This window comes from Suncus etruscus, chromosome 3 (assembly GCF_024139225.1).
Source record: "Suncus etruscus isolate mSunEtr1 chromosome 3, mSunEtr1.pri.cur, whole genome shotgun sequence".
NCBI classification, from domain to species: Eukaryota; Metazoa; Chordata; class Mammalia; order Eulipotyphla; family Soricidae; genus Suncus; species Suncus etruscus.
Window position 1 is genome coordinate 13,633,961 of NC_064850.1, and position 117,226 is coordinate 13,751,186.

The following is a 117,226-nucleotide window of genomic DNA, read 5'->3' on the forward strand; positions in this document are numbered from 1 at the left end:
CTTCCGCTGGTACCTAGAAAATGTCTACCCAGAGCTCATGTGAGTTGTATATGAGGGCATGAGGGAATGGTGGGAGGCAGCTGCTTGAGGGAAACCCCCATCCTGAGAGCTCCTGGGGACAAGATCTCTAGCTGTCCATGGTCATCTTTCTGGGAAGATTGTTGTCAGCAGGAGTTGAAAGGGAGCTGGGAAGGAAACCAAATTTGTTTGTTGGTTTAGAGGCCACACCAGCAGTACTTGGGGCTAATCCCAGTTCTGTGCTCAGGGGTCTGCAGTGCTTGGGAGATCTGTGTGCTGCTGGGGACCCTGCATGCAGAGCACACACTCACCCATTTGCATTTTCCCTGACTGAATTTCTAACCACCTGAGCTTTTGAGCCCAGAAATGGAGGGGGCTCCCCTGGGAAAACAGTGGCTGTGTTGTATCAGCAAAGTCAGGGCCATGTTCATCCCTGAGGTCCTGTCCTCTCCCTTGTGGGGAGTCCTCCTAAGGAAATAAGCAGCTCAAGCCAAAAGCAGTTGACAGCGAGATATTCGTTGTAGCTCCTTCCTTTCGGCTGTGAAAACAAACAACCAAACCGCCAACTAACTTGCAGTAGGGACTGGGCTTAGCAATTCTCATTATGTCCGGTGCTAAGCAAATATTATGGATCCATTAATATTATAATCATAAAACCTATGAAAGAACATGGGGGAATGTTTGCTGTAGCAAAGGAGGATGCAGATATACATTTGCACCTGGGAAGCCCAGATCAATCCTTGACATGTCTTCGTTCCTCCCCTCCACACGGCCAGAAGAGATCCAACCCCTTTTTGGTGTCTTGCCAACCACACTTCTTATTTCCTCATCTCCTTTGGGACCAAATACTTTTTCCCAGGGGGGCTGCCCGGGACTCAACATTGGCAGCCTTCCCTGGTCCCCAGCTTCCTTCCTCCGTCTACCTCCTCATCCATCACCCAGAATAGCAGAACAGTTTCACTGCAGACAGGAGACTGAGAACACTAAAGCAATATGGAAGTAGCCAGTTCAGTCAGTTGCTTTCTCTATGCTCGGAGGCTTCCCTGTTTCATTCATTGCTTTATCCCCAGCACCCATGGGCAGGCAATAAATATTTCTGACCAAATGAACTACATAGTCAATAGACCTCAGTAATCAACTGCAAAATCTGCTTTCTCCCTTCTGTAGCTGTCCACTCGGGGGACAGGCCGTGTCTCTGCTGCCTGCTTTCTCCAAGACTGCTTAGTTGGCTTTCTGGAACACTCCACCCCTCAGAGCTTCCATGTCCTCGAAGGAAGCAAAGCTTTGTTTGTCCTTAGAGGACAGATTTCAGTTTTGGAAAACAGCCACAGTTAGGTTTTTGCCAAGACCAGTGAACAAGCTAACTGATTAACCCAGATAATACCACCCTGGCTCCAAACACAGCACGACAAGATGAAAACAAGAATAAAGGGACTCCGGGAGCCATTGTCAAGGGATTGCAAGCAGTTGCATCATGGCAGCAGCTTAGAAGAGTGTTCGCTGCCTGATTACCCACTCTTAGGTGACAGTCATGAAGTGAAGAACTTGCAAAGTGTCAAAAAGAAACAACTTCCTAAAATGATCACTTTTAAGAGGGCAGTTCCCTCAAATGTGTCTTTTTGGGGCCACATCTACCCATTCTTAGGGCTTATTCCCAGCAAAGGGCTGAAGCTCTCCCAGCATTACCCAGGAATAATCCTCACTAGGGATTAAAACCAGGGCTCTTGCATGCAAAGTATGGATTCAGATCTTTGAGCCATCTCCCTGACCCATCAAATCTGTTGTTTCTGAAGGGAAAAAAAATGCCTTTTGTTGTTGTTGTTGTTTTTAAGTATCAAGTTTCATATGGCTTTCAGGTGGAGTCATAGAACTGTCACCCTCTGCCAGGAGCTGGGAAGCCTGGGAAATCACCGTTCTTTTCTTTTCTTAGCCCCCCTCCCCACACAGTGTCCTGGGCTATTCTCTGAGTTCTAAGAGGAAGAAGAATTAACACCCCTTGGGACCCATCACAAGGAAGAGAGCAGATAGAACCCATGAGTGATTCTCTCTTCTATTTCTCCTTTATTCCCCCTCTAGCCATTTCTTCAAGCTCTGAAAGAGCAGGAGTAACCCGGGTTTGGGGTAGAAAGGAGAACTTTAGGCTCAAGTGGCACCAACCTTTTTCCAAATAGGGGTTTCTATTACTTGGTCCATTACTTTCTCTGTGCTAGAGAAAGTCAGAAGGCTGAAGAAAAAGCCTTTTACTTTCCCGAGTTTTTGTGCAATCCCGCCACAATTCTGCTCTTTCTCCAGACCAGAATTCTGCAGCAGACCTCAGCAGTTGCTAAATGTTTGCCTTTTATCGGGATGGTCAGGAATAGCTGTGCAAATGCTCACTGAACGAGCACACCATATTTTTGAGAGTGCTAGATGGTAAATTATTATCACCACAATTCCTGGCCTATGGAAGTAAACAGCTTCTTCTGACAAAAGCCTATGAGTATGTCTTGATCTTTTTCTAACAGAGGGAAGTCTAGTATCTTGAAAGATTTTGCTTACTTTTGCTTACTTCAGTAGGGGCCCAATATAAACTAGTGGCAGCCAACTTGGAGGAGACCCAGAGAGGAGGAAGCTAACTGCAGACTCAATAAAGTTGTGGGCAAACAGGACAGTACAGCTTTGCTCTGGCAGGGAGCTGAGAGATGGGTGTCCCTGACTACTACCCCACACAGCCCCAAGCTGCTGCTACAAAGACACCTCAAGATCTACAGCTGGTCTTGAGGTTTTACTGCCCAAACCCAGAACCTCCGCTGTATGCCACCTGTTTGCAGATCTGAACCAGGTGTTGTGGCCTCACGCTGGCACTTCCCGCCTCCTCCTGGGAGCTTTGCATATCTCCATTGGCAACCGGGAGGAGGAAGTGGAAGAGAGTAGGAGTGTCTGGAACAGTTCTTGGTCTGGGTTTCTTAGGAAGCTCCAGCTGGCATCTTGTCTCCATCTGTATGGGTGGAAACGGAACACATTGTCCTTCATGGGGATGGAGCCGGGGGTGGAGCTTCCCTCCCAACACCACCCTTGCACCCGTCCAGGATTGCAAACCTCAATCCCACAGTGATGGGCTGGGGAAAACCAAAGACAAAAAAATAATTACACGAGTGGGGATGAGACAGCAGGGAGAAGAAGCGAGTCTGGCGAATGAAGTCACGGATGCTCACGCAAGTGTGAGTTGTCCCTGAGGACTCTGCCACGCTCCTGCTCTCCTGTGTGGCTGGATCTTTGATTTTCTTTTGCTTTTAAGACGAACTGGAATCAGAAGGTTTTGTGCAGCCTTGAAATTTTCACATCTTCAAAACATTGACTCATTTAGTGCCATGACAACCCATCCATTGCAGGTCAGACAGAACCAGTTCAGGGCCAGGCTTCACTTAGGAGGCCAGAAGTAGTTTGTGCCTTCTGTTCTAGAACTGAACAGCCTCTCAAGGATGGGTCTAGAGGGGCTTGCACTGCTGCCAGGAGCAGGGGAGAGAGAGTGAGCGTGTCTGCCAAAGGCTTTGAGAGGGCAAGTTGGTTCTGGGGTTTCCAGATAAGACTGAGGAGGAAAAACTTGGCTTGGTGACACTATGACAGGACTATCCACTCCAAAGTTTATGATGCTCCCAGCTACCACTCTGCACACTATTCTCTTCCTAACAGGCAACAGGAAACAAATAATATTATAGACAGGGGCCAGAGAGATAGCACAGGAATTAAGGTTAATGCCTTGTATGAAGTTGATCCCCATTGGGATACTCAGTCCTGATTGGTCAAGAATTGCCAGGAGGGGCCTTGAAGTCTTTTTAATTCTGCTGGGAACCCTCTCACACACACTCCCAAAATAGATTATGTATTTGTTCATGAAGCCGAAGCAATAGCACAGTGCGTAGGGTGTTTGCCTTGCACACAGCCAACCTGGGTTTGATCTCCGGCATCCCATATGGTTTGTCGAGTCAGCCATGAACAATTTCTCAGTGCAGAGTCAGGAGTAACCCCTGAGCAGCTAAAAGGTACTTGTTCAGCCTCTAAACCCTCTTGTTCCATACCTGTGGAACATAGTGTGGTATTTGGCATTCTCCTGGGTTTGAAACAGTGTGTCCGTGTCAGTGTTTGTGTGTATAAGTATGTTTTCCCATGCATATGAAGTATTCTGACAATCCAATATTTTGAAATATGCCTATTTAACTCACAGCTTGTTGTGACTACTCTCCCACACCACCAGATATTTTCTTAGAGCTGTGCTTAATGACTAAATAGTTTCCCATGCCACAGATGGATCGGACTGTGAGAATCAACCCATTCTCCATATTTAGATATTAGGGATTTCCAATGTGTCGGTGTATAAGGGACCAAACTGAGCTGATTATCTCCTCAATTAAATTTCTTCTTGCAACTGTACTTATTGCTTGGTATTCTAGGTTCCTTGAAGTGAGGTTGTTTGGATAAGGGGGTGCACCTTTTCAGGGCTTTGCTACAATGCCCATTGGAAAAATTGGGTCAGTTTATGATGAAACAATAGAACCCCAAACCTTTGCCAAGTAAATATTGTCATTTAAAATTTAAAGCACATAGAGGGCTGGAGCGATAGCACTGTGGTAAGGCATTTGCCTTGCACGTGGCCGACCTGGATGACCAGGTTCAATCCCCAACATCCCATATGGCCCCTGAGCCTGACAGGAGTGATCTCTGAGCACAGAGTTAGGAGTAATCCCTCAGTGTCACCAGGTGTGGCCCTAAACTCCCCCAAATAAATAAATAAATAAATAAATAAATAAATAAAATTTAAATCATAAAGGCCAGAGAGAGAACAGCAGGTAAGGCACTTGTTACCTATTCACCACCCCCATCTAGGCCTGCCCACCCCCTCCCACCCCAGTGTTTAGTCCTGGAGAACTCAGTGCCCCTAGGGGGCTTCCTGGAGTAGAGGGTGTGAGAATTCACCCAGGGCAGGGACAAACCTAACTCTGTTTTTCTTCTCAGCATCCCCAGGAAGGAAGTGATCCCCAACATCCTTAAGCAGGGGGTGGATTGCTTAGAATTTCAAGGTGGCACAGAGGGCAACTTCCTGCTTGGAATGGGGACCTGCTCTGGTTCTTCCAAGAACCCCCCAGCACACCAGGTAAGTGATTCAGGACCTCAGAGAACAGAATTTGTATAGGAGTGGGCGTGAGAGTTGGGGTGTGGGGTGGGCCTTTTCTGCACAGTCTCACCCTCTCTCTGCCTGCACACTCCACACCATCCATGTTCCCAGGGACCCTGCCTAGGCCCATCACATGCAAATGCTTGGATGACTCCTGCCACGTTCCATCCCCATCCCAGCCTATCACACCAGACCTTGGCTGCACTCCACCCTGCCGTCCCCTGGTAGGGAGAACAGTGGGCTGAACAGTGCCCATTTCCCTCATGGACCATGGCTGAGGGGCTGAGAACATGTTAAGACATGGGCCTTCTGGGTACCCATTCATGGGGATCACGCATGTGACCCACTGCACTTATAGCCAAACAAGATCAGGTCATGGGGCTTCTGAAGACCCCACTCTCCTGGCTGCTGTGATCCACCCTTCCTTTACTCTCCATTGGCTTTCTGTTTGTTTGTTTTGTTTTGGGGCCACACCCTGTGACGCTCAGGGGTTACTCCTGGCTATGCGCTTAAAAATCGCTCCTGGCTTGAGGGACTGTATGGGATTTGGGGGATCGAACCACGGTCCATTCTAGGTCAGCAATGTGCAAGGCAAATGCCCTACTGCTGCACCACTGCTCCAGCCCCTCCATTAGCTTTTGATGAGCTCCATGAAACAGCCCCTGGCCCCAGCCCCACCAAGCTTTTATGCTCAAAAATTTCAGAGCAAATAAATGTCCAGTTAAGTCCATAACCCTGCTCATATTTTTTCTTCCAAGTTTCATTATAACACCATGAGTCACCAAGTTGTTTATAATACAGTTGTTTCAGGCATTCAATGTTCAAACACCCATCCTACCTACCACCAGGGTAATCTTCCCTCCACCTGTGTCCCCACCACCATAGCCTGCCTCAATGCAGGAACAGATTTACTTCAGATTGCTTGTTACAACATAAAAGCAACTGGAATGAACAAAACTTAGATCAACAGATTAATACAAAATGTCTCTTCTATTGCTCCCTGGTGTTAAGAAAGTCAGTGTCTAAATTACTATTTAGGCCCACCAAGCTTGGTGGTGTAACTTTCCCACCAGATTTTCTTTGATACTACTGGGCTGATGCCACATCTCAATATCTTTTTTATCACATTCTTTTCATTGTCGTTGTTGTTTTGGGGCCACATTTGATAGCACTCAGGGGTTACTCTTGGCTCTACATCAGAAATTGCCCCTGGCAGGCTCGGGGGATCATATGGGATGCCGGGAATCAAACCATCATCTGTTCGAATCAGCTGCATGCAAAGCAAATGCCCTACTGCTGGGCTGTCTCTCCGATCCCTTTTATCACATTCTTGATAGAAATTCTGCCCCGCAGCCGCCTCCTTGAACTGTCACTGTGTCTGTCTGTCTGTCTATCTATCTGTCTGTCTCTGAGCCTGATGATTCACCCTCCTGGCCCCTGTCCTGTAGGCGTGGCTATTCAACGAGCATATCATCCAGCAGCAAGGCAAGTGCCTCACGACCGCCTCCCTCGACCAGGCTGCTCCAGTCATGCTGCAGATGTGCGATCCAAAGGAAAGCAAACAGGTGAGCATCCTGGGAGCACTGCAGGAGGTTGGGCACTTGCACTGAGGGTCAGATAAGCCCAGTAGTGAGGCTTCTCGCAACCCTGAGTCATGTCTGGTCATGTCATCAGTGGGCCTGCGAGCTTCATGAGGATAGGGATTGCCAGTGTCTATGTGCTGGTGGCAGCACTTCTAACAGCACAGTCAAAGCCACAAGAGCCTTAGCATTTGAGCTCAGGGCATTCCCCTTGGGATTGTGGCTGAGATCTTTGCCTGCTTCAGAAGCCCGAAAGCTGAGCCCAGCTTAATGTCATAGGTGTGTGTCTGAGCTTCGTGTGTGGGAGCTCCAGGTTCGATCCCCAACACCACAGGGTTCTCCTTGTACTACCAGGAGGAACTCCTGAGCACCAAGCTAGATGTAGCCCCTGCATACCATTGAGTGTGGCCCCCAAATTAAAAAACATGTGTCAGATCACAGAGTTGGAAAGGGTTGGAGTTGGGATCCAAACTCAGGTCCTTGCAACTCCTAAGCTCACAGTCCTTTTTTTTAAAAAAATAAAAATAAAAATAAAAAGTATTGAGGGCTACACCTGGATATGCTGAGGGATAACTCCTAGTTCTGTGCTCAGGAATCACTCCTGGTGGTTCTCAGTGAACTATATATGATGCAAGGGATGAAACCAGGGGCCGGAGAGATAGCATGGAGGTAAGGCATTTGCCTTTCATGCAGAAGGTCGGTGGTTCGAATCCCGGCATCCCATATGGTCCCCTGAGCCTGCCAGGAGCCATTTCTGAGCGTAGAGCCAGAAATAACCCCTGAGCGCTGCCGGGTGTGACTCAAAAACAAAACAAACAAACAAACAAACAAACAAAAAAGTGCATATATGGCAAGTACCTACTCACTGTGCTATCTCTCTGGTCCCTAAACTCACAGTCTTAACCCAGATTGTAGTGAAATGTTGTAGAAGAGTCTTTCACTTTTCAAGTTGAGGCTGGGGATCTGAGCCGTGCCTGTACTCAGGGGCTGTTCCTGGCTTTATATTCAGGGGTCCCTCCTAAGGTGCTGGGGATCAAACCAGAGTCACCTAACTGCATGCAAGGCAGGGTCCGTACTCCTGTGCTATCACTCCAGCCCCTCTTCTTTGAAAGATTTGGTCTTTCTAGCTGTGTTCAGCCTGGCATTCTAGCCCTGAAGCTTTCAGTGTTTGGTGCCAGAGATGGAGCTCAGGGACTCCTACATCCCTGGTATATATGCTCAGCCCTTTGCAGTCTCTCCTGGTCCTAAGTATTTTATAATCACTGGCCAACATGGGAAACTGAGGTCAGAATACGTCTCCAGCTGACATGCCTACCTCAGACTGTCTGTTCTCTATTTTCCCATTCTCCACCCTGTCTCCATGCATCCCAAGACACAGGCAGGTCACCTGCTGTGAATGACATGAGGCCCTGCACTGGTCCAGTCACACAGCGCACCCTCTGGGCAGAGCTGACCTGTGCAGGCATCACTCCAGCTTCCCTCTGCCTTTTTGGCGTCTGAGCCTGAGGAGCAGTGCCAGAAGGGCGAAGAGGGTGCCTGGCTCTCTTGATTGGGCCTCAGGGTTTCCTTTCACCCCTCTCTGTTCTTTTGGGTCATTTCTTTCTTTAGGGATCACTGGAGCTTTACAATTCCATTCTGAACACATAGCCAGGACCCCCCCCCTCTCTCTCTCTTTCTCTCTCTCTCTCTCTTTCTCTCTCACTCACTCTCTCTTTCTCTCCATCCCTCTCCCCTGCCCTCTCTGTGAGTATAAGAGAGAGAGCAAGAAAGAGAGAAACAGATTAGGATGCCATATACTCCTTGCTGAGTCTTCTGGAAGCCCTTTCTTTTGAGGGATGTGGTTGGTCCTGCTGCTCCTGGCCTGCTGAAATAGGTAGGATCCAACCTTGGCCATTTCCTTCTGCTCCTATAAGTCCTGCCAGGATCTCAGCAGCACCCTGGGTGGCTGCCCCCATCTTCTCCCAAGAGGACATAACAAAGTAGTTGTCCTCCTGCCCAAGACTTCAAGAATCTTTTTTTTGTTTTGTTTTGTTTTGTTTTTTGTTTTTGGGTCACACCCAGCAGCACTCAGGGGTTACTCCTGGTTCTATGCTCAGAAATCGCTCCTGGCAGGCACAGGGGATCATATGGGATGCGGGGATTTGAACCACCGTCCTTCTGCATGCAAGGCAAACTCACTATCTTCATGCTATCTCTCCAGCCCCTGACTTCAAGGATCTTAAACCTCCCTCTTGGGCCTCGGGTGTTGTGAATCCCATAGATTCATGGCACAAAGGCTGGGGTGATGAAGTTAGTGGGTCAGCTGGGTCATTCCTCAGTCTCAGTCACCTAACTTATAAAATGAAGATCACCTGGTTGGGGGGTGCCAGAGTTGGTAGCACTGTGGGTAGGACATTTGTCTCGCACGCATTTGACCCATGTTCAGTCCCTGGCAACCCATATGGTTCTCCAAGTCCCACCAAGAGTGATCACTGAGCAGAGAGCCAGGAATAAGTCTTGAGCACCACAGGTTGTGGCATCTTCTCAAAAAGAGGGGTGGTTTTGGGACAGGACAATTGTATAGGGGGTAGGGGAATTGCCTTGTATGTGATCAGTCGGGGTTTGACTGCAGGTAACATATATGGTGCCACTAGGAGTGATTCCTGAGCACTGAGCTGGGATAACCCCTATGGTCTGAGGAGAGTGGCCAAAGCAGGTCTCCCAATAAAAACTGCTTGTGGGGGTCTCACTGGTGCTAGGAGACTGTACAGATCTTGCTGGCTGCCAGATGGCAGAGGATGAGCTCCTGCCCTAAGCTGGAGCCAGAGGGCCTGGTTCTACGCCCCACCTCACACAGCTCTGCAGTGATGCCACTTCCAGCCCTTCACCCTGTTGTCACATCGCAAATTGGTTCCTCCTCTGCCCACCCACACCCTTATTCAGGTTACTACAGCAGAACCTGCCTGGTCTGTCCCCACAGAGCCTGCAGGCTCCAATCACCTGGCTGCCAGAGCTCCCCACTTCTTTTGTTTTTGTTTTTGGGCCACACCCAGCGATGCTCAGGGGTTACTCCTGGCTATCTGCTCAGAAATAGCTCCTGGCAGGCACGGGGGACCATATGGGACACCGGGATTCGAACCAACCACCTTTGGTCCTGGATCGGCTGCTTGCAAGGCAAACGCCGCTGTGCTATCTCTCCGGGCCCGCTTCCCACTTCTTATGGAGAATTAGGCAGATAGAGAATAAGGAGAGATGGGTGCCCAGAGATAGACAGGAGAGAAATCCCCAAAAAGACTGAGCTCATTCTTTGTTCTTCTTTGAATCTTGATCTCTGAGTCTCAGTCCCTAAATTCTAGACCACTCTCCCTCCTCCATCCAGGTGTTTCCAGCGTGTTCTCAGGAATAGCTCTCCATCTTACTGTTAGCTCCGGGAAGGGAAAGCAGCAGCAGGAGGTTCATGCAGGCACTGATCCAGCACCTACTTATGACGCTGAGGGGGTTCTTAGGGTCCTCATCATCACCAGCTGCCCTGTCCTTCTGAAGAGGGAGGAGGAGTGACCTCTGCAGGGAGCAGAAAACCTGCTACATGGTGATTGCTCACCTCAGAAGCATAGCACTACAGGAAGGACCCTTTGTTTTTTTTAAGGGGGTGGTGAAAGGAAATGGGTGATACGGACGATACTTAGGGACTTCTCTGGCCTGTGCTCAAAGAGTGGAGATGAAGGGACCACATGCAGTTCTGGGGATCAAACCAAGGTATACTGCAAGCAAGACAAGTACCTTAACCCTGTACCATTTTTTTCAGCCCTATGCAAAGGATTCTTGTTTGGGACACAGAAAGATTTGCTTAGGTCAGAATCCACAAATTCAGGTGGTTTCTGAGCCAGTGAGAAATCTCTGGAAGAGAAAGGAAAAATACTATTAAAAACAGGAAATGGGAAAGGAGCCTCACCTTCCGTGGGCTCCACCAGTGATGCCACTGGATTAACAGGCCAGTCTCAGAGAAGACTGCAACGGCTGAATTCCCAGGACAACTCTATCACCTTTTTTTTCCTTTCTTGCTCTTTTCATGGGGGATGCTCCTAAGCAGTGCTCAGAGGGAAATAGAGTTTCCATCAGCAATTGTTGATCAATGGAGCCAACAGATCCATAGCCCATGCCAGGGACCAGCAGGGCAACCCTAGTGCTATTCAGGGACCTCCTGAACAATTTCCAGCCATGATCAGGGCGCCCAAGAGATTGAACCAAAATCTGTACATACCTGCACCCTTAGCACCTATGCTATCTCCTTGACCCTTGGTCACATTTAATTTTATTCATTTCTCTGCCACTTTTTTTGTTTGTTTGTTTTTGGGTCACACCTCGCAGCACTCAGGGGTTACTCCTGGCAAGCTCGGGGAACCATATGGGATGCCGGGATTCAAACCACCGTCCTTCTGCATGCAAGGCAAATGCCTTACCTTCATGCTATTTCTCTAGCTCCTTTTCTGTCACTTTTTAAACAAATGCTGGGCAGGGAACTGAGGCACCTCCAAATTAGAATCATCCCATGGGCCTCTGGGCTAGACAGCATCTTCCTGCCAACCTCTAGAAACAACAAGTACCACTAGTACTTGGTATACTTAGTACCTCTTGGCTTGAGAATCTCTTGTGGATGGGGTGGATGAGTGATATGTTAGGCATGTGCAGGGCCATTTCTTGCAGTGCAATGAAAGCACACCCATTCTTTTTATTTTGTTTTGTTTTGTTTTGTTTTTTTGGGGGTGACTCTCAGGGGTTATTCCTGGCTATGCGCTCAGAAATTACTCCTGGCTTGGGTGGCCATCTGGGACCCCAGGTGATTGAACTGTGGTCTGTCCTGGGTCAGCCACATGCAAGGCGAATGCCCTACCACTGCACCACTGCTTCAGCCTCCCCACTTTTATTTATTTATTTTTTTGAAGAGGAATACACAAGCAGTGTTTGGTGGCAGAGACTGCTCCTGTGCCATGTTAAGGGACCAATCCTGGCAGTGCCAGGGATCTAGCAAAGCATTGTCAGTCTTCTGAGCCAGCCAGCCCCATGTGCCCTAACCTGTCTTCCTCCTGCCCTTGCCCCATTTTACCCTCTTCCCACAGAAATGGCGACGGAAAGGCTCCTTCATCCAGCACGCCATCAGCGGCCTCTGCCTGGAGGTGAAGCCGGAGCAGCTCGTGATCAGCAAGTGCCAGGCGGACGCCCCTGCCCAGCAGTGGCAGCTGTTGCCACACACCTGACGGTAGCCCCGGAGACCTCCTGTACCTTTTGCATGAGACTTGGGGACCGGAAGGGGTTAGGGAGGGGGAGTGTAAAACGGGCCCTTTCCATCTCCTCACATTTCTGCCGGAATCATCAACCAACACCCCGCCATGGAGTGATTGTCCAAAGTCTGCCTGGCCCTGGGCTGGAAGGTCAGATGCTCGACCACAGTGAGGCAGACACTGCGCCTTCGTCACCTGCTGGTTCCCCCAACCCCCAGGGAAACTGAGGCAGGAGGGTAGGGGCAGCTTGCAGGGCAGGTAGGGGAGAGAATGAGGTGCCCCTGGCAGGTGCTGTATGGAGTACAGGAAGGATGGAATTGGGCACTAAGGATAGGTCATTGGCAGCAGGACATAAAGGGAAGAACAGCTAACCTCCCAAAGAAGAGGTCTCTTTCTGGGACCTTCTTTTGTGTCACACAGACCCAGCTCTGCATGCCCTGCCCTGTCTCTGGTCCCCCATGTTGTGAGCCCAAGGCTGCCTCAGGACACGGTTTATTAAGCACCTCTGTTTGGCCATGTGTCCGGCCAAGACCTTCTCCCTTGGACCTTAGTGACCAGCTGGTGACAGACCCCTGCCTCGGCCCACTGTCAGGAGGCGGCCACAGCCCCACTGAGAGGCCCTATCCTCGTCCACAGTTTCCATTCGTGCTACCCAACACCTCTGTGGAAACTGCACCGTAGGGTCAGGAGGCCCCTTTGAACCTCCCCATGTCATGGAGGGTTTCATCCTCCTATCCAAGTTTCACCCCTAGACCCCACGGCAGGAGGAGGCACTTGAGTTCTGTATGACTGGGGGCTGGTGAGTGGCCCCTGTCACATCCATAGCTCTGTCACCTCTCTGGCCTCTGCCCCAACCCCGTAGCCTTATCATGGAACTGCTTCTGTGACGCAAACCCTACCCCTACTCCCTGTCAGGTCATGTGGTACCAGAATCCTGGGGATTCCCCTTCCCAAAGCAAACCAGTCAGCAGTGGCCATACCTGCCCAAGGAGACCTCAGGGCTCATGGAGCAGGGCTGCTGAACCCCAAGGGAGTGTACAGATTTTAGAAGGCCTCCAGTGGTACCCCCTTTCCCTGATCCCATCCCCATATTGCATGTGTGTGCATAGATGCATTTTCCTTGGAGAGAGGAGTTCACGGATTTCCCCAGTTTCTCACAGAGGTTCCCTGACACCCTAGAATAGACTCTAGAGGGTCTGAACCTCAACTTTGAGTGAAGCTGCCAGGACCCCTCCTTCCCCGCTGTGCCTAAACCATCATCTCTGCAACCTACATGCAGTCTTTGGGGGCCAGGAATCAAATGTTTGTGGCCCACTGACCCTACCTGGAGATTTCTGCCCCTCTGGGTCTCCCTGGTCCCAGTGCTCACCACCCCCAACCTGGGGTTCCTCATGTAACCCCCTTGACCTTATCCCCACCTCTGTGTGATCTCTCAGCCATGGCCACCTCCAGTGTGTGTGTCCAGCAGGCAGGTGGTGTCACTTTCTGGGGGATACGATGGAATTTACTTGTTGAATGTAAGAGGACAGGAACCGCACCCCCCCTTCCTGGCAGGCAGCCTATGCTCAGCCTTTATGCTGTGGCTCTCAGCCCTGTTCTGGTTTTGCTTTTCTTCTTCTTGACCAAAGCATGTGCTACTCGCTGTCCCTGAGGACCTGTCTATGAAAATTCACCCGGAATAAAACCACTTCTCTGTGTGCCTGTGTGTGGCCCTTCTTGCCCACCCTAAGCACCCACCAGTCTCATCCCCTGCCCAGTCACAGGGAGTTGGGTCCTCTTTTCTGTCAACATGATACTGAAATTCCCACTTCCATTGGAATACTTCTCTGCACCGGAAGACTTGCTTCTTGGCCTCCATGTCTGTGTCCACCAAGGACCCTGCTGTGAAGGCAACAGAGAACATGTGGGTGAAGAGTCTTGCTGTGGAGAAACTGCAGACAAATTCCATAAAGGGCCTTCCTGCCTTAAGGTGGCAGAGGTTCAGCCTGGGTTCCCATAGAAACCCCAGCATGCTGGGCATGGTGAAGCTGTGCCAAATGGGAGACCTGGAGGTCACCAAACCTCTGCCCAGGGCCTGACCCCCACTTTTGTACCCTACCTGTCTTCAAGGCTGCACCTGGGATTCCCTAGAACTTCCCACCACCTGATCTGGTCTAAGCCTAGACCTAGAACCTGCCTGGAATCCAGCTTGATCTAGACCCAAGGGGCAGTTTATTTGGAAGGCCCTGGGTGTATCTCAGTCTTAGGAAGGCCTAATGCTCTCTGATCTCCCCCAACCGCCCTCTCTGGGGTCCATTTTCTCTCTCTCTCCCTCTTGTCCTTGGGAGTTGGTAGGTGGGGGGTGGGAGTGGTGAGTGGTCTTTTGCCAGCCCCTGAGGGTATCAACAAAGCCTAAGTTCAGGAGAGGACTGGAGAGTAACAAGGTGGGGGCCTTCCACTGGTTCTGCAGACCAGGCAGCATCTTTCACAAAGGGTCTTTCCCCTGGGATCCTCAAATGCAAGGAGTCTCCCCTTTTCCATCTGAGAAAAATGGCCTGACAACTTCAACTTCCATCTTTCAAGAACTTGAGCACTTCCAAGTCTGCCAAGTGTGACTGTACATGTGTTGAGGATTCACATATGGCTATGGGTTCCAAAGCAAACAGGTCAGTGGAGGGATTGGTTATGAGTCTGGAGTACCCCAGGAAAGCCTGGGTCTCCCAGATGAAGAAGGATTCATTTCTTCTTCTCTAGGCTTTTGCCAATCTAGACAGGTTTCTGCCATAGAAAGGCTAAATCTGGGGCCGGAGAGGTGGCGCTAGAGATAAGGTGTCTGCCTTGCAAGCGCTAGCCAAGGAAGGACTTCGGTTCGATCCCCCAGCGTCCCATATGGTCTCCCCAAGCCAGGGGTGATTTCTGAGCGCTTAGCCAGGAGTAACCCCTGAGCGTCAAACGGGTGTGGCCCAAAAAACCAAAAAAAAAAGAAAGGCTAAATGTGGGTGATCTTCACCCTTGAAGCTGCTCATTATTCTTGCTCATTATTTTTCCTTTCACTTCCCTTAAAAGCCCAGGATCCTCCCAACTCCAGTCCTTTCTACTCACCATCCCTAACAACCATAGGTCCCCAGAACATGATATGGCTCCTATGTATCTCTCCTCATTGCCCCTGCCTTTCCCACCATGTGGATATTATGTCAACTTTATGGATGAGTGAATGGGGTTCAGCCAGGAAAAGAGTTTTGCCCAAGGACAAATCAAGTGTAAACTCAGGCCATTCTCTGCGTGTGGGCCCACTGCCCTGTGGCACCACACCCACGTACTTCAAAAGAAAATTCTGGTGCTGTGTGTCTTGTCCCTGCAGAGCTCAGGGACAGAGCTCTGGGCAGGGTGGAAATGGGGGCTGGGATGTTGCACAGACTGGGCCAAGGTCTGCTGCTGAGCCAGATGCCACGTGCCATGCTTGCTTTGTGTGATTTATGAGTTTCTTGCCCAACACCAGCCACATGTGGCTGACTTCATTATAGGAGAGCTGTTTTCATGCCAGAAGATTCATCAATCATGGAATTCACGCAGCACCACCCAGCCCACAGGCTGGGCATCCTTTCACCATCAATTTCCTGGGGAAACCTTTCTACGGCTCGGCCCTTTCTAGCTGCCCAATACTATCCTTCCAAGACACCGATTCACACTTTTTAAGTTCTTCAATCCTTCCAACAGCTCCCTCCAGTATTAATTTTAAGATTCCCTACTTACACAATTGAAATTGAAGTTCAAAGAGGTTAACACACTTATCCAAGATTACCCAGCTTTCGGGGCTGGAGAGATAGCATGGAGGTAAGGTGTTTGCCTTTCATGCAGAAGGTTGGTGGTTCGAATCCCGGCATCCCCTATGGTCCCCTGAGCCTGCCAGGAGCCATTTCTGAGCATAGAGCCAGGAGTAACCCCTGAGAGCTGCCGGGTATGACCCAAAAATCAAAAGAAGAAAAAAAAAGATCTCAGATTTTCCCACTTACAAAATTGAAATTGAAGCTCAAAGATTACACAGCTTTCAGGAAGTAGGGCCAGGAATTATAACCACGAAGGGTCCATGGCCCCAGGGTCTGTCCTCTTTATTGTTGTTTATTACTCCTTAAATATATCTTCATATCCTCATTCCAGCCCTGAAGCTTTTTTTCTGTTTTTGGGCTACACCTTGAAGTGCTCAGGATCACTGGTATATTGTAGCTGAGTTCCTCCCAGTATGGCACTTGGGGGATGATGGGCCATCAGGGATTGAACCAGCACTCCTGCATGCCAAGGTGACCCTCTAGGCAAACTCTCTGGCCTAGTTTTTTTGGATTATTTCCCCATCTTGAACTTAATTTGAACCCTATGCAGAGCTCCCAGTCTTACTCCAGAACACAAGACTTGGTGCCAGCTTGTGCACCCACAATTAAAGATCTAGGGATGAAGACACAGGCTGAGGCTGCTATACCCAGTCACAGAGCAGAAAATTGGGTCTCAGGGACCTTGGAGGTCTGAGTAGAGGACACAGAGAGGCTGATGACTCTATTTGGTATCAGGTGTCTTCGCTGGTGCTAGCAGCGTGAGGACACCCCCACCTCCGGCACCTTTGCTTTCTCCCTGCATTCTGACCAGGGTTTTTGCTTTCCAAATGTTCCAGGAAGCTGATATTAAGTTTCTCTATTCTGTACAGATTTGATACAAGCACTATTTTGTGCTTGTTGAAGCAGAATCTTTGTTTTGTTTTGTTTTGTTTGGGGGCCACACCTGGTGGTGCTCAGGGCTTACTTCTGGCTCTGCACTCAGGAATCGTGACTTGTGGGCTCAGGGGATTATATGGGGCGCTGGGTATCAAACTGGGGTCAGCCACAAGCAAGGCAAATGGTTTATTACCCTGGTCCTGCAGAATCTTTTTGGTTTGAGATGCAGACAAGGTGGGGGGGGGGGGGTTTCTGCTCCTCAGCGGCCAAACACCATGAGAAAATGACTGTGATCAGGTTTTGCAAACTAGAGTCTAGGTGCAGAGGCCCCGGGAACTAACAGGATATTTCTCTACTCCTTTGGCTGCTGAGAGTATTCATCCCTGAATGAATACAGGGATATGAATTTTCCTGTTATAAATGACCTTTTCCATCCTTAAAGGCAAAGCCTTGCGGTTCAGACAAAGAGACACTGACAAGGAAAGTGGGGTGTGGATGTGGTGGTCTATTCTCTGCTCAAAAACTAGCTATTGCTGTTCTAGATAAAAACAAACAAACAAACAAACAAAAAAACAAAAAAGACCTTTCTTGGGGGCACTTGCTTTTATTCATTTTGTTGTACTGGTGGTGCCAGGGATAAAACTCAGGGCCTCCTCACACCTGCAAGGCACATTAATGATCCCTTTGAGCCATGACCTTTGATTTATTCTTGGAGGTACACAACATGTAAACTTAGCTGGGGATATAGTACTGCTGGAGGCTTCGGGGGAAGGTCTGGATGGGAGCTGGGTGAAGGGGTTGTTTCGTTTTGTTTTTGTTTTTGTTTTTGGTCCACACCCAGTGATGCTTAGGGGTTACTCCTGGCTATGCACTCAGAAATTGTTCCTGGCTTGGGGGACTATATGGGAAGCCGAGGATAGAACCAAGGTCCATCCTGGGTCAACTGCATGCAAGACAAATGGCGTACCACTGCACTATTGCTCTGATCCCAGGTGAAGGGATTCTGAGGTAGGGAAGGTGGTATCTGGGCTCTGAGGAGCAGAACTCCCCTCTCGTCTGCATCTCTGGCAGGAGGCTGGTTTGGTCCCTGACTCCACATGGTCCTCCAAGCCCCACCCGAGCATTATTGAGTCAGGGGTAGTCTCTAACCATAACCAATGTGGCCCAAAAAATAAAAAGAGAAAAAAGCAGAGAACTTGTCCATGGCAAGTTCTAAGATAATCCTAAGATAATTAATAATATAAATATATTATTATATATAATATATATATAAATATAAATAAATAATAAATCCTAAGATAATTGCCTGGCCAGGGTGAAGGTGAGGACTGGAAGTGAACGATCCTGCTCTAGAAACATTTCCACAAGCCAGCTCGAAATTGCACACATGGAAAATTACCAAAAAGAATAGACTTTGGGGAGCAGCCTGTGCTCCCTAATTAGTTCCTTCCCACCCAATCAGCCTATCCCCACTAGGACAGAAACAACTATCTCAGGGATCCAGCCTACACATTCCCAGCCATCAGACCACCCTCAAAAATGTGAACTCTGGGACGCTGAGATATGAGAGAGAGAGAGAAAAAGAGTGGGGGGAGAGAGGGAGAGAGAGAGAGAAAGTAAGAGAGAGAGAGAGAGAGAGAGAGAGAGAGAGAGAGAGAGAGAGAAAGAGAGAGAGAGAGAGAGAGAAGAGCAGGTATTAAAGTGCTTGCCATGTAACCCGATGACCCTGGTTCAAATCCCTGGCCCCACATGTGTATGTTCTTCGAGCTCTTCCAGGGTTCACTCTTGAGCACAGAGCCAGGAATAGTGTCTGAGCACTGTCAGATGTGGCTCAAAAAACAAAAAACAAAAAAGAAGTGAGACTATCTTTCCTTAAAAATGTACATTCCCGGGCCCGGAGAGATAGCACAGCGGCGTTTGCCTTGCAAGCAGCCAATCCAGGACCAAAGGTGGTTGGTTTGAATCCCGGTGTCCCATAGGGTCCCCCGAGCCTGCCAGGAGCTATTTCTGAGCAGACAGCCAGGAGTAACCCCTGAACAAGGCCGGGTATGGCCCATAAAAACAAACAAACAAACAAACAAAAAAATGTACATCCCCAGGGCCTGAGCGATGGCGCAAGTGATAGGGTGTTTGCCTTCCACACAGCTGACCTAGGATGGACGGCGGTTCAATTCCCTGGTGTCCCATATGGCCCTAGGAGCGATTTCTGAGCACATAGCCAGGAGTAACTCCTGAGCGTCACATGTGGCCCAAAAAGCAAACAAAAAAACAAACAAAGTACATCCCTCCACCTACTAGATGTAATTGTCTCTCCCTCTGAACCTGCCCATACCGGTGTGTGTCTCAATAAACTTCTATTTTTTGTTTCTGCTGGTGATAAATTCATAACTTGCATAAAGCACTGAGGTCAAGGAGGAATGAAGCTATACTAGAAACACCTGCACAATAGTAGGGTGTTTGCCTTGCCTATGGCCAACCCAGGAAGAATATGGGTTTGATTCCCGGCATTCCATATGGTCCCCCAAGCCTGCCAGGAGCGATTTCTGAGCACAGAGTGTGGGCCCCCCCCCCACCAAAAAAAGAAAAAGAAACACCTGTTTCCCCTCAGCACTGGGAGTACCTGGTTTGGGGACACAGCCTGACTCGGGCCTGTGCTCAGATTTTTAATCTGGCTGTTGATTTGGATTTTCAAGGAAGCAGGTGAGGTTTTGACCAGTGAAAGTCAGACCCTAGAGACTCAGCATTATTCACATTAATGCCAAATCAGCGTTTGATTAAACAGACAATGAATCTGAGAATAGGCAGAGAGGCTGTGGGCTATACAGATGGGAAAGCGAGTTTCTTGTCATGCTAATGACCTCTTGCTAGGCTAAACCAGCAAGACCCTGGGATTAACCAAGGTTTTTAGTTTTAAACTGGCAGCAAAGAGACACCAAAGAAGGCCTCTTTCTGGTCCAAACTGTGGTCTCCTGGCTCTTGCTCAGAAAAGCATCTCAGCACAGGATATAATCTTTTGATTATTTGCATACCAATGGCAAATATCTACAAAATCTAGGCTCAAGCAATTTTTTAGGGTAAAATGTATTGCTTCCCCGAAGGCGAAAATTCCTTGGTTTTCCTTCTCAATATTCTTGCTTAGCAGTCACTCGTGTCGACCTAGATTTTTTTGCTCAGGAGCGTGCCAGAGACTGGATGGAGCCGGAGGAAGGACCAGCTAAGTAGGGAGGAATGGGCGTGCTGAGACCCTCTGCCTGACCTGAGTGTTTTACTTGGTATTCAAGTGTATTACTTGGTGGAATTTGTAAGCTGACCCTGCAAGAGAGAGTCTCATTATCTCCATGTGCAGTGAGGTCATGAGGGTGAGATGAAAGGGTGAATCAATCAAGGTCAACAACTAGAAAATAACTCCCCCGAACTCCCAGGACCTCTATTTCCCAGTATTATATTCTTAAACTCAACTCTATCTGTAAATCATGTGTGTTTTTTTTTTTACAGCTTAGCAATAGGAGATGGTGGGGGAGAGGGAGGGGTTGGGGGATGGGGGCAATGGATTAGGGAAAAGTTAGTAATGAATTTCAACTGAACTTCAAAATGTGATCTGAAAAGCAAGCAGTTCCCACCCCAGCTTCTGACAGCTCAAAGCCAGGGTCAAGACCCACTGAGGACCAATCAGCAGGAGCAAAGGCCCCTATAAAACCAGAGCACTTCAGTCTTACCTTGACAGAAGCTGACTCTTAACCTGTATTGAGTCTTACACCTAGGAAGCTTGGAAAAGCCCTAGAAAAAGTCCCAGTAATTTTGTGAAGGCAAGGGGCTTAGCAACGCTCAGGAGCTACTCCTGGTAGTGCTTGGAGGATCCATACATGATGCAGGGAATTCAAACCAGGTCAGTGGGATGTAATACATGTTTCTTAACTTCTGTACTACCTCACTAGCTCCCTGACATTCATCTTGGAGTCATTACACATCCTGTTCTGGGTCTACAACTTCCCCTTTTATTTTACAGGGCATACTTCGTTCCAGATATTGTCTGCATCCTCATTTGGGGGTACATAAGTTCTTTCTTTGCTTTATAGGGTTCTTTACCCTCTCTTCTCATATACGTAGATTTTGTTTGTTTTTGCTTTATTTAAAGAAAAGTCATCACGGGCCCAGAGAGATAGCACATCGGCGTTTGCCTTGCAAGCAGCCGATCCAGGACCAAAGGTGGTTGGTTCGAATCCCGGTGTCCCATATGGTCCCCCGTGCCTGCCAGAAGCTTTTTCTGAGTAGACAGCCAGGAGTAACCCTTGAGCACCGCTGGGTGTGGCCCAAAAACCAAAAACCAAAAAAAAAAAAAAAAAAAAAAAAGTCATCACATAGTTGATCATAATAAATTTGTTTCCAGATTAGTAAAAGCAAAGTTATCAAAAAATAAATAAAATGGAAGAGAAGGAAGTTTAAAAAAAGAAAGAAAAAGTACAGCAGCAGAAGCACATTTGTGAAAATTATTGTATCGCCAATGAAGTCATTAATACAATGGCAGAAGGTTTAGTAAATTCTTGTTGCTAGCTGTTCATTCTGTTAAATTGGGGTGTTCCCTTAAGGATGACAGCATCAAATAAAGGCAGTTGTCCAGAAATTCAAAGCACTATTACTGATACTAGGACTTTTAGGGGTAAATATTCAGCTGCCAGGCCTCCCAGAAGAAGGAAGATATGGGGGGAGGTTGCCTGCATTTACTCCCAAAATCCCTAATGATATGAGTCCAAAAACCAGAGTACCTGAAGTTTGGTCAGACTGGTATCCCCAAAGGGAATCGTAGAGGGTTAATGAGGCAGAGCCATCAAGAAAACGGTGGCTCTGGATGATGGTGGCAGCAGGCATGGCTCTGACAGGGCCAGGGCTTGGCCCACCCTCTCCTCCCAAGATGGTCAGATTTTATACCCATGATCTTTTATCTCATTCAAGAGAAGAGTGAGTCTGTGGAACCGGCCCAGTTTGAATATGGTGACTGCATTTGTGGGCATGGCATATGGTAATTTTGTTTTTGTTTTGGGTGCTACACACAGTGATGCATAGTGTTTACTTCTGGCTCTGTACTCAGAGAATCATTCCTGGCAGGCTCTGGATGCTGGGGATCAAACCTGGGTCAGCCACGTGCACGACAAGTGCCTTACCAGCTGTTCCAACACTCTGGTCCCAACTTTGCGTTTGTTTATGACAGTAAGCAATAGGGGGTCGGGTCATATCTACCTCCTTCACTTATGAACCTTCATTGAGATCATAAAATTTAAAATGGTACCCTTCTTCAGCTTTCACTCTCTATAAGGAACTGAAATTACTAGGCAAATGCAGGTGAGAGCTTTTGCCTGTTCAGAGAACTTAATCTGTCTCAATGAGGAACAGCTGTGACACTCACCTTCTTAGCCAAGTATTGTGGAGGGAAAAACAAAAACCCAAACCTTTATTTGCTGAAGAAAAAAAAAAAAGACATAAACATTCATGAAAGCCAATGATTGCAGCTTCCTCAGGGACCGGTGGTCTTTGGTTAGGAACAATTCAATATGAGCAAGACAAATTCAGCTATCAAAAAAATCAGCCTAATGGCGCTTCTGATTCCTCACACAGTTCTCCAGAGTCCCTGCAGGTCCACTTACTTCCCAGCCAACTGGAGGAAGCTGATGGTGATTCAGAAAAATTGAAATTGGGCATTAAGAAAATGCACTTGCCCTTTTTGTCCCCTTTGGGTAGATGCCCACGTTGGAATCAGGCATAGAGGGCAGCCTGATTCAAACATGGGTATCATAAAGCTGTCAGAGGTGAAGATTGCCCCCCCCCTTTTATATTGGCACTCAGAATCTGCATGGAACCTGGTTAAGCAAAGGTTGTTAACGTGCAGCAAAATTTAACCCAAAGCTCCAACAGAGCATCCCTCCCTGGGCGCAGCTCATTAGCATGTGTCAGAAACGCAGCTCCAGCCTCCAGCATCACAGGTTTGCAGCGCGCCTGCCTGACACAGCAGAACTAGCTGGGCCTTCTTGCCAAGTTCTTCCTGTGCCTGTGGCCAAACAGGGGGAAGCAAAGGCTTCTTTTGTGACCCACATATGTCTAACTTTGAGGACCCGGCTTACTGCTGAACTGTGGTGGAGGAGAGGAAGCAAGGCAGAGTATGCAGGTGGCTCAGAAGTGATGATGAAGGTGGTAGGAAGGGCCACACATTCTGAGGGGCAAGTGGGGGAGAAAAGGGACTCATCACCAGCCTCAAGAACTGTCACAGGGTGGGGCCGAAGAGATAGCATGAAGGTAAGGCATTTGCCTTGCATGCAGAAGGACGGTGGTTCAAATCCCAGCATCCCATATGTCCCTCCAGCCTGTCAAGAGCGATTTCTGATTGCAGAGCCAGGAGTACCCCTGAGCACTGCCGGGTATGACCCAAAAACCAAAAAAAAAAAAAAAAATCCAGAGGGGGTGCTGGGGAGATAGCACAGTGGTAGGGCATTTGCCTTGCATGCAGTCAACCCAGGACCAATGGTGGTTTGATTCCCGGCATCCCATATGGTCCCCTGAACCTCCCAGGGGCAATTTCTGAGTTGAAGAGCCAAGAGTAACTCCCGAGTGTCATCAGGTGTGACCCAAAAACAAACAGAAAACCAAACCAAACCAAAACAGAAAACTCCATCCAGTGGCCAGTGAGAAGTCAAGACAGAAGTGTAGGACTGGGAGTTGACTTGGTGGCAAAAAGCTGCAGATTCAGGCCATGATTTTGACACTCAGTGCTACTGCCTGTACCACCCACACTGTGGCATCACCTTGTCTGGCATTGTGCTGTGTGGCACTCCCCAAGCCAGGTGTGTGAGCACAGATAGAGGGTACAGCCCCCATGGGAGCACGTGATCCCTGATGAATCCCATGTGGGCTGAGCACTGTATTGTGAATACGAAATTGGAACGTGCACAAGCAGAAGCATAGTTGAGTGAGTGGGACCGCCCAGAGCCCAGAGGTGAAGAATAAGACAAGAGCCCTATGTTGAGTGCCAGTGCTGACTCCCCAAGGCCCTGGCCAATCAAGCAGTGACATGGGTATTTTCTAGAAGCTATTGGATTCTAATGTTTAGACTCGATGGTGGTACAAACGACAAACTCTAGCCCAAAGATGTCACCATTCACATATATGTCATCTCAGCCTCACAAAAATCCTGTTGTCTCTCCTGGGTTCACACAGGACAGACACAGATGCTTCTTGTTGGTTGTTCAGTCTATATTAAATGGCTGGGAAGGATCTTAGGAATATTCTAACAGTGGGGCCGGAGATATAGCATGGAGGTAAGGCGTTTGCCTTGCATGTAGAATGATAGTGGTTTGGATCCCGGCATCCCATATGGTCCCCCGAGCCTGCCAGGAGTGATTTCTGAGCACTGCCAGGTGTGACCAAAACAAAAACAAAAACAAAAAGAAATATACTAACAGCCCTGAACCTAAAAAAAAAAGTTCCCTCCCCTAGTGAGCATTAGCCTCTGACCTGCACCAAAGCTACCATCTCTCTAATCAAGGGGACCCAGTCAAGACAGAGGTTCTGATCAGAGGGATCCCCCAAAACCAGGCTACAGAGACTCTCCCTCTCCAGCTTCTGGTGCTGCTCAGGACTTTATAATCCAACCCACATTAGCCCTCAGCAGCAGGCTAGTACCTGAACCTTCACATCCCTTCCTTAGGCCTTCTCTGAAGGGAGGCTGAAGAGCAGTTGGAATGACAATGGCCTCTCACCCCCTGCCCTGTCACAGCAACTACCTCTGGGATTTGCTGCACCAGCAGGAAGCTGGGTCAGGAATGGCTCCTGAGGTGGATGTTGCTGATCAGGCTTCTCCCAGGCAACTGGGCTCCCTGGAAGTGTTCACAAAAGATCTTGGGAGCAGCCAGTGCCAGAAAGGAGCTAGTTCTTTCAGCTCTTCACTCTGTGGGCATACTCAAGAACTGAGCACACAACTTCCAGAAGGACTGGAAGGCCTACGCAGCAAGTCAAGCCCCAGAGGCCTGAAGGGCAGCAGGTAACTCCACATGAGGTGCCTGAAGATGGGCAGTGGTTAGTATCGACACAGCAAACCCTCCAATTTCAGGCTTCCCTGGCCAAAACATGCTCTATCTCATTTCCCTTAAATTACAGTCCAGAGACCTTAAATTCAAACATCTGTTGACAAGGACACAGGGCCTGTCTCAGTTAAGTGAGGCAATCAGTTCTCATTAGCCTCTCCCTAACTCTCCCGAAAGGCACAAAGAAAATTACCGTTGGCAATTTTAAACCGGCCTCTTCACAATATGGCTCAAATTGAACATCCAGATGAAGCATATAATTGTCATAAATGTAGGAGTGTGCAAGTGAAATTGGCACAGGATCCCCAAGCAGAGCAGATGGATGACTCCTGTCTCCCAGGGTAAAGGGCTTTGTGTGGGGATTACAGGTCAGACAGGAGTGGAGAAGTCCAGAAAGGAAGTGACTAGGAATGTCTCCCCTCTAAAGCTTCTGTGGGCAACATTGCTGCCTTGGAATGAGAGAATGCAAGTGTGGTGGTGATAGTAGCCTTGGGTGCAAGTGTGTGTGTGTGTGTGTGTGTGTTTGTGTGTGCGCGCGCTTGCGTGTGCGTGTGTGTGAGCGCATGTACACATATGGTGCTTTGTTTGCTTAAAGAAGTTTTCTTTGGGTCAGAGCAATAGTATAGTAGGTAGGACATTTGCCTTTCATAGGGCTGATCCAGGTTAGATCCCCTGCACCCCATATGGTCCCGAGACAGGAGTGATCTCTGAGCACAGCCTGGTGTGGGACCCCCAACAAAAAGCAAAATATGGGGGCCAGAGCGGTGGTACAAGCGGTGCAGGGGTCCTCAAACTTTTTAAACAGGGGGCCAGTTCACTGTCCCTCAGACCATTGGAGGGTCTGACTATAGTAAAAACAAAACTTATGAACGAATTCTTTTTTTTTTTTTTTTTTGTTTTTTTTTGGGCCACACCCGGTAACGCTCAGGGGTTACTCCTGGCTATGTGCTCAGAAGTTGCTCCTGGCTTGGGGGACCATATGGGACACCGGGGGATCGAACCGCGGTCCATCCAAGGCTAGCGCTGGCAAGGCAGGCACCTTACCTTTAGCGCCACCGCCCGGCCCTATGAACGAATTCTTATGCACACTGCATAGATCTTATTTTGCAATGAAGAAACAAAACAGGTACAAATACAATATGTGGCCCGTGGGCCATAGTTTGAGGACCACTGCGGGTAAGGCATCTGCCTTGCCTGTGCTAGCCTAGGACAGACCAAAGTTGGATCCCCCAGCATCCCATATGGTCCCCCAAGTCAGGAGTGATTTCTGAGCGCATAGCCCAGAGTAACCCCTGAGTGTCATGGGGTATGGCCCAAAAAAACAAACAAAAAAAAGGCAATATATATGTGTGTGTGTATTATATATGTATGTTAAAAGTATTATAATGATCATACGATGAGCTAGAGTTTGCTCAGTGATAACCTGTCCTGTACCAAGCAGTGCTTGCTACAATCCTCCACCTCTCTGTTGGAATAAAAGAGGGCATGAAACTGGTGAAGTCCCTTTCTCTATACAAACTCATGACCTCTCTGATTTCATTCAACACCCAAACATTATTGCTCCAGACAGCCTCTACAATGCTACTTTTTATTTATTTATGTATTAATTTATTTAAGAAAATGTATCACATAGTTGTTGACATAGCAGATCATAATATATTTGTTTTCAAATAAGTGAAAGCAAAGTTATTGGAAAAAAAAAAGAAAGAAAAGAAGGGGTCGGAGAGATAGCTCAGCGGTAGGGCATTTGCTTTAGATGCAGAAGGACGATGGCTTGAATTCCAGTATCCCATATGTTCCCCCGAGCTTGCCGGGAGCAATTTGAGTGTAGAGCCAGGAGGAACCCCTGACAGCTGCCGGTGTGACCCAACAAACAAACAAACAAACAAATAAATAAAGTAGGGTCCAGAGAGATAGCACAGCGGCATTTGCCTTGCAAGCAGCCGATCCAGGACCAAAGATGGTTGGTTTGAATCCCGGTGACCCATATGGTCCCCCGTGCCTGCCAGGAGCTATTTCTGAGCAGGCAGCCAGGAGTAACTCCTGAGCATTGCCAGGTGTGGCCCAAAAACAAACAAATAAATAAAGTAGAGTAGAAGCACATATGTGAAAATTATTGTATCTCCAATGAAACCATTAGTACAATGGCAGAAGATTTAGTAAGTTATTGTTGCTAGCTGCCCATTCTGTTAAGTTGATGTGTTTCTATAGGGATGACAGCACCAAACAAAGGCAGTTGTCTAGAAATCCAAAGTCCTATTCCTGATACTATGACTTCTAGGGGCATGTATTCAGCTGCCAGGCCTTTTGAAAGAGGAAGATATAGGGGAGGGTGCATATCAGCCCCCAAACCAGCATACCTGAAGTGTGGTCAGATTGGTGTCCCCGAAGGGATTCATAGCTATAGAAGAGGCAGGCCACTTGGGAAACAGTGATTCTGAGTGATGGAGGCAGCAAACATGGCTTCAATAGGGAGAGAGCTTGGCCCTCTCTCTCCTCCTGAGATGGCCAGCTTTGTGCTGCATGAACTGGTGTAGCCATAATCTTTCCTGGCTTGGTTTACATCTAGTTTGAGAAAAGTGAGTCTATGGAGCTGGGCCGGTTCTCACATTACAATCTCACTCTTCACTGGTGTAAATATCTAATATAATTATCAATACATGACAGGGTATACATCTATTATCTTGCTTTTTTTTTTTTTTTTTTTTTTTTTGTGGTTTTGGGTCACACCCGGCAGTGCTCAGGGGTTATTCCTGGCTCCAGGCTCAGAAATTGCTCCTGGCAGGCACGGGGGACCATATGGAACACCGGGATTCGAACTGATGACCTCCTGCATGAAAGGCAAACGTCTTACCTCCATGCTATCTCTCCGGCCCTATCTTGCTATTTTTTTTAATAGATTGCTCATCTGCTTTTCATTCTGGGCATCCTGGGATAGAGGAGGTATTTCATAATGCCTATATGTGAAGAAGGGAGTTGGCATTTTCATGGCAACCCCTCTTTTTTCTGTATAATATCATTCCAGCTTGGTGTTTGAGAACCACCGGTGGTGTGTAGGGGACCATGGGATGCCAGGGATTGAACCCTGGGTTCCAGCCCTTTGAGCTCTCCAACTCTTATCTTTTGGATTTTTTGGAAGTTCTAAGATGTATAAATAGTTATCTTTAACTTTTCAGACTACCTTCAAATACCACTTGCCCAATGTTAAAGCATTTTATGGTTCCACTTGTTCTATTCTTTTCATAATTAATTAGTCATATATTTCATTTTCGATATTTGATAAATCTCACCATAGCAAATTATTTATCAAAGACATTAGAAGATGAGAAGTCTTTTCTATTTGCCCACATGTTTGCCATTTCTAGTGCTTTTCATGTATTTGTATGGATCCAAGTTTCCATCTGTTTTTGTTTTTCTGTTGCCTGAGGAACTTCCTTTAACATTTCTTGTAGTCAATTATGCAAGCAACCAATTATCTCAGATTGTCTAAAGAATCTTTTATCTCACTCTTATTTTTAAATGACATTTTCAAAGATTCTTAGGCCATTATTTTTCTTAGCATTTATTTTTATTTAATATTTTCCTCTTCCCTTTTCTTGAGGAATCATGACCAACAGTGCTCAGGGAGCATTATTCTCTGGTCTGTGCTCAGGGTTGCTCCTGGCAGTACGTAAGTGCTGGAAACTGAACCTAGGCCTTCTGCATTCAAAGCAAGTGCTCTAATTTTCTGAAATCTCTCTAGCTCTTCTTCCCTTCCTGTCCCTTCTCCTCCTTTTGTTGTGGTGGTGATGCTTATCACTTGCACACTTGGTTGTGGCACCATGGACAGACTGGCAATGCTGGAAATCCAGTTTACCTTCCATATGCCAGACCTTCACTCTGCCCTTGAGCCATATGCCCGAGCGTCCTTTTGTTAATTAAATAGTCATCCCATCATTTTGGCTGGTATGGGTTTGAAAAAGAAGTCTGCTGTCAGAATGACACACAGTACAGAGAATTTCTTTTCTTTTCTTTGTTTTTTGGGCCACACCTGGTGATGCTCAGGGGTTACTCCTGGCTCTGAGCTCAGAAGTCGCTCCTGGCTTGGGGGACCATATGGGACGCCGGGGGATCGAACCACGGTCCTAGGCTAGCACTGGCATGGCAGACACCTTACCTCTAGCGCCACCACGCCGGCCCCAGTACAGGGAATTTCTTGCATGGGAGAAACCCTACCTGGTTTGATCTCTGGCACTGCCAGCAGTGACCCTGGAGTCCTACCAGTGTGATCCCCTTAAAAAAAATGTCTAAGGGACAGAGCTACGTTACAGTGAGTAGGCTTTTTGCCTTGTCCATGGCCAAACTAGGTTTGAGTTCTGGCATCCTATATAGATCCCCTAACCCATCAAAAGTGATTTTTTGGGGGGGGGGCACACCCAGTGGTGCTCAGGGGTTACTCCTGGCTGTCTGCTCAGAAATAGCTCCTGGCAGGCACAGGGGACCATATGGGACACCGGGATTCGGGATTCGAACCAACCACCTTTGGTCCTGGATCGGCTGCTTGCAAGGCAAACGCCGCTGTGCTATCTCTCCGGGCCCCAAAAGTGATTCTTAAACTCAGAGCCAGAAATAACTCCTGAGCACTGCTGGGTGTAGCCCCCCCCCCCCAAAAAAAAAAACCTCCCCAAATTAAAATGGTATAGTCTTTCTGGTTTTGGATGATAATATCTGGCAGTAATTAATTAGGCTTATTTTTGGCTCTGTGCAGGGAATTAAACCCTCCTGTGTGCAAAGCATGTGTTCAGCTGTTTCATCATACCCACCTGCCGCTACCTTTCTTCTTTAGTATCTTGTTCTTCCTTGTTAGTTTGACCACTGAATATTTCATTTTTGCATACTGTACTTCCATCTCTAGAAATCTGTTAGTGCCGGAGAGATAGCATGGAGGTAGGGCATTTGCCTTGCATGCAGAAGGGTGGTGGTTGAATCCCGGCATCCCATATGGTCCCCTGAGCCTGCCAGGAGCAATTTCTGAGCAGAGAGCCAGGAGTAACCCCTGAGCGCTGCCAGGTGTGGCCCCTCGCCCCCCAAAAAATACAACCAAAAATCATCTCTAGAAATTTGTTCTTAAAATATTTTTTTGTGGGCCCAGAGAGATAGCACAGTGGCGTTTGCCTTGCAAGCAGCCAATCCAGGACCAAAGGTGGTTGGTTCGAATCCCGAATCCCGGTGTCCCATATGGTCCCCCGTGCCTGCCAGGAGCTATTTCTGAGCAGACAGCCAGGAGTAACTCTTGAGCACTGCCGGGTGTGACCCCCCAAAACAAAACAAAACAAAAACAAACAAACAACAACAACAAAAAAAATATATATATAATTATTTTTTTGTGTGGGGCCAGAGAGATAGCACAGCGGTGTTTGCCTTGCAAGTAGCCGACCCAGGACCCAAGGTGGTTGGTTTAAATCCCGGCATCCCATACGGTCCCCCAGGCCTGCCAGGGTCTGTCCTGGGTCAGCCACGTGCAAGGCAAAGCCCTACCACTGTGCTATATCTCTGGAGCCAGAATATGAATTTTAAAGCCAGAGACATACATTTACTTCAATCTAAATCCTAAACTTGAATTTCAATAGTTCAAGATGGACAGTAATGTTGAGTGTTTCTGGTGACAGGTACAAATGTACTTTAGTGGTTGAATTACAATCACGTCAGTCTCATATTCCCAGTATCTGCACTAAAGTGACCAATTCTCCCATCCCTTTTCTGAAAAGGAACCAGAGCTGTGGGCTGGCTCACTCCTGTGACCCTGGCGGTGAGGATGTGTGGGGAATATGTGGTACTGGGGAACCCAATTCAGGTATCAGCATGTGCTAGGCATATTCTCTACCACGTGAGCCACCTTTTTGGTCTATTCACCCTTTTATTGAAGACAATCAAACAAAACTCTAAAACTTACCATCTTTTGGTGTAATGCCAGTACATCTTTTTTTGTTTGTTTTTTTGTTTTTGGGCCACACCCGGCGGTGCTCAGGGGTTACTCCTGGCTGTCTGCTCAGAAATAGCTCCTGGCAGGCACGGGGGACCATATGGGACACCGGGATTTGAACCAACCACCTTTGGTGCTGGATCGGCTGCTTGCAAGGCAAGCAAGATAGCCGCTGTGCTATCTCTCCGGGCCCATGCCAGTACATCTTAACATATTCTTTCCAATTGGCACTACAACCTGATAATTATTGAATTACCTTCTTAGAAATCTAAAACCTTTCATCTATGTTTACATACCCACAAATTGCCTTAGCTCGGGGGAGGGGTGGGCCTTTTTTCACCCTTGGCTAGAATGGACTTGATGGTGTCCAGGAGTTCACTCCTGGTGGTACTTGGCAGGGCCATATGCTGTGACAGGGACTGAATTGTGGTCAGTTGCTTGCAAGAAAAGCACTATAGCCCCTTGAACTTTCCAGCCTACAAGTTGCCTTAAAACAACATTCATCCTTCCAATTTACCACTCGTTTCACTAATTTTCTTTTGCCTTCTCTTATACTCCATCACACTTCTTACTCTGTATTTGCCAGATACTTTTATGATTCACCCTGAGAAAATATGTATATATTTGCTTTTGGAGGCCACACTTGGTGATGCTCTGGGAAAACTCTGGTCCCTGTACTTCGGAATGACTCCTGCAGGGCCCAAGGGCCCAATATAATGTTGGGGATAGAACCTGGAACAACCCCATCCAAGGCGAGCACCCTCCCTGCTGTACTGTCAATCCAGCCCTACAAATATGTTTGTCTCCATTTTACACTAACAGGTCTTCCAAAATGCCAACTCCGGTTTTTATAATTCACCATGTCTGAAAAGTTCTCTGGGACATTATGTCCTGTTTTCCAATTCAGTCAACGTAGAACAGGGAGTCTAATCTCCTAATGCGGAGATTTGACATGCCTCAAAAATCTTGAAGCGCTTACCCATAGCCTCTGAAATTAAACTCTAGCTTAAAATTCAAGGCACTCCACCAGGAGCTTTCCTGAACTTAATATCCATCTCCAGCCATGATGGCTGGCAGTTCCTCAAAAATTCCCAGAGCTTCATTAACTCCCTTCCTCTTGCCTGAATTTCTTTGCAGTTTACCATCCTTCAATTCTGATTCACATGCCATTATCTTTCACAAAGCCAACTACATGTGGTACCTCAAACTTAATATCTATGAATAAAGGACTAGTAAAAATTCTGTGGACAAATTTGACTGGGTTTACTTTCAAGTTCTGTTCCAAAGGGGGAAAAATAATGGTATGTATTAGTGGGCATAAATGCTTATGGTAAAAATAACCAAATTGAGAGAAAAATTACAAATTACTGTTTGATGGAAGGTTTCTAAACTCAGTGACTATTAAAAGCGACTTGTCTCTTATGGAAACTTCAAGTTATGCCTATGGAATTTTTTTTAAGACAGTGGCTATTTACAGGAGGCTCCTAAATCAAGAGCCTCTTCTTTGTTTACCTGTATTTTTTCTCTGGGACCCAAGCTATCATATGTGCAGAGAATAGTTCTTGGATAGATGTGTCAGATATTTACAATACCACACTTATTCCCACAGAAGAGAATACTTGACAATGTTGTTGGCAAAAAGAACTATTTGTGCTGTAACCACATCTGTTAACACGACCTATTCAGGACTTGTAAATTTGGGTGGTTTTATTGGGGCTGAGGAGCCCTGCCTAAAGTTCTCAAGATAAAGAATGAATGTTCTTGGAGACTGGTATGAGTGCCTTGGTTGTAACCAACCTGGTTTGATTCCCAGCATGAAGGAGTGACCCCCCCCCCACCCCAGCAGTTGGAGTAGCAACTTCATATTGCCAGGTTTGGTCATACATCCACCTTCCCTACCAAAAATAATCTTATTTTCATATATTAGTTTGTCTAATACATTTCATATAAGAGTATTGCTGTATGATTTGGGTGAATAGAGCTGAACCATTCACAGAGGAATAATTTCCAAAATCAAAGGGCTACATGATTAAGATACATTTTTTTTTTTTGGCATCACTGAGTGATGCTCAAGGGTTGCTCCTGGCTACTTCATAGAAATAACTGGTGGACTTAGGGGACCAAATGTCAGTTGGGTGTGTAGCAAAGCAAACATCTTATAGTAGTGTATTTCTGTAGTATGTTTCCTCCACTGTAGTATATTTCCAGCCCCAAGACATGTTTTCTAAATAGACAATGCTATATCTATTCGATCATTATGATCACATATATTAATACCCCTTCTAAAAAACCCTAATTAAATGATCCTGACTTTATTTATAATGAATTGACTCTGACTTTTATCCCAATAATTCACAAAAACAAAGTAGGGCCATCCTTTTATAAGGGTGTCATTAAGAATGCTTCTACTCTCTTCAACCTAGTCTGTTTTGCTTTTAGGACAGTTAAAATTATCATTCGATTGGGCCAGAGATGGTACAGAACGGAAAGCACCTGCCTAATATGCAACAATCTCTACTGTACCCCTAAATCAGTCTTTGACTGGACATTTTGTCCCCTAAGCACTTCAGGGGTCACTCCTGAGTAGAACCAGGAGCAACCTTTGCAATGAAGGGTATGTGCCCCTCCCCCCAATAAATTCACCACTACTTCTATTATAAATACCGTATTTGCCGGCGTAAAAGACTGGGCATATAAGACGACCCCCTAATTTTGCAGTTAAAACCTAGGTTTAGGCCTATATTCGCTGTATCAGACAGAACGTTCCTGTGCTGCATGTGCTGCATGTGTTCCTGTGCTCATGTACCACAGTGAGCCAATCACAACAAGCAAAGGTTCAAAGGTACTACTGTCATAGACTTCCTCTCTGACTCTGGCCAATCTCAGCAGGCTTTTGACAGTGTAGATTCGGGTCCAGAACACTGTCTAATTTGCATGCATAAAAAGCCTGTTTGGATTGGCTGAGTTAGAGAGGCAGCCTTGAAGTGATTGGTGCAGGATCGAGTTGAAAAATTAGTTTTGTGGCAATATTCAGACAATTTTCGTTTAGTGGCATATTGAAACATTTTTTGGGATATACTCGGTGTAGAAGACGACCCCCGATTTCGGTTGACTTTTTTTTGTTTCAAAAGTCGTCTTATACGCCGGCCAGAAAATACGGTAATAGGAATAAGATTCAAAAATAGATGAATAACTTGTTTGGGAAACTGCTGAGATACTGGAAAAGAAATAGTTTAGAAATTCTCAGGTTATTAAAGACGCAAATTCTAGGTAATCAGGAATGCAGAAATTGGCCTGGTAGGTTTGACCTCTAGGTTGCAGCATAAAATAGCAGTTATTAGAAATCAAACCTGTTTTACTTCTGCTTAATGAACAGCCATACAACCATTACTCTAACAATATGGGAACAGGGTTTAAGTGGACCAAGGCACTTTTAAATAAATAGTTTCATCACAGACTTCACCTTAACAATTCTAAACAAAACTGGGCACAATTACGTTATTTCTCCATATTCCTTATCCTGCCTCCAGCCTTAAAAAAAAGACAATTCAAATTACTACTCCCTTTTTGTTCCCATCATATTTAGGGCCCAGATGTTTTTCTCAGTCCTTAGGGAACTAATTTTTCATTTTGGGGTCATACCCAGAAATGCTCAGGGTTATTATTCCTGCTGGTTCTTCAGGGGTGTACATATGGTGGTCAAGAATGAATCTCAATTGGACACATGTAAGGCAAGAGCTCTTTACTGGCTGTATTACTGCTGACCATTTTTTCTCTGTAAGTCCAAAACTAAGAACAGTATCCTCTGAGAAACAATGTATGATTCCCACCAGATTTGCTCGATTTTTTTTCCTTCCAGATATGATAGAGAAAATATTTTAGTTTTATAACTGCCTGACTGACAGTGAACATTAAACTACAGCTACACTAATTTTTTATCAGATTCACTAATTTTAATAATCATTCCATCCATAGACTAATTTTACGGAAAGAGCATATTGAGGGGTCATGTACGAGCCACACTGCATCAGGCTAAAGCTAAGTGTTTTTTTGGTTTTTGGGTCACACCCAGCAGCGCTCAGGGGACCATATGGGATGCAGGAATTCGAACTACTGTCCTGCATGCAAGGCAAACGCCTTATCTCCAGGCTCTCTCTCCGGTCCCTAAAATGAAGTTTCTTAAACTGAGTTGCAATTCCATATGGGGTTGTGAAAAAAAATTTTCAATGTTTTAAACTAGGGCTGGAGATAATACAAAAGCATTTGCCTTGTACACAGCTGACACGGTTTTGAATTCAGGCACTGAATATGGCTCTATAAGCACCACCAAGAGTGGCTCCTTAGACTGCCAGCAAAGTCCCCATTCACCCACCCAAAAAGGTTAGGGGATGTAGCAGAGTATAGTGGGGTAGGGTGCTTGCTTTGTACACGGCCAACATGGGCTCAATCCCGCAAGCCTGCCAGGAGTAACCGCTGAGAATCATCAGATGTCTTTTTTATTATTATTATTTTTTGGTTTTTGGGCCACACCTGGCGGTGCTCAGGGGTTCCTCCTGGCTGTCTGCTCAGAAATAGCTCCTGGCAGGCACGGGGGACCATATGGGACACCAGGATTCGAACCAACCACCTTTGGTCCTGGCTTGGCTGCTTGCAAGGCAAACGCTGCTGTGCTCTCTCCGGGCCCAATCCTCCCATTCTTGTGTTATTTGTTCTGTATGCACGCAGTAACCCACATTTTAACTACTGTATTTTCCAGCGTATAAGACGACTCCCTAATTTTGCAGTTAAAACATGGATTTAGGCCTATATTTGCTGTATCAAACAGAACGTTCCTGTGCTGCAACTGTATGTACCACAGTGAGCCAATCACAACAAGCAAAAATTCAAAGGTTCGACTTCCTCTCTGACTCTGCCAATCTGAGCAGGCTTTGACAGTGTAGATTCGGGTCCAGAACAGTCTAATTTGCATGCATCAAAAGCCTGCTTGGATTGGCTGAGTTAGAGAGGTGGTCCGAGCATCCTTGCAGTGATTGGTGCAGGATCGAGTTGGAAAATTCGTTTTGTGGCAATATCCAGATGATTTTCGTTTAGCAGTTTATCAAAAACGTTTTTGGGATATACTCGGCGTATAAGACGACCCCCGATTTTTGATTGACTTTTTTCGTTTCAAAAGTCGTCTTATACGCCTGAAAATACAGTAGTGTCTCCCACAGGTCATGGCCGCTGCATCAACAGACTGTTTAAAACAAGAACAAGTTAGATAAAACTATCATCAAGTGTGTTAACAGTGGAATGGCTGTAATACTTGATGACCGGAGGTCCAATATAATGTGTTCAAGTCTACATTAAGACAGAGGCAGGGGCTAGAGAGATAGCATGGAGGTAAGGCGTTTGCCTTTCATGCAGGTCGGTGGTTTGAATCCCGGCATCCCATATGGTCCCAAGCTTGCCAGGAGTAACCCCTGAGCACTGCTGGGTGTGACCCAAGAACCAAAAAAAAAAAAAAAAAAAAAAAAAAAAGACAGAGGCTGGCTGGATATATACTGTATTTGCCGGTGTATAAGACGACCCCCTAATTTTGAGTTAAAACATAGGTTTAGGCCTATGTATCAGACAGAACATTCCTGTGCTGCATGTGTTCCTGTGCTCATGTACCAGTGAGCCAATCACAACAAGCAAAGGTCCAAAGGTTCTATTGTAATAGACATCCTCTCTGACTCTGGCCGATCTGATCAGGCTTTTGACAGTGTAGATTCGGGTCCAGAACACTGTCTCATTTGCATGCCTAAAAAGCCTGCTTGGATTGGCTGAGTTAGAGAGGTGGTCCGTGCATCCTTGCAGTGATTGGTGCAGGATCGAGTTGGAAAATTTGTGTTTTTGCAATATTCAGACAATTTTCGTTTAGCGGCATACTGAAACATTTTTCGGGATATACTTGGCGTATAAGACAACCCCCGATTTTCGGTTGACTTTTGTTTCAAAAGTCGTCTTATATGCCAGAAAATATGGTAGCTGTGGTAGAGAGCATGCCTTACATGTGTGAGATCTCAAGATAATAATGCCCAGCAGAGGGGGGTGAGTGGAGATTATCCTCTATTTCACTTTTTTTGGGGGCCACACCCAGTAGCGCTCAGGAGACCATATGGGGTGCCGGGATTCGAACCATCATCCTTCTGCTTGCAAGGCAAATGCTCTACCTTCACGCTATCTCTCCGGCCCCTCTATTTCACTCTTAAAGCATTCTTCCTTCAACCTCAGACCACTCATTTAGAAATGATAAATAGCATTTCACCTGCAGCTCACAGGAACTTCCCCCCAAAAAGACTATCTACTATCTGACCAAAGTTAAAGAACTTTTGAGACAGATAAATTATGCCACCAAGAAATCTTTCACAAAAGATATACAATTATAGGTACCAAGCTAAACTAAACCTAAGTGAAACCCACTGACAAGGCTGGGAAAACGAAGTAAACAAAAATACCCAGCAGATAGAAAAGCTTTCTTTACTGTGCTTTGTGTAGCAGACAGTTTACTGACTGAAACAACTAATGCTTCACAAGAATAAGGTTCAGAGAGGGGGAAAAAAAAAAACCACTCAGGGAAAATATAACTAAAGAACATTTATTGGTCTTTCACTAAGGTTTATCTTGAGGACATAACTGAACTGTGTTGTTACCCACCCCCCACCCAATCCTGAAGAATGGTTAGTTAGTATAGTATCATTACAGTGGAAATGAACAGTTCAAAGGCTCAAACCAACAACAGCTGACCAAAAACCCACCTAAAACACCATAGAAATGTTTAAGTAAAAAAAAAAGAAAAGAAAAAAAAAGGGGCAGAGGGGAGGCGGCAACAGGATTTTTTTCAGATTGAACAAAATCCTCATATTTCACTTAATATATTCAATTGTAGCTAGAGTGTACCAAATGGAAACTGGATTATTAGAATACAAAACACCCTCTAGTTTGCTGTACACACTTGTATTCCAAGCCCACCCCACCCCCTAATGCTTCCAGCTCAATTATTTCCCCGCCTGCTGGGCCTGCCGACGAAGAAGCACATAGATCTTCTCTTTAATCCAGTCTTTGTTGTAAGGTTGGTATGTCTGGGTATCAGCTCGGTAACTGAAACAAAAAGACAACAGGCAATTTTGGTTAATTACTGTCATGTTTTTAAAACCCAAATAATAACCACCCAGTAACGATACAGATGTGCACATGTTCCATAAGAACTGAAAGCACAACAGTTAAATTCTGAGCAATTATGAACTTTAGATCATCTCATCAGGTACAATCTTAAGAGTGGAAAAAGAAAACAAGGTCTACAAAGCTTCAGTTAAAAGAGCAGTAAGATATATGTAAATGTGACAGAGTATAACAGCAAATGGTGTGGTCTTTAACACAGAATTTTTTTGAGCACTCCTCCCCACCTCTCCAACACAGAATTTTTATGATTTTTTTTTTTTTGTGGTTTTTGGGTCACACCCGGCAGTGCTCAGGGGTTATTCCTGGCTCCATGCTCAGAAATTGCTCCTGGCAGGCATGGGGGACCATATGGGTCATCGAACCCATGACCTTATGCATGAAAGGCAAACACCTTACCTCCATGCTATCTCTCCGCCCCCCCTTTTTTAATGATTTCTTAATGATAGATAAAACAAAAACTAAAAATGAGCAGACTTCGCAACTGCTAAATGTTTTTTTAGTTAGCTTTAAAAAAATCTTCATTTTGGGGGATTAATGCACTTATCATTATTGTGCACATTGCTAACCTCTGTTTGATCCCTGACATCACTATAGTTCTCTTACCCTCCACAATGTGTGATCCTTAAGCACAAGTAAGTGCTGAGCACTGCCAGATGTGAACCCCACCCCCCAGCAAAAGCATTATATGTGCTACTCTGGGTAGTTGAGTCAGGGTCTCCAACAAATAAAGCATATGCTTCAGCCCCTTGAACTATCTCCCTGGCCCCTAAACAAACTCTTAAAACACTTTCCCCTTATCTTAACAGAAGAAAACGCACATGTTTTTAAAAGAAACAATGCTATGGTTATAAAGTTATGACAATCTTAAAAATAAAGGCTGAGGAAAGGAAAAGTATCTGCAATGCAGAGACTGGCAGAATCAATCACTCGGTGTATCTTTAGAGACACACTGAACTTGAACTGACTTACAATTAAAACTAGTTAAGCAGTTAAGTTCAGCTTTGAAATGAAAAGCCAATACAGTATAAAAGCACACAGTAGCAATAGAGACTGCACAAAGAATTATCAGTGGTTCAGACATGTGCACCACCTGGTGGAAAAACGGTATAGTATGTAAGAGGCCAAATGCAGTTTGCCTAAGTTTATGAATATCCTAGAACAAAACATCTAATTTATTATTGTCTCATTTCAGCCCAAAATTCCATTATTTCCTGGCAAAAAATTAGAACAAAACAGTATTATCTTAACTTAATTTTATTGAAACAATTGATCTACAGAATCTTTCACAGTTGAATTTGAGATATATGAGTCAGGGCCCTTCCCACCACTAGTGTCAACCTCCCTCCACCAATGGACCCAGAGTGCACCTTATCTAATCATCTTTGCCAGTTGGCCTGCCAGGGTAACAGAGGCTCCTTTTGAGTTTAGATGGTTAGTTACAACAGAAAGTTAAAGTAACAACAAGAAATTATTGAAAAGTTACTGCTAGCTGGGGCTGGAGTGACAGTCCAATTGGTAGGGTGCTTGCCTTTCATATGGCTAAACCAGATTCAATCCCCCAATACCGCCACATGGTCACCTGAACCCGCCAGGAGTGATCCCCAAGCACCTCCAGTTTGTGCCCGAAAACAAAAGTTACTGATGCTAGATAATGCTTCAAATAAGGGATGGAAAACATTGAACCCATGAAATTGTGTGGTCTACCACATAGGGCCCAGAGATGGTATTATAACCATCCGAGAAACCTGTGACAGAAAAATGGTCCCTCATCTCTGCTTTCAATAACTCAATTATTTTTTTCACGACCTTGAGTTGATAAAGTTAATACAGTCCCTTTTAAGAACATTACTTTTGGCTAGAAGGGCTAATGGCCTTGACTTAATGCCACCAATTCTGGTTTGAACCTTCCCACTGTGTGAGTCCGTTCCCTGCTCCCCCAAACATTATTTTGGGTGGAGAAAGTGCAAATGACTGAATTTTTTTTTCTTTTGGTTTTTGGGCCACACCCGGTGGTGCTCAGGGGTTACTCCTGGCTGTCAGCTCAGAAATAGCTCCCGGCAGGCACGGGGGACCCTATGGGACACCGGGATTTGAACCAACCACCTTTGGTCCTGGATCGGCTGCTTGCAAGACAAACGCCGCTGTGCTATCTCTCCGGGCCCGCAAATGACTGAATTTAAGCTTAGCATGCAGGAATCCCAGATTCAACCCCCTTGCACCAGAGGACCCAAGAACTGCTAGGGGGAGGGATGGTGCAGAGGTACATGCATAGGTATTTAATGGAAGTAACACCCATATACAACTAAGTACATCCAGTTAAACTAATAAATCTCTGAAAACAAACAGAAAAATTAAGTATATAAAATCATCATCTGCAGGGGCCAGAACTACAGCACAATGGTCAGGCATCTGCTGTGCACAGGGCTGACCTGGGACAGCTCCAGGTCCTATCTCTGGCATCCCACATGGTTCCCCATTACTGCCAGGAGCAATCCAAGTGCTGCTGGGTGTGGCCCAGAAAAACCCAAACAACCAAACAAAATATCTGTGATGGGCAGGACTAAAAGCACTATAGATAGGACAGCTGCTTAGTAGTGGTCGACCTGAGTTTGATCCGACTACTACGATGCTAGGGAAATGACAAATACTTTGCATGCAGGCATCCTGGATTTGAATCCAAGTACTGAATCAACCCCTCTGCTTAGATCACTGACTAGGAGACTTAAAGTAGGAAACATTGAAAGATTTGACCTGGGGGGGGGGTCACTGAAAGCATAGCCAGGAGTAATTAATCCCTGAGCTTCAACGGGTGTGCCCCCACCTCCAAACAACAACAAAAAGAAAGGTGTGAGCCTAAGGCCAAAATTAAGTCTGTGAGTGAACTAAGAAAAAGACCATTCTGTTTTAAGGGAACTTTGGGGACTGGGTGAAGAGCCAAAGTGTTGTGGTGCTGGACTTGCACGCAGGAGTCCTGCGTTTGGTTCCTGGTACTGTAATTCCCTGAGCATCACCAGCCACACTCCTATCCCCAACAAAGAATCAAGACTGTCAACTAACTCTCTGTGTAACAGCATCAACTGGCAATAGTAGTATTCTCCTCGTTTTAATGTTGCCAAGTTAATTATGAGATATATAAACTAAATTTTGGGATGGGAGGGGTAGAAGGGAACCTAAACGGTGCTCAGGAAAATCCCGAGCTGCTGGGATACTGAGGACACCAGGTGGTGTTGAGGCCTCCAGGCTTGCATTTGAAGATGCTCCTATCTTATGGTGCTGAAGTCAGCCACATGACTTACTTAACTCCTCTATTATCCTGTAGTAGCTCTCAATAGTAAATATTATTCCACAGTACTACAAGTACAAAGATCCATGTCTGATACATAGTAAGCTTCAAACACCAAAATCATCTTAAACAAAAGATAAACAATAGAAAACTAATGGCGAAGACTTACACGAGGCAGCTGAGATCTGCCAGATCGTCGATAAAATCAAACAACTGGCTGATATCATATGTGATGGAAGGGCTGTTTGGGTTCATTCTCTTCAGATGTTCTTCGTACATTTTACAAACGCCTAGGAGAGAGCAGACAACCAAGACCTTACAATTGGACCAACTTCAGATATTAACAATTTCACACATGAGTTTGTTATATTTTTATGAAGCTGGGTTGGCAAAAAAGACAGTTCTCTGGTCACTTTTTAGTTAAGGCCCTAGAAAATTAAAAGATTTTTAAAAAATGAACACCAAAACACTTAATATCAAAACACCAAGTATTTTATGCCTTAATAATATTTCTAGCCACCAGACTTATAAAGACTTGCTAAATGATGATTTAAAAAGTGGTGATACTGTGCTCGCTACAGCAGCACATATACTAAAATTGGAAGAATACAGAGAAGATTAGCAAGGCCGATGTGCAAGGATGACACGCATATTCGTGAAGCGTTCCATATTAAAAAAAAAAGTGGTGATACTGTGGTCTTTTTGTTTTGGAGGGAGGTATATCCATTTCTGCTCAGGTTTATTCCTGATTTTTCACCCAGGGATCACTCCTGGCAGACCATATATAGCAGTTCTGTTCGGGGTATGCAAATGTTTAATGCGATTTTTTATTGCAAATAATCGCAATAGCGAAGACGTCATTTCCGCTGCTCCTATCTGGTGTCCCCTCTTTTTTTGTGAAATCCCTTATGCGACCTGCCTCACCCTGACACTTTGCCTCCTGCGGCCCCCTGGCAAATTGAGTTTGAGACCCCTGATATAGATCGTAAGAGTAGTGGGGCGCAACCCCGTCCCTGCTGTACACTTCAGGCCTTATAAGGATTTTCTTTCTGTGCCCAGAGGTTCATTCCCAGGGTGGTGATTAAGAATCATTGATTTTGGGGCCGGGCGGTGGCGCTAAAGGTAAGGTGCCTGCCTTGCCTGCGCTAGCCTCGGACGGACCGCGGTTCGATTCCCCCGGCGTCCCATATGGTTCCCCAAGCCAGGAGTGACTTCTGAGCGCATAGCCAGGAGGAACCCCTGAGCATTACCGGGTGTGGCCCAAAAACCAAAAAAAAAAAAAAAAAAAAGAATCCTTGATTTTGGGGCCAGAGAGATAGCATGGAGGTAAGGTATTTGCCTTGCATGCAGAAGGTCTTAGCATCCCATGTGGTCCCCTGAGCCTGCCAGGAGTGACCCAAAAACCAAAAAGAACCCTTGATTTTTCAAAGTCTCACTGTAAATATAGAAAAACACCACAATTGAGATAACACATTTTTATATAATTCAAAAGGCAACAGGAAAAAATTATCATGAGTCCACTCTTGATCCTGAATCTGAGGGGCCCAATAGATGCACTTGCCACCAGAAGTGATATCATAAGAATAGAGCCAGGAGCAAACCCAAAGCACAGCTGGGTGTGGATCCAAAATTAAAACTAACAACAACAACAAAACCTGGAATCTGTGCTGGGAAGAGAGCACATGAGCTGAATGAATACACACAGGAGGCTCAGGCTCAATACCTGGCACCACATGGTCCCCTAAGCACTGCTGAATGACCCCAGTGAACTGAGCCAGTAGTAGCCTTAAAAAAACTGAACTCGGGCTACCAAGTATTAAATTACAGGAACCTACACATGCTAGGCAAGTGCTCTAGAAGACTGAGCTATAAACCCCAATCTCTATTTTAGCTTTCTAAGGGAAAATAGTTTCCATTTCTAATTTAAAAATCAGAGTAGAGTACATGGCTAGCTGGGTCTGAGTTCAATCCCTGGCATCCCATATGGTTACCCAAGCCTGCCAGAAGTGACTTCTGAGCAGTCAGGAGTAATCCGAGTGCAGCCAGGTGTGGCCCCAAAACGGAACAAAAAAGCTCAATACATAGAAGCCTTCTATTATACATGTGAATGTTTTAAAAATAGCAAAAGTAGAGAAACAGAGATCACACAATGGGTAAGGTGCTTGGCTTGCATGTAGTCAGCCCAAGTTCAATCCTCAGCATCCCAGGTTTCATCAAACATAGCCAAGAGATCCCTATGCAGAGCTGGAAAAAGCCCTAAGCCTCACCAAACTTAATCATCTCTTCAACATGGTTTGTAGTCTCCCAATTGTTACAGATTCACTATTTGGATAAATATAAGCTAGAACGCTGAATAATTAAGAAGTGAGCACTATCAGATTTCTCCACCAAGTTCTCAGTCTGATCAGGAGAAACCCTCGTTGTCAGCCTAATGAAGCATTCAATGAAGACATGACTCTTTTCAAGATGAACTCAGAAGATGATATCAAAGAGGGGCTGGAGAGGTGGCGCTAGAGGTAAGGCACCTGCCTTGCAAGGGCTAGCCTAGGACAGACTGCGATGGTGCCCCCAAAGCCAGAAGCGATTTCTGAGCACATAGCCAGGAGTAATCCCTGAGCTCAAATGGGTGCCCCCTCCAAAAAGAAAAAAACAAACAAAACAAGATTATATCAAAGTTCAGAAAGCTAGAGCCTGGGGCCGGGAAGGTGGTGCTAGAGGTTGGGTGTCTGCCTTGCAAGCGCTAGCGTAGGACGGACCACGGTTCGATCCCCTAGCGTCCCATATGGTCCCCCCAAGCCAGGAGCGATTTCTGAGCGCATAGCCAGGAGTAACCCCCGAGCGTCAAGTCAAATGGGTGTGGCCCCAAAACAAACAAAAAAAAGCTAGAGCCTTAGAGCTAAGACTTGTTTCAGAAAGAAACACATGAGCTACAAAGAAGGTATTGTGAGTGATCACAGATTCAGATATAGAATGTTTATCACAAACTTCAATCTGGAACCATTCCAGACCTACCCATGATCATGCTCTATTTCACAAGTAATGGAAAAACTGGTCAGCACAGTGGCTACCGGCTCAGGACAGCAGGTCGAAATTACTCATTGAGCTATTGTCATTTCACCAGTGAGCATTTCTCAGAAAAACCAGTAATCCAACAAGAATTTAACTGTAGCTCATACAATGTAGAAAATGGAGTTTAGGGGCCGGTGAGGTGGGCTAGAGGTAAGGTGTCTCTGCCTTGCAAGCACTAGCCAAGGAAGGACCAAGGTTCAATCCCCTGGCATCCCATATGGTCCCCCCAAGTCAGGGGCAATTTCTGAGTGCTTAGCCAGGAATAACCCCTGAGCATCAAACGGGTGTGGCCCAAACCCCCCCAAAAAGAAAATGGGAGTTTATAAGTATCTCTTCAAAAATAATACCAGTGCCTATTAAGACAGAAACAGATACATCAGAAGAGAAAAAATAGGGCCCAGAGAGATAGCACAGCGGTGTTTGCCTTGCAAGCAGCCGATCCAGGACCAAAGGTGGTTGGTTCGAATCCCGGTGTCCCAGATGGTCCCCCGTGCCTGCCAGGAGCTGTTTCTGAGCAGACAGCCAGGAGTAACCCCTGAGCACTGCCGGGTGTGGCCCAAAAACCAAAAAAAAAAAAAAAAAAAAAAAAAAAAGAGAAAAAATAGAGTGGAAAGAAAACAGTCAAGGTTAGTTATCGGAAAACTTAAGAATCGAAAGCAGAAAAAAGATGCAGCTTGTAAGAAAGAGAAACATAAATAAAAGAAAAGGAACAATGCAAAGGAAGGACAAAGGAGGAAATGCTTTGGGACCAGTCTATCCTTTAATTTTGAAGCTTTTGAATTGGTTCCCCAAGGCCCAACTAAAAATAGTTGAGCTTGGTTTTACAATGTTCATATTATTCTCTATCTGTGAACACTTTTAACACAGGCTAAGTTAACAAGAAGCAAGTGAGGGGCCGATGAGGTGGCGCTAGAGGTAAGGTGTCTGCCTGCGAGTGCTAGCCAAGGGCGATTTTTGAGAGCTTTACCAGGAGTAACCCCCTGAGCATCAAATGGGTGTGCCCCCCCCCAAAAAAAACCCAAAACAAGAAGCAAATGCTTACTCTCCGAGCTTGGTTTTATGCTGTTCATATTATTCTCTACCTGTGAACACTTTTAACAAAGGCTAAGTTAACAAGAAGCAAACTCGTACTCTCCATCATGGAAATTAACTCTGTAAAAGTATGATTATATTTTTCTTACAAAATAGTTTCCCCTATGAAAAGTTGCTTTTTTAAGGAGGTGGAGTGATAGCACAGTAGTAGGGCATTTGCCTTGCATGCAGCTGACCTGAGACAGACCTAGGTCTGATTCCCGGCATCACATATGAGCCTGCCAGAGATAGTTCCTGAGCTCAGACCCAGGAATAACCTGTGTGCCACTGGGTGTGGCCCCAAAACAAGACAAAGAATGGCTCTTTTCATTAAATTTCTATGAGAAATGTTTTCCCTTTGGGAGGTTATTTTATTTTATTTTATTTTTTTTGGTTTTTGGGCCACACACGGCAGTGCTCAGGGATTACTCCTGGCTGTCTGCTCAGAAATAGATCCTGGCAGGCACGGGAGACCATATGGGACACCGGGATTCGAACCAACCACCTTTGGTCCTGGATCGGCTGCTTGCAAGGCAAACGCCGCTGTGCTATCTCTCTGGGCCCGGGGAGGTCATTTTAAATGGGAGGACTAACAGGCTTTGCATTTTTTCTTTTTGTTTTTCGGGCCACACCTCTATGATCAAGGATCAGTAGTGCTGGCTTTACGCTAGGAATAACTCCTGGTGGTGCTTAGGAACAATATAGGATGCCAGAGACTGAACCAGGGTGGCTGTGTGCAACATGTGTGCCTTACCTGAGATACTATCTCTCCCACCCAGAATCTATTTCTTGATTGGGTTGGTTTTCACTTTGGGTGGGGTAGTTTTATATTCATAATCTATAAAGTTAGGTTGATTTCTTTCTTAGAGCTAACTTGTAGTGACTTTTCTAGATGGGACACAATACAATTACAATAATAAACCTAGGTTACAAATAATTTTGGAAGTTCCAACGTTAATATTTTAGAAGTCAGTTTATATCCTAGATATTTCTATGTGTTCTAATATATACCCCTGCTCAAATATGTAGAAAAACATAAACCCAATTCCTAAATTAGACAATTTTTAATAGTCAATGTTACAGGGGGGAATAAAAAATGTCTATTTCTTGATTAGTATTTACTCACCTTCCATGCATTCATTCACAGATTCATAGTCAGCGTAAGTTCTGCCTTCTGGCCTCTTGGTAGGCTGAACTAGTAAAATGGTATGAGACTGCAGAGGAAAAAAGTGATTTTAATATAAGCTTAAAAAAATTCTCATTCAAGATAGAACTGATGCCTGGTTATCTACACATAATTAAGAGTGTCCTCCATACAATCTTTCTGCTTTTATCTAAATGTGGCCACCAGAAGCTACATTTTTAACTTCTCAGTAAGGTCTCTCCTCTCCCCAGTCTTTAATGGATGTTTTCCTAAACTTACTGCAGAGTTTACTACCTTGAAAGCACTTAGAATAAGCTACAATTTGCACTGTTTACTTTCTTTTCCCCACTAAATCATTAACCTGAGAGGTTTTCCATCTCCAATGAAGTTTTAATGTCTGGATAATTTCTTATGTCTAGCCCTCTTGACTTCCTATTAAAAACTCAGATAAAGTCTTTTGGTAATAAAGGTCTTTGATTATGAGCACTTGAATCATTCAATGGGTGAATTGGCAATATAAAATTTCTTACCTAGGAGATGACTGACTTTATGAACTGTCCTGTATACAAACCAAGCACTTTGAAAGACTAAAATCACACTAAACAGATGGTTATATTTTAAGAAAACTTGAATATGCCCGAGTAACAAATACTTCTAAGCAATGTTCACAAGAGGTGGGGGAGTGGACAGGACGTCTTTTTGTAAATCTATTTTCTCAATCTTGGCTCTATTTTTAGGCCAGATGATTCCTGTTGTGGAAGCTGTAAGCTGTACTATATACATTGTTTAGCAACATCCTGCTTCCACCGCCAAATTCTCCCCTCCGCTCATCTTGACAATCAAAACCTTATTATGGGGGGTGGGGTGTTAAGAGTGATGGTTACAGCAGTTGGGTAGGGTATTTGCCTTGCATGTGGCTGACCTGGGTTCATTTCCTCACATCCAAGATGGTACTCCTGAGCCAGCAGTGCGCCACTGGGTGTGGCCCAAAACTAAAACAAAATACCACAAAAACCTAGACCATTGGCTGCTAAAATTGCAACCTCTTCCAACTGTCTGCCTAGTGAGACCTGTTGTGGTGCTGGTGTTTAGTCCACAAACCATACACCTTTAAAATCTTTTTTTTGGGGGGGAGGGATCACGCATGGAGGCGCTCAGGGGTTTTTCCTTGCAGGCTTGGGAGTTCCTATGGGATGCCGGAGATCGAACCTGGGTCAGTGACGTGCAAGGCAAATGCCCTACCCAGTTATGCTATCACTCCAGCCCCCTTGTAAAATCTTTTTTTTTCTCTTTTTGTTTTTGGGTCACACCCAGCAGCACTTGGGTTACTCCTGGCTCTATGCTCAGAAATCGCTCCTGGCAGGCTCAGGGATATGGGAAGCCGGGATTCAAAACAACGACTTTCTGCATGCAAGGCAAACACCTTACCTCCATGCTAGCTCTCCGGCCCCACTTATAAAATCTTTGTTTTTTGGGTCACACTCTGCAGCGCTCAGGTTACTCCTGGCAGGCTCAGGGGACCATATGAGATGCTGGGGATAGAACCCAGGTCTGTCCTGGGTTGTCTGCATGCAAAGCAAATGCCCTACCGCCTTGTTATCGTTCCGGCCCCTATGTAAAATCAGATCTCATAATGAAAGTACCCTCATACTTTATTGAAGTGACTAGACCTTTAGTCATCAAAAAATAGTTACTGAAATAATTTATGTCTACATTTCCCTGTTTTCTGAATAAACAATCGCAAAACAATACTATGAACAGAACATAAAAAGAAAAACATTGGGATTAGATAGCACAGCGGGTAGGGCAGTAGGGAGTTTGCTTTCCATGCAGATCCAGGTTCAATCCCCGGTATTCCAATAGTCCCCTGAGCTCACCAGAAGTAATTTCTGAGTGAAGTGCCAAGAGTAACCCCTGAGCACTGCCAGGTGTAGCCCCAAAAGCACCCATGCCAATTAACTTATTCCCCAGTCATCATCCAGAATCGAGTCATTCTGATTTGCTGGGATGTTTTAGTGACAGAGATCAAACCCAGGATTCCATGGGGGCATGGGAAGTAGCAACCACTGAACTACAGGAGATGAGATGAGCCATTAAGATAGCTTGAGATGAAACTTTCAAAAAGAGATAAGAGGAGGCAGTAACTCAAAGGGCTACATACAGCACAAGTTTTAACTTGCAAGAAGAGATCAACAGCCCCTCCCTTCAGTAGCCTGACCAAGGAGTAGTGAGCCCCTCCCCAATACAAAGCACACAACTCAGGGCTGGGGAGAAGACTCGAACAAATCTAGGAAAGCCCTTAAGTTTAATTTTCAGTTCCATGCCCTCCCCTCCAGTTTAAAAAGAAAGTAGAAAGCCCAGTGAAGAGAGGAACGGCAAATATTTAACTATACAGTTCTGTGGAATAATAGAAACCCTGCGGGGAGAGAAGGGCAAGTGGAATCAGGGTATTGAATCTAAGGCCTTGAGTGTAATAAAGATTGGGCTCTCACCTTGATCATCAAGACCTGGCCCTCCTCTAACTGCAAAAAAAAAAAAAAAGTTTTAGTAAGCCAACTCAATAAGTTTTAATGGCTGTTACTTCCAGCTCCAAGCTCTGGGTTGCTCCAAGCACCATACAATGCCAGGAAACCAAAACAGGTCTCCAGCATGCAAAGCAAAAGAGCTTGCCGGGCACACCATTTACTATTATCACCTTTGTTCTTTAGTATTGTGCCACCCTCCACCATGCTTAGGGCAGGAGAGATGGGGAGATACCTGTACTTTGGTTCTTACTCTAATGCAAGCTGAAGGACTGATTTAATTAAGAGCAATGCTACTTAAATAGCTATTTTCAAGATTTATTCCTAAAAATTAAGAAAATTAAAAAAACAAGAATAAACATAACATTTCTAAAACTAATTAAAACGATTATTTTTAAGTGGCAGGCAATAATTCCCTGTTACAGCTTTAAAAATTACGATCTCTCTACATTAACTTGTCCCTTTCTTTTTAGAACTATTTTCAGAAGCCCCTGCTATAATTATAATTCCAAATTACATTTACTATTTTCCCCCCCTTCTGGAAGATAAGAGTTCTTGACTTTCTGAAGGTCTTTTTCCTGGGGGAAACAACCATTACAAAGTCAAAGTACAAATACATAAAAATAATACTATGTAAAATACAAATTCTGATTCTCAGAATTAGCTGGTCGTTCATAGCTGCCCCCCAAGAACTGGCTGTTCATATAATTAAACACTTTCTCAAAATGTTAAATATAAAATTAAATATTTTAACCAACGCCATCGTGGCCCGAGTGGGAGGGAGGTGGGGAGACTGTGGGGGGGGTAGGGAAAGGGAGAGAAGAGAGGAGGAGAGAGTGTCAAAGCTAATGAGAGACAGGAAGAAAAAAAGAAAAAAAAAGCGAGAGTTGAACTAGTGCTCAGGAATTCAGAGGAACTGGGGACTGGAAATGTAAACCTCCTCATTCCAAACCCGGGGGATAGGACATCGCATTATCTCCATTCAGAAAAATGAAAGTAGGAAGTAGGTAGTAGGTAGGAACTAGGAACGATTCCGAAGCAACCATTAAAACAGTGATCACCCAAAAAAAGAAAGAAAGAAAAGGAACACTGGAGGGTGGAACCCCGTCGACAAAAATCTCCGAATCCTAGCGGGTTATCGCCTTGATGGGGAAGAAGAAAAAAAACAAACAAAAAACGCCCCTAACCCCGGACCCCCATTGCCACTTCTTTTCTCGGGCACCCTCCAAGAAGGGCCCCACTTTTCATGTGCAGTTCCAATCCCAAGACTCTATGGAAATAATAATAATAAAGAACGGCCACAGGGGGGCTGGGAGCGGTTGGAAAAGGCGGTTCGAACCCCGGCTTTCATAGGATGCTCTGGGCCTGCCAGGAGCGATTTCCGAGTGGAGAGGCAGGAGGAACCCGAGCGCGGCTGGGTTGCTGGGTGTGCCCCCAAAACCCAAAAACAAACAAACAAACAAACTGCATTGGGGGGTGGCGGAGAGTTAGCATGGAGGCAAGAAGTTTGCCTTGCAAGCAGAGGACAGTGGTTCGAATCCCGGCATCCCATAGGGTCCCCCTGGGGAGACCCAAAATCCAAAAAATAAATAAATAAATAAAAACCCGGGGGGGGGGGAAATAGTGGATCGAGAAACAAAATTAAAGAGAAAGAAACAAAAAAAAAAAAAGAGAGAGAACGCCAGTGAGGTCCAAGAGAAGAGGAGAACCCAGAGAAAAAGTGAGATAAGGAAATATGAACAAATAAAAACCCAGTGGCACGAGATGAGATAATGAATAATAAAAAATAATTAAAAAAAGACCCCAGTGGCAAGAGATGAGATAATGAATAATAAAAAATAATCAAAAAAATCCAGTGGCAAGAGATGAGATAATGAATAATCAAGAATAGTCAAAAAAAAAGTCCAGTGGCAAGAGATAAAATAATGAATAACCAAAAAAAATAATAATCAAAAAGTCCAGTGGCAATAGGGGGTCGAAAGTCAAAATCCAGATGGCAAAGACAGCCACTGGGCCCAAGAGACCCGCAGGCTGCAACTGGAAGACGTGGGCGCTGAGCTGCGAAGGAAGGAAGGAAGGCAGGCAGGCAGGCAGGAAGGCGGGAAGCAAGGCGCAAGAGCCCGGGCCGGGCCAGGGACCTGGGCAGAAACATACAAGCGCGGGTCGCCTCGCCGCACCCGCGGCCATTGTGGCGCGGCCTAGGCGGGAAAGAGTTCGCCGAGCAAGGCCGGGGCAGCGAGCGAGCGAGCGCGCGCGACGGATGGGAAAGCGGGGAGCGCGGGGTCGGGGTTCGCAGGAAAGCGGGGAGCCGCCGAGGCCTGGCCTCACCATCACGCCGAGTCTGGGTCCACGCAGCCGCCGCCGCTGCACGCGAGCTCCGCCGCCAACAGCCGCTCGCCGCGAGGAAAGCCGCCGGAAGTGGCTGCCGCGCGCAGGCGCAGAAGCTGCCTCGAAAAAAAAGAAAACCATAGAGTGTTTCCGGTAGCTAGATCGGCCGCGACGCCGACTCGGCCATTTTGAAAAGGGCTTCGTCAGAGCTTGGATCTTTTGGAGCTCCAGAGAAACTTTCAGTATTTTTATTTAGAAGATAACCATCTTTTATACTCTTCTATTTTGATTTTTTAAGGGGCGTTGAGCGAAAATGATGGCCGTTAGAGAGAGGGAGGAAAACTGCTACCATTTGCCCGGTTCAAACATGGCGACGGCGGCGTTTAAAAAGGACTTCCGGGGCAGAGGTCAGAGGTCCACCGGAAGCGCCCGTCTGGCGGGGTCGACGACGCGAAGACAATCCGGAAGTGGCTGCGAGGAAGAGGTTGCTTGCCACTTGGCGGCCATGGCTGCGCTCGGAGCTCTGGCTCCGTGTCTGGGCCGCGCGGAGTGGAGGAAGGTTAGGGGCAGCTTCGGATCGAGAGCACAGACAGCTGGACGTCAGCTTCGCTGCTGCTGAACTCTTTTTTATAGATTTTTTTTAAGACTCGTCCTTGTGGAAGAACTTGCAGGCTCCTTTTCCCCTCAGACTCTGGGGTTGGTTCCAGCTCTGGAGAGGGGGAAAGGGAGAGAAATTGGGGTGCCTGGAGCACGAAGACATTTGGCAAAGGATTTCTTTTTTTTCCTCTACCTGCTGCCACCTAGGACCTACCTGGGCCGTGGAGGAGAGCAGGCCCGTGTTGACTGACACCCTCATTACAAGGATTTGAGAAGTCGTTCATTGTCCTAAAATCGACCCATTGGAGGTCCCCTTGACCCCCTGGACCGTCCCCCTCGTTAACCCAAAGGGACTCCAGTGAGGGGCTTTGGAAAAGCCAAGACTAGAACCCAAGACTGTTTGCTGAACCCAAGGGACTCAAGTGGAAAGCCAGGACTGGAACCCAAGACTGCTCTGCTGAAAAGTGAACTCTGGTGCTAACTAATCATCAGCCCAAAGGGGCTTGTTTGCAGCAGCTCCATTCAAGAGAAAGGGGGTTCCTGGGACACCCCTCGTTTGCTGTGAAGACGAAAGGCCTGCAAAGTTCACCTTGCTTGCACTCTTGAAGTTACCATACGCATCGAAAAACACAAGCACCGTTGCACGCCCCCCAAAAAGGTGGTCTGTTCTGGCCTATAAAAGACGGCAGAATGGAAGATTTCATCTCCATCAGTCTCCTGTCTCTGGCTATGTTGGTGGGCTGCTACGTGGCTGGAATCATTCCTTTGGCTGTTAATTTTTCCGAGGTAAGAAATGATGTGTTCTGTCCTGCTCCTGCTGCTGGGAAGTACTGTGGATGGTAAAGGGAAACTGCTTACCCAGTTATCTCAGAGCTAAAGGTCTAATGGAGAAAGACTGTTAAAAATAAAATAAAGATGCATGATGTTCAACATTCTCAACATGAATTTTGAACTTCTGGTGAGAGGGCCCTCTGGGGATCCTGGATACTTTGAACTCCCTGAAATTGCATGCACGGTTGGAACCTCTGCAATTTCCTGGAAAGAGGGCCCAGAACATTATCTGATTCCCAGACGTTCTAAGGAAGCAAGTTATAGGTTGCTATCAAGATATAGCAATGGGATGGGGCCGGGCGGTGGCGCTGGAGGTAAGGTGCCTGCCTTGCCTGCGCTAGCCTAGGACGGACCGCGGTTCGATCCCCCGGTGTCCCATATGGTCCCCCAAGAAGCCAGGAGCAACTTCTGAGCGCATAGCCAGGAGTAACCCCTGAGCGTCACAGGGTGTGGCCCAAAAACCAAAAAAAAAAAAAAAAAAGATATAGCAATGGGAAATATTTGACACCTTGAGTTGATGTTATCTTTATAACGATTTTGAGAAAGTCAAGCATAACCCAGCATTTTTAAAAATTCCTGTATAGAAAGTATAGAAATAGAAAGTAAGGAGAACATCAAGATCAGTGTTTGTGTTTTGGTTTGGGGCCATACATATCCAGCGATGCTCAAGGCTTACTCCTGTTTTGTGTTCAGAGATCACTCCTGGCAGTTCTTGGAGGACCATGTTGATGCCTGGATTGAATCTGGGTCGACTGCATACTATCAAGTTTCTAGATCTATTTTTTGTTCGTTTGTTTTTGTTTCTGCTTTTGAGTGACTCCCGGCGGGGGCGCTCAGGGGTTACTCCTGGGTCTGCGCTCAAAAATCATTCCTGGCAGGCTGGGGGGACCATATGGGATGTTGGAGACCAGGTGTACCACGTGCAAACGCCCTACCCCCTACTTTGGCTGTAGCTCCAAGTTTGGTAGATTTTAACCCATACTTCTTTTTTAAGTAAAAGGTGTTTTTTCTGGCAGTGGCATGGTCAAAGTGTTTTCAAATCTGCGAAGAAAATAAAAATTCTGTTAATAAATGTTGTCATTGGGTTGTTACTACTTTTTCTCCCAGCACCACCTTCCTTTTCTTACTGATGCCCCGATTGGTGGCCACAGTTGTATGTGGTGATGGTGCTTGCCTGGGGGCACTTGTTTTGGTGTTTGCTCTCTCAATTATAATACTCTTTTAAGGTGAGGTGCTGCACATGTTCTCTGGGGGTGGGAGATACATTCTAGTTGAGGCGCCTATATTTCTGGTTATAGTGCTGGGGTGCTCACATATGTGCATACAAGGATCACACTGCAGCTGGCTGGAGTGATTGCATATCTTCCTATTGCTGGGGGTCACACTCTTGCGTTTCTTTCTCTTACCTGGATGGCAGCACTGGGAATAAGAAAGCAAAACTGCTAGTATCATCAGGCTCCTGGCGTGCCTTTTTGTTGGACTGTGGAATTGATCCCAACTTTGATCTGGGAACTCAGTGGCCATATGCTTGCGAGGCAGTAGTCCTAAGCTATATTTGTCTCTGTGGGCCATATTTATCTTTACTTGAACAAACATTAACAAAGAAGAAAAGATAAAATAAGCAATCAATACATTGTGTTAAAAACTTTGTTAGACCTTTTACCTCCCAGGCTCAGAGTGTACTCCGATTCTGCCCTCAGGGATGGCCATATGTGAAACAAGCACCCTAACCCTGTAGTATCTTTCAGACCCTGTAAATCTATGTTTTTCTGACTCAGTGTTTCTGTTACTCTATATGTGGTAAAGCTAGAAAACCTGTATATAGCCCAGTAACAGATCTTAGACTACTGAACTTACCTCGTTAGATGGACAAGGTGCAATTTTGTTTTTGTCTTTGTTTACTCTAGTTGTCTAGCCTGCTGTATCATTTTGATTTCTTGTCTGCCCAGTGTTCTGAGTGTGTCCTCTTTCCTATCACATAAATCATATTTTTAAATAAATATATTAGAATCGGATTGACATTATTAGGGCTCTGATTTGTTAGGTTTAAGTTGATATATATATATATGTATATATATATATGTCTCTATATAGATTAAAATGTCTGGGAAGGGGGAGAACACATCAGTGCTCAGGTTCTATGCTTGGGGATCACTCCTGGTTGTGCTCTGGGGACCATATGAGGTGCCTATGTTTCATGCAAGGCAGGCAGGCAGACACCTTAACCCCTGTATTCTGTTCCCCTCCAATGCCTTAAGATATTAAGAAAAGGGCCCGGAGAGATAGCACAGTGGGCGTTTGCCTTGCAAGCAGCCGATCCAGGACCTAAGGTGGTTGGTTCGAATCCCGCTGCCCTATATGGTTCCCCCGGGCCTGCCAGGAGCTATTTCTGAGCAGACAGCCAGGAGTAACCCCTGAGCACTGCCAGGTGTGGCCCAAAAACCAAAAAAAAAAAAAAAAAAAAAAAAAAGATATTAAGAATTATAATTAAGGCACTGACGAAACTTTTTACCAACTTGTTTTTAGTTTTGTTTGGGGACCACCCCCAACAGTGTTCAGGGCTTACTCTTGGCTCTGCACTCAGGAATCAGTACTGGTAGTATTCGGGAACCATATGTAGTACCTGAGATTGAGCCTAGGTCAGCCATGTGCAAGCACCCTACCTGCCATACTATCTCTGGTCCTATGAATGTTGAACAGGCTCTGGTGTTTGTAAGGCATATGTCTCCACTGCTCTTTTCTCTGTTCAGGTTCTTAGTCTTGCTCTACTTCATCATGCATACTTTTTTCCTTCAGAATTTATAGATGATCTATAAAACCATTCATTGTGGCAGATTAGTGTTTAAAGATGAGTTGAAAATCAGGTAGTCTGAAATTAATGCCTGCCTGTGTGCCATATCAGAATATCAAACATCAATATATGTGATGTTGATTCTATCTTTTTTCCCAATATTTGGGGTCCTAAACTTACTTTATTACAGCATTCATCACTTTCCCCTTGTTTCCCTTTGTATATGAGTGCTATATAAAATAATGAGAAAAATCTCTAATTCTCAAATACATTTGGAAGTAACTGATGGTAATTTATCGTCATTAATAAGTGATTCTCTTCTTTGGCATATGGGAAAAGTGGAAACTAAATTGCTTTTTTAAGTTTTGAGGGTTGGGTGGGAAGAATTTCAGTCACACTGGCTGGCAGTTCCTAGTGTCTATATTCAGGGTTGGGGTTGGGGGTCATACAGTGCCAGGATCAAGCCAGTGTTGTCAACAGGCAAGTCAAGTGTCTTAAACCCTATACTATCTCTCCAGTCCAGGGAAACTAAATTGTAAAGGAGATTAAAGAATACATTATACCCATCACCACCACCCCCCAAAATATGCATTATACAGATGTGGTCCATTCTGGTAAAAGATTTAATCAATCTAGTTCAGTACTGTTGTAGATATTAGCTCTGATTTGGGTAGATTAAATATTATGATTGAGCAGTTAACTTTAACTTTAATAAAAGTGCTACAGAAATAGGTTGAAAGGCAACAACTTAACATTAACTGTATAGATCCAGTTTCACAGATGCTCTGATGAGTAAAGTCAGATATAATTAGAAGGCCAAAGTGAGTTTGATTCTATCGGGATTTTGATTTACTTGAACCAATGGCCTCTTTGTCAAAGCTGATGATGGAGTGCTGACTGTGCACTGGCGTGCTCCTTAGACTGGTAAATGACTCATTTTTGATGGATTTTTATTCCATTGCAAATCAGTATATTTGTGAAAATTAGATAATGAAAAACAATGGAGAAAAACAGCACAGAAAATAAAAGCCCAAATGCATAACTAGGTTTAATGGACATACATATCTCATAGCTGCAATCATCATTGCTGTAAAATTTTTTGCTTGTTTCTGGGTCTTACCTAGCAATTTTCAGGACTTCTAGTTCTGGCTCTGGACTCCTGGCAGTGATTGGGGACCATATGCGGTGCTTGAACAGCCTTGTGCAAGGCAAGCACTTTACCTGCTGTACTATCTAGCCCCTTTTTGAGAGGACAAAGGGATGCTTTTTTTGTTTGTTTGTTTTTGTTTTGGGGGCCACACCTGTCGGTGCTTAGGGGTTACTCCTGGCACTGTGCTTAGAAATCAATCACTCCTGGGGGGCCGGAGAGATAGCACAGCCGTAGGACATTTGCCTTGCATGCAGATGGATGTTGGTTCAAATCCTGGCAATTAATATGGTCCCCTGAGCCTGCCAGGAGCAATTTCTTTGCCCAGTGCCAGGAGTAACACCTGAGCACCGAAGGGTGTAACAAAACAAAACAAACAAACAAACAAAAAAAACCCGAAATCGCTCCTCCTGGGCTCCAGGACCATTTGGGATGCTGGGAATTGAACTCAGGTTCGTCCTGGGTAGGCTGTGTGCAAGGCTGTGCTATCTCTTGGGCCCCAGGAATTCTTTTTGGTTTTTTTTTTGGGGTCACACCTGGTGGCGCTCAGAAGTGCGCTCTGTGCTCAGAAGTTGCTCTTGGCAGGCTCAGGGAACCATATGGGATGCCGGGATTTGAACCTGGATCTGTCCTGTGTTGGCCGTCTGTAAGGCAAAACACCTTACCGCTGTGCTATCGCTCTGGCCCCCAGGGATTTATTTTTTTTAATAGGTTTTCCTCAGTTTCATACTTTTGTTGAGATTATTTTGGACTATGCCATATTTTCGGTGAGAAAACAGTATACATTCATAGGTATGAAGGAAGGTAATATTTAGTTCATTGAAGGATTTAAAGGGATAAATGCACTGATTCCAAAAAGAACTAACAAGACTGTTCAGAACTGTGTCCTTGCTATTAAACTTTAAAAGATATTTCTATTTGGGGGAGACATAGCCTGCTTGGCTCAGTGGCTACTCCCAGCTTTGTGCTTAGAGTTGATCCTGTTAATGTTTGGGGGAGTGATGTGGTGCTGAGGATGGAACCTGGGCTTCTTGCATGTCACTCTAGCCTGTTGAGCTCTCTCTGGCCATGTACTGCTTAATAGGCATTAAAAATACTATTTTTGTTTTGTTTCTGTTTTTGGGGGGTCACTCCTGGCAGTGCTCAGGGGTTACTTCTGGCTTTTAGCTCAGAAATAGCTCCTGGCAGGCTCTGGGAACTGTATGGGATGGCAGGATTCGAACCACCAATCGTCCTGGATCGACTCCATGCAAGGCAAATGCCCTACCACTGTGCTATCTCTCTGGCCCATACTATTTTGTTTTTTAGCAAGCTAACTGTGTCTAGGTGCTGAAACATAGCCTTCCCTCACAGAAAAGAATTTTAAGAGGAGACAAGCAGTGAAGTAAAAACAGATTTTATTTGAAGGTACTGAGGATAAGAAAGAGAGAGAATAACATACTCAAGAGAGAGTGTGGGGGGCCCGGAGAGATAGCACAGCGGTGTTTGCCTTGCAAGCAGCCGATCCAGGACCAAAGGTGGTTGGTTCGAATCCCGGTGTCCCATATGGTCCTCCATGCCTGCCAGGAGCTATTTCTGAGCAGACAGCCAGGAGTAACCCCTGAGCACCGCCGGGTGTGGCCCAAAAACCAAAAAAAAAAAAAAAAAAGAGAGAGAGAGAGTGGGTTTTTCCAAAGGTGGAGGGAGCCCCTGTACACAACCCTACATGACAGTAGCAATGTAAACTTCTAAGGAGGGGAGATGCAGGTGATGTACACACGAGGATCTTGTTTATGGGACCAGGGAGCACATATGCATGTCTTCTTTGTTCCAAGTTGTTCGTTATAGTTTCAGCCTGTCCTACAGGTGGCCTTCTACCCAGGTTGTGTTTTCCAGGAAGAAGGATCAGGACCTGTTGATCTTCTTCGACCTTCCTTTACTGGCCTTTGTACTTGTTGGAGCTTTTCTTACCAGTTCTTAGAGTATCCACACTGTGTTCCTGGTAGTCTTATGGCTAGGAACTAGAGTAATTTCTTCAAGATATCTCTTTGGGGTTATTTTTTATTATATTTATTTATTTATTTATTTTGGTTTTTGGGTCAACCCGGCAGCACTCAGAGGTTACTCCTGGCTCTACGCTCAGAAGTCGCTCCTGGCAGACTTGAGGGACCATATGGAATGCCGGGATTCAAACCACTGTCCTTCTGCATGCAAGGCAAATTTCTTTTTTCTTTTTCTTTTTTTTTGGTTTTTGGGCCACACCCAGCGTTGCTCAGGGGTTACTCCTGGCTGTCTGCTCAGAAATAGCTCCTGGCAGGCACAAGGGACCATATGGGACACTGGGATTCGAACCAACCACCTTTGGTCCTGGATCGGCTGCTTGCAAGGCAAATGCCGCTGTGCTATCTCTTCGGGCCCAGCAAGGCAAATTTCTTACCTCCATGCTATCTCTCCGACCCCTTTTTGTATGTTTTTTTTGGAGACCACACACAGCAGTCCCCAGGAGTTACTCCTGGCTCTCCACTCAGAAATAACTCCTGGCAGGCTTGGGGATGTCTAGGACGAAAATCCAGGTCAACCACATGCAAGGCAAATGCCCTACCCACTGTGCTATCCCTCTGGTCCCCTCATCACTTTGTTTTATTGTTCCAAGGACTTTTTTTTTTTTTTAATTTTAAGTATAGAGGTTACAAAATTCTTCATGATTGAGTTTCAGTCAAACAGTGTATACCCTCTTTCACCAGGGCACATTTTGTGTTACTAGTGTCTCCAATATCCCTTCTACCTTTCACCCTCCCTGCTTTTGGGCAGACATTTCACTTCTCTAATCTCTCTCTCTTCCTCCCCCCCTTTATGACACTATGAAGCTTGCCCTGGTTTGCTAGTCGTTGCCAGGACATCACGAAGGGTGCCTGGTTTGCCAGTCATTGCCAGGGTGTCATGATGCATGCCCCTGGATTCCTCATTGCCAGAACCCAAAGTTTGGAGGTGTGTTTCTGATCTCAGAGCATTTTAAGCTTAAGTCAAGTCAGTATGACAAATCTTCAGGTTTAAAGGCCCACCTGCAACATATAGGTTTTAGAGTTTCTATCCCTAATAGGTAGGGATACTAAAATATTCTTATAATTGAGCACTGTAATGAGAGTCCAGGGCATCTAAATTCCTTCTCTATAGATTTCTCTAAACAAAATCATTAGAACACTTTGCAGATATACTTAATTTGAAAATAAGTTGCTAAATGATATACACAATCAAGCATCATAGCAATTGGGGAACACTCATAAGATAACCAAGAACCATTAAAAATCTAACAACGTGGGGCCGGAGAGGTGGCACTAGAGGTAAGGTGTCTGCCTTGCAAGCGCTAGCCAAGGAAGGAACACGGTTCGATCCCTCGGCGTCCCATATGGTCTCCTCAAGCCAGGGTCAATTTCTGAGCGCTTAGCCAGGACTAACCCCTGAGCATCAAATGGGTGTGGCCCCAAAAACAAAAAAACTAAAAAAAAAAACAAACTAACAACGTTATGCATTTCCCTGGAACTGTGCAAACTAATATCAAACCACTAAAGGTGAATATATAATTATGTTTGCAATGGGGCATAGAACAAAAGAGTAATTACTGAGACCTATACAGGTAGAATACACATTTTAACTAGCCACTGCATAGTGACTAATGCAGATAGGATCAAGAAAGTAACCTAGGGGCCAGAGTGGTGGCACAGACGTTAGGGCCTTTACCTTGCACATGGTTCGATCCCCAGCATCTCAAATGGTCCCCCAAGCCAGATGCGATTTCTGAGCACATAGCCAGGAGTAACCCCTGAGCATCACCGGGTGTGACCCAAAAACAAAACAAAAAAAGAGAGTTAGTTAGAGGAAAGTCAATTTTCAGAGGTGATGCAGGTGCAGGAGGTTCTGAAAGCAGCTTCTCCTCAGTTGGGCTTTAGCTGGGCTTGGTTTCTCCATCTTCATCTTCTGTGGTAGAATGCTGCCTGGGATGGAAAGGCTTTAGGTACCAGGTTTGGAATCTGGGTGGAGGGACCTGGTCATCTCTCTGCTGTTGGTCCACTCCTGTGGGGTTGTCTCTTTTGAGTTTCTACACCATCTATGACCTTGAAAAGCTGCTGCAGTTAAGTTGTAAGCCAACACTTCCCTAGACCATATTTTGGTTTTATTCTTGAAAATCTCATTGCCAGGGGACCCCTATCCACCTACCTACTTTAGTATTAGACTATAATGTTGATTATAAAAAGAAATGTGTTTCTATATTTCTGGCTTTATTATTTCCTAAGAAACTCATTGCTGGGAATACCCTACCTACCTGCTTCAGTAATTATGGTGTCTAATAGGACATATGTGTGTATATTTCTGGCACTGAGCTCCTGGAGTTTTGGTATTTCCCAAATAAAGAGTCTTTTTTTTTTTTTTTTTTTTTGGTTTTTGGGCCACACCGTTAACGCTCAGGGGTTACTCCTGGCTATGTGCTCAGAAGTTGCTCCTGGCTTGGGGGACCATATGGGACACCAGGGGATCGAACCTCAGTCCGTCCAAGGCTAGCGCAGGCAAGGCAGGCACCTTACCTTTAGCGCCACCGCCCGGCCCAATTATAAAGAGTCTTAAAGGTATCTTTTGTTACGTGAATGACCTGAATTTCAGTTTGTGAAGTTCCGAAAGTCCCTGGGTAACCTACGAAGCGTTCCGTACCTTAGCTGCTAGAGACAGTCAACTAGAACTGATGATCGAAACTTCTCTGTGTAATGAAACACCAAAATATAGCTTGAGAGACATGCCAGCTCCTCTCTACCCATATACCTTGCCTTCTGCAACTCTTCTACCTGGCTATTTTGAGTTATATCTGCTATAAGATACCGGACTGTATAATACATGGGTAGAGTGCCTAGTTTGCTTATGGTTTAATCCCTGCGATCACATATGGTTCCCCGAGCACCACTAGGAATGATTCCTGAGTACAGAGCCCTAAGTATCACCAGGTATGGTCTTAAGAATAAATTCAGTTATAATAACCAGTAATTAAGCACGGGGTTTCTTTGAGCAGTTCCAACAAGTTAATAGAGCCTAGGTTGGGAGCCATTGGAAGCGCTAGTCTATTGCTGGCAGATCAGAAGCCCAGGCAACAACCTGAACTTGGTAACTAGCATCTGAAAGTGAGGGATGGAGGAGATATAAGGGACAGTGTTATGGGACTGACCTTTGAAATCACATGCTATCTCCAGGTAGATAGTGTTGGAATTGAGTTGCATTGTTTAGAGTGACAAATGTCCTCTATTGAACCCCAAACCTTGCTCCTTCCAGGAGGGTTTGATCTTAGCCTTCTTGAGTCTTCTTTGAGTACTCTTTATCTCTCAGTCTGCTGAGATATAATATAGCTGCTGCTCCTTACGTAGATTTAGATTTTCCTCTCACTACTCTAGTTTCGTGTAACATTTATATTTAGCCTTTTCTGTTCAGGTCATTTTAGATACTTCTTCCTGACGGACCCTGACTAATACAGGTAGGTAATGGGTCATAAACTGAGTGAACTACAGACACTGAACAGTGAATCAGGCCTGTTAAGATAAGACAGTTCAAGTGGCCTTTTACAGGGCACTTAACCTTTAGCCTCCCCCATGGGAACTTAGAGAACTGTTAGCTGAAGAGTAAATGCCACACCTGCCTGGTGTTGCCAGATATACCTACTTTTCAAAGCTGAAAATCTGGATTTTGTTTTTTGTTGTTTGTTTTTGAGCCACACCAGTGGTACTCAGGGCTTACTCTTGGCTCTGTGCTCACAGTTCACTTCTGGCCGGAGGCAGGGGACCATATGCTTGCTGGGAATTAAACCAACATTGCTGGTTTAAGTTAGCATGCAAGGCAAGAGTCTTAGTTTCTGTACTATCTTTCCAGTCCTGGAAACCTGGGCTTTTATATGCCTCTTCTGAATTTTACTTTTTGGTTGCTAACTCATATATTCATTGTGTGAAACAAATACCTTATGTGAGTTGCCAGTCTAGAAAATTTGGACCCGAATTTCCCTGTTTCTGATGTTAGGAGAAGTGGAGAGTGAGAGAGGTGTTAGTTCTGAGAAAGAGAGTATGCTACTGATCCACTCAGTCTTCCTGGGAGCACCTCAGGGTGCTGAGTGGGTGAGGTGTGACTGCAAAGAATGCCTTGCTCACCTTCAGGGTGTGGCCACCAGCCCTACCAGGAAGCCATCTAGCTGTCACTCAGGCCCTCCTGATCTTCAAATCTCCTTGGAAACTAGTCCTTATAGCTTCTTAGGGAGCCCTCCCCTAGAGTTGCAGGAAAGGAAAGTCAGTCCTTGCTTCCAATTCCTGAGAAAGATAGTGAAGTACAACAGTTTTACTTAGCAATTCTGAGGGGCAAAAGAGAAAGTAACCCTTTCCAAAGAAAACTGGGTTTCTCCAGAGGGAAGAGAGCCTCGAATGACTTTAGGGGCTGGGTTGTATTGATAATCTCCATATTGTGTTAGCCTGGATTTCTCTGTAAACATGAGATGCAGAGGGTATTATCAAAGGGGAAGAGCTTTGAATGTTGTTGATCTTTTTATGTTCTCATCAGAGTCTTTTGTTCCTGCAGAAGCTCCTCCCCTGGGCGGCATGAGGGAGGTTGGCTTCTGGGAATCCTAAACTCTTCAATTAGCTATCAGCCTCTATTCTTATGTCCTTAAAGAGGGCCCACCCATTGCTTTGGAGGGGCTGTATTAACCTTAGGGCATTGTACTCTAATTCAGCCAGACTACAGGATTATTAATGATGATGATACTTACCTGTCAACTCACATGCTAGGCTGTGTTGGTTTTTACTGTAACCTTCAAAGTAATTCTTGTCCTGTTAGTAGGTGAGGTAACTGAGTCTTGATGTTTAGTAACTTCAAAGCCTCTATTTAATAAAGAGCCTTTAATTAAGTGAATAGATGAAAAATAAAAAGCCTGGCTATATAACAGAAACTCTGTAGAACATTTAGGAAAAAATGATGCTATGCAAACGTTTACTCCACTGTTATCCCACTGTTCAGCAAAAAACACCAATAATATTTTTGTGGGTGTGCTTCCCAAGCAGTGCCCAGGAGTAGGGGATCCTCGGCCAGTCTGTGTACAAGGTTCAGTGCTCAAGCCCAGCAGCGCTGGGGGCTCTGAGGGCTACACATAGTGGCGCATAGGATGCCCTATAGAACTAGGGATGAAACTTGGGGTTTCAGAAATATACTCTACCAGTGGTCTCAAACTCGAGGCCCGTGAGCCACAAACGGCCCTCCGTACAACATTTTGTGGCCCTGCCCTAGAGGAATCTTTTTTTTGTTTTGTTTTGTTTTAGTTGTTTGGATCACACCCCCCAATGTTCAAGGCTTACTACTGACTTTGCACTCAAGGATCACCCCGACTTTGCCTCCTGTGGCCCCCAGGTAAATTGAGTTTGAGACCCCTGCATCTAGCCCTTTGAGCTAACTCCGTGTCCCAGTAATGGTTTTATTTCTTTTTTTGTTTGTTTTTGTTTTAGGGCCACACCCAGTGATGCTCAGGGGTTACTCCTGGCTATGCGCTCAGAAATCGCTGCTGGCTCAGGGGACCATATTGGATGCTGGGGATCGAACCTGTGTCCATCCTGGGTCAGCCGAGTGCAAGACAAATGCCCTACCGCTGTACTACCATGCCAGCCCCAACAGTTTTATTTCTAAACTTCTATTTATCTGCATGTTTAATGTGATTGATTATATGGTTTATATATAACTATACATTTTCCCATTTACAGGGTAGTATGCTGTATGTATTTTGTCTTAGTACTGAGAAATGGTTTCTGGAACTGAAGAAATAGAACAATGATTAATGTATTTTACCTTAGAGACAGCCAACCAAATCCAGTGCCCAGCACTCCATATGGCCCCCCTCCGAAACCCTGTAGGATTGATCCCTGAGCTTAGAGCTCATAAAGTGTTTTCTAGGTTTTATTTAATTTATATATTTATTTATGTATTTTATTTAATATTTTTAAAACATTCAGTTATTTTCTGTACAGAAATTATATTTAACTTCTTTTCAGGTTTTTGCCATTAGGTGAATATTCTGTGTCTAAAGCTATGATCGGATTTTAGATTCTTTCCTCAATGCTAGAATGATTGGTTAAAAGGACAGAAATGTTCTTAACTAGGTTCTTAGTCTGTTTTCTAACAACTGCAAATGATGCTATAGTCTCACAAATACTAAGTATTTGCATTGTTAATTTAAAAACTGCTAATTTGGGCTGGAGAGATAGCATGGAGGTGAGGTGTTTGCGTTGCATGCAGAAGGACAGTGGTTCGAATCCCGGCATCCCATATGGTCCCCGAGCCTGCCAGGAGCGATTTCTGAGCATAGAGCCAGGAGTAACCCCTGAGTATCTCTGGGTGTGATCCAAAAAACCCAAAAATATCTGCTAATTTGATAAAGGAGAATGATTTTAATTTTTTTAGTTAATTTGACTAAGTATATACTATTTATTGCCAGGATTTTTCTAGGTTCTTTCCCAAAGGGTTTTTTGTTTATATTTTTATAGACATATCAAATAATGCTAGGAGTTTCCATTTATTTTTTAATTCTCTTTGTGTTTTGATTTTTTTTTTTTTTTGGTTTTTGGGCCACACCCGGCAGTGCTCAGGGGTTACTCCTGGCTGTCTGCTCAGAAATAGCTCCTGGCAGGCACGGGGGACCATATGGGACACCGGGATTCGAACCAACCACCTTTGGTCCTGGATCGGCTGCTTGCAAGGCAAACGCCGCTGTGCTATCTCTCTGGCCCGTGTTTTGATTTTTTTAAACTTTATTTTATTGATGGATTGATTGGTTGTTTTTTGGGACACACCTAGCGGCATTCAGGGGTTACTGCTGGCTCTGCATTGACTGGCTGGGAGACCTTATGGGATGCCTGGAATCAAACTGGGTCCCTCCCAGGTTGGCCACATGCAAGGCAAATGTCCTATCACTATGCTATCTTTCCAGCCCCTCTCTTTGTGTTTTGAAAGAACACATTAAAAAAAAAAATCAACATATCTTGTTTTCCAAGATTAGGGGAAGTATTGCTTGTGATTACATCCCAGGAGTTTTAAAGTAACTCTTAGTTCTTTTATGTTTAGGAAGGACTTAGACAAAAGGTAAAACCAGTTTACCATCTTGCCAAGAATGGGAAGAAATGGCATTAATAAAGTGGTTCCCGTTGAGACCAACTAGAACTTGTGAAAAATCTTTCTGTGGGATGAGCTAGGAAAGAGGAAGCCAATGTGCCCCTGGCAAAATGGCCTGGACTGGAGCCTTCTGGAACCTTCCTTATCCAGGAACCTGGGCTTGGGTCTGCATTTTTCTGGGGAGCTGGGCTTGGGACTGCTCTTTAGTTCGTGAGCTGCCTCTGGATCTCTCAGCATGCTATGGTTCCTCGGAGCTGAGTGTGAGCACCACACTCCCTGCCATAGTGCAACAATCCTTCAGAGGATGACCTGCCCAGGGTTATCTAGCTGCCACTACAGGAAACGTGAGGCATCTTGTAGGTTATTAGGACACAAAGAACAATGTTGGTATTTGAATTTTCTTCATTACCCACTCGATGAAGTGGGTACTGATAATGGGAAGTGTTTCCTTGAAGCAGGTTTGTTTATAAGAATATAGAGAAGGAGCTGGAAGCCCAGGTTTGATTCCTGCCACTTCACTGAGCACTAAGTTCCTAGAGTACTAGGAGGTGTGACCCAGAAACAAACAAAAGCATCAGGTAGGCAGGCTTTGTTTAAATAGAAATTACACTGATATTTCCTCTCTCCACTGTGCTCATCTCTCTCTTTTTTTTTTTTTTATCTTTTGCAGGGGAGGGAGCCTTCGCGGTGGTGCTCCTGACAGCTGGCTCCCTGCCTGCCAGGCCTGGTGGTGCTGGAGGCCAGTAGGGCCCCACCTGCCTGGGCTTGGTGGCTTCTAGGGGCTATGCCTGGCAGGTGGTGTTGGGAATCACACTCAGGGCCTCACACTTACCAGGCATGCTCTCTTTCCTCTTTGAGCTGTCTCTGTGGTGAAGTGCTTACTTAGAGCAGAAGCTCTCAGACATTATTTGTCTGACTGTCCCTTTTCAGAAAAAGAAATTTCTGAGCACCCACCCCAGTAATCTTTTCTTTCTTTTCTTTTCTTTTTTTTTTTTTTTAACACATCTGGGTTGCTCAGAGGTTAATCCTGACTCCGTACTCAGGAATTACTCCTGGTGGGCTCGGGAGACCATCTGGGGTGCCAGAGATTGAACCTAGGTTGGCCGCTTGCAAGGCAAATGCCTTATTTGCTGTTCCATCTCTCCAGTCCTTGAAATCTTTTTTTAAGCAAAAAGAAAGTGTCTACAGTTGTATCTAAGGTTCCTGTTATTCCTTAGATTGTTCCATTTCCACTTTCTCCCCACCCCATATAGTATTACCCACTTTGGGAAATAGGCAGAGGCAGAGCTTTTGACTAGATTAGTCAAAGTTTTTGGGTGGTTGGATGGGTGGGGAATCTACACCCAGCAGTGGTTCTCAGGGCTTACACCTGGCTCAGTGCTCAGAGATCATTCTTGGCAAGGCTTGGAGGTACCAGTGATTGAACCTAGGTTAGCAGTGTATAAGCAAGTACCTCCCCCACCTACTACTTCTCTGTCCCCTAGATCGTCTTCTTAAAGATTAATCTTTAATTTTTTTGAAGGGAGTCAAAGGCTTACTTTCAGCTTAGTATTTAATTAAAATAAGTATGATACAAGAATACATAAATAAATTTTGTTTTGTTTTGTTTCGGACCACACCCAGCAGTACTCAGAAGTTACAGGGTTACTTCCGGTATTTTGCTCAGGAATCACTCCTAACAGGCTTGGGGAGACCATATAGGGTTCCAGCGATAGAACCCGGGTTAACCACATGCAAGACAAACATTCTACCTGCTGTACTATCTCGAGCCCCTAAAATAAACTTTTCAGTATTAAATGTTTTAGAAATTAATTGGCTTATAGGGATTAGAGAGATCCTGGTAGGTCAGGTATTTGCCTTGCATGTGGCCAACTGGGTTTGATCTCTGGCATCCAGTATTGTCCCTGAGCTTGCTGGGAGTGAATCCTGAGTGCAGAGCCAGAAGCCCTAAGCACAAGCATGGTCCCAAAACCAAAATAAAAGTATTGACTTTATTTGATTGAGCTAAACAGTGTGCTAGCTACATTAGCAAGCAAAGAAAAAATAATTTTAATCTCTTGGTGTCTGCCAAGAAAATTCAATTGACTTCTCTGTTTTGTGCTAATAGTTAATGGCATTGAGTACAGTTACTGCTTTCATGAATATGTCTGGTTGGGTTTGACTCTGTCAAGTTACAGCTATGACACTGTGAAATGAGCTGACACAAACTGGTGACACTACAGTTCATGCCTATCTTCGGCCATTATTTCATTTTCCTGATAGAAATCATTGCTTTGGAAATTCTTTGTAACTTGAACATTAAGACTCCAGTTTCATCATTTAACTCTACTCTTTTAGTGAATTACTCTAGCAAAATAGAGAATCTATCAGCATTTTGTTAGTTTTGATATATACGGTTTGGGTGTTGAATATCAGATTGAAAGTGTGCGAAAGAAGATCATTAATATATTATAATAATGGAATCCTCATTGTACAGGTACATGGAATCATTATGGTACATAATGTTACGTTAGTAACATCGGGATAATAGTTTTAGAGATATATTCTTGTTTCTGCAAGTAGCAACTACTTTAGATACCCGAAACAAATTAATTTGAGTTTAAAGCAATTTAGAGTAAATATCAAGGGCCATGGAAGTGCCTAGCATGTACGAGGCCTTGAATTCAGTCCCAAAGCACCACCTGGCATGGTTAGGCCCAGGCATCAAACTCAGTTTTGTTTCACTAATCCAACTGCCCTTGCCCCTTTACCAGCAGTAAAAGGTGTGACCTTTATATTTAAAAACAAAAACAAAAACCCTGAATCTACCTGGTAGTGATGCTGCTTGTAAACCACTGAATTGTTTTCCCTAAAAGTTTCTGGGGAGGTGGAGAGGTGACTCAGCGGGGCTCAAGTTTGTGCTTTGTAGTTGTGAACCTGGGTTTAATCCCCAGCATTGAATGGTCCCCCTGACCCCTGTGCATAGTGCCAGGAGTGTCCCCTGAGTACCACTAGTGTGAATCCCCTAAAATACATGCTTCTGTAATACTGGCCACTATGAAAAAAGTAAACATTTGTGAAGTCGATTAAAAATATTTATAGGATAAATAATGTTTTGTTTTTGTTTGGCAGGACACACCTGACAAGTACTTTAATCTTACTCCTGACTCTGCATTTTGGGGATCATTCCTGGCAGGACTTGTATCCTGAGTAGTGCTATGTAGTGCTAGGGATTGATTATTGATTGGCCGTGTCCCAGGCAAGCACCATATCTGCTGCAAATATCGCTCTGGCCCCAAGATAATAACCCTTATATCACTTTGCAGAAAGATTATTGAAATAATGACTGAACTAGATTTTGAACTCCCTTAAGAAAATGTCATTTCTTGGATTGAAGAAACTAGTTTGCCTGGAACCTAGAGTTGGTCTTATGCCAGGAAACTTTAGGGGTAGGGTCTCCTTGTATTTAGACCAAGGCTTTTCCTTTGCATGTCCCCCATATTTTGGTGGGCCTATGCAAACAATATTTGCCACTCTAACACTGTTTTTACTGTGCTCCTTTGACTCTAACCCCCCCCAAAAAAAAACCCTCTTAAACTTTTGATGTTAACTTAAACCAATATGCATGTGCATGAAAATATAAAAAAATACTATGCTTGGGGCTGGAGAGATAGCACAGTGGCGTTTGCCTTGTAGGCAGCCGTCCCAGGACCAAAGGTGGTTGGTTCAAATCCCAGCGACTCCCGGGGTCCCATATGATCCCCTTGCCTGCCAGGAGCTATTCCTGAGCAGATAGCCACGAGTAACCCCTGAACACCGCCAGGTGTGGCCCCCCCCAAACAAACAAACAAACAAAAAAAAATACTATGCTTTCAATGTTTAAGGAGTCACATAAATTTCATGGCTTTAGATTGCTTTGTGTACTGCTAAGAAATGTTATAATGTACTACAGTCTGGGGACTTGTGGACAAAGTAATTGTACATGGGTTCTGCCTTATTTTTCTTAATGTTCTTTGTAAGTTCAATATTTAGGCGTCATCAAGGGGATTTCTTCTGAGAACTCTGTCTATGGGTGATTGTCCTTCCACTGTAACTTTTCCTTGTCCTTTTTCCATCATTGTTCTCATAATTAAAAATAAAAAATTAAAAAAAAAAAAGAAAATGTCATTTAGGGCCAGAGAGAAAGCATGGAGGTAGGGCTTTTGCCTTGCATGCAGAAAGACAGTGGTTCGAATTCTGGCATCCCATATGGTCCCCTGAGCCTGCTAGGATCGATTTCTGAGCGTAGAGCCAGGAGGAACCCCTGAGCACTGCTGGATGTGACCCAAAAACAAAACAAAAACATGTCATTTAAAATATTTGTGTTGATGAGACAAATGCTAGCTTTAACTCACATTTAGTATGGTAGAATCTTATGGTCTTTATTATGAATACTTATATAGTCCTTGAGTAAAATCATAAATCTGAAATCAGTTAACTCCTCTTAAGTGCTCAATTATATTTAAAAAACAGGACTGCAATGATAGCACAGCGGCAGGGTGTTTGCCTTGCACACGGCTGCCCAGGACAGACGCAAGTTCCAACCCTGGCATCCCATATGGTCCCTCGAGCCTACCAGGAGCAATTTCTGAGTGCAGAGGCCAGGAGTAATCCCTTAGCACCCCCCAAAAAAATCTTTTTTTATTTTTGTTAGGCCCTTTGTCTAGGGCCAACTTTTTTTGTTGTTTTGTTTTGGTTTACTTGGGCCACACTTGGCACTGCTCAGGTGTAATTCCTGCTTTTCACTCAGGAATTAGTCCTGGCGTTGCTTGGGGATGCTAGTGAATGAATCCTGGTCTACTGTGTGCAAGCCAAAGGCCTTACCTGTGGTACTTTGTTCGATCTTAGTGCCAAGTACTTTTTTTTTTTTTTTTTTTTTGGTTTTTGGGCCACACTCGGCAGTGCTCAGGGGTCACTCCTGGCTGTCTGCTCAGAAATAGCTACTGGCAGGCACAGGAGACCATATGGGACACCGGGATTTGAACCAACCACCTTTGGTCCTGGATCGGCTGCTTGCAAGGCAAACGCCACTGTGCTATCTCTCCAGGCCCAGAGCCAAGTACTTTGAAGTGGGTCCACTGCATTCAAAATTTTAGGGAGCATCTGGATATTGTTCTGTAAACTCAGGATTTATCAATACATTTAAAACACACATACAACTCTGAGTCCTCATAGAATTTAACAGTTTAGGAGCAGGGATTCAGAGCCAGAGTGCTCAGTGGATGTTAAGCTAATTTGGAAGCAAATGCATTTTATTTAGTTTCTATTCTCATAAAAAGTTTTCTGGTTCTACTTTCTAGTTAATGCCCTAATTCCTGATCCTTCATTTTTTCTTCTCTTCTTTTCCTTTTACTGTATTTCTTCAGATTTAATATCAGCCCCTCTATATTTCAGTTTCTCTGTTTTCAGCAGTTTTATTGTTTTCTTCTCTAACCACTTCTTTGTTATCACTTTGGCACACCCAACTAACTCTCTTTGCCATTATGTCACTTCTTATCTTAATTTTTCTTGGAGGTGTTGCTCTTTTTTTTTTTTTTTTGGTTTTTGGGCCACACCCGGTGACGCTCAGGAGTTACTCCTGGCTATGCGCACAGAAATCGCTCCTGGCCTGGGGGACCATATGGGAAACCGGGGATCGAACCGCTGTCCATCCAAGGCTAGCGCAGGCAAGGCAGGCACCTTACCTCTAGCGCCACCGCCCGGCCCCAGTGTGTTGCTCTTTCAAACTCCAAGTCTGTGATGGGCATAGGCACAGTTTGACTGACCACGGCTCCTGACTCATACCACCTTCGCCTGGTTAGTCCCTCATAAGAACTGTGCTGTTGTAAAATAAATCCCCACACGCTGTGAAATAAATTACCCTAGGCAGATGGGGCTGAAGATGGGTAGCCATAAAGGATTAATAAACCAAGCCAGTCAGGAAAGTCATGGAATCAGTGGCTTCTACCTCGTGGTCTCGCAGTGCACCAAACCAAAATGACCTTTCTTTATTCTCCCAGTACCAATTTCAAGGTTGAGTAATAATCAAGGTAGGCTTTTATAAATGAAAGAGGAAGATGGGGAATGCCTTTGTTTGGGATAATAGCCGGGTGTCATCTTACATGCTATGAGCAGTCAAACCCTAGACAGCATTTTCTGCACTGGAGAGACCGGATCTGAGTGTCAGTGTTAACACAGAACCCATCACTGGTGTGTGTGTGTGTGTGTGTGTGTGTGTGTGTGTGTGTGTGTGTTTCCATTGTCACAAACAGAACACCCCCCTTCACCAGTGTAATTTCCCCCCCTCCCCCTTTCCCATCCTCTGCCTGTATTCGAGACAGGCATTCTACTACAGTTATTTGTTTTTTTTGTTTTTGTTTTGTTTTTGTTTTTGGGTCACACCCGGCAGTGCTCAGGGGTTACTCAGAAATAGCTCCTGGCAGGCACGGGGGACCATATGGGACACTGGGATTCGAACCAACTACCTTAGGTTCTGGATCGGCTGCTTGCAAGGCAAACGCCGCTGTGCTATCTCTCCGGGCCCCAGTTATTTGTTTTTAAGTTCAGTAAATTGTATATTTTTTTCCTTAAAGGATAAGAGTAAAAAAATATAGTAAAGGTGTGATAGTGGCAATCGCCGTTGTTTGCATAGGTCCAGAAAAATACGGGGAAAACGGAAAAAAGTCCTTGGCCTGATTACAAAAAGGCCTCACCCCAGAAGTTTATTGGCATCAGACTGACTCTGGGTTCCAGGCATACCAGTCTGTCCAACCTGAGTCATTCTCCGTGGTCCTGGTGAAACTTTTTCACACTTTAGCTATTATTGGTATCAGGTTCTTATATTTAAAGACTCTGGATTCTGTGCATTTCTTTCATCAATGTCAGGCTGATGTGGAGCATCCTCTAGTTTCAGCATACCATTCAATGTGGAGCGATCTGACTTGCATGCAGACTGTTGCTGAGTCATCTGGGTGTTGGGAGCACTCTTTGGAGTAAGTCAGTGCCAAAGCAGTGGTAGGTCTTCCCTGGTAGAGGCTTGGATCCTGGTAATGTTATAGACAATTGTGGTTGTTTCCATAGATGGTATCCATTGTTCAGGTGTGTGTGGGCGATGCCCATTCTTCTGAGGCCTAAGCCAAATCATTATGCCAATGTTCAGGATATAAGGCCTAACTGCATTATCAAATTTGTGTTCCCATCTCTATTAGATAAGAACTTGTTTGCATATGTATTATTTTCCCATTTTAATGTGCCTATGCAAAAGAGAAGCAATGCCACAAGATACTGTTGGTGCATCTGGGGGCCGATGAATAAAGTCCAACATTCCCTGTAACTTGGTTCAAACATGAAATCTATACAGCATAAAATTTTATGCTCATAGATTTAACTAATAAGACATGACTTCTGAGTAGGCTGGAGAAGTGAAAACACTACTTGTCACCTATTATTTGGAATAGAGTTGTTTTCTCATAATGTGTTCTCTATACTCTTACTTTGTCTCAAGTGAATTCTGTGTTGAGTTTAGTAGTATGAAAAAGACAGGCGTGCCTGGAGACATAGTTCAGCAGGCTGGAGTGTATATGTGGGAGGCCTGGGTTTCATCCCCAATTGCACATGCTCCCCTTAACTGCCAAGAGCGAGCCCTGAGCACAGAACCAAATCTGAGCACCACCGGTTGTGATCCAAAAACAGGCAGGCTCTTAGAATAGCTCAGTATTAAATATTAATATTGGTAACACCAGGGACTAGAGAGATAGCTCGGCTGGCTGTAACACATGCTTTCCATGCTGGAGCCTCTGGTTCTAAGCCCATCACCACATGATTTCCTTAGTACTACCAGCAGGAAGAAGCTGTCTCCAGGTGTTTCCCCCAAACAAAGAATGTCAGCAATTATTTGGTGTCATTGTTTTCGAACGGCTTCAGGCATTTTTCAGTTTTATCTTTCTAAGACATATAGAATACTCTGTACAAGAAAAATTCAGGTCTGTGAGTTCATTCATCTTTTTGTGGGTGGGGGCCCACACTTGGCAGTGCTCAGGACTTACTCTGGTTCTACTCAGGGATCACTGGTGGGTTCGGGATCATGATGGGGTGCCAGAAGTCAAACCTGGGTTGGTTGAGTGCAAGGCAAGTGCCTTATCTGCTGTACTATTGTCTGGTTCTTGAGTACATTAAGACATAAAGTCAGTTCTTTCCTTTAAGCCAGGATCCCATTCTTTGGATGTATTCAAAACAATAGATTTGGAGGGCAGACAACCTTAGAAAGGGTTATAGGCTGTTTCCTTGCTTGCAGCTGAGCCTGGTTCGATACCGAGCACTGCATTATGTTCCCTCAAGAACTACCAGGAATGATCCCTGAGTAGAGTCAGGAGTAAATCCTGAACACTGCCAGGTTTGACCCAACCAACATTCCCCACCCCCAAGAAAAATAAAGATCCCAGAATATTGTTTTTAAGCAACTTATAACTGTCCTGAATGTATGAAGGATTGAGTTGGTCTGTGTACTAAGAATGACAGGATTCTCCTCTTATTCTATGACAAACATTAGTTGATGCTGACACTGTAACTCATTATAAGGAAGGTTGGTATTGTTTTACCTAGCCTTTCAGCCAAGAATCTGGTGTGTGTGTGTGTGTGTGTGTGTGTGTGTGTGTGTGTGTGTGTGTGAACAAACACTGTGTAGTTTTTAAGATCCTTTTACATGAAGATTCTAGGAAGCCATATAGAGTACAAGCTGCTTCAAGAAATTTTGAAATGTTGAAGGCTGGAGTGATAGTACAATGGATAGGACATTTGCCTTGCATATGACCAACTCTGATTTCATTCCCAGCATCCCCCCTGGTTCTCCCAGCAATGCCAGTAGTAATTCCTGTGTGCAGAGCCAGGAGTAGGAGTAACCTCTGAGTATTGCCAGATGTGGCACAAAAACCAAAATGAAAGAAATTTTGAAAGTATATTTTATATGGTATATGTCAGGAGATGCTCTCTCACACCAATCTGGGTTTTAACAAAATGGGGTTATGTTAGATTAAACATCAAGCCAGGAATAACCTACCAGTTGTGACCCCAAAACAAAACATGTATAAAAACAAAACAAGAGGGGCCGGGCGGTGGCGCTAAAGGTAAGGTGCCTGCCTTGCCTGCGCTAGCCTTGGACGGACCGCGGTTCGATCCCCCGTGTCCCATATGGTCCCCCAAGCCAGGAGCAAATTCTGAGCACATAGCCAGGAGTAACCCCTGAGCGTTACTGGGTGTGGCCCAAAAACAAAAAAAAAAACAAAAAACAAAAAACAAAACAAGAGCCAGAGATAGCTTTACCAGTTGGGCTCATGCATTGTACGCATGAAACCAGGAATAAACCCCAAGCACAGAGCACCGTTAGGAGTAATTCTTGAGAGCAGAGCCATGAGTATTCTGAGCATTACTGGGTGTGATCCAAAAAGAAAAAAAATATCCCAGCCAGGAGTAGCCCTACAGTAATGCTACAAACAAACAAACAAAAAAACTATTAGGGCCATAATGATAGCACAGCAGTAGGGAGTTTGCCTTGCACATGGCTGACCTAGGACAGACCTTGGTTCTATCCCCTGGAATCCCATATGGTCCCCCAAGCCAGGAGCTATTTCTGAGCTCATAGCCAGGAGTAACCCCTGAGCATCCCCGGGTGTAGCCCAAAAGCAAAATAAAATAAAACAAAAACCAACCATAGGACATTGAACGTGAAAGTTTTTTAATTATATGAACTTCACATGTTTATTCCAATAAATGATATTGCATGTAAGTTATAAATTTAAAACTTTATGTTATAAATTTGCTGTGTTTATGATTGTTAATATATATATTCTGCTTATATGTATATATTTTTAAAAACAAATATAAAGTCTGGAGTGATAGTATAGCGATTATAGCATCAGTCTTGTACATGGCCTTGTACCTTGGTTCAGTTCCTGGCACCTGTGTAGCCCCTGAGCATCACTGAAAAGAACCAAAACAAATATCAATCATACTGTTCACTCCCAATTTTTTTTAACAATTTGTGATATTATGATAGAGTGTTATTTTTCATTTATAGATCTCATTTCTTTACTGTTTCCTTTGAATTTTGCTTCTGTTTTTTTTTGTTGTTGTTGTTGTTTTGTTTTGTTTTGTTTTGTTTTTGGGTCACACCTGGCAAAGCTCAGGGGTTACTCCTGGTTCTATGCTAGAAATCGCCCCTGCCAGACACGGGAGACCATATCGGATGCTAGGATTTGAACCACTGTCCTTCTGCATGGAAGGTAAACACTTTACCTCCATGCTATCTCACAAGCCCCTGAATTTTGCTTCTTAATAAGTGCAGTGGTCTTCCTTGCATAGTTCTTTTTTTTGGGGGGTGGGGGCACACCTGTTTGACACTCAGGGGTTACTCCAGGCTATGCACTCAAAAATCGCCCCTAGCTTTGGGGGGACGATATGGGACGCTGGGGGGGATTGAACCTCCGTCCGTCCTAGGCTAGTGCTTGCAAGGCAGGCGCCTTACCTCTAGCGCCACCTCTCCGGCCCCAGTTCTTTCTTAGGATGAATTTGTAGACATGAAATTATTGGGCTAAAAGATTTGTGATTTTATGGTTTTCCTAATTTGCCAAATTGTTGTCTAGATAAAGATCGTAGTAATGTAGTAATTCACATTCTTTTTTTATTAGGTCTTCTTTCTTTTTTTTTTTTGGGGGTCACACCCGGCTGCGCTCAGGGGTTTCACCTGGCTCTACACTCAGAAATCGCTCCTGGCAGGCTCGGGGGACCATCAGGGACACCGGGATTCGAACCACTGTCCTTCTGCATGCAAGCAAATGCCCTACCTCCATGCTATCTCTCTGGCCCCTTATTTACATTTTTTAATTAATTGGTAGATGGGTTGAGGACCATACCCAGTGATGCTCAGGGTTGACTCCTGATTCTGTGCTTAGGGACTACTCCTAATGGTGTGTCAGTAATGTGGTGCCAAGGATCAAATTGGAATCTGGTGCTCACACAGCTGCATTTAACCTAACGCCATTACTTAATCCAGTACTATAGATCTAACAGTTCCTACTCTTTGCAGAGTTAGACAAGTGTGCCATTTTCCCCATCATGCTTTCTGGCCTTCTCATCTGATAAGTTGCAAAATCACGATTTCGTTTTAATCGAAGTCAACTATTTAGGAAACTAACCCATTTTCCAGTTCCCTGAGCATTATAGATTTTGGCTACACAAGTGAGCGGCTCACAACCTTGACTGCACATGCTCCAGAAACTTGCTTTTGTCATCAGTCTTTTCAACACTTCCTTATGTTTTCTTCCCAGGAGCGACTAAAGCTGGTGACTGTTTTGGGTGCTGGACTTCTCTGTGGAACTGCGCTGGCGGTCATCGTGCCTGAGGGAGTACATGCACTTTATGAGGATATTCTTGAGGGTGAGAGAGAATTTACTGACCAATGAATGATTGAGAGGAGAGCTTTAGTAGTTCTATTAAAAAACAAACAAACAAACAAACAACAACAACAAAAAACATGGTTTATTCTTGGCATAGAATTCTATCCTGAGGGGCCGGAGAGATAGCATGGAGGTAGGTGGTTCGAATCCCCGCATCCCATATGGTCCCCTGAGCGCTGCCTAATGTGACCCACCCCACCCCCCAAAAAAGTTGTGTTTTTCTTTTATCTGTATTTCTTTGGTTTTTGGACCACACCCAGCAGTGCTTGGGCTCTACTCCTGGCTCTGTGCTCAGGTTCATGGGATTCTGCCGGGATCGTACCTGGGTTGGTCTTATGTAAGGCAAATACCCAATCTGCTTTTCCATTACTTCATCCACCATATTCCCATTAACTTTTTTTTATTTCTGGGGCCAGAGCAGTGGCTCAGTGGTAGGGTGTTTGCCTTGCACGCAGCTGAACTAGGACAGACCACAATTCGATCCCCTGGTGTCCCATATGGCCCCTGAGCCAGGAGCAATTTCTGAATGCATAGCCAGGAGTAACCCCTGGCCCCCCAAAAAAAAAACAAAAATAAAAAAATTTATTTCTGTAGTTATAGGGAGAAAAATTCTCCCTAGTAATAGGAAACTGGAAAATAATTTTTTGAAATTGTATTTTTGAGTTAATGATTACAAATAGTACCATGTATTAATACCATTTGTATAATCCATGTTTTTCAAACTTTTTCATAAAGTTAACTTCCACTTAATAATAGGTATTCAGGGCTGGAGCGATAGCACAGCAGTAGGGTGTTTGCCTTGCACACAGCCAACACAGGACAGACCACAGTTCAAATCCCGCCATCCCATGTGGACCCTGAGCCTGCCAGGAGTGGCTTCTGAGCTCAGAGCCAGGAAGGAGTAACTTACTTGAGTAACTCTTGAGCACCGCTGGATGTGACCCCAAAATAAAACAAAAAAGGCATTCATATTTTGTATAAGCCTCAATCATATTAGGCAATATTAATCACATGTTATTGGCATTATTTATTAGAATTTTGCATTGAAATGGTCAACCTTTTCAAAATTGGAACTTCAGGAAATCATACACTAGTGATTGCTAAGAAAAAGTTGGAACTCTTTCTTAACTGTATCTAACATTTTGATAAATGTCATCTGTAACAAGAGATATTTTCCCTAAAAGTTGTTTTAGTTTTGTGAAATACAAAATCCGTTTTGTGCCAATTTTAATAAGTTGGATAGTTGACTTATTTAGTATTATTTTAGATCAAACCGCAGACTTGATTCTTGGGTTGGGGGGCGGGATAAAAGTACCCCCACAATGCTCAGGTAGGAGATGGGCTTCTTCTGATGATACTCATCATAATGAACCTGATGGTGTGAAACAGAGGTCTAAGGATGCTGTGTTACCCAGATACTGATGCTGGCAGCCACGAAGGCCACCTTTGGCCATGTTTGAGTGCTCAGGGATGACTTATGGTGCTAGGGATTTTTGTAGGTCAAATGTCATCTCTATATCGCACACTGACTTGAAGGCATTAACAAGAGAGAAATTACAATATTCTTTAGATAGAAAAGCATTGTTGGGCCAAGATATATTAAGATCTAACACTGATCTAGATTGTAAATTTTTATAGTTATAGTTTATAAAATGAAACAGTATTGATATTCTTTTAAAATAGCTTGATATTTAATTTACAGAACAATGAACAGCTCCAGAGTACTTGCCTTTAAAACTTATTATGTGGAGTTGATATTCATGACATCATTTATTGCTCCAAACCCTGCAGGTGTGGCCCCAAAATTCAAAACAAATTTTAAAAATGAATTTTGTGACACTACAGACATAGTTCAAAGGGCTGAGTGCCAAGCAAGGGCCCTGAAATTGATCCTTGGTTTGATTCCCAGAGCACCATTAGGAGTTACCCTTAAGCACACTTCAGGGAATAGCCCCTGTACATCACCAGGTGTCATCCCACTCCTAAAATTATGTGGGACTCAAATGGAAGCTCAGGGGTCAGATGCTTATGCCTTCCATGTACAGTGCCCCAGGTTCATGCTTGGCACTGCATGGCCCTGTAACAACCCAAGAGTGTCCTTGAAGACCCTGACAAGCATTTGGGTAGCTCTGGTAACTTCCAGTTGCTGGCCCTGAGCAGTGCCACATTGTCAGGCCCCACATTGAATGAAAGAGTAGTGTCCGGTTGCAGAGTATTGCTAAAGTGACACCCAAACTCATTGGGCACTACTTAGAGTGTCCTGTCCTGTCCCCCCCCCCCACCCCCCGTTACTATGTGAGTCTTGAATATGGCTCAAGTGCTAGGAAGCGTGTCCTGCATGTACAAGATCCTAGGTTTAGTTCCCTCTCTACCCCAAGCACTGCTAACCTGGCCCCCATATCTAAAAAATAATTATTATGCAAATGTTAGCGAATAATAGTATAGCTAACAAATACCCTTTAATAAGGTACTAACTCAGGCTTTCACCTAAATCCTTAACATGACCTTTTTATCTAATTTGGCCCATACATCTAATTACCTATTAAATCTGAATTTATAGGGCCCAGAAGACTCTTATGGTTGAAGTTCATGCATGCCAGAGATGGGTGTGACTCAGGAATATCCCTGCGTATTACTGCCCAAGATGTCCCCAAAATTCAAGATAATAATAATAATAATAATAATAATAATAGCAGCAACAATAATAAAGCAGCTAAATTTATAAGATGCATGTACATAATTATCTTAAAACATTTTCTTTTTTTCTTTTTCTTTTTTTTTTGGACCACACTCTACAGCTCTCAGGGATTACTCCTGGCAGGCTCAGGGGACAGATAGGATGTCAGTGATCAAACTTGGGTCAGCTGCATGCAAAGCAAACACTTTACCCACTATGCTATCATTCTAGCCCCAAACATACTCATTTAATTTCATCTTCTAAGGTCTATTTGCCTAAGAAATAACAAATCATCCTAACCTTTAAAATAAAATGCCTCTTTAAAAATTACAGAAATGGAGGGCCACAGCGGTGGCACAAGCCATAAGGTGTCTGCCTTGTGCGAGCTAGCCTAGGATAGACCTCGGTTCAATCCCCCGGCATCCCATATGGTCCCCCAAGTCCCCCAAGCCAGGAGCAATTTCTGAGCGTATAGCCAGGAGTAACCCCTGAGCATCACCGGCCCAAAAACCAAAAAAAAAAAAAAAAAAAAAAAAAATAAGGGGGCCAAAGACATAGTTCCAATCTAATCTTGGCATATGCCTATTTAGGACACAGCAGTGTTTGATCTTCAGTGTACCATAATCAAGTGTGTCCGAGCGCTGTCACTCAATACATATGCATGAGAACCACAAATAAAGCATGTGATTTTGGCAAGCAACACAACCAAGAATAAGTTAGACTTGTGGTGAGCGTTCCATTTTCATTGCTTTAATTTTGCAGGAGGAAGGGCCCTCACCTGGTGATGGTCAGGGATTGTGAGCTCTGCACTCAGGAATTACTCCTGGCAGTACGTGGGGGAAGCCGTATGGGATTCCAGGGATTAGTCTGTGTCAGAGGCATGCAAAAGAATCGACCTACCCACTGTACTATCTCCAGCCCCTGTTGCTCTAAATTTTTAATAGGAGATTCCCCCAGTGGTTCTTGGTGGCCCAAGGGTCATTACTAGCAATATTCTACTTGGTTTTATGGGCCAAATAGTTGGTCTTGGGCCCAGGCATGTAGGGCTAGTGTTGCTAAGACATACCAAAGCTACATCTTGAGAACCATGCACTGCCAGCTATCAAATTTGCAGCCTCATGCATGCAATGTACCTACCTCTTTGAGTTACTTCATTGCTTCTTGATTAACATTTTCTGCAGTGCTGGGGATCAAATCTAGAACCTCACACATGCAGAGCAAGTGGTCTACAACTAAGCTACAGTCTCAACCCCCATCACCAACATTTTAAAATAACACGTAGAAGGGACAAATACAGAAAAGAGACAGAGACAAAGTGTCTGGCATGCACAGTTTGCATGTAATAGCCCTACCTTTGACAACCAACATCTTTGGTCACCCAAGCACTACCAGGAATAGTACAAACGTCACTGGTTGTGTCCCCTGTCACATAAGAGAGAGAGTTGTGTGTTAGTGGCCATTGTAAAGTTATTTTGTGGGCCTTTCTAGTTTTTCATGTATGTATGTGAATTGTTGCTGTTACTCATAGACCTTATTGAAATTAGTGAGATAGAAATTCAGGAACTTGGGCCCGGAGAGATAGCACAGCGGCACAGCGGCGTTTGCCTTGCAAGCAGCCGATCCAGGACCAAAGGTGGTTGGTTCGATATGGTTCCCCGTGCCTGCCAGGAGCTATTTCTGAGCAGACAGCCAGGAGTAACCCCTGAGCACCACTGGGTGTGGCCCAAAAACCAAAAAAAAAAAAAAAAAAAAAAAAAGAAATTCAGGAACTTGTGGTGACTACACAGCTAAAAAGCACCTGCCTTGCATAAGCACGAGGCCTGGATTTGATCTCCAGGGCTGCCCATGGGTCTGATAGCTTTACCATCTGGGATTACAGGTGCCACAATAAACTCAGCCAACTCTAGTGCAGTCAGGTGTGTGCTAGCACCACAAAGGGGTGATTCCCAGTAAGCATTGCTGCTCTAGATGTGAATACTGAAGCGAGGTGTTTACCTTCGGCAACCTCATGTGGAAGTACCAGTGACTCACCTTCACCCCTCATTGGCACAACAACCAGAATATGTCCCAACTAGCACTACAAACAAACTTCTAGACACCCGGACACAGCAATAACAGCAGCAAAAAAGGACGTTTTAAAAGTGGGAATTCGGGGCCAGAGCAATAGCATAGCGGTTAGGGTGTTTGCCAAGCAAATCAGACCTCATTTGATCCCCAGCGTCCCATCTGGTCCCCCAAGAAAGGAGCAATTTCTGAGCACATAGCCAGGAGTAACCCCTGAGCGCCACCAGGTGTGCCCCCCCCAAAAAAAAAACAAGAAAAAAATAAAAGTGGGAATTCATTGACTAGAGGAGGTGCTCACGCCCCCACACAGCCTTTTCTTTCTTTGTTGTCAGTGCTGCTCTTGTTGCATGGCCCACAAATATACATACTCTGGACTATGGTTCCTACCTATTAAGCTATGCCTCTCCCTGGGCTTGCACATCAGTGGTGCTCATTGAGGTTTATACCCACTCGGTTGCTGGAGCTTGCACTTGCACTGGGGCTCACAGTTTTAGTTGAAATATACTTTATGGTTATGGTACTCTCCAGGGGTCTCGTACTTTTTGCAGTTTCAGACTGTCATGATTCGATGAGAGTCTCAGTGACAGTATATGAGGCCTGGTCAGCTGAGATCCTGCTAGTTTATGGTCACTTTTTTTGGAGGGGACACACCGGCTGTTCTCATGACTTAGTTCTCATGACTTAGTTCTGGATCTGTGCTCAGGCATCACTCCTGGTGATGCTTGAGGGCATGTAGTGTTGGGGATTTAAGCCAGGTTCATTATTGTCCAGGTCTAGCCCCTATATTATCTCCTCTGCCCTAAAGCTAAATATTTTCTATTTTCTTTGCTCTTTATTGTGATTTTTATATATCAAGTTTTATATAAAACTAAATATTTTTATTGTAATTATTGCCCTTGTTTTTGCTCTTCATCTGTTTTCATCAGAATAAAACCAATGGATTTCTCAGTGAGACGGGGATTTGAGGATGGTATCCATTGGAAATATGACTTTGCGTGACAATTTTTGTTCGTTTTTGTTCTACACCTGGCAGTGCTCATGGAACCACATGCAAGGGTCACACTGGGGTAGGCTTCATGCAAGGCAAACACCGTACCTCATACTATCTCTCCTGTCTATCTGTGTGATAATTTCCTTCTACTTCCAATATTTTGAGAATAATAGACATTTATAAGGCTGTATACCAATAAGACATTTAGAAAATTATTTTTTTATGTATTTTAAATAGGAGTTTTGTATTGGTTGGTTTACAACATAGAAAATGTATGTATTTGTAGGAGAGATTAAACACAAAAGAGTGTCAACTTCTGTGAAAAAAAAATTTTTTTTTGTTTTTTTTTTTTGTTTTTTGTTTTTTTTTTTGGTTTTTGGGCCACACCCGTTTGCTCAGGGGTTACTCCTGGCTATGTGCTCAGAAATCGCCCCTGGCTTGGGGGGACCATATGGGACGCCGGGGGATCGAACCGCGGTCCGTTCCTTGGTAGAGCTTACAAGGCAGACACCTTATCTCTAGCGCCACCTTCCCGGTCCCCTTTTTGTTGGTTTTTGGGCCAAACCCTGTAGTACTTTGGGCTTACTCCTGGCTCTGTGCTTAAAAATCCCTCCTGGCCATCCCCAGGAAACCATATAGGATGCTAGGAATTGAACTCGAGTTGCCATGTGCAAAGCAAAGGCCCTGCCTACTGTACTATTGCTCCACCCCATTTTTGTTTTTGTTTTTTGGGTGTTTTTTTTTTTTTTTTTTTTGGTAGTGGTCTCCTAAACAGCACTCACTCAGGAGACCAAGGTTGTTCAGTTAGAGAGCTGTAGAATACAGTTCTGCATGGGCCCTGAAGTGCCAGTGATTACCTGGGCTACCACAGAGTACTTAAGAGGGTCTCCAGGGCTGCCTCTAAGGATGCTCGAGGAACTGTATGGTGCTGGAGATCAAAGTGGTGTTGACTATATCTAAGGCAAGAGCCTTAACCCTGTACTATCTCCCCAGCACCTGTGATAGAAATATTTTAAGGGAGAAAGCACACACTCTATTTATGGTTTATTCTGCTCTAGGAAAACATCATCAAGCAAGTGAAACACAGAATGTGATTGCATCAGAAAAAGAAAAACTAATTCCAGTTGTCCGTGAACACGAACACAGCCATGACCACACCCACCTGCATGCCTACATTGGCGTTTCCCTCGTACTGGGCTTCGTTTTCATGTTGCTAGTGGACCAGATTGGCAGCTCCCATGTGCATTCTACTGATGGTAAGTGTCTCCAAGGCTTTTTAAACAATGAATTAATAAAGTTGCAGCTTAGAAAGTCACGCATGATTAAATAATTTAGTATGTATTAGGCTCTTGCTACTAAAATAATGTTCATCTTTCTTGAAATTACAGTGAAAATTTTATTCATTAGGGGAAGCAAGAATGAGTTGTAATAAATGTTCATCTTTCTTGAAATTACAGTGAAAATTTTATTCATTAGGGGAAGCAAGAATGAGTTGTAATATATATATATATATATATATATATATATATATGAGTTGTAAGAATAACCTGTTTATCTTAAAATGTTTGTGTTTTGGGGCGGAGAGATAGTACAGTGGTAGGGAATTTGCCTTGCACGCAGCTGACCCAGGACGGATGTGGTTCAAAGCCCAGCATCCCATATGGTTCCCCCGAACCTGCCAGGAGCCCCTGAGCCCCTGATCGATGCTGGGTGTGACCCAAAAACAAACGAACAACAACAAAAAAAACAACTGCTGTTTTTTTTATTTTTTTAGAATCTACAGTAAAAAATACTCTTGTTTTTGTGGCATGGATCCCAAAGGCAGTCTAAATCTTTTAGACCTTTTTTTTAAACTTTTATTTTATTTTATTTTATTTATTTATTTATTTAGGTTTTGGGGCTCCACTTGATAGTGCTCAAGGGTTACTCCTGGCTGCTTTCAGGGATCACTCCTGGCGAGCTTGGGCAACCATATGGGATAATAGGGATTGACCTCAAGTCAGCTGCATGCAAGACAAATTGCCCTACCTGCTGTACTATCACTCTGGCTCCTTTATATAAAGTTTTTTTAAATTTTTTATTTTAACACCGTGGATACAAGGTTGTTCATAATACAGTTTTTTTTCCCCACAGATAAAGTTATTCATGACTGAGTTATGGTCATACACTGTACAACAACCAGTGCACATTTCCTACCACCAATGTCCCCAGCTTTCTCTCACCTTCCCCGATGTCCTCTCCCCTTCCTGTCTCTGGGACATACATTTTTCTTCTCTTTCTCTCTTCTTTTTTTTCCCCTTTTAGACATTTTGGTTTGCTGTACAGTGCACATTTCCTGCCACCAGTGCCCCTAGATTTCCTTCCACCAGCACTTCTTTGCCTGTAGGGCAGGCATTTTTCTTCTCTCTCTCTCTTTTGACATTGTGGTTTGCACTATTGTTAATGAAGGGGTGCTGTACATGTCACTTTATTTTCTTTCAGAACCCAGTTCTTGTCCAGAGTGATCAGTTCCAATCATTCTCATAGTAGATTCTTCTCTATTCTGATTGCACTCTTTGATTTTTGTAGTAGGTTTCCTCTCATGAACTGGTCCTCCTGATCCTCATCTCTATTATCTCTGAATATTATTATCATACATTTTTTATTTTTCTTATATTCTACAGATGAGATTATTCTATGTCTATTCATTTTTCCTAAAAGCTGCATAGTATTCCATTGTGTAGATGTACCACAATTTTTCCAGATTCTGACTGTTGTAAATAGAGCTGCACTGACATAAGAGTGCAGAGGGCATTTTTGTTATGTGTTTTTGTATTCCTAGGTAGATCCCTAGAAGTGTAAACCCATTTTTAAATAAGCATGGCATATAGGATCACAGAGAAAACTAATTATATAAAGTACAGAGTTTGCAAAACATGAAAACAAATTTATGATATAGTGAAGTATATAATCTTTAGCAGTGCTTTAGATAATTAGATGAGATATTTAAATCATAAGCAAATACAGTTAAATCTTTTCTAGGATAGCCTGGACCTTTTTCTTGGGGATGAGTGGAAGTGGTAATAGGAGACAGAGAATACAACAGACAAAGCATTTGCCTTACGCATTTGCTTGTACACAGCCTATGCAGGTTCAATCCCCAGCATCCTTTATGGACCCCTGAGACCTCCAGGAATGATTCCTGAGCACAGAGTTAGGAGTAACTTCTGAGCATTACCATGTGTCCTGAAAACAAAACAAAACAACAAAACAAAGAAGGGCTCAGCTAGAAACAAAGTTGGTTTTCTGTAAAGAATGGGTGTGGGGCTATGGCACAACAGAAGGATTTTAGGAGCATATGATACTTTTGTGGGTTTTTTACAGTTTTGAATTTGGGATCAATACTCCATATTCAAAGAAAAAAAGAAAAGTATGGAGGAGCTGACTGAAACAGATGAATAACAGTCACTGAAGGGGATTTTAAATAACAAATTCTAAGTCACATGAATTTAGCATTTGACTATCTTTAGTCTTGGATAAAGTTAGGGAAGAAACATAAACCAATATTAAACTCAGTTTGGTGGGTTATGCTTTTTATAATGTGTGGGCAAAACAATGCTGAAATTATTGCATTATATTTTAGATATTGTGTTATAGATCTATTATAGTAGGGTTGAACAAATGAGTAAATAAGTTGAATTCAGTGGAAACTAAGTTCTCACTGCAGAAGGAAGCACATACTAATAGGACATGGGTAAAAGCAAGAAAAAATCCTTTAGGGATGTATTTGAATTAGAGCTCTTGAACTCATGATGTCTAAAATGTGCATATATGTATATGTATGTATACTCGTGCATATATGTGTGTATTTTATATATACATGTATGTATGTCCTAGCTCTTGTTTGCAGAGAGGGCCTAGGAATAAAGAAACCCCACTAGCAATGAGCAAACCAGGGCTCTTCAAAGAAATGGCTGATTCCAGGACAGGGACAGGGTAAGTACAAAATGAGTTTGGAACATAAAAAAATTAGGAAGGAAGGATTTGAAAACATGTCATAGGATGTAGGAACTAGCTTGAGGGAGCTCATGCTGATAATATCTGGGACAGTCTGCATATCAAAAATTTAAGAAGCCTAAGTTTTTGGAAAATGGGATCGAATAAGACCATGTTATTAGACAGATATAGATAGATAAATAAAAAAAGTACTTGCTAACAGTAATATGCTTGCTAACTGCCAATTAGTATGGAAAGAATGCTAAAGTTATTGGGCCGGAGAGATAGCGTGGAGGTAAAGCATTTGCCTTTCATGCAGGAGGTCATCGGTTCGAATCCCGGCGTCCCATATGGTCCCCCGTGCCTGCCAGGAGCAATTTCTGAGCCTGGAGCCAGGAATAACCCCTGAGCACTGCCTGGTGTGACCCAAAAAAAAAAGAATGCTAAAGTTAGAAAGTATCATTTTGCCACCATAATAAAAGTTGTCTCATATAAATCATCAATGAATGCTAAATGTTGAGGGTAGGGTAAATTTTTTTAAATTATTTTTAAATGGGGCCAGAGCGGTGGTGCAAGCAGTAGGACATTTGCCTTACATGTGCTGACCTAGGACGGACTATGATTTGATCCCCTTGGTGTCCCATATGGTGTCCCCCAAGCCAGGAGCGATTTATGACCATATAGTCAGGAGTAACCCCTGAGCATCACCTGGTGTGGCCCAAAAAACAAAAACAAAATAATTGGAACCGTGATTTTCTATTTTTACCATATTTAGCAATGAAATTAAACTGCCTGTTGGGATAGCTGGAACTCTGGTACGTGAGGAGCACATAGTAGAAAGAAGAGATATGGCCTCAACATCCACATATAAACTTTGCCCAAGTTTCAGACAGTCCTGAACCAAAAATTCATGAGCAGATAGCTCAGCTAATGAAAAGTTTTTGGTTCTTTTTTTGGGTATCACCCCACAGCTCTCATGGGTTTCTCCTGGCTCTGCTCTCAGAAGTCGCTCCTGGTAGGCTTAGGGGACCATATGGGATGCTGGGATTTGAACCAGGTCTGTCCTGTGTTGGCCACGTGCAAGGCAAATGCCTTACCACTATGCTGTTGCTTTGGCCCTCCAAAAAAGTTTTTAACAGATTTGAATAGCTGCTCAAAAGACAGATTTTGCAGTTGCCAGGCCAAGTTACTGAAAGAAAGAAAATAAATTGATGAGTAAATGAACAGCTTGGAAAAATAAATGAAATTCAGAGTATCCATAATATATAGAGATGCAATCTAGGGTATAATATATGGAGCCGGTGAGGTGGCGCTAGAGGTAAGATGTCTGCCTTGCGAGCGCTAGCCAAGGAAGGACCGCGGTTCGATGCCCCGGCGTCCCATATGGTCCCCCCAAGCCAGGAGCGATTTCTGAGCGCTTAGCCAGGAGTAAGCCCTGAGCATCAAATGGGTGTGGCCCCCCCAAAAAATAATGTGTATATGCAATATATATATATATATATGCAATCTAGGGTATAATCTAAAATTGATACCATCAGTAAGTAGCAGACCTATATCCTGTGTTTAAGATTGTAATCCTGAGAAGCATCGCCTAGTTAGTGTTGCATCACTTATGTAGAATAATTATCTAATAGTGCTCAGCCAAATTTAAAAGGAAGGGTCAGTCTCTTTAAAAAGAAAAAAGTTGGGGCTGGAGCAGTGACGCAAGTTGGTAAGGCATCTGCCTTGCCGGCACTAGCCTAGGATGGACTGTGGTTCTATCCCCCAGTATCCCATATGGTCCCCAAGCCAAAAGCGATTTCTGAGTGCATAGCCAGGAGTAACCCCTAAGTGTCACTGGGTGTGGCCCAAAACACCAAAATAAAAAGAGAGAGAGAGAAGAAAGAGAGAGGGGAGGGAGGAGAGGAGAAGAGAGGGGAGGGGAAAGGAGAGGAGAGAAGAGGAGAGGAGAAGAAAAGAAAAGAAAAGAAAAGAAAAGAAAAGAAAAGAAAAGAAAAGAAAAGAAAAGAAAAGAAAAAGATTAGGGCGAAACCACCAGTGGGTAGGGCATTTGCCTTGCATGCAACAGACTTGGGTTTGATCCCGGGTATCCCAAATATCCCTTGAGCCTTCCAGTAGTCATTTCTTAGCACAGAGCCCTCAGGCATCCCCAAGCACCTCCTTCCTAAACCTAAAACAAAAAGAAAATAAGAAAAGAAAAAGGAATAAAAGTGGCAGAGGATAAAATGAGATGCATTATATGCTCTTAAACTAAGTCCTTTCTGGAAAGGAAGAACAGTCTGTAGGGCAATTGACCAATATAGAATATGCAAGATAAATCAATGTTAGTTACTGAGGCTGATAAACATACCCTGATGATACCTGTTCTTTTAGGAAGTAGACACCGAATTTTCTAAGAGTATAGTGTTTAATGTATACAACTTACTCTCTCTTTTTTTTTTTTTTTTTAGAATTAATTCTGTATTATGTCCAAAACAGCACAATAAAAACACCCCAACAGTACATAAACCTATGTGTAAAAATATAGACTATCTCCAATATTCTTCCTCTATATGGTAACATATCAGCATATGCAATACAATAGGACAAGAAGAACTGATTTAGGTGATGCCCTAATTAGCCGAGCATTAACATTCAGAGACCTGGTAAACAACAATTACAGTCAGAAAAGCAGTATTAAAAAGAATTCTTGGAGCTGGAGAGATAGCATAGAGGTAGTGCATTTGCCTTGCATGCAGAAGGATGGTGGTTCGAATCCTGGCATCCCAGATGGTCCCCCAAGCCTGCCAGGAGCGATTTCTGAGCGTAGAGCCAGGAGTAACCCCTGAACGTGGCCGGGTATGATCCAAAAAAAAAAAAAAAGAATGTACCTGTATTCCGTATTGTTCCTTCTGTTTGATCTTCGAGTTCAACTTTGTTGATTTTATTTCTGGTGACCTGTTTTTGCCTGTTATTTGTACAGTTTTTATGGGGGTAGGGGTTAGTTTTATATTTTTTCAGATGTCAATAAAAATTCATTTACTAAATTTATGCTGAAATATACAGTCTTTTCCTCTAGACTTGGTTCCTAAAATGCGTGTTTTAGGAACCAAGAGCTCATACAAGCCTGTGGAGAACCCCCAGCTTCAGTACCCTGCACTGCATTGACCCTTCTCAGCATTGAGCCAACGCCTCATGGCACTGCTCCATTGTCCCCATTGGGCTCAGTGACGCCAGCACCACTGAACTGGGCCTGAGTTGCATCTTGAACCAGGTTCAAGGGTTAGAAAATAATTTTTTCTAATTTCATATGTTTATTTTAATAAATTGTATTCATTTTGATCTAAGTTTTATTTAGAGTACTGTTGTGTGTGAGTGTGTGTGTGTGTATGTGTGGTTTTTGGGTCACACCCGGCAGTGCTCAGGGGAAACTCCTGGCTCCATGCTCAGAAATTGCTGCTGACAGGCACGGGGGACCATATGGGAAGCCAGATTCGAGCTGATGACCTTCTGCATGAAAGGCAAACGCCTTACCTCCATGCTATCTCTCCGGCCCCTAAAGTACTGTTTTTAGGTCACAAAACTCAAAAGAAAACCAAGGAAACTTAGTGTATAGTAAAATTTTTTCTCACAGATTGGAGTGCTATTGAAATGTTTGTTGTCTCACAGGGCTGAGGGGCTTTAACATCCCTTCCTTGCAGTATATTAGTTTGAAGATAAACTTTATTAGTAAAAAGATAACATCTTAATTTACTTTGCATACAGTACTTTGTCTCTGTTTAAGCCATTTCTTCTTCACCTCAGCTTCTCATGATCAAATCTGTTGCGTTTTTTTTGACTAGTATCTGTAATGTCATTTCTTTTTTTTTTTGGTTTTTGGGCCACACCCGGCGGTGCTCAGGGGTTTCTCCTGGCTGTCTGCTCAGAAATAGCTCCTGGGGCCGGAGAGATAGCATGGAGGTAAGGCATTTGCCTTTCATGCAGGAGGTCATCGGTTGGAATCCCGTAGCCCCATATGGTCTCCCGTGCCTGCCAGGAGCAATTTCTGAGCCTGGAGCCAGGAATAACCCCTGAGCACTGCCGGGTGTGACCCAAAAACCACAAAAAGGAAAAAAAAAAAAAGAAATAGCTCCTGGCAGGCATGGGGGACCATGTGGGACACCGGGATTCGAACCAACCACCTTTGGTCCTGGATCGGCTGCTTGCAAGGCAAACGCCGCTGTGCTATCTCTCCGGGCCCTGTAATGTCATTTCATCTGGCATTTTCATGTCCCCCTTTATTCGACCTTACCTTTTAATTGCTTGTATATTTCCTATTAAGAATAGAGCATTTGGGAATGGGGAAATAAATAGCACAACAGGTAAGGCATTTGCTTTGAACGTAGCCAACATAGGTGCCCGGCAGGAGTAATTTCTGAGTGCAGAGCCAGGAGTAACCCCTGAGCACTGCCAGGTGTGGCCCCCAAAAAACAAGCAAATAGTGTAATTCATGCCATATAGATAACCATTTTTTTCATTGTCGACAGGGATTTATTAAGCAACTTGTGGGAATTCAAATTTGTATATATTTCTTACTTTTTTTTTTTTTTTTTTTTTTTTGCCACACCTAGCCATATTCAGGGCTTATTTCAGGATTACTCCTGGTGAGGCTTACTGACCATATGTGATACTGGTGATCAATCCAGTTGGCTATGAATAAGGCAAACACTTTTCCTGCTGTACTACCTCTCTAACCCCTTGGTTATCCAAATCTATGCTAAGTTCTATAGGACATCTGCAAAAGAAGTGGGGGGCTGGAGCTATAGCATAGCGATAAGGCATTTGCCTTGCACGTGGCCAACCCTGTATAGACTTCGGTTCCATCCCAGCATCCCATATGGTCCTCGAGCCTGCCAGGAATGACTTCTGAGCGCAGAGCCAGGAGTAACTCCTGAGCACTGCTGGGTGTGACCCAAAACCAAAAAAAGAAAGAAAAAAATAAGGGGGAGGGGCAGCACCCAGCAGTGCTTGAGACCTTTTTCTGGTGTAGTGATTGGGGTCACGTCAGGAGACCATGAAGTGCTGGGGCTTGAACTCGGTTTCCCACATGTAAAGTGTGTACTCCAGTCTGTGAAGCTCTCCCCCCAATCAAGAAAGAAATGTTTACTCTGGAAAGATGACTATCAGTTGGATTAATATAAGACAGTTAAAACAAAACCATTTTAGCCTAAAAGTCAAAGTTTCTAGGTAAAGGCAGAGTTTTTCACCTGGAATTAATCTCTGATTGTTTCTTGAATGAAGTGGTCCCATAATGAGACTTTGAACAATGTCTGAGTTTTGAACTATTCAAGCTGAGTTCATTACATGGCAAGAATTGGATTTAAGTCTGTGGAAAGATGATTTTGTTACAGAGTCTCAAAGAAACTGGTTTAGCTGGACTGAATAGCCAGAAATAAGATGATGCCAGCTGAAAAGAGGTTCAAGAACTTAATAAAGCGGGTTGATCTGAATTAGTTTTTTTGGTTTTGGGTCACACCTAGTGGTACTCAGGGCTTACTCCTTGCTCTTTGCCTAAGAATTACCCCCGGTGGCCTTAGGAGGTCAGGGATCATATGGGGTGCCTGGAGATCAAATTCAGGTCAGGCCACATGCAAGGTAAACATTCTACTCTCTGTACTATTGCTCTGGCCCCTGGATTGGATTTGAATGCAATGCATTTCTTTTGTTTCCCCTTTGGCTTTTTGGGCTATACCTGGTATTCTTTGGGTTCTATTCTTGGCAGTAATTCCTGGCAGTGCTCAGGGACCATACGTAGCATTAGGGATAGAACCAGAATCGACCACGTGGAAAGCAAACGTCTTACTTCCTGTAGTATCTCTCCAGCCAGAAACAGTGCATTCTTTTTTGTTTATTTTTTGTGTTGTGCCTTCTGAGTTATCAGCCCACTTTGCTGAGCAAGAGAACCAGCCCCACCAGCTCTCTGAGCAGAATTGTGCTAAGTGGTGGGTCTTTACATGACTCTTGTGAAGTCTTTTGCCCCAAAGTGAATTCAGATGTCTCTCAGGTTCCTTTACCCATGTTTTCTGGGTGACCTGGGCTATGAACACTGGTTTCCCCAGAACTGGTATTCTTCTTTGTTTTTGTTTTGTTTTGTTTTGTTTTGTTTTGTTTTGGAGTCATACCTGTGCTCAGGACTTACTCCTGGCTAGCTGCTCTGGTGATGGAATGCTGTGCTGAGCATTGAACCAGATCATCTGTGTGCTGTACTATCTATACATCTATCCACTGTACTATCTCTCCAGCCCTGTAGCAGTGCATTCTTGGCTTGGTAAATTGGAAGATGGTGTTTCAGAAAAATGAATCTAGCAAAGATATGTACCATGATTTAGATTAGGGAGAATAAGGGTAATGAGAAACCAGCTATTGCTAAATATGTTTGTTTTTTTGTGTGTGTGTGTGGTTTTTGGGTCACACCTGGCAGTGCTCAGGGGTTACTCCTGGCTCCATGCTCAGAAATTGCTCCTGGCAGGCACGGGGGACCATATGGGACGCCGGGATTTGAACCGATGACCTCCTGCATGAAAGCCAAACGCCTTACCTCCATGCTATCTCTCCGGCCCCAAATATAAGTTTAACTTAGTTAAAGGACAATTAGGCTAGGATGATTACATTAAAATGCAAAAGGCATTGATAGTACACCTGGCTGGAGTTCATGTCTTGCAATCAGGAAATCCAGATTTGATGGGTGGTTTGGTTTCTGGGCACCACATAGTCCTCTGAGTAACACCAGGAACAACCCCCAAGCAGTGGCTTGACTGACTTTCTTGCTAAGCAGCGTGTGTGCTGGTGACTCATAAAGTGCAAAACAAAAATGGAGGAATGTACAGATTTTGACTGGGGAGATACTACAGGAGATAAGGTGCTTGCTTTACAGGTAGCCATCTGGTTATATCCTGAAAACAATTCATGGCCTTTGAGCACTGCTAATATGACCCAAAATAGATGGTATTATTGGTGCTATAGTGAAGTTATAGGAGGCTGGGAAAGAGGAGCAGGTAAACAGTAGCAGTTAGGTCGGTCTGGAGAGAAGTGATCAGAGACCCACTGTATACATTTTCCATGGAGAGGTACAGAGATGTCTGTTTTTTTTGTTTTTGTTTTTGTTTTTGGTTTTTTTTGTGTTTTTTTTTTTTTTTGGTTTTTAGGCCACACCCAGCAGTGCTCAGAGGTTACTCCTGGCTGTCTGCTCAGAAATAGCTCCTGGCAGGCACGGGGGACCATATGGGAAGCCGGGATTCGAGCCAACCACCTTAGGTCCTGGATCGGCTGCTTGCAAGGCAAACACCGCTGTGCTATCTCTCTGGGCCCAGAGATGTCTCTTTTGGAGAGACTGGGTCAAGTGAAGAATTCACAGCTCTAAACTTTGCCAGATAGGGGGAACTTATATATTTGAAGCAGAAAGAAACAGTAGTAAAGAAAATTATAATTTATAAAAAGCTTTCAAATAACCCTTCCATTTCCAGATCTTCATTCTAATCAGGTTCTGTCTCCTGTTGTTTAATGACTGGCTTTCTTATTTTTACTTCAGATCCAGAAACAGCAAGAGCTAGCAATTCCAAAATCACCACCACGCTGGGCCTGGTTGTTCATGCCGCAGGTAGGCCTCGATTGCAGTGGGACCCCTTTTCTGTGGTACCAGTGGGAGGTAGAATGTTTCTGTTAATAAGGACCATCCACATGAAGTAGACTGGGCTGGCTTTCCTTTAAGGAAAGTTTTTTTTTTCCCCCTAAAGCCAGTTAAATTGAGCAGTGGGGGTAGGGGGGTGGGGTTATATACCAACTTTTGTGATACTAACGTTAAGTATAAATAAACCACTGATAAACCACTGCCATTGGAGCAGCCAGAAAGTATTTCTTTTTTTGTTGTTTTTGTTTTTGGGCCACACCCGGCGGCGCTCAGGGGTTACTCCTGGCTGTCTGCTCAGAAATAGCTCCTGGTAGGCACGGGGGACCATATGGGACACCTTTGGTCCTGGATCGGCTGCTTGCAAGGCAAACGCCGCTGTGCTATCTCTCCGGGCCCTGGAAAGTATTTCTTAATAAAGTTCTCAAACAAACACTCAAGCCCAAATCCTGGTGTGCTCAATGTCAGGGATTTGCAAGCTAAGAATGATACATATTTGTTTATTTATTTGTATATGACTATATATGTGTGTACCATTGACTTCCAGAGCATCTTACATGTGAAGCATACATTCCGTCACTGAACTATCCCCAACCCCAGATTTAATAACTCAATGATGGGGAAAATTATTTCATAATGCATGAAATTATGTGAAATTCAGGTTTCGGTGTAGGTAAAAAGTTTTTATTTGAAAACAGTGACTCCCTCTTTACATATCCAGTGGCTGCTTTCCTGTAATAACAGCAGAATTAAAATTGTTGAAAAGAGGGACCAGAGAGATAGCATGGAGGTAGGACGTTTGCCTTGCATGCAGAAGGACAATGGTTGGAATCCTGGCATCCCATATGGTCCCCTGAGCACAGCCGGGTGTGACCCAAAAGCAAAACAAAAAAAAATATTGTTGAAAGAGACTACGTGGTCTATAAAGCCTAAAATACTTCATATATTGCCCTTTAAGAAAGTTTGCTGAGCCAGAGGTATGACAGTAGGTAAGCACTTGATTGCATGCTGCTCGCTCAGGTTCAAGACCAGCCATGACATGTGATTCCCCAGATCTGCCAGGAGTGATTGCTGAACACAGAGCCAGGAGTAAGCCTTGAGCACCTCTTAAGTGTAGCTCCAAAGCAAAACCCAAAAAGTTTTACACTTTAAGCTGAATATCCCCTTTCCCTAGTGTATTTTATCTATCTAAAGAAGTAGATTGTAGAGTGCTGACTTAATTTTAGACCCAAAATAATATCAATAGTAGGATTCTGACAGTGGCAATAAAGGGATGGGGAGGGAAACTGTAATCTGGACTCTTCTAGTTTCTAACAATTCATCTAACATTTACTCATTATATGATAATGAGTTTTTATTTATTTTATGGAGTCACCATGAATTACAAAGGTATTCATGATTGAGTTTCAGGCATACAGTGTTCTGTCATCAGCCCCATCACCAGTGTCCATTTTCCTCCACTAATGTCTCCATTTTCCCTCCCAAACCTATTCTTCCTCTGTAGCAGGCAACTTTTTTCCCCTAAATTCAGGCACCGTGATTTACAATACTGTTATTGATAGCATTCCATGCATAACACCTTTTAGCACCCCTCCTCCTCCAGAGTGACCACTTTGACTGCCATTGTAGTGTTCCATTCCCTATCTTATCCCCCACATCAAGGTGAATTTCCTACTCAAAACCAGTTCAAGTGTTTTTCATTTCTTTTGCTTTTGGGCCTTTGTTATCCCTCTACTTTATTTCTTTATATCTCACATATACGACAGAGCATTTTGTGTCTGCCCTCTCCCTCTGACTGGTGTCACTCAGCTTGATACTCTTCAGATCCCATCCATGTTTCAGGAACTTGCATGACTTCATCTTTTCTTAGGGCCAAGTAATATTCTACTATGAATATGTATATTCATTTGTTCTTGGGCATTTGGGTTTTTTCTAGATTTTGACTATGAATAGTGCTGCAGTTGAACACAGGAATGTGAATGTCTTTTCTGCATTGTGCTTTTTGGGCACTTGGAGTGTACTCTAAGGAGTTTAATCGCAGGGTCATACTAGAGTGTATAAGGTCAAATTAAAGTGTAACTCCTAGTTTTTTGAGGAATGTCCATATTATTTTCCAAAGGACTGGACTAGTCAACATTCCTGCCAGCAGTGATGAGGGTTCTTTCCTCGAATCCATGCCAACACTGATTATTGTTCTTTTGGATGAGTGCCAGTCTCTTAGGAGTGAGGTGATAGTACATTCTTGTAGTATTTGATTTCCATTTCCCTGATAATTAGTGATACAGGAGTTGTTTTCATATGCCTTTTGACTTTTTATATTCCTTGAGGAAATTTCTATTCTTCTCTTCTCCCCATCTTTGATTTTTGTTGTTGTTGTTGTTGTTATTTTGGACCACACCCAGCAGTGCTCAGGGGTTATTTCTGGATCTACACTCAGGAATCACTCTCAGCAGGTTTGGGGGGCCCACATGGGATGCCAGGGATTGGACTGTGTATAAGGGTTGGCTGCATGCGAGGCAAGTGCCATACCCATTGTGCTATTGCTACAGTCCTAGAATGAATTTTTTTTCTTGTGAAGTTCTCTCAATGCTTTCTATGTCTTTCATATTAACCCTCTATCAGATGAGTGATATGTAAATATTTTCTCCCAAGTCTGTGGGTGTCTATAGTCTAGCCATTTCCTTTGAGGTGCAGAAACTTTTTTTTTTTTTTGGTTTTTGGGCCACACCCGGCGATGCTCAGGGGTTATTCCTAGCTGTCTGCTCAGAAATAGCTCCTGGCAGGCACAGGGGACCATATGGGACACCGGGATTCGAACCAACCACCTTTGGTCCTGGATCGGCTGCTTGCAAGGCAAACGCCGCTGTGCTATCTCTCCGGGCCCCAGAAACTTCTTAATTTAACATAATACTATTTGTTTATTTTTGCTTCAACTTGCTTGGCCAGTTGTGTTAAATTCTTAAAGATGCCTCAAGAGTCAGTGTCATGGAGAATTCTGCTTATGTTTTCCTCAGTATGACTCGAGTATTCAGTTCTGATGCTGAGATCTTTAATCCACTTTGATATTATTTCTGTGCATTAGAAAAGGGTCTGTTGTCTTTTCTTAGCATGCGGTTAATCCATTTTCCCAACACCACTTGTTGAAGAGATTTCCTTGTTCTACTTCATACTTTTTGCTCTTTTATCAAAGATTAACTGTCCATAAATCTGAGGATCTATCTCTGCATTTTCAGTTCTAGTCCACTGATCTGAAAGTGTCCTTACTCCAGCACAACACTATTTTAATTACTACAGCCTTTGGAGTACAGTTTGAAGTTGGGGGAAGCGATGTCCTTCGTCTTTTTCTCTGAAGTTGCTTTGGCTATTCTAGAGGAGTTCTGAATTAGGAGAGTTAGTTCATATGAATTTCAGGCATATATGTTATATATTTTTTAAACATCATGGGTATCCTTATAGTAACTGCATTGAAGCTGTATAATGCTTTGGGAGTTTTACCATTTTGACAATGCCTGAGCAGGGGATTTATTTTCATTTCTTCCTGTCCTATTTTAATTCTTAAAGTTAGCATTTTCTTTTAGTTTTCTTTTCTTTTTTTTGTTGTTTTTTTGTTGTTGTTGTTTTGTTTTGTTTTTGGGTCACACCCGGCAGCACTCAGGGGTTACTCCTGGCTCTACACTCAGAAATCACTCCTGGCAGGCTCAGGGGACCATATGGGATGTCGGGATTCGAACCACTGTCCTTCTACATGCAAGGCAAATATCCTACCTCCTGCTATCCTCCCCCCCCCTTGTTTTTTCTTTATATAGGTCTTTCACCTCCTTTGTTAAGCCTATTCCTAGGTACTTGATTCACTATTGTGAATTGGACTGATTTTTAAATTTCTTCTGTTTTATTTGTATATAGAAATGCTTTGGATTTTTGCATGTTGACTTTATTTTATTATTATTGCTTTGGAGACCACACCCAGTGGTGTTCAGGGGTCACTCCTGGGTCTGTACTCAGAAATCACTTCTGGCAAGACTTGGGAGACCATATGGGTTCCTGAGGATTGAACCCTGGTTGGCCACATGCAAGGCAAGCATCTTGCTGTATTATCTTTCTGGCCCTACTTGTTGATTTTGTAGCCTTCTGTTTTATTATACAGGTCTATTATTTCTAGAAACTTTTTTGTAGCATCTCTAGGATTTACTATCATGATATCCTCAAATAGAGAGCTTGACTTCCTCTTTTCCTATCTGGCTAATACCTCTTTCTTGTTTAATTGCTGTGGCAGGAACTTCAGTAGTAGTGGTGAGAGTGGACTGTCTTGTCTTGTGCCTGATCTTATGGAAAGCTTTCAGTTTTTCACCATTGAGTACTATGTTTGCTTATGAATTTGTGATAAATAGCACTAACTGTGTTGAGAAAAGTTTCTTCAGCTCCCATTTTATTGAGAGTTTTTGCCGTGAATAGGTGTTGGATCTTGGTAAATTATTTGTCTGCATCTACTGATATGTCATATGATTTTTAGAGTTCTTGTTTTGATATAGTGTAATACATTGGTTTGTTTATGTTAAACCATTTCTACAGTTCCAGGTGAATACATTTCCACTTGGTCATGGCATATGATCTTTGGTTTGTTTGCTTTTGGGCCATGCCCTGTTGTGGTCATTGGTTACTCCTGACAGGTTTAGGGGAATGTATGGGATGCCAGGAATTAAACCCAAGTCAGTCATGTGCTAGGCAAATGCCCTACCCACTGTGCTATCCTCCTGCCCCCGTATGACCTTTTTGTTGTTGGATTCAATTTGCTAGTGTTTTGTTAAGGATATTTGTGTTTGTCCATCAGGGATATAGGCCTGTAAAAAAAAAATTGTGTGTGTGTGTTGTCTCTCTACCATTGGTGTCAAGGTAATGTTTGCCTCAGTGTGTGTGTGTGTGTGTGTGTGTGTGTGTGTGTGTGTGTGTGTGTGTGTGTGTGTGTGTGAGCGCGCGCGCGCGCTCTGTCTCTCTGCTATTGGTATCAAGGTAATGTTTGCCTCAGAAGCTGCTGGGAAGGATATCTATTTCTTCACTGCTCTGTAAGAGCTTGAATAGGATTGACAACAGTTCATCTAAAAGGTTTGGAAGGACTCACTGGTGAACTCATCTGGGAATTGGCTTTTGTTTTGAAAGAGATCGAATATCATTTTTATTTCATCAGTAGCAATTGGCCTTTTCATGTATCTTGATTCAATCTTGGAAGATTATAGGACTCAAAAATTTATCCATTTCTTCTAGGTTCTATCATTTGTGTATGAAGATTTTCAACGTAATCCCTGATCATCCTGTCTATGATATCTGTTAGGACATCTCTCTCCCACACACACTTTTTTTGCAATCTCTTTTTTTAATCTAAGAAATGTAGAGTTGCCTTTGAGAATCTTCTTTATTAGGATTTAGGTAAGCAGTGAAATTCAGATTACTACACATTTCCCAATAACACCATTCTAGCTCACATGATAAATATATGAACCAGGAACTAAGCCTTTATTGTGGACCATCTCTCACATAACCTTCATGAAAAACTTAAGAAAACAAACTCGGTTGTACCTAAAACTCAATTTTAGCGACACGAAGACTAGATTGAGGAAGGCTAAGTAGCATTCCAGGCATAGGTCATGCTCTCCCTGACTCTGAAAGCCCGTGTTGTACTCAACCGTGACACTATGATAGTTGTTGTCATTTACAGTCTGTTGTGTTTTACTTTTCCCACATTTAGCTGATGGTGTTGCTTTGGGAGCAGCAGCTTCTACTTCACAGACTAGTGTCCAGTTAATAGTGTTCGTGGCAATAATGCTACATAAGGTAAGAAAAATGTTGGTATAAGATTTTATATTGAGAGTCAGAATGATAGTACAGTGGGTAGGACATTTACCAGGTTGGTATGGCCAACCCAGCTTCCATCCCTGGCATCCCATATGGTCCCCTGAGCACATTATCAGAAATAATTCCTGAATGCAGAGCCAAGAGTAACCCCTGAACACTTCTGGGTTGAACTAAAAACTGAAAAACAAAACAAAACTATTTGATATTGAATATATTCATAATTAAATTATTTTTGAAATGGGAAAACTCCTTGGCAAGGAGTCGTGTGCTCCAGAGACTATTGCCACCACTGCAGGGACCCGGCCCCCCAAGAACCCCAACCCCCCATCTCTTGCCCATACCCACCTGCAGTTGAATGTGAGTTCCCAAGGACGAAGTCTGTTTCAGCCCTCAGTGCTGGGGATTACCCAGCCACGTCTGGTGGTTCTTGGGAGCTGCCAAAGCTGAACCTGTTGGAGCTTGAAGGACCACATAATGCCTAGACTCAAGCTGGGAAGGACCATGTGCCTTGCCTGTGTCCTGTCTTTCCTGCCCTGTAATAGAAAAACCCTTAAAGTATTTTGTAATTCTATGGGCCCGGAGAGATAGCGCAGCAGCGTTTGCCTTGCAAGCAGCCGATCCAGGACCAAAGGTGGTTGGTTCGAATCCCGGTGTCCCATATGGTCCCCGGTGCCTGCCAGGAGCTATTTCTGAGCAGACAGCCAGGAGTAACCCCTGAGCACTGCCAGGTGTGATCCAAAAACAAAAACAAAACAAAACAAAAACAAAAGTATTTTGTAATTCTTTATTTAGTAGATTTGAGTCAATGTAATCATGATATCTTGATACCATTTTTTAAAACTTGTGAAGTTTTTGTTAATTTTGAGAGGGAGGATTTGGAGCCATACCCCACAGTGCTCAGAGGGACCATATTCAATCCTGAGGAATCAGACCAGGATCATGATCTAAGCAGTCCCATGCAGAACAAGAGCCTTATCTCTGTACTATTCAATTTCATGAAAAAAAAAATTAATGATATAGTAGTCTAAAGATCCCTATATTTTATAGTAACTTTTGTTCTTACTTTGATTTTCTTAGTATTTTGAGGGAATGGCCAACACCTGACTGTGCTCAGGACTTATTCCTGGCTCTGTGCTTGGGACACTCTTGGCGCACCTCAGACAACCATATAGGGTGCTAGGGATCAAACCCAAGTTAGCTGTACACAAGGCAAACATCCTACCTACTATACTATATCTCTGGCCCCTGGTTTTTGTAACTTTTTTTGAGCCATGTTTCCTGCCATATAAAAAGTAAATTACACACACACATTCAAAATCCAGAATATTTTCTATTGGAACATAAAATCCTAAAAGGCTCTTTGGTCTTGGGTTTTGGTTGATTTGCGGGTTGGGAGGAGCAGGAGAATTCGTGAAATTGCATATACTTCATATGTAGGAATTACAAAGACTATTTTTTCTTTTCTAGGCCCCCGCTGCTTTTGGACTGGTTTCCTTCTTAATGCACGCTGGCCTTGAGAGGAATCGAATCAGAAAGCACTTACTGGTCTTTGCATTGGCAGCACCAGTTATGTCCATGGTTACTTACTTAGGACTAAGTAAAGTAAGTGAATTCTCCTTAGCTTATAAAGACAAGTATCTAGTTTTCCTGTGATCTGTAGAACACAGTCTTTTTTTTTTTTAAATCAACGTATCCTGGTTTATAATAGTATTTTGTGCTTACAGTGCTATTGCTCTCTGCCACTACCAGTGTTAGAATCCCTCCACCACTGTCCACCACTCACTTTTCTATCTCCTAACTCCCACATCTTCACAACCTCAGTTCATAGTAAAATTTAGTCTCTTATGTGGAACTGAGGGTGGGGGGGATGCTTGGGCCTTACTCCTGGCTCGGTATTGAAAGCAGTGCTCCAAGAATTATACCAGTACTGACCACATGCAAGGCAAGTACCTTAACCCCTCACTATCTCCAGCCCATTATTTTTCCTTTTTGTGTTGTTTTATTTGTTTTTGGGTCATACCTGCATTAAAGGATCATTCCTGGTGGGTTTGGGACCGTGTGGGGTTCCAGGGATTAAACCAGGTTAGATTGAATGTGTATAAGGTAAGAGCCCTATCCACAGTACTATCTCTCTGGATCTGTGACCCTTTTCATATTGAATATCTTTATTACTTTGTTCATCGTATTATATTTTATTTATATTGAATTTCTTTATTCCTTAAACTAAAGATAAAAATAAGGAATAAAAGTTGGTATAGGGCTGGAGAGATAGTATTTGCCTTGTAAGTAAGATGCTTGCCTTTCATGTGATGGACCTGGATTCAATCCCCAGTACCCCAAATGATCTCCCAACCCTCCAAGGAGTGAACCCTGAGTGCACAATCAGGAGTTAGCCCTGAGCATCACTGGGTGTGCCCCCCCAAAAAAGTATAAAATAAATGCCTTAAATCTAAATTAATCTTTATTTGATAAATATAGAGCATATTTTTATTTGATTTGAAATTTCTCCCCATTCATTTAAAAATAATAGTATAAATATATGATATCATTTATATTGTTGGTTTTCTTTTTATTTCATTTTGCTGTTTTGGCTTGTTTTCATGGTGCTCAAGATTGTATTTCCTGATGGTGCTCAGGATGTGGTCTGGGGGTCCAACCCAGGGCTCCAGCACATAAAACATTAATTCTTTTAGCCCCTTTTCCAATCTTGTGCTTAAGTCACAAATGTAATCAAGACCAGATGGTTAGCTCAGCAAGCTGAACACAAGCTCTGCATGGAGGGCGCCTTTGTTCATCCCTGTGAGCAACAAATTGGGAGTAGCCCCAACCATTGCTGGATGTGACCTCAAAAAAAAAAAAAAATTACCAATTTAAACCTAACCAGACATGTTGGTTTTACTTGACAGATCCATAGTGACTCACGCTAATACATAGTCTTAAGTGTGCACATTGGGCATAAGTGACAATAAATCATGAAGCCTCTTTGAGGAATGGATGAGCAGAAATGTCTGCATTCTGCTAAGATTCTGATTCTTCTACTCCTGGCCCTCAAATCATTGAATTTGAATCAGTTCATAATCATTGTACTGAACAAAACCTTGTATTATGTTTGAAGGAAGATTTGCCTTTTATTTATCAGCTCAGAGTTGCATATTCTTCCCTGTTCATTTTGAATCATCCTCTGTCTACTGGAGCTGCATTTTTTAGCAACAGCCCTTCCCAGTTTACCTGTCAACTGGCAGATATTAAGAAGACTCTCATAGAATCAGGCTTACTCTGCCCTGTCCTAGGAAATTGCTCTCTTCCTTACTGTTTGAGGCCATTGATTTTTTTTTTGTCATTCATCTTATATTTGATAAATAGTAAATAGGTATTAAAAGGAACATACTGAGAAAGGAAATTATTTATGAGTAAGTTCCTGTGAATCAAGATTTTATTGATCTGGATTTTTTTTTTTTTTTACAAATTCTTCTAACACTTTTTGCTGGGGAGCAGGAGACAAAACTTGGGACATTGGTGGAGAGAAGTGGGCACAGGTGAAGGGACTGGTAGTGTTGGAACATTGTACTCCTGAACATCATAAATAATTTTATAACTTTGTATTTTACAGCGATTCAAAAAAAAATCTTATAAGTAAAAATAAAAGACTTTTCTATTCACCTGAAGAACTTTAACTTTTTTAAATCAAGGACCAATTAATTGTTCTCTATGTTTTACTATTACCTTACATGTAATATCATTAAACAGGATTTTTTAACAGAATTTAAATTAGAACTTTTTTTTTTTTTTTTTTTTTTTTTTTTTTTTGGTTTTTGGGCCACACCCTGTGACGCTCAGGGGTTACTCCTGGCTATGTGCTCAGAAGTTGCTCCTGGCTTCTTGGGGGACCATATGGGATGCCGGGGGATCGAACCGCGGTCCGTCCTAGGCTAGTGCAGGCAAGGCAGGCACCTTACCTCCAGCGCCACCGCCCGGCCCCTAAATTAGAACTTTTAACAGAAAAGTATTGTAATTCCAAGAGTTAACTTTTCTTTATGGTATGTGCTTTTCTTAAATATTTATTTTAGTTCAAGTTCTCTAATAGAAAAACTTGAAATTAATTGGATAACAATTAACCTCTTAGCTGTTGCTAAGTTCCATGAGGGTAGTACTCCATCTTGATCATCACTATTCCAAGTACCAGCCTTGAGCCTGTTGCAGCAGGACAACATCAGTAGACTCCATGAAGGAATGTTTGTGACTTAATATCTGACTTTATAAAGCAATTGGTTCGGTCTTCAGAGTAACATTTAACTTAGTCTTCTTTCTCTTTCTCTGAATTCACAGAGCAGCAAAGAAGCCCTTTCAGAGGTCAATGCTACTGGAGTGGCCATGCTTTTCTCTGCTGGGACATTTCTTTATGTTGCTACAGTACATGTCCTCCCCGAGGTGGGCGGAATGGGGCACAGTCACAAACCCGACTCTACTGGAGGGAGAGGCCTCAGCCGCCTGGAGGTAGCAGCCTTGGTTGTGGGCTGCCTCATCCCACTCATCCTGTCAATAGGACACCAGCACTAAAGGCCTGGGGACCAGCCAGCCTCAGACTGTGGCCGTTTTTGCCATATAGTGAGAACAGCCAGCACATGACCGCTGCTCACTTCCTCAGTCTCTTGTCTCACCTTGCCAGTCCCTACCTGTATTCCTACAATCCAGAGGGAGGTGAGAGAAATCCTGGAGTAATGGAAAAACTTTTAGAGTAAAAGCAACACATTGTGATTGGATAGAGACTTTCCATTGTGTTGTCTTTTAACAGGCCCATGGCATTTTGAGTTTGATGGTTCTCTTAACCCTATTCTCAGGGAAGATGGTGTTTAGTTTTAAGAAAAAGTGGAGAACTTCATACTCAACGAAATAGTAATTATGAAAGTACAGTGTTCTGCAATTAAGCTAAATCTCTCCTTTTTTTAGTTTAAAGGCTTGGCCACTCTGTCCACTGATTTTTAACATGGATTTCACCATGTAATATTGGTGCATTAGCATCTATGCCACAGGCCTTGATAGAAGGTCATAATGTCCACTGTCTTAGATGCTGAAGATAACTATAGTAAATTTGGCGATCAAGTCAGAAAAATGATGGCAAGACACACTGAAAACTAACTATACTCAAAGGTCTTGTACTATAAAGGGTACGTTCCCTTCCCTCTGTCCCTCTCTGCCCTTCCGGTTAACAGCAGCAGGAGTGGACTAGCTTCTTACGAGGTGACTTGTCTATTGTACCATTTTAAGCTCTCCTTTGCAAAATACCTGTTTCCATAACACATTCTTACAGAGAAGGCAAGTACTTGTAGGTTCAGTCCTAGGCTTTCCTTCAAGAATGGTCAGGTCCCAAAGTATCTTTGGAAATTAAGGTGTGTTAGATTTTAAGTGAATTTGGATAGCCATCAACATCTTCAGAGTGACTTTTTTTAAAGTAAGATTAACAATTTCTGTTTGCCCTTATTTTTTGTAAAGTTTCTTAGCAGACCAGCAGTTCCTCTGGCAAAAATACATGTGGTGCCCCTGGGGGGTGTTAGGTAAGTGTCAGAAAGTCAAGGTTTTGGATCTGGAGCCATAGTACAATGGGTAGGGCATTCACCTTGCACACGGCCAACCCAGGTTTAATCTCTGGCACCCATATGCCCAACAGGAGTGAACCTGAGTGTAGAGGTAGGAATAAGTCCTGAGCACCATCAGGTGTGTCTCCCGCCCCCCTCAAAAAAAAAAAAAAGGAAAAAGAAATGTCAAGATGTGTCACAAATGGGAGGTGTTTGCCTATTGATTTAAAGCTAATTGAAATCATGTCTCCTATCTCTTATGTCCATGCTTTTCTCCTAACTTTCACCTCCAGCCCTTTCTCCCTACAATATGCTACCCATTGCTGGTGGCGGTGTTAACTGTTCCTGTGAATTGAGTTCTCATCAGAACAACCATTTCTGGAACTGTGATGATGAAGATAATATTGTCTGTTCTTTATTCCCTTCAATGAAGTTACCTTTATGTCAAATGCAGCTTTGTTAAGCCTTCAAAATAAACTTCCTTGTGTATGAGATGACACATTCACTAATATTCTGATAATTTAAACAATTGAAGCAGTAAAAGCTTAACAAACTAGGATAATATTTTCGTGTTTGCCAAAAATCCTTGTAAACCTTGTTATCAAATATGTGTATAATATTGTATTATTAATTTATTTTGATTTTCTGTACCATTTCAAAACATATTACCTAGAAAAGGAACCACGACTTTCCTTTTGGGCAGTGGGATTTAAGAGTTTGTAAAACATTTTATATGGCATATAAACCAGCATGCATGTGATTTTCTTTATTTCCTTCCATTTGTCACTGAGTCAGCAGCTGTGAAAGTAGAACTTGCAAGCCCTCTGCTGGCTGGAGACCAAAGTAGCATAAATAGGATATAGGTTTTGTATAGTGTGTGGCAACCATGGTGAACAATATTAAACCACCTGAAGGCATAGGAGGGAGAGTCTTAAGTGATTTCCCATGGGGTTTCATATGGTCCTTCCAAATGACACAGTTGCCTTGATTTTCCTTGGAAATTCACTTTGTTAAATAAACGGTGCATTTTGATGTCTGATTGATTTAGTTTGGATAGTAGCACTTTCTATCATGCTGTTGTATGCAACGATCGGAAATTTGTTCTGCTGGCCAAAGCCTCTTTCAGCAGTGCCTTGCCATCAAGAGTAAACATTTGGCTAGAGTATCTTGCTGGGTAGGGAGGGCTTTGAACTCTGCAAGGACTGAACTGTCTTAACTCCCAAATTTGCCTTCCCCTCTGGGCCTCACGTTAATAAGCAAAACTTTTAAGGTCTGTCCATTCCCAAAGCAACAGGCTTTCCCAGATGTTAAAGCTGCTGCCTCGCGTACTACTAGTTCCTCCCCTGGTCAGCAGGCAGAAATAGCCATACTCATGTTATAGGGCTCAGACGCATCTTCAGGCAGCAGGGAGCCAGGCAGCATGGTCAAGGCCTCTTTTATTAAGGGCAGAACTTCCTCAAAGTGGACAGTCTCCCAGGATAAGCTACCTTTTTGGTCACTGATTAACATACCTCAGTGGCATTTCCTCCTGTCTGAAACTGCCTTCTTAGATGTGGGTGCCTTACTGCTCTCACCCATCGAAAACACTGGCAGTATTTAAGTTCTGCCATGATTGCAGATAGAACTATTGGTTACCAAAAAGACGCAACTGATGATGAAAAGCACAGTACCTCCTCATAGCCAAAGCTGATTGGAATTCAATCAGCCTTTCCTTGGTAGGAATAGACTCTTCCCTCTCCTCCCCGATCCTGAATGTTTTCTTTCTTTTTTTATTTTTTTTGTTTTTGGGTCACACCTGGCAGCACTCAGGCATTATTCCTGGCTCTACGCTCAGAAATCACTCCTGGCAGGCATGGTGGACCATATGGGATGCCAGGATTCGAACCACCACGATCCTTCTGCATGCAAGGCAGTGCCTTGCCTCCATGCTATCTCTCTGGCCCCCAGATCCTGAGTGTTTTCTTAAATGGTAAACAAAGAGGTTGAAAATTAACTGCCAGTTCATCTCCCTCTTTAGTTCCCCCAGAGAATCGCTCCTTGGTCCCCACTTCAGATCAGATCGCTTCCTGTGCACACAGTTGACAAGTTCTCTTTCTTAGGTGAAGGCTCTGTCCTGGTTTGCTGAGCATTGGCAGTCATCCCTCTTACAGAGGTCCTCTTTTCCTCCCAACAACCTTTTTATTCCTGGTTCAGCACAGCTGAATAGTCAGTCCCATGCCTATCATTGAATCATTAGTGGAGGGAGAGGGAGAGAGAGAGAGAGAGAGAGGTGGCCAGTTTGAGTGATCAGTTCTTTCTAAAGAAGAAGAAAATAGAACACTTGTGGGTTTGGTTTTAGTTTTCTTTTTTTACTGGAGTGCTAAGTGTCACTCCAGGTTTCCCTCTTTTTTTAAGGGTCACAGCTAGGTGTGGACACCAGTATTGTTATATGTCAGAACCCTCATGCCTGGTAGCTAACTACTTATTGAACTTGGAAATGGTGACAGCAGCAAAGGCGTTCCTGCTGGGTAGCGGGGGACCAGGTCTCAGGGAGGTGGAGGAGAATGACAAGTATCTAGAACAGTATCTAGAACAGTTGCATTGTCAGGCAGGAACGCTCTGTAGCTACTCTCTCGGGCACTCTTCCTCCACTCAATCTAGTGACCCTCGTTTAAAGAGCATATGAGAGATGCCATGGAATTAGACAGGGATTTAGAACCCGACTTCTAGATTCACTTTCGATCAAAGGGAGAATTGGCTTATAGGAAAAAACTAGGCAAGCCTAAGGAATTAATTCTCCAGAAATGTTTAGCCTTACGCAGGGAGATTGGTTTTCAGGGGTCTCAAACTCATGGCCCGCAGGCCACAAATGGCCCTCTGTACAACATTCTGTGGCCCTGCCCTAGAGGAATTTTTTTTGTTTTGTTTTGTTTTAGTTGTTTGGGTCACACCCCCAATGTTCAAGGCTTACTATTGACTTTGCACTCAAGGATCACCCCGACTTTGCCTCCTGTGGCCCGGGGATAAATTGAGTTTGAGACCCCTGGTTTAGATCCTTTTTTCCCCAGTAGCATCTTCTAACTAGTTGGAGATCTCATGGTATAAAACTACGGTTCCTCTGGTTCAGTAGCCTGAACAGTGATTTGAAATAGTCCCTTTTTCCAAACCCTTGTAAACATGAAATCATTCCATGGAAGGCTGCCTTATAATTTTGTCTTTCCTCCTCAATTGTAAATGGTTAAAATACTCTTTTTTTGCTGTTTTCTGACTTGTTTTATTAAATTTTTATTAGTGCGTACCTTTTGTGATGGCTCATTACTTCTCACAGCAGTCTGTTTTTCTGTTTGACAACCAGATTTGGCCCACATTTGAATAGCAGAAAATGCAGTGAAAATGGCAAGAGATTGGGGCCAGAGAGAGAGCATGGAAGTAAGGTGTTTGCCTTGAATGCAGAAGGACGGTGGTTCAAATCCTGGCATCCCATATAGTTCCCCCCCCCCCCCCAGCCTGCCAGGAGTAAACCCTGAGTGCTGCTGGGTGTGACCCAAAAACCAAAACCAACAAACAAACAAAAAGAAAAGAGAAGAGGAGAGGAGGTAATTATGGATGTGGTGTACCATCTACTCAAAAAAATACAAATTCAGGGGCTGGAATGATAGTACAGCAGGTCGGGCATTTGCCTTGTACTTGGCCAACCCAGGTTCAATCCCAAGTATCTCATATGGTTCTCCAAGTACCACTAGGAATAATTTCTGAGCTCAGAGCCAGGAGTAACCAACCCCTGAACACTGTAACCCCTACCCCCACAAATACAAATTCAGTGACAGTTTCTTTGCCATTATTGTTGGCAAATACTGTAGACAAGAATTTTATTCCCCAAAACAGGTGCAGATCGCAGGTCTCCATCACCATGGCTTTATTTTATTTTATTTTATTTTATTTTTATTTTTTTTTTTTTTTGTGGTTTTTGGGTCACACCCGGCAGTGCTCAGGGGTTATTCCTGGCTCCAGGCTCAGAAATTGCTCCTGGCAGGCACGGGAGGACCATATATGGGACGCCGGGATTCGAACCGATGACCTCCTGCATGAGAGGCAAACGCCTTACCTCCATGCTATCTCTCCGGCCCCCCATGGCTTTATTTTAAAGGGCAGAGTTGTTAGATGAGATACAGTGTCTACAATGAGCCCAGGAATTATAGACATGCATTGTGAGATTGGTATGTGTTTCTTCTCTCTGTAGGATTTCCTCCAATCTGTAGCCTAGGTTAGGAATCTGGTTTTTTAACTTAAATGTAGATTAGCTATGTGTCATGTAAACCTATTGTTTGTATATTAGTCATTGGAGCTTTTTGTTAGCTTTTGCGGGAGAAGTTGGGCCACATCTAACTGCTTGGGGGCTTTCTCTTGGCTCTGCACTCAGGGATCACTCCTGGCAGGGATTGGGGGACCTTGGATGGTACCATGGATCAAGCTAGGAGCAACTGCTATGGTTCCAGTCTCTGTGTTTATCCTTGGTTTCATTATTTGTTACTGGACCACTTTGTGACATGTCTTTGGAAAACCACCCCACGGGAAGTGGATGCGAGGATAAATGTCCTTCCATCTCGAGACCTTAGCAGAAGAGCATTCATTCCTTCTTTGCCTTGTTGGGTGTTTAGGGAAATCAGCACTGTTAGTAGCAGCCCCAGCATCTTGCTGCTCTGAGTTCCAAAAGTGTATGTAAGGTGTATTCACAGTCTTTATTTCATTTAGTTTGCTCATTTTTGTTTTTTCCCTTTGGCACCAGAAATCAAACCCAGGGCCCTACAAGAGGCAAATGCTATACTACTGAGCTACACCTGACGTGTTTCTTATCCTTACATCTCGAGGTGCACCCTCAGTGTAGTTTTACATCAGGAATGCTTAGGGCTTACCTCCTGACTATTCAGAGATCACTACTTGCGGTCCTCTGGGGACCATATGGAGTGCCAGGAATTGAGTGGCTGCTTCTGGGTCAGGCACTTGCAAAGCATTTGCTCTGCTCTCTGCATTAACTCCAATCCTATGCAATGTAGTTTTTATATGCAGACATTCAGCAGACTTGTGTCTCTGCTTTCATTGTGCCTAAAATGTCCTCCACCCCAGCTCCCTCACCTTCAAATCTTGGTCCCATAAGTCCTTCAGTTAGGCTGCTCTACCCACTCTGGTTAAAATGTGCAATCTCTCTCCCAACCCCCAGTGCGCCTTACCCAATCCTATTTCTGTAGCACTGGTCACCTTTTAATCTATTTTAAATTACATGTTTGCTTTGTCCCACTTGCCTGCTAAAATACAGGCTCTGGGAGCTGGGGTCTCGATAAATATATATTGTTGAATTACTTTGATCGGAGTGGGGGGGGGGGGACTTCTTTCTTCCTAGCCTGTGCCTCTCATCCCACCTCCCTGCCACTCACCATGACCCTGAGCCCTGGTGCTGCCAGCTCCAGCCTTTCTACAACTCTGCCTCTGTCTCAGCAGGACTGCTGGGAGTCAGCAGAGATTTGGGGTGCAGGTGGGAATTTAACTGGCCTCAGATTCTTAACCCAGGACCACAAAACACTAGTAACATTTCTACAGGAAAAATCTGGACTTCATTTCTGGCTCAACTCCAGATTTTTTTCTGCAGTGTTTTCACTGCCCAGGAGTGGCAGCAGAGTGAGTGCAAGTCTGTGTCCTGCTCTGGCTGCTCCTGCATACTGGGATCTTCCCAAATTCAAGAGCCATCAGAGGAGGACCCCTGGTGAAGGGAGGGACAGAGGGCCAGCAGGTATGGGTGGAACTGACTTATTTGCCTGTGTCTGGTGTTCTTGAGGGAAGAATGTTTGATCCCATCCTCAGATACTTCAAAGGTTATTAGGTGCAGAGGACACAGACTGTTTATTATCCAGAGGCAGGTTCAGAAGTGAACTGGGCCCTAATATCCACTCACCTCTTCATTTACACCTTCTAGCTGCTGGCTGAAAAGGGAGTGAGGTCAGTTCCGGGTCTTAGAGCCTGTGGTTCAGTGAGGCAGTCAAACAAGGTAATACAATGGACATTTGTGAGGGTAAGTGCTGGGAGACAAGAAAACTGGGTGCTAAGAGAACAAAACCCAAGGGGATAAGAGCCAAGTTGGGGGGTTAGGAGACCTTTCAAAGGAGGTGAGGCTGGTACTAGAGGGGAAGAATGAACAGTGTGATATGGAAAAAGGTTTTCTGAGTGCCCAGGTAGACAATTGCCAGTGGCACTCAACACCATGGACCACTAAAGATCCTCCACAGAAGAGCCAGAAGGAGGGGGACATGCATGTAAGATCCCTGCACTGCTTCTGTGCCTCCACATTCAACATTCTACCCACTGGGCCTAGCACGTGCCTTGTTAATCCCACCTCAAACCCAGCTGGGGTATGGCCATGACTGACCCCCTGGGACCCTTCATCACACAGTGATCCTCATGTACAAGCCTGCAGTTTCCAGACCTTCACACGCCAGTGAATTCTCCAGCACCCAAGGTTGAGGTTGTCTTCTTTCTTGCATCCCACTTCCTGCCCGGAGCTTATGATGTTCCTCATTCCTGTTTTAGCATTGATTTTATGCCCTTTTTTATTTTATTTTTTTAGATTCTTGGGCCACACCTAATGGTGCTCAGAGCTTACATCTTGGTTCTGTACTTAAGGATGACTTCTGGCAGGCAGTGGAGTACTATATGTGGTGCTTGGGATCAAACCCAGGTCAGCCACATACAGGGCATCTGTCTGGTCATGTTACACTTCTGACCAGAGGACCTGATCTAGCTTAGGAAGGGTGCCCTGTCTTCCTTCACTCCTTGATTCTCCTTCCTAAACACTCCAGTACCTTCACTTGCTAATTTAAGGGGACAAGCCCTGGAATAGGAACAGGGCGAGTCCTGCCCAATTACCTTCCTTTCTCAGTTCAGACCTCTGTTGGCACTTCACCAAATCCTCCACCCCACACCTTCCTTCTAATCTTTTTCCCTGGGCTGACCAAAGGGAACAAGATGGGGACAGAACCTTTGTTTTGTTTTTTCCTTCTGTTCCTGCCTTTGCCCTGCTCATTACTCAAGAGAAACCCGGAAAGTTTTTTGAACAAATAAGCTAGTGAAGAAAGCCATGGGCAAACTGGCACTGAAAAGAAATGACTGAGAAGAAAGGGAAAGACAGAAGGTTCTGGCAGGTTCCCATGTTGCCTCTTGTCTGACCATGTGCTAATCAGCTGATACGGTGGGTGCAAAACTCAGCTAGTTGGTATCTCCCCCTGCATGTTCCCCCGTGCCACACAAATCCAAGGACTGTCACGTTCCAGGAAATGACTAGCAGAGGAGTAACCTTCAGCAGATAACATTTTTGAACTTCATTTTTCTCATTTGGAAACCTGAAGGCCATGTGACTAGGATAAACAAAAAGTTGTTTGCTTTGGGGAGAGGGAGGCACACCCATGGTGCTTCAGGACTTCACCTGGTCTGATGCTCAGGGAACCATGAAGTACCAGAGACTGGACGTTGAGTTCTCTCATGCAGAGCATGCGCTCCTACTCTCTGAGAGGATGGGTTCCCAGCACCCTGAGCATTCTAACTGATCTCCATCCCTGGTAAGATTGGCCAGTGGTTGCTCCAACTCAGGTTTTTTGTTTGTTTGTTTGTTTGTTTTTTGGTTTTTTGGTTTTGTTTTTGTGCCACACCCGTTTGATGCTCAGGGGTTACTCCTGGCTATGCACTCAGAAGTCGCTCCTGGCTTGGGGGACCATATGGGACACCGGGGGATCGAACCGAGGTCCTTCCTTGGCTAGCGCTTGCAAGGCAGACACCTTACCTCTAGCGCCACCTTCCCGGCCCCCCAACTCAGGTCTTTTAGGGTAAATTTTCTATCCTCTTAACTACTATTAGCGAAGGTCTGTATACTCTGCAGGCAGTGGGAATAAGCAGGCACAGGTTTTTCTTTGCCCCCACAAACACTTGTCTTAAAGAAACCAATTTCCATGACCCATACAGACTCATTCAGCCCTTTCTGAGCAAACCCTTTCTGACCTACAGAATGGTCTCAACTTTCCTACCTTTTGCCCCTATAAGCACTCCTTAGTTCCACTAGTTCTGTATTACAACAGCCAAAGCTGGTATTGACCTATTAAGCAAAAAAGGAATTAGTGCAAAGGAAATTGGCCTGACCTGAGACAACTTCTTAGAATGTTACCCCATCCAGCTGCAATAGGTGCTGTAGTCAGAGTTCTTTCTGTTGCTGCCTGTGTGCTACCAGGAACCCCCGAACCCTGCGCTCCTGTGGCATTGGAAAGGCAAATTTGCTGTCTCCACATGTGCCCTGGCGTCAGATGCCTTTAGCATCACCTTCCCTGGAGAAAGCACTTGCTTTCTTTGATGCCGGGGCAAGTCTTTCTCGATAATTGTCAGCTGCAACTGCAAGTCTGATCCTGGGACCCCAGATCAAAACTTGCCCCACACCACATCTTTCAACATAGCTCCTAGCTTCCATCTGGAAAAAATATAAGGGCCCTAAGATTGTGAGATCTGCATTCTGCATATACCCATGAGCTTTTGGCCACTTCCTCATTATGTCTTTATCCACAGGGTCCATCAGGCCCTAGCCCCTTAGTTATGATGTGGTCTGAAAAGAAGGTAGCTCAATGGCTGGTGGGGCAGGCAGGTGGGGGAGGCACTGCAAGAGCAGTAGACTGGAAGTCCCCCCAACCCACAGCACCACCCAGTGTGACTGCCAAACAGAAGAAATATTCCATCAGATGAAATACCATGAGTCAAAAAAAAAAAAGGGCCCGGAGAGATAGCACAGCGGTGTTTGCCTTGCAAGCAGCCGATCCAGGACCCAAGGTGGTTGGTTTAAATCCCGGTGTCCCATATGGTCCCCCGTGCCTGCCAGGAGCTATTTCTGAGCAGACAGCCAGGAGTAACCCCTGAGCACCGCCGGGTGTGGCCCAAAAACCAAAAAAAAAAAAAAAAAAAAAAAAAAATACCATGAATCATTTTTAAAAAGACCCCTAGAGGGCTGGTGAGATTAGCACAGCAGTAGGGTGTTTGCCTTGCAAGCAGCTGATCCAGAATGGAGGTTCGAATCCTGGCATCCCATATGGTCCCCCAAGCCTTCCAGGAGAGATTTCTGAGTGCAGAGCCAGGAGTGACCCCTAAGCATTGTGGGGTGTGACCCAAAAACCAAAAAGAAAAAAGAGCCCTAGAGTGTATGCAGTGGGCTGAGCACATGCTTGCAGGTTTATCATCAGTACCACATGGTCCTAAGCACCATTACAAATAACCCTTGAGAATAATCCGGAAGTAGTCTCCTAGTACCTGGTATGGAAAACAAGAAAAGTTTGAGGTCAGAGAGGGAGTAAGGTGCTTGCCACATATATTGCCACTACCTCTGATTGGTCCCTGGCACCATATATGGTTTCCATGCACTGCCAGGAATGATCCCCAATCACAGTGCCAGGAGTAAACCCTGAGCCCCGCAAGTTGTGGCCCCGAAACATGATCAAACAACTTGAGTTCTGCAAAGGCGTATGAGCCAGAGGATGGGAGACACAGAAATTCAGATGCCTCCTTAGACAATGGGCAATAGGGAATGCAGCCTAGGTCTGGGAATGTCAGAGTTGATTAGAGTCAGGGTATCAGGGTGTTGGAACCTTTGGGAGGCCTCTTAAAATTGACTTCATAAAATGTTAGGCCTGCTGACCCTCTAATGTGGGGGGCAAACTCAAGTGGCTCCCAGGAGAAGCCAGGTCAGATCAACTGTGGATGAAGTAGGCTGGGAGACCACCAGGTGGGAGTCTGGAGAGTCAGGCACCACATGGCACCGCAATCCACATTTTTCAAATAGATAAAATGTTGTAAAAGAGAAAATGGTCAGCCTAAATATTAGAGTGGGCACTCTGATGTTGAGTGGAATGGAACACGAGAGAACTTTCCAGCGTGCTGGACATTTCTGTCTTTTGCTTAGGGTGATTTTTTTTTTTTTTTTACACTTTATTCAACAATTAGGGCCCAAAAAAGCTGAGGGTTGAGCACATGCTTTGCAAGTAAGAAGCCAGGTAAGTTCAGAAGAGAAACCCAAACCCCAAACAAACAAAATAAAACAAAAACTTAAGACCTGGGAACTGGAGCAAAAGCACAGCAAGTGGAGTGTTTGTCTTGCACACGACTGACCTGCTTTGGATCCCCTGCACCTCATATGGTTCCCCAAACCATACCGGGAGTTAATTCCTGAGCACAGTTAGGGATCATACCTACTACTGGGTGTGATTCCCCAAACCCAAACACACACACACACACACACACACACACACACACACACACACACACACACAATCTGTGTAGTTCTAAGTATTATCATCTTTCCTTAACTTTGTCCTGGAGGGGGTTCTGAGTCAAGTGAAAAAAGATTTGATTCTTTTCCAATCTGACTTCTCTAATTGACTTCCCAAGGGAAGAATGGAAGCCTCACTCCCACCCCAGCTCCAGGTGAGGGGCGCATTGGCCTCCGGGAGTACAAGCTAGACGTGTCCATCAATCACAGCCGGAAAGTGCCAGCTCTGCGGGGACGGGCACCGGTGCCAAGTGCCTACACAGACAGCCAAGTTCTGGGAAGAGAAATCTGATCTTTGGAGGCGGCCGCCAGGCCCGGCCCGGCTCCTTTTCCTGGCCAGCGCGTCGCACACTCACCTGACCACCGCCCGGCCGGAGAAGCTCCAGGCACCACCTTCTTACAGGTGGGCAAAGCGATGGATGCCTGGACGCAGGTCGTGCATGCAAGAAATGCGCATGCAAGGTGTTGGTGTACCTAGCTAAAACCCTGAAGTTGGGTGCAAAGACCCTAAGACCCACCCATATCTGGGAGGGGTCTTGGGAACCGGATAATAGGTGTAACTACCTGCAAGACCTCCCATTTCTGGGAGGGGTCGGGAAAAAGTTAGATAAGCCTGGGACGAAAGGGATTCGGCCCTTTTTTGCCCCTTTTGCCGTTTCTCTTTTGGCCCGGCTTGGCTTCCTGGCTTTTGGATCTTTGGGCCGCATGGAGCCCAAAGGGAAAATGGCTAACAGGAGATAAGATGCAGGGCTAGCAAAATATAGCTGAATGCTTAAAAGGTTAACATAGGCCACACACCTGTGGTGGCTAGGGCATAAATAAAGAT

General features: G+C 44.2%; 3 protein-coding genes and 1 non-coding gene across 5 annotated transcripts in view; 3 read left to right on the top strand and 1 right to left on the bottom strand.

Annotated features, from left to right (window-relative positions):
- Positions 1-13,705, top strand: part of GALNT16 (polypeptide N-acetylgalactosaminyltransferase 16) — a 110,245-nt gene extending 96,540 nt beyond the window's left edge. The window contains exons 12-15 of the mRNA XM_049770384.1: positions 1-39; positions 5,011-5,149; positions 6,619-6,735; positions 11,847-13,705. The exon at positions 1-39 is cut by the window's left edge and continues 45 nt beyond it. Coding sequence (XP_049626341.1) covers positions 1-39; positions 5,011-5,149; positions 6,619-6,735; positions 11,847-11,984 — 433 coding nt within the window. The 3' untranslated portion in view covers positions 11,985-13,705. The remainder of the gene's footprint in view (positions 40-5,010; positions 5,150-6,618; positions 6,736-11,846) is intronic.
- Positions 13,706-37,435: 23,730 nt separating this feature from the next.
- Positions 37,436-49,018, bottom strand: ERH (ERH mRNA splicing and mitosis factor). Its single transcript, XM_049770523.1, has 4 exons — positions 48,987-49,018; positions 46,477-46,564; positions 41,380-41,500; positions 37,436-37,846 (listed from the first exon to the last, which is right to left on the bottom strand). Exons 1-4 carry the CDS (start codon positions 48,993-48,995, stop codon positions 37,744-37,746), a joined length of 321 nt encoding a protein of 106 aa, XP_049626480.1. The 5' UTR covers positions 48,996-49,018; the 3' UTR covers positions 37,436-37,743.
- LOC126004749 (U6 spliceosomal RNA) lies at positions 41,779-41,885 on the top strand. The gene has a single exon (XR_007494008.1). It is a non-coding gene; the product is annotated as a U6 spliceosomal RNA (small nuclear RNA).
- A 3,601-nt stretch (positions 49,019-52,619) lies between the features above and the next one.
- On the top strand, positions 52,620-107,118 carry SLC39A9 (solute carrier family 39 member 9). 2 transcript variants are annotated; one of them, XM_049770459.1, is made up of 8 exons: positions 52,620-52,727; positions 77,182-77,290; positions 84,101-84,298; positions 94,564-94,632; positions 100,400-100,485; positions 101,974-102,108; positions 104,833-105,040; positions 106,264-107,118. In XM_049770459.1, the coding sequence occupies exons 1-8, from the start codon at positions 52,632-52,634 to the stop codon at positions 106,416-106,418; spliced, it is 1,056 nt and encodes a 351-aa protein (XP_049626416.1). In that variant the 5' UTR covers positions 52,620-52,631; the 3' UTR covers positions 106,419-107,118. The 2 variants fall into 2 exon arrangements, with proteins under 2 accessions (XP_049626416.1, XP_049626417.1); XM_049770460.1 differs by lacking the exon at positions 106,264-107,118 and having other exon boundaries at positions 52,625-52,727; positions 104,833-106,263.
- The last annotated feature ends 10,108 nt before the right edge of the window (positions 107,119-117,226 follow it).

Coding starts and splice junctions, on each gene's coding strand:
- SLC39A9 (XM_049770459.1), top strand. CDS start 52,632: ATGGAAGATTTCATCTCCATCAGTCTCCTGTCTCTGGCTATGTTGGTG. Junction 77,291..84,100: donor TTATGAGGATATTCTTGAGG/GTGAGAGAGAAT, acceptor ATTCTGCTCTAG/GAAAACATCATCAAGCAAGT. Junction 105,041..106,263: donor CTGCCTCATCCCACTCATCC/TGTCAATAGGAC, acceptor AGGAAAAAGAAA/TGTCAAGATGTGTCACAAAT.
- ERH (XM_049770523.1), bottom strand. Junction 41,501..46,476: donor TGTGAATGAATGCATGGAAG/GTGAGTAAATAC, acceptor GCTCTCTCCTAG/GCGTTTGTAAAATGTACGAA. Junction 37,847..41,379: donor GCAGATCTCAGCTGCCTCGT/GTAAGTCTTCGC, acceptor TTTTTGTTTCAG/TTACCGAGCTGATACCCAGA.